This window comes from Sturnira hondurensis, unplaced genomic scaffold (genome assembly GCF_014824575.4).
Source record: "Sturnira hondurensis isolate 20B ecotype Veracruz unplaced genomic scaffold, ASM1482457v3 Scaffold0022201, whole genome shotgun sequence".
NCBI classification, from domain to species: Eukaryota; Metazoa; Chordata; class Mammalia; order Chiroptera; family Phyllostomidae; genus Sturnira; species Sturnira hondurensis.
The window spans coordinates 3,000,504-3,144,682 of NW_028094832.1; the positions used below are offsets into that span (position 1 = coordinate 3,000,504).

Below are 144,179 nucleotides of genomic sequence, written 5' to 3' on the forward strand. Positions count from 1 at the left end.
TCCTCCCCCCACCCACTGTCTTTGTCCATGGATCCTTTATACATGTTCCTTGATGACCCTTCCCCTTCTTTGCACCATTATCCCCCTGCCCCTCCCCTCTCATTACTGTCAGTTTGTTCTTTATTTCCATGTCTCTGGTTCTATTTTGCTTACTTGTTTGTTTTGTTGATTAGGTTCCACTTGTAGGTGAGATCATAGGTTATTTTTCTTTTACCACCTGGCTTTTTTCACTTAACATAATGATCTCCAGGTCCATCCATGCTATCAAAAAGGGTAGGAGCTCCTTCTTTCTCTCTGGTGTGTAGAATTCCATTGTGTAAATGTACCAGTTTTTTTATTCACTCATTTACTGATGGACACTTAGGTTACTTCCAGCACTTGGCTATTGCAAATTGTGCTGCTATGAACACTGGGGTGCATAGGTTCTTTTGGATTGGTGTTTTATGGTGTATTTGAATTGGTGCTTCAGGATTCTTAGGGTATAATCCCAACATGGAACTATCAGGTCAAAAGGCAGTTTCATTTTTAGTTTTTTGAGAAAATTCCTCCATACTGTTTTTGACAGTGGCTGCAATAGTCTGGATTTCTACCAACAGTGCACTAGCATTCCCTTTTCTCCACAACCTTGCCACAGCACTTGTTGTTTGTTGATGTGTTTATGATGGCCATTCTGACTGGTGTGAAATGATATCTCATTGTGGTTTAATTTGCATATCTCTGATTCTGGTAGTGATGCTGAGCATTCTTTCATGTGTCTCTGGGCCCTCTGTATGTCCTTTGGAGATGTGTCTATTCAGGTCCTTTGCCCATTTTTTACTTGGATTGTTTATCTTCCTGGTGTGGAGTTGTGTCAGTTCTTTACATATTTTGGAGATCAGATTCTTGTCCAAGATATATTTGGCAAATATATTTTGCCATACAGTTGGTTCCCTTTTCATTTTGCAAATGTTTTCTTTAGCCATGCAGAGGCTTTTCAATTTGATGTAGCCCTATTTGTTTATTCTTTTCTTTATATCCTTTCTTTATATACTGGTGAAAATGTTGCCTCATGGAATATCTAAAAATTTCCTGCCTACATTCTACTTTAGAACTTTTATGGTGTCACAGCTTATATTTAAGTCTTTTATTCATCTTGAGTTTATTTTTGTGTATGGTGTAAGTTGGTAGTCAAGTTTCTTTCTTTTTTTTTTTTTGCATGTACCTGTCCAGATGTCCCAACACCATCTGTTGAAGAAGAAGCTATTTTTACTCCATTGTATATCCTGCTCCTTTTGTCAAATATTAATTGACCGTAGAGACTCAGGTTTATTTCTGGACCCTCTATTCTGTTCCATTGATGTATGAGTCTGTTCTAATGCCAGTAACAGACTGTTTTGATTACAGTGGCCTTATAATATAGTTTGATATCAGGTATTGTTATTCTTCCTACTTGTTCTTCTTTCTCAAAATTGCTGAGACTANCTGTTGAAGAGGCTATTTTTACTCCATTGTATATCCTGCTCCCTTTGTCAAATATTAATTGACCATAGAGACTCAGGTTTATTTCTGGACCCTCTATTCTGTTCCATTGATGTATGAGTCTGTTCTAATGCCAGTAACAGACTGTTTTGATTACAGTGGCCTTATAATATAGTTTGATATCAGGTATTGTTATTCTTCCTACTTGTTCTTCTTTCTCAAAATTGCTGAGACTATTTAGGGTTGTTTATGGTTCCATATAAATTTTTGAAATGTTTGTTCTATGTCTGTGAAATAAGTCATTGGTATTTTAATAGGGATTGTATTGAATCTACAAATTGCTTTGAGTAGCATGGGGCATTTTGGGTAGTGGGACATTTTGATGATGTTAATTCTTCTAATCCATTTATATAGTATATGCTTCCATAAATTGTTTTTTTTTTTTTTTGTAGCTGAGTAGAATTCCATTGTGTAAATGTCCCACAATTGTTTTATCCACTCATCTATTGAGGGACATTTGGGCTGCTTCTATATCTTGGTGATTGTAAATGACACTGCAATGAATATAGAGGTGCTTGAGTTCTTTAGAATTAGTGTTTTGGGTTCCTTCAGATATATTGCTAGAAATGGAATTGCTGAGTCAAAGTGTGGATCCAATTTTAGTTTTTTGAGGTATCTCCATACTGCTTTCCACAGTGGCAAACTCTCTCTGGTGAATTGCTTGCCTCCGTTTCATTGAGTTCTTCTGGAGAATTCTCTTGTTCTTTCATGTGGGATCTGTTTCTTTGTCTTCCCATTTCAGCTGCTTCCTTGTATTTTCCACCTTATTTTCTTAACTAATCATCCATTGAACTGATCCATTGTTAATCTAATCAGGCTGTGATCAGAAACTAGGCTTAAGCAAGACAGTTAGGGGCAGAGTAATTCCTGCCTCCTGCCAAGTGTTGGTTGGTTATTCTGGATGATTCCCCTATAATTTAGTTGTAATTCCAGATTGGTCCTGGGAGGTTAGTGTAGCTTCCATCTACTCCTCCACCATCTTGGATCGGCTGTACCACATCTTCTTTATCCAAGCATCTATTGAAGGACACTTTGGTCATTTCTATATCTTGGAACCATGAATGATACTACAGTGAACACAGGGGTGAATAAATCTTTGCAAATAAATGCTTTCAAATTTTTCAGGTGGATAACCAGAAAACGGGTGTCTGGGTCATATGGTAACTCTTTTTAATTTTTTAAAGAACCTCCTTACTGTTTTCCATAGCAGCTGTACCAATCTACATTCCCACCAGCAGTAAATGAAGGTTCTTTTTATCTACAATCTCTCTTAACACTTATTATTACTTGTTTTGTTGAAAATAGCCATTTTGGCAGCTGTGAGGTGGTATCTCATTGTAGTTTTGATATGCATTTCCCTAATAACTAGTGAATTTGAGCACATTTTCATGTATCTGTTGGCCATTTGTATGTCTCCTTGGGAGAAATGTCTGTTCAGGTCCTCTGCCCATTTTTAAAAATTGGATTAATGGTTGTTCTGGCATTGTTTTGTATGAGTTCTTTGTATATTTTGTATCTTATCCCTTGTCAGAGCTGTTTGCAAATATTTCCTCCCATTTGTTTGGTTGCCTTTTTTGTTTTTGTTGGAAGTTTCTCTTGTTGTTCAGAAGCCTCTTTAGTTTGGTATAGTCCCATTCATTTATTTGCGCCTTTATGTCCCTTGCTTTTGGGGTCAAGTGCATGAAATATTCTCTAAGACCAAGGTTCATAAATTTAGTACCTGTGTTTCCTTATATGTAATTTATTGTTTCATATATCATATTTAGGTCTTTGACCCATTCTATGTTAATTTTTGTATATGGGGAAAAACTACATCTTCATTATTTTGCATGTGGTTTTCCAGTTTTCCAAGCACCATTTTATTGAAGAGGTTTCTTTCCTCCATTTTATGTTTTTGGCTCCTTTGTCAAAAATTATTTACCCATATACATGTGGATTTATTTTTGGTGACAATTTAAAAAATAACACTCTGAGACAGTAGAGGGGCCCATAAAAAACAATAATAATGAAACATTTTATTGTTGCTTCTGCAGTTATATTTATATTTAATTAGAAAATAATATAGTGCAGAGAATCTAAAAGCAAAATGTATTTCTATCTAAACAGTTTTTCTCCATTATTCATTTCAATATTTTGGATTTTCTGATGCTCCTATGGCTGATAGTCACTATAGAAATATTCTACTACATCTCCATTAAGCTTGCATTACAAAAAGGATAAAGATGATGAAAAACTTAACTTTAAAGCAGAAGAGCTTCTATAAGTCTGGCTTTTAAAAATACAAATCTGTATTTAAAGTGACTGGAAACAGCCCTGGCTGGTGTAGCTCAGTGGATTGAGTGCAGGCCTGAGAACCAAACAACCATGGTTTGATTCCCAGTCAGGGCACACGCCTGGGTTGTGGGTTGCAGGTCAGTTCCCAGCAGGGGATGCACGAGAGGCAACTATACATTGATATTTTTCTCCCTCTCTCCTTCCCTTCCCCTCTAAAGATAAATAAGTAAAATATTAAAATAAATAAATAGAGGGACTGGAAACACATATTATAAATACTCAATTTACATAAGAAGATGCCTCTTTTGTAATCAAGGTAATAATCACCGATGATTTGAATTTATTTTAAATACTTGATTAAATATTTCATTTCGCCAATATATTCATTACAAATCACCCTCCTTAGTGATACAAATTTATGCTTCTCAGGTTAATTTTAATATATCCCATTTAGCTGAAAGAAACTTAACAAATATTCTGCACAGGAAAAAATAGGCTTAAAGCAACAGGACTCCTTCATTGGCTTCTGGTAGAACAGGAAAACTGTTACCTCCCACCCCTTTGTTAAAAATATTTGGGGGGAAAAAAAAGCCCTGGCTGGCATAGCTCAGTGGATCGAGCGTGGGCCTGTGAACCACACAATCTCGGTTCGATTCCCAGTCAGGGCACATGCCTGGGTTGCAGGCTAGTTCCCAGCAGGGGACTCACGAGAGGCAACAGTACATTGATATTTCTCTCCTTCTCTCCTTCCCTTCCCCTCGATAAATAAATAAAATATTTGGGTAAGTAAATGTTCTACCTCTCACATATTACTTGGCTAAGGATTTCTTCTACATGAATAATAACCTTTCAAAGGATCAAAATACAATGTAATATATACGATAATACTTGATTAAAAATGAGTCACTTTTTGGTGGGGGCAGTTCAAACTTAAAATTTCTCAGTTATCACTCTTTTTCAGCTTTATTGTGGTTTTGACAAATATAACTTGTAAATATTTACAGTACATTTACAAATATACATATGCATTGTGAAGTAATTACTAAAATTAAGTTAATTGACATGTGTTAGGTCACCTCACATAGTTACTATATTTTTGTAGCAGGACCCCCTAAGATCAACTCTCAGCAAATTTTTATACAATACAATGTTAAATATAGCCATCATGCTGTTAATTAGATCTCCAGAACTTATTCACTCTGCATAAGTAAATCTGTATACCCTTTGAACAATACCTTCCCATTTCTCCCATCCCCCAGATCCTGGCAAACACCTTTCTGTTCTCTGTTTATAAGTTCAAATGTGTTTAGATTCCATGAAATGAGATTATGCAGTATTTGTCTTTCTATGTCTGGCTTATTTTACTTAGCATGATGTCCTCCAGGTTCATCCACTCATCCATGTTGTCACAAATGGCAGGATTTTTGTGAGGCTAGGTAATACTCACCTGCTAATGAGAATTTAGTTTTTTTCTATATATTGGACATTGTGCATGATACTGCAATGAACATAGGGGTGTAGATATCCCTATAAGATATAATCTATGCTGATTTCATTTCCTTTGGATATATACCCAGAGGTGAAATTATATAGTAGTTCTATTTTTAATTTTCTTAGAAACTTCCATACTATTTTCCATAATGGTTATACCATCCCACCAATGGTATATTACTGTTCTTTTTTATCCCCACATCCTCACCAACACTTGTTATCTTTGTCTTTTTTTACAATAGCCATTCTAACAAGTGGGAGGTGATATCTCATTGTGGATTTGATTAGCATTTCTCTGATGATTAGTGCTGTTGAACACCTTTCCACATACTTGTAGGCCACTTTTATGTTCTCTTTTGAGAAATATCTATTTGGGTCCTTAGTCCATTTTTCAATTAGGTTATTTTGGGTTTTGTTTGTTTGTTCCTTTGATTGCTATTCAGTTGTTTGAGTTCCTTATGTATTTTGGATATTAAGCCTTTATCACATAATATTGTTTGCAAACATTTTCTCATTCTGTAGGTTTCTTTTCAATCTGTTGATTGTTTCCTTTGTTCTGCAGAAACAATTTTAGTTTGATGTGATCCCATAAAGACGTAGAAAATCCCATTTCCTACTGTTGCTTTATTGCCTATGCTTTTGGTGTCCCATCCAAAAACAAAAAATCATTGCTCAGACCAATGTAAAGAAGCTTTTTCCCCCCATGTTATTGTCTAATAATTTGATAGTTTTCAGTTATATGTTTAATCCATTTGAGTTGATTTTTGGATAATGGATGAGAAAGGTGTCCAATTTCATTCTTCTCCACACAAACATCCAGTATTCCCAACATCATGTATTGAAGACACTATATTTTCCTCATCTGTGTTCTGAGTACCTTTGGCAGTGATCCTTTGACCATGGATGCATGGATTATTTCTGGGCTCTCTAGTCTGTTACATTGGTCTATATGTTTTTTATGACTGTATCATACTGTTTTGATAAAGTTTTGTAATATACTTTGAAATCAGGAAATGTGATACCTCCGTCTTAGTTTTTCTTCTGAAGATTGCTTTGATAATACAGGGTCTTTTGTAGTTTCATATGAATTTTAGGATTGTTTTTACTATTTCTACAAAGAATACCATTGGGATTTTGACAGGGATTGTGTTGAATCTGTAGATGACTTTTGGTAGTATGGGTACTTTAATAATGTTAATTCTTCTAATCCATGAACAGAGGATGTCTTTCCATTTATTTATATCTCCATTGATTTATTTCACCAATGTTTTATAATTTTCAATGTCTTTTACCTCTTTGGTTAAGTTTATTCCCAAGTAATTTATTCTTTTTTTGCTATTGCAAATGCAATTGTCTCCTTAATTTCTATTGTGGGTAGTTGGTTGTTTGTACATAGAATTGTGATTGTTTTATGTCACTTTTGTATCATTCAACTATATAAATGTATTAATTTAACAGTTTTTTGTAATTGTTGAACCTTTATAGTTTTCTACATAAATGATGATGCAACCTTCAAATAGATATAATTTTACTTCTTCCTTTTCAGTTAGAATGCCACTATTTTATTTATTTATTTACTTTTTATTTATTTATTTATTTTAACTAATTGCTAAGGCTGGGACTTCCAGAACAATGTTGAATAGAACTAGTGTGAGTGGGCATTCTTGCTTTGTGCTGGATCTTCAAAGGAAAGCTTTCAGTTTTTCCTTATTGATTATAATGTTAAGTGTGGGCATTTCATAAATAGCCTAATTGAGCTGAGGTTAAGTACCTTCAGTACCTATTTCTTTGAGAGCGTTAATTATATATGGAGTGTCAAATGCTTTTTTGCATCTATTAAGATTATTTTATAAGTATAACATATTATATAATTATAAAACTATTATTTTATATTATCTGCTTATTTCTTGTTTATTTGAGATTTTGTAAGGCATTTATTGCTATAAGCTTCCCTCGTAGAACTCCTTTTGCTGCATCCCATAAATTGGTATGTTGCATTTCCAATTTTATTTGTCTCAAGATATTTTTTTATTTCTCTTTTGATATATTTTTTAACAAATTGCTTACTCTGGAGCCAGTTGTTCAATCTCCACATATTTGCAAATATTTGAGTTTTCTTCTTTTAATTTATTTCTAGTTTCACAGATGTTCAGAAAATATGCTTGATATGGTTTCAGCCTTCTGAAATTTATTAAGACTTGTTTTGTGACCTAACATGTGACCTATCCTGAAGATTAGTCCAAGTGCACATTTCTTCCTTCAGGTATGTTAATTCTGCTTTATATATCTTTACATATTCAGGCGCTCCTATGTTGAGTGTATAATTACCTACAAATGTATATCCCCTTGTTGGATTGACCCCTTTGTCATTGTTCACCCTTCTTTGTTTCTTATTACAGGCTTTTTCTTAAAGTCTATTTTGTCTGATATGAGTATAGCTCCCTTAGCTTTCTTTTGGTTTCTATTTGCAAAAAGTACCTCTTTCCATCCCCTTACTTTTAGTCTGTGCGTTTCCTTACATCCGAAGTAAATTCCTGATAGTCATCATACGAATGGAACTTCTGTTTTTTGTCCATTCAGACATTATGTCTTTTGATTGGAGAATTTAGTCCATTTACACTTAAAGTAATTTTTGATATGTATCTATTTATTGACATTTTGTTAATTGTTTTATGGCTGTTCTGTTCCTTTTTCTTCTCTTGCTCTCTTCCTTTCTGACTTGATGACATTTTTAATGGAACCCTTAAATTCATTTTTCTTTAGCTTTCTAGATCTAATATTTGTTTTTGTTTTGTGGTTAAAATCAGGCTTATATATAATAGTTAATATCTATAACAGCCTATTATAAGTTAATAACTTTCTTGATTGCATTCTAAAGCTCTCCATTTTTAGTTTCTCTCCATCACATTTTATGTTTTTAATTGTCTTATCTTACACCTTTTTGTCTTATATCTGAGGCTTATCTTAAAATTCTTTGCATGTTGTCTTTCTCACAGCAGAAGATTTAAATTTCAGTGAAGTCCGACTTATCAATTATTTATTTTATGGATCATGTATTTTTGTGTTGTATATAGAAGATCATCACTTGTTGGGAACAGCCCTTTCTGGTTTCAGAGGCTGTAACCCCCCATGGCTAAGTCTGAGTGAGAGACCTTGGCACCCTGAGTCACTAAGGAGACAAAGCTTATCTCTCCAGGAGGGACCCCATACTGCCCCCTTTTATTTCACCCTACTTGGCCCCAGGCAGATGACCGGTGAGCCAATGATGGGTAAGATTCTACAAAGAAGGGATGACCTAAGACAGGCATGGTCATGAAGGGACCCTCAGGGAAGGACTTGGGGGACTACAGAAAAAGGGGGTGAAGGACCCTTGCCCCTCAGCTTTGACATGGCCTGAATCTTCGTTCTGTCTGTGGGAAGTCTCCTAATCGCTTGGTTGCCTTACTTCTCCTGCCTGACTTAAGCCTGAAACAGTGCCAGAGGGCAGTGGAGTCCTGGGCAGGAATGAGCAGTTCCTTCCCCTCCCCCCCTCCCCCGAGCAATCAGGCCTAAGAAAGAATACTCAAAATCCAGTGAAAACTGCTTTGCTGAGAATGCCCTCAATTTCCTCATAAGGTCCCAAGAATGAAATGAGTTTGTTTCCCAAAGTCTTATAGCCCTTTAGCTAACTGACCCTGACTCAGAATAAGCCCTCATAGTTCTTTGTATGTTATCTATTGTTTGATCCTTACTGCCTGACAATGATTGATGAGCTTTGCCTGTATTCCTATGCAAATTGAACCCAATAAAAACCCATTGAGGAAAAGGGCTCTGGCCCTTCTTTGAGAGTTTGGCCACCTTTCCTCCCCATGCAGATTATGTCTTGGTAGACTTATTCTCACCCATGGCAGATGGGGGACTCTGTGGTCAAAACTCTCTCACAATCACTATACCCAAGATCACCTAGGTTTTCTTTTATGTTATAAAAGTTTTATAGTTTTTCATTTTACATTTAGGTCTGCAATCCATTTGAGTTAATTTTTTTAGGGTAATTTTTTTATTTTTAAGGTATGAAATGGGTTTCCAAGATTGCAGCTCCAGTTTATAACATAGTTGCTATAGAAAATAATGGTTTGATTTATATGAGCTTGCCTTTTAACCACTGACCTTTAATCTTTTAGGTCATAAATTGGAGATCATCTACTCAAGTGGTTCCCAAACATCTGTCTTTAAATGGAATTCACTAGAAGTATCTGTAGTGAATAAATGGTCTACTTCGGTTCTTACAAATTAATTCTCAGAAGCTAATAGTCAAGATGGAGATGTTATGGCAATGGACATAATTGATTATTATATATTTAAGTGTAGTATTTAAGGTATTTAACTTTATTTAAGGACCCAAACGTAAAAGGGTGCAGCCAGGGGACCCCAAAAGAAGGATGGTAATGGGATCCAGAACTCAGGGTGTCCAGAAAATAGTAAAAATATGGGATGTCCTCACCCCCACAAATCTGAACTGGGGGATGGGACACTTGGAGCAGGGCCATTGAGTGTTTTGCATAGCAACAGTTTTGCAGCTAACCTCTAGAACAGTCATTTAACATATCTATAACCTTTAACTGGTTTCATAGATACGTTAAATAGCTATAGCCATGCTTCGAGCCAGGGAGAAAGAAGTGACTTCTACCCAGATGAAACTGGGAGGCAACTCCCCCTGGTTACAAGGACTGCATGAGAGCTTGGAGATGATTGGCTCCACATCACAAGGCCACACATGCCCAGATTTACTATGGCAGCCCAGAAAATATGGAAAAGTACAGATATGCTGGCAAGTGTAGCTGATTGTGGGAGGAGTCGGAAATGGGACTGCAGAGGAAGATTGGCCCTAGGATTTAAACCCAGATGCAGCAGCCATTACAAGAATCACCATGCAGCTTTAGCAGAGAGGAGAACTGCACGGCTTTGGCAGGCAGAAACCACGCAGCTTTGGGTCTCCCTTTGCCACGCTGCTTAGGAAGCCAGGAAGCAAGGTGTAGCAGCGATACAGAGCTCTTTCTTAGCATTTTGAAAGAATGCAGGAGAGATGCTGAAGGAAGGAAAGGGGAGAAAGGACTCTTGCTGATAGGCTAGGAAAACGTGTCATGTGGGTTTGGATTAAGAACTGAAGATCATGGTGGCGACACAGCTGATCGTGCTGGGAACCGAGGGAGGCCTTCCAGTTGAGCATGGATTACTGGGAAGAACCAGGGACTACCTGAACCACAGACTTCCATTTCTTTTCCTGAGATATGGTACCCTGCACTGGGAAATGGGGGAAAGGAAGGATTGTGTGTGTTTGTGGGTGTTTTAAGGGACTTCGGGATTTTCATGAAGACATTAAGGCATTACTCTTAAGTCTGTATAACTTTTGTATAAATAGTTCCTTTCCTTTTCACCAATCTCTGACATGGAGAGCTATAATTCCCTGGCAGTGGGCAAGGAGAACCTAGTACAGGGGGACCCCAGGAGAATGGGGGCTCCATTCAATAACATTGTATGACCCCTTCTCTGGTGGCCAGTCAGGGGAAATCATGGGAGACCACATGCACAGTAGCTTTAAAGTAATACAACTACTTGTACATGCGCAGTAAAAGCCCACCGAAACTCTCCAGGAAGGATCTGCCCTATAAGAATAGAGTCCCTCCATCCCATGAAGTCAATCTGGTTGCAGTTGGCCAGCTGCCATGTTCTCCGCGATAAACTCTGGGTGTTTGGTTTAATTCTTTGTCCCAATCACCAAGAACGTAGTTACCTGTGCCCACCAGTGACACAAAGAGGAATTTGAAACTTTAACAGGGTTTGAAAAGAGTGGAACTGAGATCTAATTTTGCCATTGTCCAGAGAATTGACCTGAACAGTAGACCAACGCTGAAGTCTGAGTGGGCAGAGAGCTGTCCTTCCAGAGAATAGTAGCTTTGGGAAGGTTCTTACTCTCAGGCAAGCTTCATTTTATGCTAAAGCTAGTATGACTAAGCTCCCTTGAGATTTTAGATTAATTTGAAAGGGTTCCATCACTATTTTTGTACATTAAAATGATATATCAGATATTTGATGTATCAGATACTCGAAATATTTAAAAATATTTTACTTCTATTTTTCTTAAAACTGAATAATATAACTTAAGTCACAAGCATCAAATGAGTCATCTACAAATTCCTGTTCCTTAATACTGAGAGACCATATTCACAAAATCATTTGGAAAGTAATACTCCATTAGAAAATGTAACATTTGGGAATAGAGGGAGGGGAGAGACTGGGAAGGAGACCGAGGACACAGATCGTTATCTCCATTGATACATACTGAATATAATCTCACGTCTTTCCTCACCTAGCAGATTCAGCTTCAACCTTATCCTTGCTTTTACCTGATTTACAAGCATTGCTTTATTGACAAACACTTCGAAAGGGTGAATTCCCTTCTCCTAATGACATAGTTCATGTTTGATGCAGCATTTTGGGTACAGATGACAAATTTTGCTTTACAAATTATGAGAGGTAGAAGGGACCCATTGAGTTTTTCATTTGCAGGGTTAGCTTGTAGTAGGTGCATAGAACAAACTTTTGACTTTGAAATAAATCTGACCTGCAAATCACCAAGGAAAAATATAAATTAAAAGGTAATAATTAAACCTACCCATGGCTAGCCTGAGGAAAAACTGTGACATTCTAAACTCAAAGTTTGTATTCATCCTCCCTGGCCAGGAGGCTCAGCTGGTTGGAGCATTACCCCTCTGCACCGAAAAGCTGTGAGTTGGGACACATATCTAGGTTGCGTTTTCGAACCCTGGTTGGGGTGCGTAGGGGAAGCAACCAATTAATGTTTCTTTCTCTCTCCATTCCTCTCTCTAAAATCAGTGAACATATCCTTGGGTGAGAATTTATAGGGAAAAAAAGATTTATATTTATGTTACATACCTCCTACCCCCAAAATGGCCTGCTTATGCTGTGGCAAAGCATGCCCACACCCTCTGATACCATTTCTTGTTTGTTTGACCTAGAATCACTCCCTTTCGTACAGCTGATTACATCTGCCAGCAGCAATATTCGAAGGCCACGTTTCTTCTTCCTGTGCTCTGCAAGTACTACACCTATTTTAACAAGGGATTCAGATATTGTGTTTCATTCTGGAATAGTAACTCTGACCCTGATATTTTCAACTTGTCAGGAGGAGGGAAAGCAGTCCCCAAACAAGTGGGAGTGGAAGAGGGAGTGGAACAACTCATAACATTCATGTCTAAAACATGACCTGAGTTAGGGCTATGGCTAGAATAGAGCGTTTGTTGCAAACGCAACAAAGATTCATCTTGGGAAAGCCTCAATTATACTGAGTGGCCATCAACTTCAATTCCAGAAAGCAGGTAAATGTAAGTAGAATACAGACTAAATTTCACAAGCAATTTTATTAATGAGATTTTTAAGGAAAAATATAGTGCTGGGCCTGAGTGATTCTTATCATTGATATACCCTGGGTTATGAAATAGTTACACACCCCTTGCCTTCATTTTTGCCATACAAGCTAGTAAGTTGGGTGATATGTTGTTTGTTTTTATGTGATAGAGAACCTGGCTTAGTAATAAGAGGCAACAGCCTGTACGGAGGAATCTATAGGAGTTCTAGTAGTATCTCCTGTTCTTTTAGAACTAAACTGTGGCAAATCACCAAATTTCTCTGAGTCTCATATCCCTCTACAGTAAAATGAAAATTTTAAAAATCTAACATTGTCATTGTAAAAATAAAAAGCAAGTGAACATTAAAGGGCTTTACAAAATATAAAGTTCTCATAAACCATCAGTTCTCCTGTATCTGCCCCCAAAGGGACCTAAATATGCATTAACTCATCTACTCCCTCTCCACCAGTTCTTCTCCTTGCGAACAACTTATAACATTCATTTCTAAAACATGACCTGAGTTAGGGCTATGGCTAGAATAGAGCTAAATGTCCCCCCAAAGGAACTGAAGCTGTAGCCTTGGTCTAGTGAGACCACACAAAGAGGCATGGGTCTGTCTGAAAGTTTCAAGAAGAAGCAGTTGAACTCTATGAACGCTGAGCAGTTCACAGATTGGTTTATGTCCGATAAATTAATGCCCACCCGTGGGATGCTTTTAGATCATCAGCATCTGTTAGGTGGATGAACTCGGTTGTCAGGGATGAACAGGCACTTCACAGATGGGAGCTTCCAGAGACCTCAGGTACAAAAATGAACCATTTTTTTAATGAAATTACTGTAGCTCTGATAAATCTAATGTTTTAAAACATTACTCCATAGAGAAATTTTACAGGGCTCTTTGCAAATATAGGATTGAACATACCATTGGCAATTGAAGAGAAAGAATTCTCTTTCATTGTAACCACCGAATGATACTGTATAGAATTCCATCCCTCTACCTGAAATTACACCTCCAAACACAACTGGACCTGTAGTTTAATATTTTACACAGGATAATAATAATTATGTCTATAGAGCTTGATTACACCAATCAAGGTGAACAAAGAGGAAATGACGCCGTACTTACTTTTTAGATATTTCTGCCTTGTACTGGCCAGACTCACTCAAAATATTGAGTTTAAATCTGCTTTAATGATAGGAAGTGACATAAAACTATCAAAGATAACCTTTTATAGCACAATACACATTTAAATACTGAGTTACAAATTATATTTCCAAAAGAAAGGTTCCATTGAGACAGGATAGTAAGAAGCTAGAAAAGTTTCCTGGTAAATGGAATAGGGAAACTGAGACAGGTAGCTGAACACCAGCACGGAGCAATTTATAGCCAGGTGTAGATGATCGCCAGGGCTGAAGGCCGTAAGTGCCTGGGGGCAAAACTGGGAAAACTAGGACCTCACAGCCAGGCTAACCTCTCCTCGCTGGAGGTAACTTCTAAACCTCAGTTGTATTTCTGCTCCAGGCCCAGAAAAGCAGCAAAGCCAGGTGGGTGGCCAGAATCAATTGCTCTGACCAAAGACCCCCTACCCTGTCACGGACCCATGAGTCAATCTGTGGAGACCATGACCCTGAAAGGGCACATGGAGAACCGGTGAATATTCTATTGAAACCCTCCCCTGCGACCTCCACTAAGATTCTTGCCTGCAAGAAAGAGATAAAAGCCTCAAGACAAAGGACCCAGCACATGGGCTCTTTCTCTGGGGAGTAGCCAGGCCAACCCCTTGTTTTCCTACTTATCTTTTCACAGGTGCCCATCTCCTAAACTTGAAGGCAATGGGAAGCTGGCAGCCTGTCCCCTGAACCTGTTTCTAAAGCCGCATTTTCTCTCGATTTCCCAGTGAGCCAAGGCAGCCCAGCCTAGGCTCTCCTGTGCCTTCTTCTATGCTAGGACCTTCCTTGTGTCACAGTCCCCAGCTTTGATAAATGAACCCTCATCATCACCTGGACTCTTATTGTGAAATGTTCCCCACCTGAAGTCAAAAACCCACACACTACAGCTGCCCCTAGGCAGATCCACTCAGGGCCAGGCCTTTGTCCAATAACACACTGTGTCTCCTACTCAGCAAAATCATTGGTTCTTCAAGGCAGAGGGACTCTGCTTGCCCACTGCTCCACCATTAGCACTACTTTCTCAACTTGCCTCTTGAAACCTGGGATGAGGTAACGGATTTGCATCGAATTTTACAAGATTTGGTTTATGCAAATGGCCTCTTTCAGACTCCTAGAGGTCTGTGATAAAGGTCAGTACCAAGTAGGATGTGGACCTACTTTAGACTGTCTTTGCAACAACAAAGGATGTTCCCCGGACAAGAACTTTTGTGCTTGTGATCACACCTGCAGACTTGCCCCTCAGAGCATGATACTGAGTCCTTATCGGGTACTCGTTAATCACCAAGTGCCCGCTGATTCCTGGGAGTTATTTTATAGGCTTTTTTAGCGTTGAAGGCTGTTTTTTCCAAACTTGACTGTCAGCCTACCTCCTAGAGAAAGAGGCTACCTTTCATTTAAGGGAAGGGAAAACGACGAGATATTCGAAGGCCACCTTCAGTACAATACATGTAGTTTTTCTCTCAACTTTAAATATTTACTCATATTTCCCTAGAAATTCTTTTAAAGTAACATTTTGGAGGAAGATAAGCTTCACCAGTACCTAATCAGTACCTACTTTCTAGAAGCAATAAAAAGTACGCTTGCATAATTCTCTTCTGCCTCTTTATTAGAACCGCAAAACACATCCGCTCCTTTGCTCAAAAAAACTCCCACCCCTTCAGTGCCGAGCGCTGCCCGTATTTATATTTGTTTAGAGCCTCTCTCCCCGCCCCCCTCCTTAGAAGCCCCAGCCAATCCTGTAACATCTACTGTTGTGGACCTAAGTATCGCGAGACTCCAACTGTATCCAGTCTCAGGCTTTTAATTGTGTGGACTTGCGTAGAAGTGGCTCTTGAAGCCACTACCGGAGAAAGGGGGCGGGGCAACTCGACGTGCCCGTTCACATTGACCCCACGCTCCAGCGCGCTCCCGGCAGCTAGGAGCTGGGGTGTCTGGCTCCCCCGGGAACTCCAACAAAAACCAGCATAAATCGCGCGTGTCCACTTCACGCGGGTGTTTGGTGGGTGGTGACTGTGCCTGGGACCTGCGACGACATTAGAGGGCCTTGGTGCAGAGAGGCTCAAGAGGCTTGGAGAACCTGTCTAGGAAGGCGCTCAGGTGATGGAGGGTCAGGGGTCAGAGGTCGGGTTTGGAAGAGGACTGGACTGAGAGGGAGGCCCCAAAGAGAGAATTCGGTTGTTCTGGATCCCCGAAAGCTAAAGGGCTAACTAAGATGGAGCCACAGCGCGAGTTCCCCTGGCCCATCTCCGTCCCGGACGTGCGGGGCCTCTGGACCGCCACCGCTCCCCCGGGAAGAGACAGGGTGGTGGGAAAGGAGCCTGTACTTCTCCGCAGGGACTTGGACGTGCAGTGTTTTGTTTGAGCGTCTCAGGGTCTATTGTCGCGTTCCTCGGCCTCGCGGTAGGTTGTTTGCTCGGCCTGCCGCTGGCAGCTCTGCTCTGACTCCTCGCACTGCCCCTGGGTTTTTCTGAAGCAAACTGAGTGGGTATCACCATGCGCCACAGACACGCCTCTGGAGGCTTGGAATTGGGCAGCTGCCGCAGCTGCTTGGGCGCGAGGTTGTAATGCCGTGAAAGGGGAGGCCGAGGCTTCTAAGTTAGTCTGAAAGTTCTCGGTTACCTTTGGAGTCAGATTAATTACATTCGCACTCAAAAACCATCCTTTCACGTTGACTCCGCAGTACTTGGTAGGTTTGTGGACGAAGATATATTATCTGATGATTGATGGTCACTGCCAGATGTTCAGTGTTATTAAATAATGACTGTTAAGCTTGTGCCTTTTTTTAAAAAGCAACTTCACATTAGCCGCGAGGTAGAAATCGTAGATGTTTGGTGTTTTCCAACTTGTATTTAAATTAACTTCAGGCCCTAACCGAACAAAATAAAACAATGTTTTCGTCATTACAGCCATTTTTAGTTATTCTGTTGGGTAATAGCAAGAATGATGACATGCCCATGAATAAAAACGACCCGTGGTATTTTCTGTACTATCACCAAAAAGACTAGTTGGTTTATGATCACTGACCAGCTGAAAACGGAACAGTAAATAGCGGTAGTGGGGTAGGTGCGCCTTTACTGGGTAGCCTGTGCTTCCTGGAGCTTTGGAGGACCAGTTAGCCAATAAACGGGCAGCTGAGAATAAAATAGTTTACTTTGAAAGATGGTTTACTTGTGCGTATCACCTTTTTGCTCAGCCTAAAAGAACGGCACCTGTATAATTTTTTTTTTTTAATCTCATTGAGTCCAGGCTAGGAAGATCTGGGGTGAACAGAATCTGTTGGTGAAAAAATGGATTTACGAAGTCATTTTTCAAGTTTATGTGACTAACATATATTAGGGTTCAACAGATGAAAACACTCTCATCCTGCTGGAGTTATCAAACAGAAAAGGATCGTGGTAGTGTTAGATTGTTCTGCTTTTCAGTCATAAGTCGTGACTGGGCTTTGCTTGTATAGGGCTCACCTTGGGCCTACACCTGTAGCAAGTATATCTTCCTGTGTCTATAGCAGCCTAAACCCAGGTCTACCATAGATTGTTGTAATTTAGGATTTGTAATTTGGTAGGGAAAAATACAAATAGAAGTTTTATTGATATTAATTGGTTTTATTGTCTTATTCTTAAGATTTTGTTTATTTTCCTAGCAGTTTATCTTTGTTTTCTATTAAAAGTACAGGTCAGTCAGTGTTGTCTGTTTCATTCTTGGCCAGAAATAATAAAGAATAGTTTCACATTACCTATAGTCTTCTAGAATGTGATTAAGAGACCCTTATCCAAAAAGAAACGTGAGCAAAGTACTTTTACGTCCTTAAAATAAGGGAGGGTATTCATGGAGTTAGAGATCTTTGTTCCACCTTATTTTGTATATCATTTCCATCCTGGCACTGACTTGGAGGTTAATACTGAATAGGATACTATTCCTGCGCAGCTTTCAAGTAGTTCATAGTCAAATAATCGAGAACACCATAGCAGCTGGGATTAAGGAGGGGAGGCCCTCAACTCAGCAGGCCTGTCAGGAGGTTTTGGGGAAAGACTGGGATGGTAACAGAAAAGTCTGAAAGAAACATTTCAGGCAAAAGGAATTTACATTTAAATGCAGGACAGTAAAAGTTTGGTCCCTATAGAAAACTGCATATAATATATTTTACGCAAACACCGATCAATATTTAAGGGGATGGAAGAAGAAGAAGAACCATCAAAGGTGGGATTCATGTGGTATGAAGAAAACCAGGAGAAAGATTTAGAATATAATCAGAAATATACCAGGACTCAATTTATTACCTGCAGTTAACATTGTGGTTATAAGTAGCTTATCCCTGGATAGAGATCTGTTAGGAAAAGATTCAACCAAAATGAGACTTTTTAAAAAAAATGTATGCCCAGTTCTGGTTTAATTGCCCGGGGTAGTACCAGGGCATTAGGATCCTTTAAATGTTTACAGGTGATTCTAATGTGCAGTCCAGTTTGAGAACACTGATCCATGGTCTGCCGTCCCGCCACGTGAATGTTCGGTTATTGTAAAACAATTTGTAGTACTCTAAGGATGTTGATGATAGCAACTACCACTTAGGGAGTATATGCCAAATTCCTGTTACCATGATATGCTTTATTTGTAAGCACAATTCTGCCATCATCTCTGTTTTAGAAATGAGAAGACTGGCCCAGAGGGGTTAAGTAACTATTCCGAGGCCACACAGTAAATACCAAAGCTAGAATTAGAATCTCTCCTGCAAGCCACATTTCTCTGCAGATGTGAAACTGTATAGGCAGTTGCTTTATGGGTTTTTGGAGTTAATGATTCCATGACTACCGTGTTATTATCATGGTAGTATGCAGTCATAGATTGTATCACTGGCCCAGTTCCCTCTCCACCCCTTACCTCACATCCATGCTCTTTGCTTTGAGCGGTTCCACCTAGTAAAGAAGTGTATGCTTTTTCCCCCCTCTGGACTTGGGTTCATGCACTTGACTTACTTTGGCCCGTGGAAACTGAGTGGTTTTGCTGTGACCTAGCTCTTTGAAAATACATATGTGATTGGGGTTGCACTCTTATACCTCAGCCATTGGCAATAAGAACGTCCGTGGGTTGCTTTGCCGGTGCCACAAGGAGAATGAAAACTACACTAAGCAGTGCCAAACTGCTCATCCAGAAACCAACCCAGATCAGCCGGCCCTCAGCTAACCTGTATATCTGGGAATAAATGACTACTGCTCTATTTCAAGTATTGAGCTTCGGCGTGGTGTGTATACAGCATACCTGTGGCTATAGTTACCTAATAAGCTGATACAGCCTAACTTCTCAAAGTTCCATCAGAATTACCAAATTCCAGTATTCTTGCCTGTGCTCTGAGGAGAACTGGACAGATAAACACTTAGGTTATTTGAGGCTTGCCATATTATCTTTATAAGGTAAAGGGGAGATGAGCTTCTCGAAAAGTAGTTAGTGAAAGTCAGAGATTGATTATAGCCTCACCTTCGCATTCACAAACCAAGCACTGAGTACGGAATGACTTCTGGTAATTGACAAAGACCACTTTTTGATAGGCCTTTTGCACTTTTGAGAATGTCCTATAGTTGCTCTAATAAAGTACCCTTTAGTCACACATGGCTGCGGAGTGCTTAAGGTGTGGCTACTGAGCCGGAGGAGCGCTGAGGAGCAGAGTTTATAGTATTTACTCTTACACTGAAATAGCCACATGCTGCTAGTGGCAACCTTGTGGGACTGCACAGGCCGAACAACTTGCTTGGGGCTGCCAGGGAAACCACCCTCCCTGTAAGTCACAAGTCCGCCAAGTTCCCAAATAAAGGAAGGATTCTGTCAGTGGGAACAAGGAGGTGGGTAGGTCTTAGGTAGGCGAGTACTGTTACGTCAGTGTCTTTTATGGTTATCTACACAGATTTTCTATTTCTTGAGCCAGTTTTATCCATTTATATTTTATAAGTGAACTGCCCCTTTTATTTAGATTTTTCAAGGTTATTAAAATAAAGCTGTTCTTAATATTCTCATAATTTTCAAATCCCTCATGGATCTGTTTTTTGTTTTTGCTTTCTTAAATCAGCTTTATTAAGGTGTGATTTACGTGTAATAAAATTCATCAATTTTAGGTAAACCATTTGATGAGTTTTGACAAATGCATATGATCACTTCTCTCACTCCAAAGTTTTCTCTTTTGTTCCTTGGCTGTTAATCACTTCTTCCTACTTCCTAGCTGCAAGTAACCACTAATCTGCTTTTTATCACTTGGTTTTTGCTTTTCCAGAATTAGTGGAATCATACAGTTTGTAGTCCTTCCCATCTGGCTTCCTTCACTTAGCATAATGCTTTAAAAATTCATCCATGTCGTTGCAGGTTGTATCAGCAGCTTATCACAGAGTAGTTTTCAATTGTTTATCCATTCACCAGGTGATGGACATTGGGTTTTTCCACTTTGGGGGGTTTAGTAATAAAACTGCTATTAACATTCAAGTTTAAGTCTTATTTGTGAATCTGTGTTTGCATTTTTCTTCAGTAAATACCTGGGAATGGGATTACTAGGCTGTGCAGGAAGTATACATTTATTCTTATAAGAAATTGACAAACTTTTCCTGGTGGAGTATTTGAGAGTTCCATTCTGGTTGCTCTACACCCTCAGTCTTTTATTCTGACTATCCTAGTGGATGTGTAGTTTGTGGGTTTAATTTGCATTGCCTTAGTGACTGATGATGGTCAAGGTATTTTTATATGCTTTCCTGCTACTTGTGGATCATTTTTGTTGATGTGTTAAATTTTTTGCCCGTTTTTTATAAGGTTGTTTGTCTTACTACTGATTTGCAAGAGTTCTTTATGTATTCCTCATACAAATCATTCCTAAGATAACAATATGTTATCTCCCTGAGGATGTGATATGATGATTGTATGAATTATGAAGTCCTGTTCAGGTTTCTTCATTTGTTTCCTCGAGTGAAAGCTCGTTGATTTGTTTTCCTGTTGAAGATCATTTAATGTTTGATCGTTGGTTATGAGCTCATCTTTGCAGTTTTAGATTCCCTGCCTCACTTTCATTGTTTTGGCTTGTACAGTTTGCCAACCAGGGGCTGGTCCGAAGGCACTTGTTTTCTATTCTTTTCAGAGATAATGTGGAAAAGCTCTCTTCTAGGCAGAGTCCATTGTCATAAGCTTTTTCTTCTATACTCAGTAACAATGGATATCTTTCTAGTTTAGGCGTTGGCCTCCCAGAAAACAGATATCCACACCACACTGCCTTCCTCTGTGAGATAGAGGGCAGATAAGGACCTGCCAGTTCCCACTCTGTTGCTCCTTTATTATCGGTGTTTAGCCCTGGGCCCACTTTGGGTTCTAGACCAGATCTGCCACTGTTGCGTGTGGAAGCCCTCTTGGCGATGCTCTGTCCTTTGGTGCTAGCTCACACCACCACTTAGCTTTTCAGTCTGATGCCCTGTGCATTGGTCTTAGGGATTGCTCCAAGTTTCTGGTCAACTGGGATTTTCCCTGATGGTTTGTTGTTGTTGCTTATTGTTGTAGCTTTAAACAGGGCTGTGCATTTCTGAATTGTCTCTTTAAAACACGTTTTTCATTCTCTCCTAGATTTGGAACAGAGTGGTTAGGGATGGGGGCTTCGTGGGGGTAGAGGGGTGTGGACTGCACTGTGTGCTCTGATTGAAGAAACCAAAACACTGTTTAGTGTCTGTTCTGAATCAAAAACTCCTGTTTGATTTATACTTCTTTTTATCTCCTGAAATGTAGCACGGTATCCAGTACATAACGTGGGCTCTGCAAATACCTGATTGGATTTTATTGAAAAATGGAATTGTCAGAAATCCTTCTAAAACTGCCCTTGAAGCTAATTTTTAATTGTTTATACATCTTTTTATTTTCCCGAGCTAAGTGATTTGAGTAGGTTGAAATAGGTACCAACCATCATTATGACTTTATGATTTAATCTCTGAGTTATTCTGTGTTTTATGTAGGAATTGGCTATTATTTTTGAAAAAGTACACTTTTGCAGCCTAGGTCACATAGGCTGCTTTCAGACCAGTTTTCTCTTTCCAGCTAGTGAAGCTTTCTTTTCCTTTTTTCCATACATTCTCTTCTTCTCTCATTTTGTCTGCTCATTCCCCTGGTTGCCATCACCACTTTATTCCTTGCCCAGCTATCTCTTTTATCCCTTTTAGGTGCTAATCCACAAAAAGAAATACATGTCTATATTTTCATCTTCATCTTTTGAAAGAAAAGGTATATTTTTTAGGGACTTTTCAGCTACGTTAGAATCAAGTGAAGTTTTGTTAATCATTTGGGATTGTAAAACAAATTTGAAATACTGTAGTAATAAGAGTTTATGTGTTACTAAAATTCTTTAAATATGTGTTTCTAGGGCATTTGAGGTTTACTGTCATGCTGCTCATTAAATGTATTTTTAAAATTTATTTTATTTTATTCAACAAATTACTACTATTAAATTTATACATTAGTGACCAGTAGACCATCAGAATTCATATACTGCATGAGATTATGGTCAGTGTGTTCCTTAGCTGTGTTTGACTGATTTAAGACAATTGTCCATTGCCTTTTGTATCTCTGCAGATTTCATGTTACGGGTGTGGACTGTTAGTTCATGCCGAATTTCTCATCTGGGAGCACTTTACCACTGAAATCCTCTCTTCGAGTGCCTACTGTTGCGCTTGTGTTCCGGAGTCCACGTGTGCCAGCCAGGAGCTCGTGGCGATGAGCAGCCGACGGAAACGTGCTCCCCCGGTGAGAGTGGACGAGGAGAAGCAGCAGCAGCTTTGCTGGAACATGCACGAGGACAGAAGAAACGAGCCTCTCGTCCTCACCGATGACGAACAGCCCGACCCGGGGCCGGATTCCTCCTCTGCCCAGTGGGTCGGCCCAGAGGATAGTCCGCCGGGAGCAGCAGCTCGCAGCGGTAAAAGGAGGCGCTCCGAGGCGGTGAGCACCTCAAGACCGGCCGATAAGCAGGAGACTGCTGACAGCTTTTCTCCTCCGTCTGCAAAGCTGAGCGTTGTGATCGCTCCCTGTCACGTTGACAGTTTTTGGAAAGCATTTCTAGGAGCATTCACTCTTCAGCTTCTTCCTGAACAGAATTTAGCTGAAAATTTTTCTGAAAGGAGTTTTACACTGATGAGTTCAGAGGCAAGCAGTCAGTTCCTGATGTACGTTCATCCCGAGGGCACAGATGTGGAGAAGCAGGAAAGAGGACTCAAGGAGCCAGTCAGCGTTGGGGACCAGGGTGTCCGAGTGGAATCGTCCTTCGGTGCTGAAATGTTGGGAGATTTGGGGTGGCTGCAAAAGAAGAGAAGAATAAAACTGTACCAGAAACCAGAAGGAAATGACATTATCAAGGTTCGCAATTTCTGTGGTGTCTTTTCAGGTTCTTCTTGGGGCAGTGTTTTCTGAAGTCACTTTAGAGGGAAGGTCTGAAAAGCCAGCAATAAACCTATCATTAAATTTCAAAGTACACCTTTATATCTATATTATAGCTAATTATTTTTGGGCTGAACTTTTTCAAGTAGATCTTCCAAATTCTTCCTTTCCAGCTCTACTCTTTTTTTAAAAAAAGATCTTATTATTTATTTTTAGAGACGGGGGGACGGGAAGGAGAGAGGGAGAGAACCATCAATGTGTGGTTGCCTCTCACACGCCCCCTACTGGGGACCTGGCCCACAACGTTGGCCTGCTTCCTGACTAGGAATCGAACAGGCGACCCCTTGGTTCTCAAGCCTGCACTCAATCCACTGAGCAACACCAGCCAGGGCTCCAGCTCTACTCTCAATGACTTGTTTTGGCCCTCGTGTTCTCTTTCTCTTCCTGTAGAAACCCTGTAACCATTTCCCTGGTTGTCTTTTCCACTCCATCTGCTTTATCTCGGGAATACTGAAATACAGAATGCAAGTGGAATTCTATTCTTCACTGCCTATAAAATTAAGTATAATCTGGCATGCAAGTCCTTCCTTTGATAAACTCTTGTCTTCTTCTCTAGCCTCATCGTTTATCGCTCTGCTCTTTATTTTGTCCCAGAAGTTCCGACTTCCTGTGTTCCCTGCCGTCTTTCTGTATCTGCTTTGGCTTTCACAGTTCCCTCTGCCTGGTTCGTCTCCTTCCTCTTCCCTGATAATTCCTGGTGTTAATGTGCCCTTTCCCATCAGACCTGATGCATATGTTTAATTTTGCTTTGGTCTCTTACAGCGTATTTACATTTTAGATCTTTCTTCCTCATTGGACTAGGAACCCTTTTCGCAGCCTGGTAAAATGCCTGATACTGAAGAGATTGTCAGTAAATGAGCGAATAGATTTACTATTCATTTCAGGCTCTTCTGTTCACTAGACAAGTCACTCTGAATCATCTAAATGCTCTAATTGTAGCCTCTTTTTGTATGAAATATAAAAAAATACCCCTTCTTTTTTACCTCATACAATTGTGTTGAGAATCAGGTAAGATAATGTAAGTAAATATACTTTGTAAACTATGAATCAGGCCAATATTCCTTCAAGCCGAAACTTGGAAAGAAATTCTAATATGTTGAATTCACCTTTGTTCAATGAAAACGATGTCTTACTCATTTCTCCCATGAAAAGCAATTACATTATAGCCCTTTTAGTTTCAGAATTGACAGTAAGAAAGGAGAAAATTCAGAAGCATTAAAATATAATTGTTCCCTAGACAATGAGAGTCTGCAGCCTAGCACCCTCTCCCTTTGTAGATTGTGAGTGCCCAAACTGCGCCCAGAGAGGACAAGTAAGGATTCATGGATTTGCATCTGTGTTCTGTCTACCTCCCTCACAATCAAGTTTTGATGTATTGTTTGTTCCTCGAGCTTGATTTTTATAACTTTTAAAACATTTATTGCTACTGTAGTAAGCCATCTCTATGTGAACACAAGCCAGAGTAAAAGTGTTAATGAAATATAATTTTTGCCACGCATTCCTATATGATGTTGGGTTGGGTTCTTGTTCTTTAGCGAAAGAATAGGAGAATCTCAATGAGGGAATCAGGTCCAGGAAAATAGAGGGAAGTGTGGGGAACTTCATTTACTGGGTATTTGGAATTAGGAAGTTTTTAAATTCTGTCATCTAGGCTACCTCATATAGGCTTCTGTCCATTTTGCAAATGAAAACAAAACCAATGTATTATTTTGCTGTTGAGTTACCTCCTAAGTACCAATGTCATTCTTCAAATTCAAGTGTTTTGACTAAAATTTCGTCTCACATTACTTCGCCAGAATCAAGACATAAAACATTAATCACGTTCAGTTTTCTTATACATTTAATGTCTGGTATAGTAACAGGGATTCCAAAATGTAACTCTTGTCCTGTGTGTCAGAATCTTCTGGGAGAATCTGCCCTCTTAGCCAGTTTCACTGATTGTTCTGATGCTCATCAGGTTTGGAAATCATTGGCTCGGTGGGTCTAGAGTTGATGTTCTCATCACATGCCCCAGGTTTCGTTCCAGTTGAGTATTTTTTTCTAACAACTTAAATGGTGCATTGCACGTAGTAGGTGCTGCGTTTGTGGAATGAATTTGTGACTGAGAGTGAAAATATGTGAGGGAGACTTAGTAAGCATATATTTGGTGTTTGTGGGGCAAATATTGTGACTACTTTTTTTTAATGTTGATCAATTTTTTGTAGGTTGGAATTTACCTTTTGGAGGATGGCCTAGCGAAACTAGACTTTTTGAGTGATGCAAGTTCAAGAATGAAAAAGTTCAATCAACTCATGAAGAAAGTGATGGAGAAGTTATATGATTTTATTATTCCAGGTAAGTTTTTAAATAAACTTAAACATCGCTGTTACTTAGGTATTGTGGGTCCCCCCTACCAGCACTAAAGCAGGTAACAAAACCATAATAAAAATTTAAAAACCTCCATAAAAATCTGTGTATGACAAAATTATGTTTTTTTGAAATGACTCCACTTATATAATGTGTGATTTTATTTGCTTAATACTGTGCTTACCTTATAGTAAATAGTCAAGAAATGTTTGCCAAGTTGATAGGCAGAGTCTAAAGGGATTCCTCTAAAGGGAAATATTTTTCGATATTCCTGTGCTTTTACCTTGCTGTGGCCAGAGATTTTTGGCTGGCCTTTCTCCCACCCCCCTGCAGTCTGACAATAGTCTCAAGAGTCTGCTCCCCAAACAAACGGTTAATTTTGCTACCGTTTTTTGGCAAGACATTGATTGCATCCTGGGTCAGGACTGCAGCTTCAGAGTTGTCTGCCATTGGCTCCCAAGGGAGAGTGCGGTGGCTTGGTGCAGCCCATCAGCATCGCGGGAAACAGGCCGGATTTGCCACGTCCTGCTCGTGGCGGGACGGTGTTATTTCGGGAGCGGATCTTCGTACTAAAATATTCGGAAAATAAGTTTCTAGCTTGACTGGTTGTTTCTGCAAGATGTGCTTTGTAACGCTTCATAACGCTAATAACAGTAAAGCAGAACAGTCTGAAATAACCAAGCATATAGCTAAATATTAATGTAAAGTTTTAAAAACCTTACATGACATTTTTTATTGAGAAAAGTAAATTATGTGGTTTGCGGCGCACACTTCTCATTGTAGCAGATATAACATTATGTCCTGTAACAGTTTTATAGACCTTTAGAAACAATTCAGAGATAAATCATTAGCTAATGGGGGTTTGTTAATTTGTTCAAAATCTCGAATTTTTTTTATGTTATAGAAGGGCACAAATCTTCCACATGGCATTTGTACCCAACAAGTGAACAAGATATCCTCACAAATTTATGTTGTCAGTTTGCACATTTATCTCCTAATTGGCTACAGCTGCTCCCGAAGCCTTTTTTTTAGCATAAGATATACAGTGGGAACCCTTGCGTTGTTAGATAAAGAGAAATTATGTCTGCGTATGGATATTTCTATATGAAGATATAAAACTGGAATAAATCACCCTTTTATAAACTACAGAAGATATTTACATTTAGTTCCTCAAATGTTTATTAAATATGCACAATAGGCAAAGCATGTTCCCGCTCCAAGGAGCTGTACAAACCAAAGCCAGCCTTTCCCCTCCAGGAACGTTACAGTTCAGTGCAGAAGGGACAGCGCACACAGGTCACCGCACTTCCAGCAGAAGGCAGCGCAGTGCTCTATCCAGAGCATAAAGATGCTCCGTGGTCCCAGAGGAGAACATGAATTCTAACCAGTCGGGGGGAATGCCATAGAAAAGTGGCATTCGAACGATGGATGGGTAGATTTTTGGTTTGCAAGCCAGCACTCAACCCACTCGAGCCACACTAGCCAGGGCCAGAGATAGGTAGATTTTGATCAGTGAATTAGGGGTAGGGTCCTGCAGCCACAAAATACTGATGCAGTCCCCAGAGTTGAGAGAGTGCGTGGTATGTTTTTGAAATAAGAATTCCTTGTAGTTACAAATGGTGGATCAGGTTGTTCTGAGCACCTCGTTGTTGGATGTGCAGACGTGCTGGAGGAGGATGAGGAAGACTCAGATAGTGAGCCCGAGGGACAGGACATTGACGAGCTCTATCACTTTGTGAAGCAAACGCACCGGCAGGAAACGCAGTCCGTCCAAGCTGACGTCCAGCACCCTGCGTTGATCCCGGTGTTGAGACCCTACCAAAGAGAGGCTGTCAACTGGATGCTTCGGCAAGAGCATTTCAGAAGCCCTCCCGCTGGCGGCAAGTATCAGATGTTTCAAGAAAGGCCTATTGGTCAGAGGGATTATACGAGAGAGAGGTCGGGCAGGGGAGGGGGAGTGGATCATTGAAAAAGTCATATTTAAAAGATAGGATAAGTGCGTGAACAAAATTCACGCATTTGTTACCGTGAACAAAATGGTTTTCTGATGTATTCCTCAAAATTGAAGTCTAAAGAAATTTACCTGTGAGTTCTGTTCTTCTTAAATGTTTGAGCTGGTTTCTCCAGGCAAATTAAAGGCCTCCTTAGTCAGAATTTTCAAAAACCTAGCAATTTTTTACATGTCTTTACAACTAAGAACTGCTTTTAGAATCGTATCAGATGGGAATCTTGCTAAATCACCTGAAACAGGCTTCACAATTTGATGCTGAATATTAGTGACAGAGCAGATTTACAAAAGTGGGAGACTCGTGACTGATCTCATTTCCTAGGTGTGCGTTTACTGTGTTTACTACACAGAGTAAGTAACAAAATAAATGTTACTTCTTTGTCACCCAAAGGGATGGGCATAATGTGAGATCTTTACCTGACTATTTTTCATTCTTCCTCTGAAATAAATAACAGATTTATTTTCGTTAACAATGAGTAGCTCTTGTTTCAGCTTATAATTTTTTTATCCAACAAATTTCATTTGTTTAAACTTCATGCCCAATGTTACTTCTTTCCATTTCTCCTCCTCCCATACTTTGAATTATTTTGAAGTAGTAATGATCAAAGCATTTTATCTGTTAACATTTCAGTTTATTTCAGTAAAAGATGAGGGTTCTTTTAAACTGATATAAAATATATGTATAATGATGACTTTTAAAACCCAATAATTCCTTAATAACCCCAAATCTCTCTTCCTTTCTTCCCATCCTTCCATGCCCCTCTTTCTCACTCTTTTTTATAGTTTGTTCAGATCTGAACCCAAATAGCATCTGTACATTGAAATTAATTGCTGCCTCAGAAGTTTCTTTTAATACCTAGATTTTATGTCACTCCCTCCTTCTATTTTTTTTTTCTTATAACTTGGTGTTGAAGAAATTGGGAGCCCTGTAGAGTTTCCCACATACTGCATTATTTTTTTCTCCAAAATAAAATCATTTTTATTAATTAATTTTATTAAAGTGTAACTTACATTAAAATGTACAGATCTTAAAGGCATAATTTGATACGTTTTTGACAAATCGATGTATCTGTGTAATCAGCAGTCCAATTAAGACATACAACTAGGTTTTGTCAAAAGTAGCCACTAGCCACACATGGCTCTGGAGACTTGATGTGTGGCTGTCCACATTATGTGGTCCAAGTGTAAAAGGTACCAGATTTCAAGTAGTGCAAAAAAGTGTGTGAAGTATCTCATTAATAATTTTGGTATTGATTACATATTGAAATAATATTTCGGTTCTCTTGGGCTAGGTGAAGTAGACAAAACTGGTCACCTGTTTCTTTTTATATTTGTGTTGCACAGTGCTGACGTGTATTTCTAACACCCTAGAAAGTTCCCTCGTGGCCCAGTCAGGTCTCATACTTCACCCCGGTCAGGAGGTCACTGCTGTCACCATCAGTTAGTTCTGCCTGCTTTTGAAACAGTGAATGGAACCCCAGGGGTGGAGGGAGAGTCGGCTTTCCCCGTAATGTTTTTGGGATTTGCCCATGCTCCGTATATAAGTAATTCAGTCTTTTTTGTCCACTGACTGGATTTTGTGTATTAAATCTCATGTGTTGTTTAGTAGTTCTGTTCCCTATGGTTCCCATAAATTGAAGCTTTTATCTTTTAATTGTTCTGTTTTTTAAACCCTGTGTATCTATATTCCTATTTCATCTATTAATTCCTCGTGAAGGCAACAGAAAATCACTTGTGTTTCACTGGTTGGTGGACGCGTACTTCCTATTTGGCATTTGGTGTAAACAACTTAAAATATTAGAGGAAAGGATAGTGGAAAATTCTGGTTGAAACCAGTACCACAGTTTTAGGTGCTTTTTCCGAGGTAAGTAAGCCTTTCCTCTGACTCTTAGGCCCAAACAAAAGGCTAGATGATTTGGATCAATGGATTATCCTAGTAGCATAGGTCTGTTGAGTTAAAGACATTAGGCAGCTTTTTGAAGGATTTATAAAAGATGCACTACTTTCCTTTGTTGGGTAGGAGTTGGTTACATGTACTAGTTTTATTTTATTGATAATCCTCTGTTACTTGCTATACTTTGTTTTTCTGTTTTATCACTTGCTTATATTGAAAATATTTGTGCCCAAAGCAAAAGAAGCTAAAGAATAACATCTGAAGAAAGAATAAAAGGGATCCTACCTAGTCTTTTTCCCATGTGTATTTGGCTTACCAGGCTATAGTGTCTGTTAACTTATTTTTGCTTTAATATCATGATCTAGCAGAAAAGAGAATAAACAAAACTTGTCTTATAGTTCTATATTTTTCTTTTTTCTCTTTTTTTTTTTTTTTTTTTAGAAAATGGCCTGCACTTCCTGTGGAGAGAGATCATTACACCTGAGGGGTTGAAACTCTACTACAATCCATACACAGGCTGGTATGGCAAACCTTTATGTGTTTGACAAAATATTATGACCCTGGCTGGTGGGGCTCAGTGGATTGAGCACCAGCCTGTAAACCAAAGGTTCAATTCCCAGTCAGGGCACATGCCTAGGTTGCGGGCCAGGGAACATAAGAGGCAACCACACATTGATGTTTCTCTCCTTTTCTTCCCCTCTCTCTAATAAATAAATGAATGAATATTATGAAAATCTAGATGAGTCTGGTCATATAGGTCTCTAGCCTTGGCAGTACGTCAAGAAGAAATACTAAGTTAAAATCTTATTAGATATTTTTATAGGTAGGATAACTATAGAATTAATAGTACTTACCATTTTTCAGTAAATGAATGTTATTCAAGAGACTTAAGATGCTTGGTTATTGATGCATAAATAGATTATAATTCTAAGTAAAAAGTCATCTTATTATGGGTCAGTTTTTATATTTTTCATTAAATTTTTCAGTGCCTATTATGAAAGAGTTTCAGGAATCACTAAACATGATTAGTGAATCAGTAGTTATTGCCTGTCTCATTTTTTTTATTCCCGAATTCATAAAGTCATAGGAAGAAGGCGGGCATGCCACCTTCTGTTTAGAAGAGGAAAATGGTGGCTATTTACCAGTGCTGCTCTTGTGTCTGCTCAGGCAGTGTTTTGATTATCGCAGTTCGTACGTTCATGAAATAGGGATTTGAATTGTTTTATCCTAAAACATAGTTTTAAAAGTTAGACTTTATGCATTTTTTCCAGTTCTCCTCAAGAACAGNGCCTATTATGAAAGAGTTTTAGGAATCACTAAACATGATTAGTGAATCAGTAGTTATTGCCTGTCTCATTTTTTTTATTCCCGAATTCATAAAGTCCTAGGAAGAAGGCAGGCATGCCACCTTCTGTTTAGAAGAGAAAATGGTGGCTATTTACCAGTGCTGCTCTTGTGTCTGCTCAGGCAGTGTTTTGATTATCGCAGTTCGTACGTTCATGAAATAGGGATTTGAATTGTTTTATCCTAAAACATAGTTTTAAAAGTTAGACTTTATGCATTTTTTCCAGTTCTCCTCAAGAACAGTATTTTTATTTGCAGTCCTATGATGTATTTTTCTTATTTTCTTCTCTTAGCATTATCCGTGAGTACCCAAGTGCTGGGCCACAGTTGTTTGGTGGAATCTTAGCAGATGAGATGGGTCTTGGAAAGACCGTGGAGGTTTTGGCTCTGATTCTGACACACACTCGACAAGATGTCAAGCAAGATGCTCTGACTGTTCCTGAGGTAGAACTGCTGTGGGGCTTGGGGTAGGAGGGGACGGGTGTTCCCATAACTCATCGCGTGTTGAACGTTTGCGTGGGACTTAAGTCAACACTTACAATTTATGATGCAACTAAGGACATAGTAGTAGTTAGTCAACTTCAGGTGGGCACAGAAAATGGGATTTTTGTGACCTGGCAGGTTTTTTTTAAGTGGTGTTAGCCAACCGGGAAGGGGGGTGTTCTGTCATTTAACAAGCTTCTTTTCAGTTGCCACAGAAACTCTCTTAGGAAAATGCTGTTACTTAAATATTCTGTCACTACCACAAGTCTCCTTATTACCACTAAATACTTTTGAGAACTATTTTTTAAAATTTGTACAAATCTCAGATATGTAAAATCAAGAATATAATAATTAGAACTTTGTCCACAGCATGTGTAGCTTAGTAATTAGAGTGCTAGATGAAATAAACTCTTTAAATCCTTGTTCCAAAATACACACATGTGTCAAAGTATAAATTTTTGAGTTTAAAAAAATTCCTCTGAGTCAGTGGATTGAGCTCGGGCCTGCGAACCACACGATCGCAGTTCGATTCCCAGTCAGGGCACATGCCTGGGTTGCAGGCCAGTTCCCAGCAGGGGATGCACGAGAAGCAACCATGCATTGATGTTTCTCTTCCTCTCTCCTTGCCTTCCCCTCTAAAAATAAATAAATAAATATTTTTAAAAAATTCCTCTGAGGAAATAGAGTTCATATTTTTCCATAATGAAATCTAAAATCCAAAATTAAATATCCTGAAATTAGGCTACTAATTAAGGGTATAACTGTAATTACCTGTAAGGCTTACCACACCCACAATCTTAGTGATTATATTGTCATTTGATAGGGTCAAGTTTTCAAAGTTAGCCTTTCAGATTTGAGAAGATAATAGAAAGTGTCTATTTTCTTTGTAGGAAAATGAGTTGGAGTGTAGGGTCGTAACTATCAGTGACTTCTTTCTGGCATTTTCTTCTATTCCAAGTTATTTTTAGCATTATTATAAATTCAGTGGGCTAATTCTTTATTTAACTAAGCCTTAAAAAATTAATTGCAGAAGTCCACACTTAACATTTAGATAACTTAAGATAATATACACAGTTTAAAAAAGTGATAGCTAGCTATAAGCCCTGAAGTAAAAAATAAATTTCGTATGTATGAATAGAGTATTTAGACCCTTTTTTTCATAACTTTTTACAACTCTTTGGCTTCTTCTTAATAGAAGGAAGGTTAACTTTAATAAGCAACTAAGAATACTGAAAGCAAAACACTGTGTGACCACTGAATGTTGTTTATATCAGGGAAAAGTGGTGAATTATTTCATTCCATCACATTCTGGAGCACAAGTAAAAAACACAGACACTCAAAATATGGATATTGAACCAAAAGGAAAAGTTCAGTGCCCCCGTAAGTATGAACTATCTTAAAGAAAATATCTTTTTACAGTGTTCTCTGTTGTAGTTTTTATCATTTTTAGATAGACAGATATCTTGTAATTGTTGTAAGTAGTTGTTTTGATATAGTTGTTTATACCTTGTGTAAATGGGTTCAATTAGACGTTGTAGTATCCTAACAAGAGTAAAGTTTTTATTTGACTTGGTCTAGGTGGTTTGCTTACAATTATATTTAAATTTCTTTAGCCTATAATTTAAACCAGACTGTGTTTCTCAAGCATAGCTACTTAATTTCTGCTAGCAAGCAAATGTTTCACTTATTAATAGTAGTGTGTACATAAATAATTTTGAGAGGTTTTGTTTGATAATCCTAAAGAACAGTTGCTTTGAAAAATTAACAAATTCATGGATAATTCTTATTTCCATTGTTGACATTTATTTCTTAACATGTTAAGATAAGTTTTTATTACATATTCTTCAAAATGACAGTATATAGATAGCATACCTTCAATAAATCTTTGATTTACTTTCTGTTAACTTGGTCCTCAATGTACAATAAGATGAACTGAGTTTTACTTTCTTTTCATTTTAATTATTTTGACTGAGTTAAGGTCTCTTTTTGCACGTAGCTACGCGTGTGATGATCCTGACCGCCGTGAGAGAAATGAATGGGAAGAAGGGCGTTTCCATCCTTTCCATCTATAAGTATGTCGGTTCCATGTACGGGTACGATGTTCAGCGTAACAGGAGTCTTCTGAAGCGGATGCTGAAGTGCTTAATTTTTGAAGGTCTTGTGAAACAGATCAAAGGCCATGGTTTCTCTGGGACGTTTACACTGGGGAAGAATTACAAGGAAGAGGATATACATGATAAAACAAAAAAGCAGGTAACTGAGCACGTATTAAGTAGCTGTATGTGAGGCCTCACAGCATGAGTTGGCAGATCCCATGTTGGCAGCGTGGCTCTTACAGTCTGAAGATAAAAAAACAAATCAGTAGGAATATCACCCAGGGCTATGGCTTGTGTTTTCCACTTCCTGAATGTAAGTTCCGTCGGAGTGAAAACTTTATTTTGGTTACCATTAAACCCAGAGAAGAGTGCTTGGCAGATAGCAAGTACTCCGATATTTATTGGTTGAGTTATAAAATTAGCTGGTTGAGCATATTATGAAGTTTAACTTCTCTATGCAGTTGTCTGCAGTATAAAAGTTTATTTTATATTTTTAAAATGTTAATGATACCTTGTATGTGCATAGTTCTTTATATACATTTTGAATCTTTTATATATAAATTCTCACTTTTTCCATATCCATCATCTTATAAAATTGTTACATTTTGTTAAAAAACTGCTTCTTTCTGGCAGTTAATTTCAATTTGCTCTTAAGAAGATAGTTACAAATTTGTAAACATCAGTTAAGGAAAGACTAATGACAACAAGTCTAAGTGTGGAGCTACCAGCTTGGCTCTCGTGAAGAATGCTGCACAGAAAGTTCGTTTCCTCCGGCCGGGAGTCTCCAACGGTTTCCCTCAGCCAGGGTCGAAGGCTGCATTGAACTTCTGTGCTTTTACTAATTCTTCTGTCACCCAAAAAAGACAGTCTCCTTCCATTGATGCCATTCACTCCAGGTGAAGTATCCCAACTCCTCTGTCCCAGCTTGGCTCTGACATCCCTCCGAGGAAGCTGGAACCGGCCTTTGCATCGCAGCTCCTTGCAGTGACACGCCCCTCTTACACATTCCTGTGGAATCCTGTTACTTTTTACTGCCCTCTCTTTTCCAACACACCACGTTGCTAGCAGCAGCTGTGTGTCCCTCGTGCGTGCATCCCCACCTCACACAGAACTGGCGTTCAGTAAGTAATGCAGGAGGTGACACCAGGACAAAGACTGGTTTTAGTCACCAAAGGCAGTGACCGGTGAATTCACTTTCCCTTTCTTCAGATGCTGTATTTTTGTTCTTGGTATTTTTATAATTGCCCTAATTTGCATATTTACGTATTGTAAACTACTAGTTTTTTATTGTTTTAGGCAGACTATAAATTAGAAAAGGTTAAGATCAAAGTATTAGGAGCTCCCTTTATCTTTGTAATTTTTGTTTTCTCCAAATCTGACACAGTAAGCCTTCCTTTCCTCATTGACCTGCAGACTGTGGGGAGGGTTCTCAGAGGGGTCCTTCGAAAGCCACCCATCAGGGGTGGTTCTCCCCAGGACCAAGGAGCAGGATTTTTATGTAAAGCACATAGGTAAAGTTGGGAATTCCATTTCAGACCTGTACTTTGTTGAAATAACTTGATTAAATAATGGTTTCCACAGGCAGTATGGAGTCCAAGGAAAATCCAGAAAGAACCCAGGAAGTCAGTGGGCAAGGACACGGACTCGGAGTACTTGCCGTCTAACACCTCTGATGACGACGACGACCCCTACTATTACTACGATAAGCCCAGGAGGCATCGTAGTAAGGTGAAGAAAAAGCTTGTTTCATCCACAAAGAAGGGGAAAGGTCCGCCTGGCATCGATCTCAGTTCACAAGACTGCGGTCCAGCTCCCGGTGACTCTGGAATTACTGATGTTAACACATCCAAAAGCACAGGGGCCCTTGAGGTCCACCAAGAACGTGCAACAGAGGACCAAGCTGAACCTCTCAACTCTGCAGGCGGTGACGCACCACATTCTAATGTCATGAGTGTCTGTAATTCATCTGATTATCGCTTTGAGTGTATATGTGGTGAACTTGACCATGTGGACCGCAAGCCTCGTGTCCAGTGCCTGAACTGCCACCTGTGGCAGCACGCGGAGTGTGTGAATTACGAAGAGAAGAATCTGAAGGTTAAGCCTTTCTACTGCCCCCACTGCCTTGTTGCAATGGAGCCGGTGTCGACAAGAGCGACTCTGATCATCTCGCCCAGTTCCATCTGCCATCAGTGGGTGGACGAGATCAACAGGCACGTGCGGTCCTCATCCCTCCGAGTCTTGGTAAGGCCGTTTGGGCTCTTGAAAGGGACAGGGAAGTGTACATTTTTGCTGCTTTAGGATAGTTTTTATTATATTTGTCTCTTTATTGTCCATTCCAGAAATTCATGAGATAATATTAAGTCAGAACTTGAAGGGGAGATTGAGAATATGAAATAGAACAATAGACTATTTTTTCTGATATCTAAGTACTTGAGCAGGAAGATGTGAAAGCTTTTGAAAAATTCTTTATCATGTAAATGAAAAGTCTTTGAGCATTTGTATTCCAAGAGAAATGCAATTCAAAAACAGCATTCTGTGGTAGTAACTCCTGGTCTGATCCACCATCTCCTAGCTCCAGAATCATCCCCTGAAGCCTCAGTTACCTCATCTGGAAAATAAGAATTTGCTTGTTCAACAAATAGTTGTTGAGCACCTGTTTTGTGCTAAGTTCTGAAAACAGTATCCCTCACAGTCTTACTGTGAAGATTAAATTATTAAGTGCTGGCATGTGGTATATGGTCATTTAGTGTTATTGTTTACGTTTATTAGTGTTCTACACTCAGTTCTTCTCTGCTTCCTTCCATTCAGCATTGCAGGTTTTGTGTATTTCAGCCTCTGTCATAGGCATGGAGACAGGATGCAGTAATAAGCAAAACACCATCTTTGCAATTCAGGAGCTCACCTGTGGGGTGAACAGACCTTAGTTTGAGTCTTGGCTCTGCCAGTTGTGAGCAGGTCACTTCCTGTTTCTTACGTGTTGGGTGGGAATAGTAAAACCCCTAGTGGGACTGTTGTCGAAGATAGCTAAAGCTCAGCAGAGTGTCTGAAACATAAAAGATTCAGTAAATAATAGATCTCTTACTCCCCTAGTTTTTCATGCCTCACGCTTTCGCACGTGCTGTTGATTCCGTCTGCCTACTACCTATATGTCATGTCCTTTTCTCCTTTTCTGCCCCATGAGAGCTCTGAAGTGTTCTTCAAGATCCACCTCAAATTGTAACTCCTCTCCATATTTACCTTCTCAGCCATAAAACTGGCCCTTCCACTGCGAGGCTGTCACATTTACTTCTTTTACAGTTCCTTTTACATTGCTTCTGTTGCTAGTCTTCCACGTGAAAATGTGTCTTCTCTCTAGACAGGAGTGGAATGTATCTCAAAGCACCTTTGTTTCTAAACAAGGAGAGAAGACTCGGTGAGGGTGTAAGTAAATGACTATCTCAGTTACTCAGTTGGGAGCCCGTCTGCAGTTAACTGTCTGTGTCTGCTGATTATTCCCTAGGTGTATCAAGGAGTGAAGAAGGATGGCTTTTTACAGCCTCATTTTTTGGCAGAACAGGATATAGTTATCATTACCTATGATGTCCTTCGGTCAGAGCTCAATTACGTGGATATCCCACACAGCAACAGCGAGGACGGGCGTCGCTTACGGAACCAGAAGCGCTACATGGCCATTCCCAGCCCGCTCGTAGCTGTGGAGTGGTGGAGGATCTGCCTCGATGAAGCTCAGATGGTTGAGTGTCCCGCTGTGAAGGTGGGAATTTCTGCAGAATCTTTTGAGACTGGGGAAGAGACAAGGGGGAAGGGATTGGGAGAAGCTGTTCATAGAACATGTAATAATTTCAGTGTAATTAGCCCACAATGTTGCTGGTGCCAAAGTTTGTTGTTAAATACCCTTACATTTGCTTTTCTCTTATGCTGTGAATTGCATAACCCTCAGGAATTATTTTGGTACCTTGTGAAGTATTGCTCTGTACGCAATGCTGATACATATTTGAATAAGGCAGCACTTTATGTGTGATGAAGATCAAAGTAAACTGTACTTGGGGGCTTTGGGAAGCATCACATAGTCTTTGATAGCTTTGCGCCAAAGTTGACTTCGGCAGCTTTTATCAAAGAGACTAGAGGATAGTGATAATGCTACCTTAGAAGGTGGAATTTTGATTCAGCCCCTGTCATACTTGTCTTCATTCTGTCTCCTTTGGCCAGTCTGTAACCTGCCCTAAATTTTTGCGTCACGTCTGTTTTTACAGTGTTTCACATCTGAAGGGGTGTGACTGTGTCAGTCATTCAGGGAGCCTCTTCATTCTGCATATACTTGAACTTCCCTTCCTTTCATGGGGGGCACACGCATCTAATGGGAAACACTCTGCTGTCCGTTGGCCCATGGAATAGGGCAGTCAACACCGACTGTGAAAGCTGCTCAGTGAGAACTAGTGCGCCTGACCGGAAGCGTAGCTTCCCATGGGCTGCTTTCATGAGTAAACATTCCTGACTTCTGCATTTTCTCTTTTTGATTCCATGCCTCTGTGTCATCAGGCTGCAGAAATGGCTCAGCGCTTGAGTGGGATCAATCGCTGGTGCATCAGCGGCACTCCGGTACAGAGAGGACTGGAGGGTAACGTATGGGTTCCTCCCACGTGGCGTGCATTTGAGAAGCTTAGTTTTTTGGAGAAAAACTGTGGTTGTGTTTAACCCTTGCTAAAATCCTTACTGAAGTGAAGAAATATGTATTTATTCTTGATTCCTAGTACTTTCAAGTGCGTGTCTTTTTAAATGGAATTGGGTGATTTTGTTTGCAGACATGAGGACAGACGCGTAGTGAGACGTTCCACTGTCCTAAGTTGAACAGCTGCTGTGCTGCGTCTATAGTGTAGACACAGGTCTGAGCTGAACTCAGAGTTCCCCGGTAGTGGGCAGAAAACACAAGGAACATGATGAGAGTGGGCGGGGGATTCAATTTTAATTGGCTGTATCTATAAAAATAGGATCATAATGTTCATTGTCTGAATCCACAAATAGTGGGCTATTATTTTATTAATTGTAAAAGTTGTAAAATATTAATAGCTGTATAATATCATACCATATAGTTATACCATTATTCCTTCAGCTGTTCCTCTCTTAAACATTTAGATTGTCTAGTTTGCCCCTCCCTCCCACACATACACTGTAACTCATGTTTCTGCGTCATCTCATTCATATAACTTACTTTTCCAAAGAGTATACATTGAATTTTTAGAAGATTTATTCAAGTTGTAAATATTTAAAACTAAAAGTTTAAATGTTTTATATAAGAAGTTTCCTAAACTGTCATTAAAATGTAGTTAAATTATAAAATATAAATATTCTTGGAGTCCTGTGGTAAATATCCATCCTCAAAAATTATCTTCCTGAAAATTTAAGCTTTTGTGTATTTGTATTCATCAGGAAACTTATTGCTTTGCTAAAATAAAAATATCAACATCTATTACTGTGACCTTAGAAACAGTATGTTTTTGACAATTATTTTTAGGGAGGAAAAGGTTACCTAGGGAGATTTTATAAATACATACTTAAATATTTGAATAATTTTGGTAACTTACATAAAATACATATAATATCAGGGTAAATTAAAAGTCCAGATTTAGTGGTCTGCTGTTGTGTTTGGAAACTGCTCAAACTGTAGGTGCTTGGGTGTTAACTAAGATCTCGTTGAGCTCAGCAGTTAGCTTAGATGGTACAGAAAAGAGAAAATGGCTGTTTTTTTTTCTAATCTTAATTTTTTGAAAGAATGTGAGCAACAATTCCTCGTTCTCTGGAGGTTATTTTGGATATGTGAGGTGTTGGCAGGTGCTTTGGGCACATGTGACCATTCAGCAAATTCTTGAGTAATGTTTTTTTAAACCCAAACCAGCTTTATTAAGTTACAAGTGATATATGATAAAACTAAATACTTAAATGTAAAATTTAGAAACCTTAAACATACATGTAGGCACATGAATCTATTTCCACGACCAAGATAATCACCTCTAAAAGTTTCTTTATCCTGCCAACCTTACCTAAAGAAAGAACTTAGCTTGTATTTCCTCTTTGCTCCCATAGCTCTCTGATGTCTTTAACTCTCTGACTCCTGTGGTGTGGCTGTTCTGTTTGTGGTTTGGGGGCAGTGCAAGGGGTAGCTGCTGTGAATTACTGTGTTGTAGTTGGAAGCGGAAGTTACGTTTGTTTTCTTTTTGTGGTAGACCAGCATTTTTTCATCCTGGGCCCCTTTGACATTTTAGGCCACATAGTTCTTTTTGGGGGCAGCTGTCCTGAGCATTTTAGGATATTTAGCTTCTACAATCCAGAAGCTGGTTGCACTCCTGCAGTGGACACCCACAAATGGCTTCAGACACTGCCAAATGTCCCCTGCAGGGCAAAAGTTCACCCCTCTACCTCCACCTCAGTGGAGAACCAGTGTGTTAGACAGATAGAGATAAACAGATTTGATAGTATATTATGTAGCAATAACCCAGAGGTCTTGTGACCTCCAGATTGGCCACATACTGAGCAAGAAAATGAGGCTAGGGTATTTTCATTCCATAATTTGCCAGGCTTTTTGTCTGTTTCTACAGGCGAGCTGATAGAATGTCAGGCTACCCTTGGAAAGTGGAACAAGCAAGATCACTGCTGCCTGCCCACCCGCCACACCCCATGTCCATATAACATGCTTGTTTGTATAGTTTCATACCGAGTTTTGGCGTGGGGAGATATATGAACCTTGGTTTACATCCTGACATGTTAGTTGTATGTCCATAGACAAATTGCCTAATTATCCAGATTTTTATTTGTAAAATAAGGTGTTTTAAAGATTAATTTTAACACAGTTTACAAAGCATTTAGCACAGTTCCTGGCAGATAATAAATATTCAATGATGTGGCTGCTTGTGTTATTATTTTTCACTTATCTGTTCATTTATTTTAGTTTTCTTAAAAATGTATACTATAACTTAAATACTTTATGTTTTATTCCTACATGTATTCTTTTTGAAATATAATAATGTACAAAAAATTTACAAGGTCCCTGACATTATTAAGCCTACAGTTTAGGGGAGAAGATAATTTATTAACTACCTAGACAAAGATAAGATTGCAATCAAGATAACTTTCATACATAAGATAAACAAATAATTCTAACTGTAACAGTTTCCCAGAAAGACATGTTTCCATGACATCACATAAAAGGGATGCAGAAGGGGGTGAAAACTGCACAAATATCTGAACCGGCAACGTGAGCCAGGTAAAGAGTGGGGAGTAATTCTCTATGTAGAGGAAACAGGAAATCTACGATCAGATGGCAGGCAGAGACCACAAGAGCATCAGTGGGGCTGGGGTACAAACAGCTGGGAAAGCACAGTAGGTTGAGAGATTAAATAACGCATTGGACCGTGGAGGGTGTTGCAGGTCATGATAAAGAATTTTACGTTTTTATTTTCTTAAGCACAGTAGGACTTACCGAAAGATTGTGAATGAACTGGTTAGGGACCATCCGATGGTTAGACTTATAGTTCAGAAGCTCACTAGGTGCATGTGGAGAACAAGTGGGCACCGTGGGTGGGATGCTGCAGGTGACGGGCTACAGTAAGGGATTAGGCAGGTAGTGCTGGCTTTTTGGATTTGGACCAGGCTGCCTCGAGGAAATACAACAAAGTGGGTAGGGAAGAACAACAAGACTGAGTGATAGATCAGGAAATGCTGAGGTTTCTGACTTGCAGGACTCCGAAGATGGTGGAAATAGTCACCAGTGAGTAGCACTAGAAGAGAAGCACGTTGGGGTAAAAAGATAACGGATTTGATTTTGGCAGGCTGAGTTTCAGGTGTCTTTGGGACCTCAAAGAAGAGGTACACATAGGCAGTTGGATTGATGTGAGCAAGAAATATAGATCTGTAGATCTGTGTGTACCTGCATCTAGGCAATGGCTTTTTTCAGGTATTACTAAGTCTCAGGAACCACCAGAGTAATTTAAGTCCATCAGAGTAATTGAATTCAACCTAAATACTTGGTTTGTATGGCTTCTAAAAGAGAATATATGCCAATTATGAACATGCTTAATAATACAGAAGAATATAAAGAAAGTTATACTTAGCTGTCTTCATTTGATGACAAAATCACTGTTCCAGTCTTTTAAATGTTCATGCATTTGCATTTATACTGCATGCATAAGTCTCTATTCCATTTATGTTATTTTTTACTTAATGTATCCTAAGCTGTTTTCCATGTTTAAAAAATCATTATGGATATCCGAAAAACTGCTTAGAGTATAATGTTAAATGGGTAAAAGGGGGCAATATAATATTGAGTGGTTAATCAAGAAATACATGAGAAATACTGTGCTCTGAAACTAACAAACACAAGACCTGCTGGATCGGGGTTTGGGGGAGTCTCTATTATGGGGAGGGAAACCATAATTTATTTAATCATTCTTTTATTTGAGTGATTTTTATTTGAGATATTGTTACTATAACTATCACTGTGTAGGTGTATCTCCTCTGTATCTTTTGTCATTGTCTTAAGCTTATTTCCTAGGAATGGGATTATTAGATCAAAGAGTTTGAAGATTATTAGATCAGAGAATATTTTCCGTGCCACCTTTGTAATTATCTTTTTTCTGATCTAGCAGATGTTATGTCTGTAAATATTAGTGTATGATACACACACATATATACATATGTTTAAAACTACCTCCTAGCACAAAATGCATACCAAAATAAATCCTTAGCAAATGTAAGTTGAATTGGAATTGACTGTCAGATTCAGGAGCCTTCATAATCTACACGTTAGTTCATGGAAAGTACTGTGTGCTAGGTAATGTCTGTGCAAGTGGTTATTCAAAATAGTCTCAAAGAAATGTAGAAGTTATTCTCCAGTGTACTTTTTTTCCTTATGTTTCAGATCTTTTCGGATTAGTGGTCTTTCTCGGTGTTGAACCTTTCTGTGTTAGACACTGGTGGGTTCGACTTCTCTATCGCCCTTACTGCAAGAAGAAGCCTCAGCCCCTCTACAGTTTTATTGCCAAGATTCTGTGGAGATCTGCGAAGAAAGATGTGATTGACCAAGTCAGTACGCTAAGTTTGTATTGATCAGTGGTATTCAAAGGAACAAGAGATGGGATGGACAGTTAAATGTCCAGGTGAAACCTTTTTTTCTTCCCATCTGCAGATTCAGATACCTCCTCAGACCGAAGAAACCCACTGGCTCCACTTTTCTCCGGTGGAGAGACATTTCTATCACCGGCAGCACGAGGTGTGTTGCCAGGACGCGGTCATCAAACTCAGGAAGATTTCTGACTGGGCTCTGAAGCTCAGCAGCCTGGACAGAAGGACAGTCACCTCCATCCTGTACCCGCTGCTGAGGCTCAGACAGGCCTGCTGCCACCCACAGGCCGTTCGTGGGGAGTTCCTGCCACTCCAGAAGAGGTTTTACTGTCCGTTTCTTTCTCCTGCGACTGAACGTAGTAGTGATAGATGATATGTAGGCAATTGACTTCCGAGCCCAGAGTTTCAGGGTCTTGTCCCTGAGTTCTCAGTTATTTTTAGCAGGCAGCGTGGTGGTTTTTCTGTGGTATAGAATCCCACTTGTGAAGGAGAATCACATCATCAAAATTATTTTTATGGTTTTGAACATTTTTTTTCAATTTTGTACTTTGTAGAGTTTTCTTGTTTTGTTTTTTTTTTGCTTCATTCCTTAGCAAATGTAAGTTGAATTGGAATTGACTTTCAGATTCAAGAGCCTGCATAATCTACACGTCAGTTCATGGAAAGTACTGTATGCTAGGTAAAAGCAGACGCGAAAGGCTTTTGTTCTTACATATTTTGGCGTATAGGGTTGAGTACTGTCCCTGCTTTCAGGCATCTGCTTAGGGTCTGGGAATGTATCCCCACAGATAAGAGAGGGTGACTGTCATTGAGTTCAGAGTGATCGTGGTAAGAGTGGAGGTGAAGGGAAAGATCCTGAAGATGCCACAAAGACTCTAAGAGTCCGTGGTTTCATGTGATGTACTCCTGCCAGTCCCCGTTTTCTCTCTAGCTCTGAACAGCCTGCCTCTTCTTTCAGCACCATGACGATGGAAGAGCTGCTCACGTCTCTGCAGAAGAAGTGTGCGACGGAGTGTGAGGAAGCACACCGGCAGCTAGTCTGTGCTCTCAACGGCCTGGCGGGCATCCACATCATTAAAGGTAGAAGGCGGTTGCTTTGTTGTCTCGGGTTCTTCTTCCTGATAACACTTCTGACTGTTCACACCCAAGCATTGCTTTTGCAACTTTAATGAATCCTCGAGGGCTGTCTTCAACAACTGCCTCAATCTGTTACTGCATTTCAAATTCAGTAAGAGACTGTACAGCTTTGTAGCCTTTAAAATAAGCCATAGTGACTCTTAGGGCCTTTTTTTTAATATAAAATCTTTTATTTATTTATTTATCTTTAGAGGGGAAGGAGAAGGGGAGAAACATCAATGTATGGTTGCCTTTCCTGCATCCCCTGCTGGGAGTTGGCCTGCAGGGAACCGGCCTGCAACCCATTAGGGGCTTTCTTATTCTCTCTAAAACTAAGTAGAATATAGTCCTTAAAGTTGCGTAAGTATTCGTAAGGTGAAATAATATATAATTTTAAGCACAGTGATAATTTAGGATCTGTAAATGCTTATGTATTTCTGCATTTCTTATAAAAACTGTGAAGTAGCTCATGATTATAGTTTTCAACCCAGAGAGACATTTGAGCTGGAAAGACATTTTATGATAAAGTTAAGTACCCTTAACTTTCCCACAAAGATTATTAACCCACTAGTCTACTTGGGTTCACAGTCATGGGAAAAATTTACCGTTATTCTCATTTGTGTAATAAGACTTTAAAGAAATCAGTTGCCCAGAAAAAAATTGTGTTTTTGTGGAATCTAAGGAAATATTCTAAGTCTCCTTAAGTGGAGTGGCATGACTTTAATTTCTAGCTCTTAAGCATAACAGAACTGGAACTAGGAAGTATCTCTTATAATCCTGGATACTTGCGCAGCATTAGAATAACTCACGATGCTGAGAAGAAGTAGCTCTAATCAAGAACTAAAAAAGATGAGGCTTCTTGTTTGCTGTAGTTATAGTTCTGTGAACTTGAGTATCTTTTTTTTTTTAAGATTTATTTATCTTTAGAGGGGAAGGGAAAGAGAGAGGGAGAGAAATAGCAATGTATGGTTGTCTCTGGTGTGTCCCCCGCTGGGAACTGGCCTGCAACCCAAGCATGTGCCCTCGCTGGGAATCAAACCACGATCCTTTGGTTGGCAGGCCTGCACTCAGTCCACTGAGCTACACCAGACAGGGCTGAACTTGAGTATCTTATTCAAGGTTTCTGAACCTGTTTCCTTAGCAATAAAGTAGGTAATCCCATGTGCCTTGAAGTGTTGTTCTTAGAAGTATAGATGCCCATTGAAAACGTGATAGAAACATAATGGTAAAGCACAAATGTGGAGTGACCTCAAATTCTTAACATTTGCTCACGTTGCAGATTTTATTAATAACTAATAGTAGGAGAAAAGAGCGTATTATTATATAAACTTGACAGATTGTTTAAATTTAACACATGTACTTTTGTGAGCAAATTGTCCCTTAAGAGATCCCCTTGGCAAGCTGCAGTTTAGCTGGAAGTGTCAAGCTCGGGTTTGCTGTGCTCATTCTTAATCGTCCCTGTCATCATCGCTGCCCTCTTGCCTGCTGACGGGGCCCGAGACACGGGAGCATTCTAGTCTGCAGTCTAAAGCGCTCTGTGCTTCACAACCCAAAGTGAACAACTAAGTAAAGAAACTTTAGTAGAAACTATTTGTAATTAAACTTAAAATTATTTTGACTTGGAAATCCTCAGGCATAAATTGGGAAATTACATGTCATATTTAATACCAGTGTGTCACAGCTCCAAATTAATGGAGTGGCATAATTATGATGAAAATCTACAGAATACTTGACTACTGCAGATAAAGAATATGTGTGCCTGGTCTTTAAGATACGTGGATAATATACTATTTAAAATATTTAGGTCGTTAAATCCAGCGTCATATTGGAGAATTGATCATATTACTATAAATATTTTATATTATTTATAATACTTTCATGTATACATTCCAGTTTATCCTCATAATTAACTAGTGATTGAGATATTATTGTCCTCATTTGGTATAAAAAACTGGAATTCAGAAGGCTTAGTTGCTTTCTAAGATTATAGCTAATAAATGGCAGAGAATTTGCCCTGGATCTTTGGATTTCAGATCAAATATTTAATGTTTTTAAATATTTAATTTAATATTTATATGTCTGCTTCTTCAGCAAAGTCAGCTTGATAAACTTCAATATTATGCTATCTGTAGTAGGTTAAAATTCACCATCAAAACTTATGAAATGGAGTAATGTACCACTTGTAGAGTGTCACAATAACAAAAATAAAGTTTACATTTCCCCTTTTGATTCTAAAACTGCATTTCTGATTTTGTTCTACATTGTTATTCCCCCAAAATTTAGACAGTCCATGAGTTTCTTCACTTGTCCTGTTGTTCTGGTCTGGTCAGATTTATTGTCTCTGTTTCCTGTGCAGTTACACATGACATGGGCGTTGGGGAAAAGGGTTTCCCCCGATCCTTTCCAAACGCGGCCCCAGCCCAGCGAGATCAGCGTGGCGTCGGCGCCTGCGGGGCAGGGTGCTGCGGGGCATCGCTGACTTTCGGATGGTTTCCTCTGCATTCCCACTGTGCTTCTGTCAGTGGAAACTTCTATCAGAAAGCCCATTAGTACAGGATATGTCCATTCTTCATTGTAATTATAAACCTAATTGTGGTGAACTGACTGCTTTTGGTTTCCATTGCTTAACCTCACAGTACTATGTTAAAACAATGTACATTTTTCTAAGTCCTCACTGATTCTATTAGAAACATAGTATTGTTATAACTTAGTGTAATACAGTTACTGCACATCTGTTTTGGAGGAAATTAGACTGGCAGTATCAAAGTATAGTTTGTTTACTGGGAAATGCCACTGCCGTCAAGTGGCAAGGGGTGGGTATTTCCAATTTGACTTAAGCTTATGTAACTTATAAAATAGGCACATTTTTGTGTTTTCCCAAGAAAGCATGTCTTTTTTCAATAAGCATAAAAAATAGATATTATACTGAATAGTGCAAATTCAACTGCTTACATTATATTTTAGTCATTATACCTCCTTTAAAAGGCACAGTAATTATAAGGGAACATTTTCAGATGAGTTTTTCTCTGTAAGTGATAGCATAAATACCAAGAGGATGCCTAAGTCTTTTGAAGAACTTCACAAAAATCTTCAAAACTAAAAAAGAGGGCTCATTGTATGATGATAATTGAGTGTTATTCTTACATTATAATGCAATTTTATTGTGAAAATAATCTTTGTTATCAAAGTGAATCAGAATTGGATGGCTGTAACATCGGGTGAGAATGTGTGCTTTAGAAAGTTTTGTGCTGGGTGACTGGTAGGGCTCAGCGTAGGCAGTGGTGTAGAAGCACACATTTGCACGGCAGGGGGACTGCTCGATGCCGCTGAACCGCACATTTAAAAGTGGTTGAAAGGGCGATTTTATGTTATGTATATTAAATAAAAACACGTGTTTATATATAATCAGCATAGCAAAGGTGAAAGAACCAACAACAGAATTTACGAAGCTGTGTATACAGAGAGAGAAAACTCACGGTGGCTCTGAACAGAGTCCTAAATCTACAGTATTAATAAAATGAGGTGGAAGTTAAATGAGCAAAAAGCAAGTATATGTAAGGAACAGAACATAAAGGCTTTTGTTTTCCAACAAATTTAAACTTGAACATTTCTGTGCCTTATTTTGTATTTCATGATTCTGCCACTTTTTGATTTTTACTTCAATTGTATTTATAAATTACCAGATTAAAGTTTTTCCCTAAGCAGCAAATAAGATAGGTTTCATTACCCATGCCATTCAAAATGATTCGCCTCTCCTTTCATTGCGGTGTCGTGAAATTATTTCCAGAAGAACTAGATAGCAAATACTTCAGGCTCTGCAAGCCATAGCCCTCTTGTGGGTAGTCACCTTGCCGTGCGAAAGCAGACATGAGCAGGTGACCACAGCTGAGCGCCAACAGAACTTACGTCGTGGACCCCGAAATTTAACTTCACATAATTTGCGCGTGTCACCAAGTATTAGTCCTTTGGATTTTTTTCAACTATTTAAAAATGTAAAAGCCATTCTTAGCTAGGTCCTTACAAAAATACAGAGGGTCAGATACTACCCATGGGCCATAGTCTGCCAACCTATACTTTTAACTGATACTTTTTGAATTATTTTATTTGAATGAGTTGCTAATTAGGAATAATACAAAACAGCATCTCAGACTAGTTGTGATTTGCATGACCAGAAGTGGAAAGAAGAATTTCTTAAGTTTTTGAAATGTAGTTTTTAATTATAAATTATTTTAGCCGCCGAGAAGAACATCACCTCTCAAGAAAACTGTATCGATTTTCTGAGAATTATGTGCTGGTCGGTCATAGTATTTTTAATATTTTTTTAAAAGATAAATACCTGTACTACTTGTCCTAATTTCAAACATAATTATTAATTGTACTCTGACTTGAGTGAGAGGAAAATCATGTGTTTAAATTAGAAGTTAATTCAGAGTTTGTATTTCAGTATAGTTTTAAAATGTTGTAAATTCATTTGCTCATTGTTCTGTTCCATGAAATTAACAAAAAAGGACCTATCATCAGCTTTTTTACTGAGGCAGTATGTTAATTTCAAGTCTGATTACTTTTTTTTTCAAATAGTGACCTGTAATCTCAGTTACATTTTTAGTTGTAGATGACTAAGCCACATTAGGAGCTCGGTACTTGACTTCCTTATGCTTTGAGTACGCTTTGGTCCTCAGGCGAGTACGCACTGGCCGCAGAACTGTACCGAGAAGTACTGCGTTCATCCGAGGAGCACAAAGGGAAGCTCAAAACCGATTCGCTCCAAGTGAGTACGGACTAAACACTTTCAAGTACATATTTTATTTGTTTTTTTAGGAAATAGTTTTTCCGAATATTTAAGAAGGTGAAGGGTAACAAATGGACTGAGTCATAATCTCTGGGGATGAAGATTGGGATTCGTCCTTTTAATAGCATCCAGGGTGATTTATCCAGCCTCTCCTCAGCGTCCTCAGGGAATTGGTTCAGGACATCCCCCCACCCCCTGCAGCAAGTCGCCAAAATCTGCAGATGCTCCAGTCTGTTATATAAAACGGCATCGTTTTGCATATGACCTGTATTTGCATGTAGGCGACAGCAGGGTATGCTGACACATCACTTCATTCATGCGTGCTCGGCATAGTGCTCAGTGCATGGCAAATTCAACTTTTGCTTTTTGGAACTCTCTGGAACTTTTAAAAATATTTTTGGTCTTTGATTGAATCTACAAATTGAAACAGATATGAAGGGCTGACTGTACGTGAAAGTTTGAGAATCACTACTATTTCATATGCTCAGGCCAGTATTGGCACAAGGCTAACTAGCTAAATCTAACCCACATTAGAAAAACAGCTTGAATTATTTGTACTTCAGAGAATGAGGGCACTTTTATGACTTTTTGCATGTGAATATCAACATATTTATTCACATGATTTTCACCAAAAAATAAAGAAAATGAGTTCAAGTCAGCCATGGAACTAAGTAACAATAAATATTATCCAGTGATCTTGTAATTTAATTTTTGGAGGTCTTTTAGGGATGTCTGGCTATTTGAATTACAACATTGAAGTATGAAGTCTTTCCCCGTTCTTGGTTCTGTCAGGTGGGTTATATAGACAGGGCTCTAGCTGAATGGTGAATAAGGACCAATTTTACTAATGGTGGTAAGTTTAGGCTTGAGTCCCTGGTGAGACTTCTTCACCATTTAGAATCCAGACTCTGGGACCTGCATGTCCACATGTGCTTCGGCAGGTGGTAGGAGATGTGTTTGGGGGGGAGAGAAGAAGAGAGGAAAGTAAATACAAGTCTGCATATATTCTCCATGGATAAAGAGTATGGAAGGCAAAAGTGTCATGCCCCCGAACAGAGGAAACAGAGGTAGAAGAATAAGCAAGATAGGTAAGTCCAGAATGCCCAAGGGCAAGAACAAGCAACTAGCTGGGTTGTCCCCTGTTTGTCATAACAACCCCACTTACTGGGAAAGCACAGCTCACTGAATATTTTGTCCTGTGTAGTCAGATTGGCCACTCCGTTCCCTTGGGATGAAATGTGTAAAGGATGGTGAGACCAACATTTTTCCCATCCATTCCACCACCTTGTGCAGAAAGCCCCAGAAGTCCTCTTCCACAAGCACACAGACAAGAGGAGCCAACCGTCTACCCCGTGGTTTCTCTAGTATTCTTTACACCTTTGTTGTTAGTAAATTTCATGTTAGTGACTGTATTACCTACGGAGCCATACTGAAAAGACCTTAAAACAGTTGAGTTAACTTTTCAAAGTTAACTCTACAAAGATCTGTACCATGGCTCATAATCGGTAGCCATACAGAGTAAACCTTTATGGTCTCAAATCATTGGCACCAAATTAGATCTTTCCACAAAAACATTGCCTGATCCTGTAGCCCTTACCTATCTTCCCAAGTTAGGAGATAGAAATTACTTTCACATTATTTCTTCTCATAACCTTTGATTCCAGGAGTCTCTAACCAGTTGCAGACTTAATGTCACAGTGAGAAGCTTGGCTTATACTGAATACAGAGATGTATGATGGAGTTTTCCTAAACCATCTTCACCTCCAGCTGTGCCCTATTCAGCCCTTAAGTTCAGCAGGTCCAGGTCACAGCCCTGTTTTCTTCTGTATTTAATTGCCCTTATTTTTATCACAATATAATTGCTAGGATCGTCCAGACTCATTTCCCAAAAGAGGATTCAAGGCTCTGCACTGTACATTTTTATTTTACTCACTTAACTTGGCGAACTCCTTGGTCCTCACATAGGCAAATGCATATATAATCGAAAAAATGTATTTAGAAATAGAAAAATGAAAAAATAGAAAAAGTATTACATACTGTGCTGACTACATAGATACGTTCATAAGACTAGACTCTTAATTGGAAAGAATCTGCGTCGTGAACTCAGACATTCACTGTAACAGTGACTGTGTTTTCTCTGGGAGAGGAGTATTCGGTCAGTAACGTGAGTGGGGGGGGTGGTGCTCTGCATGCCGTGTCAGCAGTGGGTTCCCCCTCAGAATTCACTGTGTGGCTCGTAACTGCTGCCTTTTCCGTGTTTGTAGAGGCTTCATGCTACTCATAATTTGATGGAACTGTTGGTAGCCAAGCACCCGGGGATACCTCCTACCTTGCGAGACGGCAGACTTGAGGAAGAGGTAATTATTATTTTTTCATTCTGTCTTTAAAGAATACGTTTTTCAGACTTCATGCTCCACCTAATCGCTATTTCCCAGGCCACACAACATCTCGGTGAAGGTAATGGTGTTTCCCTGCTGCTTCGACGTTTCAGACTTCGCTGTGGGGACTTGGGTGGCGCAGAGTGGCCATGCTTACTGTGCCCTCTGCTGATTTGCTTGTGGCTCTGGGACTGCGGCTTGTTCAGTGGTTGCTGATAGCAGCACAGGATGCAATAAAAACCATCTGAAAGGAGACCTTGTGGATCTTGTGACAGACCTGCTGAAGACTTAGTTTAGTAAAAATAAAAAGTGCTTTTGTCACCTTTCCATTTATTAGTTATGACAGTGAATTCAGATTTTCTTATGTCCTCAAAGAAATTCCTTCTGTAATGAGTATCAATTCTCTCTGGAAAGAGTGACATTATATTTAACTCACTGTAAATTGTTAATAAGCTTATTATGCTAATTTGCCCATAGAGTTTTACCTTTTTCAAGGTTAAACTGAGATGCAAAGCTTTAAAGAGTAGTAGATATGTTTGAAATGTATTGAACTTGTAAGTAGAGCCTTTATTTGAATCAGTGATAAAAAATGATTGTGTAAGGATGTACAGCCCTTTCTGATGTTAGATGGCTGTTTATTAGAAATTTCCCAGTGAACTGTCATTCCCATTGCATCTGGTCTTTGCACTTAGTCAGTCACTTTTTATTTAAATGCCTTTAGTGGTGGGAAACTGGGAGACAGTCCAGTCTATTAGTAGACAGCTTTAATGACCAACTCATTATTAATTCTAGAAAATGAATTGGAAGTTTGTGACAAGAAAAGGAAAAATGCGTCATGGGGAGGAAGGTTCATACTATATATATGGATGTATTTCCATGTGTCGGCATGTTAACCTGCTAGGACTTCCATAACAAAATGCCCCAGACTGGGCAGGTAAAAGACAGAGATTTCTTAAAGTTCTGGAGTCTGGCGGGCTGAGATCAAGGGGTCGGCAGGGTTGGTTTCTCCTGAGGATTCTCTTTAGCTTGGCCATGGTCAACTTCTCATTGTCCTCCCCAGGCCTTTTTCTTGCTTGAACCCCTATTGACTCTCTTTTCTTTTAAGGTGACCAGTCATATTTATTAGGTCTCCACAATTATGGTCTCATTTAACATATTTACTCATTTAGTTGCCTCCTTAAAAGCCCCGTCTCCAAATGTGGTCCCATTAGGGGTGAGAGCTTCACCATGTGGATTGTGGAGAACACAAGTTAGTCTGTATACTGTGTTACTGTATATTCTTGAGTATTATTTCCAAACTGAAGTAAATTCCAAGATACTGAAATCACTTAATCAGACAATGGATTCTAGAAGGTGTCATAATTTTATTTTTTTTAATTTTTTAAAAAAGATTTTATTTATTTGTTTATTTATCTTTAGAGAGGAAGGAGGAGAGAAACATCAATGTATGGTTGCCTTTCGTGCGTTCCCTGCTGGGAGTTGGCCTGCAGGGAACTGGCCTGCAACCCAGGCATGTGCCCTGACTGGGAATTGAACCGCGATCGTGTGGTTCTCAGGCCTGCGCTCAATCCACTGAGCTACACCAGCCAGGGCCAGGTGTCATAATTTTAAATGTCACTGTTCTTCTCCCTTCCTTTTTTGTGTTTTTATTAAAAAGTTGATAAACATTTGGAGAGCAAACACTTGGGATTCCTTAAATTTTATGATTTAACAGGTGAGTGTGTTCCCCTGAATACGTGTCTTAAGAATTTCTGGCATGGCTTTTGCCTTCTCTGCAGTGTACTCGTAGAGTTTTATGCTTAGATTGAGTTAAGTAGCTTTAAATATGTAAAAATCACCACCTTGTGATTGACACATCATGCGGAATGGTTTTCTGGACCTGCGGTGAAAGCTGACACCGCTTGCTGCTGTCCCACAGGCCCGGCAGCTGCGGGAGCATTACATGAGCAAGTGCAACACCGAGGTCACCGAAGCGCAGCAGGCCCTGCTGCCCGCCCAGCAGACCATCCGCGAGCTCCAGAGAAAGGTGTGTCCCCAGGCCGACTGCCTCACCGGTCCTGGCCTCCGTGGAGCATTTCACTTTTGTTTCGGCATGGCGGGGGAGACTTGAATGTTTGTAATCAGCTTGGAACTCTAAGCCACTGCCACTGTGCTTGTCCCACAGTAAAAATTTATTTGCTGTTAGCAGTGCTTTTTTATTGAGTGAATAGGTACATAGATAAATCACCTATTTGTACAGTTACTCTTTTTCATTTCTTTTAAGCTCTAAGGGGTTTCTTTACCTTGGGCTGTCTTTTGAAGAAAGTAAAGACTTTTATAACCTCCTTTTGATCTTAAATGTATAAGTTGTCAAAATCTTTTCTATTAAGATGTCAGAACATTAGAACCACAGGTATTTTTATCGTAAAATACAAGCCATTTGTCAGTTCTAAAATTTCCCTTTTATGAAATCAGTGGCAAAGTCTAAAGAGGAGGCCACAAAAATACATTCTCATTTTTGAATACATGCTTTTTGGTTTCTACCAAATATTCCTCATTTAATTCTTCCTAATTCATTAATTATTTAATATTCAGGCATACAGTTTTCTTAGTTATCACAGGCTATTCATGGAGTAGGATCCAGTTCAGTCAGTTGAGTGTCAGCATGATGTCTGTGTACTGAGAAGGAAACCTGCCACCTTTTCACACCTGTGGAGTGAGTACGGAATTTTCATTTTGGTGGAGTATTTTTTAGCACAACTTTGTCACACAAGTGTACACAGTAAATTCCCGTTCATCCAGAGTAGTGAGGAAACAGGTTTTCTCTCTAATTATATTATGCAAAAGTTATACTCGCCTTTTGAATGTGGAGAAATGTATACTTGTCTCACTGCTATTATAATTCCCTTTGGAGTAGTATTTGTCACTGCCTTTGAATTTTTCACAGCAGATGATAGAAACGATAGAAACACACTGATCGCACCATAGTGAGTACTGCAGCATTAATTGATGAGTACTTGTCTATTTTACAGATTCATTCTAATTCTCCTTGGTGGCTAAATGTGATCCACAGAGCAATAGAATTTTCTATTGATGAGGAGCTTGTTCAACGAGTGCGAAATGAAATAACCAGCAACTACAAGCAACAAACTAGCAAACTTTCTATGGCAGAGATGTAAGAAAATAGTGCGAAGTAGAATACTGCATGAGTAGCTACCCCAGATATTCAGATCTTTTGGGATTAAGAAGTACAATTAAATGTAGGAACATACTATGATTATGAACATCTGGATTTTACATAATCTTAAGAGTACACTTCAAACCAGAATATTACATATAAATCTAAAAGAGAAACCCTTTTCTCACTTGTATTAGTCATTTTAAAATACTCTCTTGTTGCTGCTTTTCTTATAAAAAAAATCTAAAGTGTTTTTTTTTTGTATCATTGTTGGGCAAGTTGCTTAAAGCCAACTTTAAGCAAATATTTGAAATAGACCTTGTTTTGGAGAATTTTGTCCTTGGGGTAAGTAAGGCATTCATACTTCCCTATATAATCCTTTCCCCGAGTTGTAAGCATCATAGTGCCACAGGGGCAGGTTTTCTATTATAGAGTTCCCTGCTCTCTCTTCCGAAACTTCCTTTCCATCAACACCATTCTTCAGCATTCATAGGTAAATTGATTATATTGATCTAAATGTAGAAACTGAATCGTTATTTCCAAGGAACAGATTTATTCTTTATCAGGAGTACTGTCAGTGGCATGACCCAGAGGAATTTCCGCCTGCTGTGGGGAATCTAGGTGCTGGGGCAGAAGAGATACACTACATTCCCCACGTGTCATTATTACTTGGATGTAGATTAGATCACTACAGTTACCTTTTTTCCCCATGCAGAACCTGATGGGCTGCTTCTTTTTGAAATACGTTCAGTATGTTAGATTCTGAGCACACTTCTTTTTTCCTTGTTAAGCTCAAGAGTTGCTGCTCCAGAATAAATTGTCATTTATGGCATGGTTCATTTTATCCAGTTTAAAAACTGTATCCTGCCCTGATCAGGGTGGCTCAGTAGGTTGGATGTCATCCCACAAACTGAAAGGTCACTGGTTCAGTGGCTGGTCAGGGCACATGCCTCGGTTGCAGGTTCGGTCCCTGGTCAGGACACATGCAAGAGGCCACTGATTGATGTTTCTCACATTAGTGTTTGTCTTCCTCTCTTTCTCCCTCCCGTCCCCTTTGTCTTAACACACACACGCACACACACACACACCCTGCATCCTGATACGTTCTGCTAACAGTGTAGAATCAGCTGATAAGAAAACATTTAGAATATCTTGAACTTGTTTTTCTTAAATCATACAGAAATTACTTAAAAGTTCTAAATCCCATATTAGAATGTATCTCCTACTATTTGAGGTCCCAGGGCTGTAAAAGGACCAATAGGAGATGTAAAATGAACCATTAATATTATATAAGATTCCTTTAAAAACAAAAAAACATTAGACATAAATAGAAAGTCATAAAACACATTAAGATATCCCAAAAGCCAGACTATGTCTGCTTGTTAATGATTCTTGTGAAAGGCTACAACGTAGCTTAGGGATTAAGAGCACGGGTGGGCTCTCACGTCAGATTGCCTGTGTTCATGTCTCAGCTCTATCACTTACTAGCTCTGCCTTGGTCTTTCATCTATAAAACCACACAACATTGTTGTAAAGATTAGAAAATTAGTATTTGTCAAATGCTACTTTAAATGATGTCTGCCATTTGGTATGGTGTTTAAGAGTTACCTTCTATTACTGTGTTTTCTGCTCTTTCATTTAAAGGTCCTAAAAGAAAGAATATTGCTGAGACTTGTTAAATGCTGATCTGTGATATTTTTCAGGCCCTAGTCACATGGCTCAGGCATGAGACAGTAAAGAGAAATTTTTTCAAAGCCACTTCTTTCCTTCGGTTCAAAAGTTAATTATTGAAGAGTGATTTAAATTTTTTTGATTTTTTTTATTTAAATTTTTAATAAGTTAGAAAGAAAAACAAAGATTTCCTTGTGTAAACTTTGTTCAACTACAAATTTTTTTAGAAATTACTCAACAGCTATTTTGTGTCTGTTGCTTACACTTTTTTTTAAAAAAAAAGCAATGAGTGATGTCTAATTCTTACCTTCTGAAATTTAGTTTGATAAGGCAACACCCATGAATAATTTGAGACAAATGGGTGTGTATAAAAACTGAACATAACAAAGTACAAAGTGAATTACATTTGCAATGAATTCCAGGGACAGAAGGAAACAGGTCTATGTGGTGAAATGTTGGGGAAGCCTTCAGGAAGAACAGCGGGCTCTCATGGATGGTTTGAGGAGATGAGAGCGTGGCGTTGTAGGGAGGAGGAGGATATGCTCTTAAAAAGCAAACAAATTGTGTTTGTATTTTCCATTTCCTAATTTCTTGTTATTCTGGGCTTTCTTTTTCCTTTCGTAAATCCATATACATATATCCATACATTTTTTTCTTAGCCCTTTCACCCATAGTTTATGGGATTAGTTAAGAGCATTATTTGGGTTAAACTTCGAACTCTGCCACATAATAACAAATGAATTTGTTAAGCTTTTCCATAACATGAGCCCAGTGTCCCTTGATACTGTATAGAAGTGCTTGGCAAATTGCCCTGATACATAGTACATGCTTAATAAACTGCATATCCACGTACACGCACAGTCTCATAAGAAGTAACATATCTCTTGGCTCTTTGCCTTCTTTCCAGTTTCCTGTCTTTATCTTTCCCCCTGCAGTCAGCTGTCTCTCCGCATAGAGCCAGGAGGTCTGGAGGGATGCCTATAGTCAGTCATTGTTAAAAAGAAAGAACGTGGCGATCGTGATCTTTTCAGAGACCTCTGAGGCCGACAGGAGATTTGAATACTGTTTTTTAGTTCCTGGGAGCAGGAACTGGCAGACTTTTTATAGTAGACAATCCAGTATTATTATTCCTCCTCTACTAGTAGATACCCATAGAATGCACTCTTAAGGTAAACTCACTGAAGTGCGACTAGGTAAAATGTTGCAGTTACTTTGTTTAACAACCATTTTCTGAATTCGAAGATACTGACCTACGGTTGATTTCGTTTCTTTGTGTTGTGTTTGGTGCTGGTGATGGGAATTAGGTTCCGTGATTGCAGAGGTCTTCAGTTCTTACTGACAACGCAAATGGAAGAACTAACTAAATGCCAGAAGCTAGTCAGAGAGGCTGTGAAAAACCTGGAGCCGCCTCCCTCTCGTGGTGTCATCGAGTCTGCAACGCTCTGCCACCTCCGACCTGCCAGGCTTCCTCTCAACTGGTAGGTTCCAGGGCAAACCATCCGATAAAATGGCGTCATTCCGCTAAGCTAGATTTCTTATAATAAAAGTTTTTTCATTTGAATTCAAACAGAAGTAGAGATGTATTATTAATCTAACTTGAAAAAGATCCCATACAGAAAACCTATTTTTTTCCCTAATGGCATGTTTGTTGAAAAGAGAAAGTAAGGTATAAAACACTAAGCCTTTCTTCTAAATTACTTGGTTGCTGGTCATGCTTGTGAACACTCACTGGCAGTTTCTCCTTTTCCAGCTGTGTCTTTTGTAAGGCTGATGAGTTGTTCACGGAGTACGAATCGAAGCTGTTTTCCCACACGTAAGTTCCCTGATCATTTCCCATCAGGAAGATGAGACAGTTACAAGGTTGGTGTTTTAAATCAGAAGGCTGTATTTTCCTTACAGTAATCTTTTTGTATATATTTTTTCTTATTAAATGAATTCAGTAAACTTTGGCATTTGATTGATCACTTCACATGCTCGGTTTACCCGTGCGGAAGCTTGGCCTCAGATGCTCGTGTCACGTAGCCACGTCTAACTGACGTAGGCAGTTTAGGGGAGTAACAGACCCTTGAGTCCAACGTGCTTGAACTCAGATCTCTGGCCACCACTGTGAGCAGCGCACTTCTCTAAGCCCCCGTAATCTCATTTGTGAAGTGCGTACGATAACATCATATATCTCAGTGAATTTTTTGAACATTAAATAGGAAAATGCTTGTTGTTGCTTAGCATGGCATTGGATACATGGTTAACATCCTGTAAAATGTCACCTCTCATTACTAATATACTTTCTCCAAAACAAATTTGAAATCTTCATCCTGTATAAGGAATTAATCTACTTAATAAGTACATGTAGCCATGACATTAGCAAAATTTTTTCAGTTTTACAAAAATGGAAATTGAGATAAGACCAAGGTCTGATTGCCTCCAAAAAAGAGAGATTGACAGTTTTTAGATCATCCTGCGGTTTGGGAGTTTTTTGTTTACTTTACTTTATTTTATTTTTTGCATGGTTGATAGTGATGGTAGTCTGTGTTTTGTATTGTTTTAATTCTCAGAGTAAGATTTCAGCCTGGAATTTATGACCATTTGTAGATGGTTCTTAAGATACATGGGTCAAATTCATGATGCCTCAAGCACTTTCAGAGTCACTATATTTTTTTTCCAAAGGCTTGCAAACATGAGCTTATAGACATGACTTGTCGAAATTGTCATTCCTGACCTTGTTTCTCTACTGGCTCTGCCAGTGTGACCTTTGCAGTGCTTTCCCACCTACGGACAGTAGTCACTGTTGTTTTTGTTCTCGTGTGTCTTCAGAGTCAAAGGCCAGACTGCCATATTTGAGGAGATGATAGAAGACGAAGAAGGACTGGTGGATGACCGAATACCCACCACCAGCCGGGGTCTGTGGGCCATAAGCGAGACAGAGCGATCTATGAAAGCTCTACTGTCATTTGCAAAATCACATAGATTTGATACTCCATTCATTGAGGAAGGAAGTACTTCAATGGATCTCTTTGAAGCTTGGAAGAAGGAATATAAGGTCCAGTATTTTAAAACACTCATCCAATATTGAAAGTTCTCCTTCACATTAATTTTAATGGCTACTATTTTTTCCCTCTTTAGTTTTTAAAAATCTGCTTAGAGACTTTAGGTATTATAATTTCTCTGTCCCTAAAATGTGATGATTATAGCGATGTGAAATAAATACAGTACTACTGAACAGATGAGGAACTTCTATTTATTGAATTGCTCAAAGAAAGTTATTTTTAAAATTAAAATATATGAAACCTTTTATTTAGCTGTCAAATGGTCATTCTGTTCTTAGGTTGATCTTACATTGCTAGTCTGTAAAATTAGAGTAGGGATTATTTTTCATTTTTCATTTTGTTTTGCTTCGCTCTGAATAACAACCAACCATCGACAACTTTGAATGAAGATTGGAGAATATAGTATTCCTCAATATATGAGACTGGAAACCATTTCAATTAATAATGAACAAAGTGACCCTTCATAGTAAAACTAATAATTTTGTCATGTTGTAATTATGTCTTTGAGTTGAGATTCCAGAATTCATTAATTTTGAATTTTTTTATGTATTAGGATTTATTGATTCATTATCCTATTTTGAAGGTGAAGTGGGTGAGGCAGTGAAAGAAGTGTCTTATTCATAATTCCATTCAGTGTCTTTTTAAATCTAAAGTTCTTGCTTTTTATCGCGGTTCGATTCCCAGTCAGGGCACATGCCTGGGTTGCAGGCCAGTTCCCTGCAGGCCAACTCCCAGCAGGGGACGCATGAAAGGCAACCATACATTGATGTTTCTCTCCCTCTCTTCTTCCCTTCCCCTCTAAAGATAAATAAAATATTAAAAAAAAATAAAAATTAAAAATAAAGTTCTTGCTTTTTTAAAAAAGATTTTATTTATTTTAGGAGAGAGGGAAAGGGAAGGAGAAAGAGGGAGAGAAACATCGATGTGTGGTTGCCTCTTGAGGGCCCCCCACTGGGGACCTAGCCCGCAACCCAGCCATGTGCCCTGACTAGGAATCAAACCAGCAACCCTTCTCTTTGCAGGCCCATGCTCAGTCTGCTGAGCTACGCCAACCAGAGCAAGTTCTTGCATTTTAAAGCTGGATAAAAATATCCAGAAAAAGAAGGCATGCTGTCTGTAATACCAGTTCATATGTTTGATAAATTTCAACACTTGTATATTGTTGAAATCATTGGTTTGTAATCATTTTTTCACATTACTATTTTAATGTAAAAGCACATTACATGATTAATGACACCAAGCCGTGGAAGAAGATGGTACTGTATAGTGTCCACTTGGCCCTGTGCTCTTCCTTGGGGTTCAGTTTGGCCCCAGGCTCTGTGTCAGGAATGTTTATCAGGCAGTTGTCCCAGAACTGCGTGCTTGCCTTCACCATAACATCGCAGACAGCCCTTGCACCGCAATATAAGTGAGCGAGCTGCGTGCATCGGTCGGGATCTGCCTCAAAGTACAACATCAGTGAGAAGGCATATCAAAAATGTTTAAATAATTGATACCACTTCTATAAATTTCAAAAACATACATGTCCAGGTTATTAAGGATGTGTAGATTAGTATATGGCAATGAAAAGTATGGAATAATAAGTCCAACTCGGAATAATGGTTACCCCGTTTTGGGGGGTGAAGGAAGAATGTGTGAGGAAAGAGTGATACAGTTGAGAAGGAACACAGAGACTTTCTCTAAGAAGTTGGTATTGTTTTCTTTCTTAAATGGGATGATGGCACTCACGTATTTTAGTATTCTCATTTCATATCTACATGTTATTGTAAATATGTGAAGTATTTTGTAATAAAAATATTTCTTTAAAAAATAAAGCAGAGATTCCACCAGCCTAGTATTGAGCTATAAAGATCTTTGGTCAGTGATAGGGTATTTTGTCCCAAAGAATCTAAAAAAGGCAGCATTCTTTACTGTCCTGTGGAGATTGGTAGTTACACTTTCTTATCCCAATGCCTAAGAATTGCTCATACTTTAGACACTTAAGAAAAAAGTGTATATGTCCTAAGACCTCACTGAAGACTTTTCACCAAGGCACGTCTTGGTTGGTGGTTTTAACCAGTTTGAATTACTTGCGTTACCAGTGTCTTTGTCTTTCCTGTTCCTCCAGTTGCTTCATGAATATTGGATGGCTCTGAGGAATCGTGTGTCTGCTATTGACGAACTGGCCATGGCTACAGAGCGTCTAAGAGTTCGGGACCCTAGGGAGCCAAAGCCCAGCCCCCCCGTTCTTCACATAATTGAGCCGCATGAGGTAATTTGCAAGTAACCCACAGAAAGCACAGCAAGTAGGTGTCACAAAAACTCAGCATTCCTAGGGGAGAGAGTCGGGGCAGCCATCTCTTCAGTATGTATTTAATCACTCTCTTAGCTTGACCCAGGTCAAAAGTGGTCAAAGATGAGCAATTTTATATCTAATGCTTGCTCAAAATTCACTATTTTGCTGCATTTGTCTCTCTCCAGATTGCATATTCATCTATTTTTGAACTCTGTGCCAAAAGCGCAAAGATATTCTTGGTCAGTTGTCAGACATGTGTTCTATTATATCAGTTTTACCAGAACTAGAAAAATCTTCCCCAAACTGCTTCAGAGTTCGTCATTGTTAGCAAAGGCTAATGATGAATAGACATCAACAACTTATCTTCTAATGAGTCCCTCTTTGTCTCTCAGGATTAAAAAATAGCTCTACCAACCTTTCTCTTCCATAGTGACAGTATTATTTTCATTAATAATTTATTTTTATTTCTTCTGTGTGTTTAATCTTTTAAATCTTTTTCCTCCAATAAAGTTGGAGACTGTAACTCAGAAAAATTGGTAATATTCATTATATACTACTTTACTTAACTTTTAAAATAGGATTGAGAATAAGTGTTTAATATGAAAACAAGTTCCTGTTTCTTTAATTAAGTAATTTATTGTCTGTTATATTCTGAGGGAGGCCATAGAAAGCACGGGGACGTGGAGGTTTTTCTCTGGATTTCTTGAAATCACTCTGGCCTGAGGCGCATATTATCTCGTTTTTCTTTACCCCATGGATGTGTTACTGAAAATAGAATACAAATAGAATTTGGTTGTTTTTTTTTTTAATCGGACTTCAAGTAGGAAAGCTTCCTATGTAAAACAGTTCTAGACTTTGGGTAAAGATGCAGGTGTAGGTAAACACAGCTCACTTCCTCACACAACCACAGAAAAAATTACAACTAGACTGCAAATCAGATATCAACCAGAATCATCAGGAAATCATTTTGGATGGAAATACAATAACCAAGGAATTAAAGAAGTCCCTTTGATCCGGGAGGGGCGGAGAGGTGCAGAGGTGGGAATGGGCCACACCCATGTGATGGTGGATAAAAATCAGGAGTGGCATCTAGGGAGTGAGGGACCCCAGCCCTACACCATACCTCCCAGCTCAGGGTTCCAGTGCCAGGAAGAGAAGTCCCCATAGCTTCTGGCTGTAAAACCCAATGGGGGTTGGGGTGGTGGAAGAAACTCTGGAATTCTCAGGAGTCCTTTCTTAAAGGGCCATAGTGGACTTAGGACTTACATAGACTCACTCAATCTGGGCTTCAGCGCTAGGGCAGCAGCTAGAAGGTCACCAGTGACATATGGAGAGAAATTGAAGTGTCTGGCATCAGAAGTACCGGGGCACAGCTTTCTCAGAGACAAAACTCCAGAGGCCAGGCAGTGGCATTGTCCCCTTTCGGAGCCCTTGCCCACACAAAGCTGCCGAGTGACAGCACCATATCAAGACTCTCAACCTGGTCCACACAGGTTGTCCTGCCCTTGCAATTTACCTAAGGCTCCACTCCGTGCAGCTTACTGGTGTGCTTTTCTACAGTAGGCCACACTACTAAGTCAGGGAGTCAAAGCAGCTGTATCTAGAAACTCCAGAAAAATAACTAAACAGAGTAGAGATAAGCAATCTATCAGATGCAGAGTTCAAAACCATGGTTATTAGTATGCTCAAGGAACTCGTTAGGTATTTCAACAGCATAAAAAAGACACAGGCAGAAATAAAGGTTACACTAAGTGAAATATAAAGAAAAATTTATAGGGAACCAACAGTGGATTGGATGAAGCCAGGAATAAAATAAATGTTGGAACATAAGGAAATAGAAAACATTCAGTCAAAACAGCAAGGAGAAAAAAGAATAAAAAGAAAAAAAACAGGCAGGGTAAGGAGCCTCTGGGATAACTTAGATGTACCAACATTTGAATCATAGGTGTTTCGGTAAGAGAAGAGAAAGAGCAAGAAATTGAAAACTTATTTGAAAAAATAATGAAAGAAAACTGACCTAATTTGTTAAAGGAAGTAGATATATGTCAGTTTTACATGGAGTTTTATCTTCTATAAATCAAAAAATACATACATTTCCTTTTGAGATACATTATCTAGTATCCATTTTGCTATTTTGAGTTTTCATATGTAAATGGGTTTTCTTAAAAGAGGACACATTTATATTAGTGAAGGATTATGCATGTTTAATATAGCTTTAATCATTGTTCTAGAAGAGAATAAAGTTTTTTTTTTTTTTTTTAAGGTGGAACAAAATCGGATAAAGCTACTAAATGATAAAGCTGTTGCTACATCACAGCTTCAGAAAAAACTTGGGCAGCTTCTTTACCTAACAAACTTGGAAAAGGTATCATTTTAAAAGATACTATATGTCAGTAAACCACTTTAGTGACTCCATTTAATCTTTTTGTCCCATAATTATTAATGGCACTGAGTTTTTTTAAATCAGCGTTTTGTTTGTTGTGGTTAGTTGTATGAGTCAGAGTACTAGCTGTGTCTGCAATTGCTACACATATCACAGAAGAAGGTGATGATCTGTAGAAATACAATAACTTAACGTAAAGGTGTGTGCTCTGTAGTACAGGACAGTGTAAACAGACTGTAGCTATGCCCAACAAAAACTACAGTTATGTAAATCATGGATTAGCCCTAGCCCTGGCTGGTGTAGCTCAGTGGATTGAGTGGGGGCTGCAGACCAAAGGATCGTTAGTTCGATTCCCAGTCAGGACACATGCCTGGGTTGCCAGCCAGGTTCCCAGTGGGGGCCACGTGAGAGGCAGCCATGCATTGATGTTTCCTGAACTTGACAGATGAAATGTAAATAACGCATTTGAAGCAGCGTGAACTGCAGTTAAGAGTGCTACAGAAACGTGAAGGTTAACATGTTTATTGGCAGTCAGCTTTTTTCAGTGGCAGGTGCTGGTAAAGCTGCAGTGAGACTCCAAAGCGTAAAGAAGGTCAGCAGAAGGTCTCCGAACACTGGTGGGCAGCCACATAGACTCTCTTACTGAGAGTCTGCTGCTTGTTGGGGGTTCTGCTTCCTTGTAGGAGAAGCAGGTGGTGGCAAGATGTGAAAACAGCCTGAGTATCCACTGACAGATGAATAGATAAGAAGGTGTGGTGTATATATATAATGAAATACTATTCAGCCATAAAAAAGATTGAAATTTAGCCCTGGCTGGTGTAGTTCAGTGGATTGAGCGCGGGCCTGCGAACCAAAAAAAAGAATGAAAGCTTGCCATTTTTGACAAAACGAGTGGACCTTGAGGGCATATGGGAAGCAAAATAAGACAGAAACACAACTACCTCTTAATCTCACCTTTATGTGGCATCTAAGAAAAAGAACAACGGAACATGAAGCTCGTGGGTACGGATGACTGATGGGTGGTTGCCAGAGATGACGGTCGTGGGAGCGGTGAAATGAGTGGGTAAAGGGGGTCAGAAGGTGTTGGGAAGTTATTTTATAACTTCCAGGTAGGAAGTAAGTTAAATCTTGGAGATGTAATGTACTGCCTGAGACAGTAATTAATAGTGTGTCCCATATTTGAAAGTTGCTAAAAGAGTCGAGGATAATCAAGAACGATTGTTTTAAAAAACTATTTGGTTAGTGAAACCACAGACTTAAAAACCTCAGTGATCTATCAGTCTGATTTACTTGCCTTTATGTTTTCTTCAGTTTTAAAACCTGTCCATTTGATGACTTTTTTTGAAGCCCTTCTAATTTTTGAAATAGTTTTGAGGAAACTTTGAAGCATTGTTACACTTCAGCAGAATTCCCAGACTTAGACAGGTCTCACGTCAGTAATATTTCTAATTTCTAGTAATTTGCTTTGCCTTAATGAGATTAGGAAAAGAGTACTGAGAAGAAACCAGTATTAATAAGGAGTTATGTAAATAAGTGTTGCTTCTTCCTGTGTCTGCAAGCCCATGGTAAGCAGACGGGCAGAATATATAATTCCTTTATAACAAAATCTAGTTTGAAAATAAAATTTAAGAATTTAGCTAAATTACACTTTTCATGTTGCCTTCTCTGGTCATCACAACTGCAGTACTATAACTTTAACAAACTGATAAAAATTGCTTCCCTTTTTTTGTTCACTTCTTTAATGAATGTTATTTGTAAATCCCAGCAATGGTAGTATTATGTAATAATATATAAATTACTAGGTCATCTCAATTATCAGGCTATTAAAATTGCGGTTGCCAGAATTTACTTCTACAAATGAATTGTAAAATATGTATCAGGTTTTAAAATGAAACTAATATATTTTTGAATTCTCTTTTTTGGGTAGTCTCAAGACAAAACGTCAGGAGGTATTAATCCGGAGCCATGTCCAATCTGTGCTCGGCAGCTGGGAAAACAGGTGAAGCTATAATAGACGTCCCATGGATTTCTAAAGCACTTTACAGTTCTCAAAGGCTTTTTACATTCATGCTCTCCCCACCCGCCCAGCCACCTCTCTCTCAACAACTTTGTAGCTGGGGCAGATATTATCTTTGTCTTGAAGTCGGGGCTGAGGTTGGGCTGACCTGTTCAGTGCCAGCATATATTTGAGCAATGTTTTCCATAAGTGGTAGGTGAAAACGTACTCTTTTTTATTAAAGATGCATAACTTTTAATATTGTTAAAAGTTCACAAGATTAGGTCTAAGTAATTGGACTTTGTCATTTCAACATGATTAATATGGTTTCTTGGTAATTGTACAGAAATAAAATACCGCACGCATTGATTTACTTAAGAAAGTATTTTAAAGGTACAGTAACGTAGCTTCTACTTAGCACTATTAAAATCTAGTAATACCAGGATTTAAAGTGCAAATAACAGCAGTCCTAGGGGAATTGAGACCATTATGACACTTAAGTGTATTTCCTTGTGTATTAGTATACAGATGTCTGTAAACTTGATGGCATGTTATTCTCCTCAACAAGAGGAAAAAGTTCAGTTTCATCCTGTGAACTTTGATCTTTGAAATTGCAATTCCAATTTTGTGTGGTCAATATCTACAATATCAGAATATTCATTGCTTTTCAAAATTTAAAGATAAGTTTATTACTGTTAAATCAGTTAAAGAGGTCTTGGGAGTTTTTTCCTCTGAAACTGAGAGTGGGAAGTTAAATACGTGAGTTCTGTGGTCTGACCAGCAGTAAGCAGAAAGAAAGTACCTTCAGCCCTGGCTGCTGAGACTCCATTGGTTGGAATGTCATCCTGTGAACCAGGTCACCAGTGCTGTTCCTGGTCAGGGCACACACCTAGAGTGAGTTCAGTCCCAGGTTGGGGCGCATGCAAGAGGCGACCCATCTATGTTGCTCTTCCTCTCTCCTTCTCTTCCCCTCTCTCTAAAATCAATAAGCTTGTCCTCAGGTGAGGATTTAAATAAAAAAGGCCTTTAGTCTTTAGTTTCCATAATTTATGAAGAAGATAAGATTTTTGAAGGATGCTTTATTGATAATAAATATTAAAGGGACAGGTATTACATTGGAAACTGAGTGGAAGAATAGTGATGTACAGATACTGGTGATTTCTGATAAAAGTCAGTGACAAAAATGTGATACAACCTCTGATTAAAATGGAAAGGATCACGGTGTAAGTAGTTTCTTTGATTTTAGTTTTGGTGAGATTCATGGACCAAATTGTCTCAGAAATTTTATTTAATTTTTGTCCTAAACATATCCAGTCTTTTAAGTTCTTTTATGTACATTATTTCATTTAATTATAGCAGAACCCAGGTCTCCTAGATTTAGGAGATCATGCTGGATTACAATAGCAGTGACAAAACACCACTTTTCTAACTCTGTTTATACCCTTGGAGAGAACTCCCAGGTGCTGGCCGATGCCCTGGGGGCAGTGCCATTTGTGTCCCTCCGAGTGGGTTAACTTCCTGGCGCTCCTCAGGCTCTGGTGCCAGAGGCCCTGGTTTCTCCTCCTCTGCAGATGGACCTGCCCTGCTCTTCAGCTTGTCCATCTGAGCTCTCACGGCCTGCACGAGTCCTGTCGAGTGGAGGAAGTGCCCTTCAGCCCCAGGAGCGCTGAGCGTGCACAGGCTGCAGGACAGTGCTGCCCTGTCTGCGGAAATGCTGGTGCAATTGCTCTTTCACTGTCCTGCAGCCTCTGCTCTTGGGGGCTCGGCACAGTCCCCCAAGAGCAGAGGTGCCGCTGGAGAGCAGCCTGAATGGCATCAGGCGATGAATCTTGGAGAACCCCTTCTCATCCCCAGTCAGTTTTAAAACCAAGCTCATAGACCACGGTTTCTCTTCCTTAGTTTGGGGTCTTTTCCGAGGGGCTTCCTAGTCCACCCCGCAAAGTACCTCGGGAAGGCCAGGCCACACACCATCTTTCCATACAAGTTCTTACACATCATAGCTTAAGTCTTAGGAGCATGTCGCTCAAAGTACTACTCTGTTTTTATTATCGTCACTGGTTTTTACCAGGTGAAAAGGTTAAATAATTAGCATAAGATGTCAGAGCTTTTAGAACTGATAACTCAATTAAATGTAGTGCTCTTTTACACACCCTCCCACTGCCCCAAAGGGGAGAAGTCCACAGAATGTGCTCCAGAAGGTACTGTTGTACCTTCCTTGAAATACAACGGGGATTTTCAAAAATATCTTTATTTGTTTCTTTGGGATTTTTTTAACTGTATCCAGATCACTTTTAAAATAAATTGAGTTACCAGCCTATTTATACCCTATAAGTGCTTTAACATGTGAAAATCTAAATCTTTATGATATTCAAGTTAATGTTCTTCTTAGTCCCTGTGCGTCTCCCATCGGAGTACTGAAGGGGTGATTCACATTGTCCTGACCACCGAAATGAGAACCCCACCCAGTAAAATAACGGTGGCCCTCTGACTGTTGTGCTTATTGCGAGGGTGAGCAGAACTAAAGACTATGAAGGCGTGCTCTGGTTGTACTTAAAAATTGTTACTTTAAATGTATAACTTAGCTTTTATGACTTAAAGACTATTAATACCGTGAAATATTTAGGAAGTGAAATTGTGACTCCCGGGTCCTTTCAGCGTGTGTGCGGAGTGGAAGGCGTCCTTGGTAGCATCTCACTGAGGCGGGTTCTGTGTCCTTCTACAGTGGGCGGTCCTGACCTGCGGGCACTGCTTCTGTAACGAATGCACTTCTATCATCATCGAGCAGTACAGCGTGGGGTCCCACAGAAGCTCCATTAAGTGTGCCATCTGCCGCCAGACGACCTCTCACAAGGAAATCTCCTACGTCTTCACCTCAGAGAAAGCCAACCAGGAGGAGGACATCCCCGTGAAGGTGAAGTTGGTTAAGAACATGTAGAAGCGTAGTCGGAGCAGTTAGGAAGTAAAAACCAGAACAAGGCTGGGAATGCATAGAAGCCACTGGCCGTGGACACGCCGCCCAAAAGCCTCCGCTTTCCCGGCTCAACTCCTGCGGGAGGAGCACAAGAGCACGTTCCCCATCAGAGTTAGCAGTGGTCCTGCCCACCGAGGCAAAAAAGGAACTTCTTAGAATTCCTGTTCCCTCTTATTTTCTCTAGGGTTTCTGTCTGCTACAAATAGAGCTCTGGGTAATGCAGAGATTTATTTAAAGGAAGCTTCTTCCTCGTTTGTCGTGTAGGCTTGGATGTCGGGGGAAAGGATGTGCCCAGCCAAGCTGAAGGAGAAAACAGACTGGAGGCTGCAGTTAGTGCTCTTTTGAGTGCCGTGGGTACTATTTCGGCGCACAGCCGAACCTTGGCTTCATTTTCCCGAGTTCTTTCTCCCAGACTTCCTGTAGAATTTTGGGAAAGTGACTATAACTTGCAATCCAAACAGGATCTGTAACTAGACTTCCTCCCTGAGGGACATTTGGTAATGAAAAACCTGTGCTAGACATTTTTTTCTTTATTTTTCTTAAATGTGTTTTTTTCTCTCTAACCAGGCTTCGATGAAGGACTAATAAGTACATGAACATGTGGGGATAGTACAGGAAATGGGTCAGAAGGAGTCGAGAGAAGGGTAAAGCGTGCTCTTAAGCAAGAGGTGGTAGAATCTTTTTCCTTAATTCCTTCTTCTCTGGTCTTTGATGGTCTCTTCTCATTTAGTTTAAGGGTTGTATTTTGTAGCAGAATTAACTACAACGTGAAACTGCCTCTTAGGCAGTTTCAGTTAAGATGTTAGTATATTAGGCAGTTATTAGGATGCCCCCTCCCAAGAAAACTATAGTCGAATTAAAGGATATCTCACTGCTGTTTATTCCCACTGTTATTTGAGTAAAACCAGAAAATATCAGTCATGTTTCTCTCTGGAAAATTACAGTGTCGAGAAAATTTGTAGACAAGGTTGGGTTTAGGAGGCTGCAGCAGCAGTGGTGGTGGCTCGATTGTGTTGGCGGCAGCAGAGAAGGAAAGAAGTGGATGTATTTAAAAGATACTCAGAGGAAAGTTGATTAATAAAAGAGAGTGTTGAAGGGGTTGATGGAGAAGGAGATTTCATAGGTTTCTGGTGTGAAAAATCAGGTGGATAATGAGGCAGCTATTGTATTAGAGTTCTTGGAAGAAAAGTACATTTAGACATACTGTCTCTGAGGTGCCTAAGTTATTTGAGTAAGAAAAATCCCACCAAGTGTTCATATGTGGAGCTGGAGATTAAAGAAACAAAACGCAGTCATTGGCATAAGGGATCTTCACCGCCACAAGAGTGAATGAGATTACCCAAGGAAACGACCGTGGACGTGAGCTTTACATCAGGTCCTGTAAAGCTCCATAGCTTGTAAAGGCAGAAGAAAGGGAGCAGAGCTAAGAAGGGGGGATGGGGGCACCAAGAAGGAGCAACTAGAGGCATAGTCAGTCCAGGAGCATGTGCCGTCACCTTTAATAAGGAGCCGATTATCGGCACTGTCCAGTGGTGTCCAAGGGGCCTCAATACAACATACACTACTTAGCTAGTGAAGGTCATTCATAACATCAGAAGGAGCTCTGTCAGTGGAAATGTGGGAGCCAAGAGCAGATGGGCGTGGAATGGGAAGTGAATAGGAAGTGAATAAGTAGGAAGAGAAAGGGCCCAACTCTGGCAGATTTAGCCTTTTGAGTAGAATGAGAGTTGTGACCAAAGCAGATAGGAGGTACAGAAAGACTTTGTGTTGTTTTTCATTTTGTTTAAGAGAAAAGATTCTTGAGCATGTTTCATCTACAGTGAAGAAGGATAGATTGAACATATTGGAGAGAGAAGGGATAATCTATAATATAAGTGTTTTTGAAAAGACGAGGGGGAGTGTTGATGTAGAAAGAGAAGAGAGACCTTCTGGAAACCAAGTAACAGGTGTAGGTCAGGCTCCTAAGCAGATAAACTGTAACCGAATGTGTTCTTATCAGAGAATAGGTGACCTTAACTGGTTATTTTCAGAGAGGACAGGCATTCAGTACCCGAGATGTGACCGTGGAAGTAGGTGACCCAAGTGAGGTGAAGGAAAGAGTTCTAGCAGGTGAGCGATGAGACCGAGAGTTGACAGGGTTGTCCAAGTGGGGCTGTGTGTATCTCCGTGGTTACTTCACGCTACTCACCACGCAGAGGACTGCCTTCCTTCTCTGTCCCCCACCCCTCCTTTCTTCCCACTCCTGCGCTTTCTCCCTTTCTTTTCTTGTCACAAAAATAGGCTTTCCTAGCCCTTTCTCTCTCTCTATCTCTTCCTCTGGCCTCAGGCCTCCCAAGGGCCACAGATGGCATTTGTGGCTAAGAAGGGCTGCTGACTCGTAGCTGAAAGCATTCACAGGACAGGGAAGAGCATGGGAAAGAACTGCTGTGTCAGGCCTGATGCACTGAGGTTTAGGAAGCGATTGCTCTGGCTACCAGTAAACAGCCCAGTCTCTAGGAAACTGAACCGTGGAGCCCGTCAGACCTACACCTGTTTACCCTATGGCAGCTTTCCTAGACACCCAGGAGAGGGATTAGGGCGGGACAGTGACATGTGTCGTCCTGTTGGGACAGGAATATCAGTGTACAAATGTGTTTATTGTGCTCAGACTTCTTCCTGCCTTTCATGGGTATTGATGAACACATGAATTATTGGAAGCATCTTGTGAAAAATTAAAAGACTACAGAATTTACTAAAGTTAATTTCTCTTCTGTTATAGATGCATATATCCTTGTGTTTCCTTTTCATTGTACACTGTGACTGAATATTGTACCTGTTATGCAGGCAAGGTTCATCCCTCTCCCACAGTCTCACCTTGCTCTTTGCTGCCTTTACTTTTGCTTCTCACTGTCTTTTCTGTCATCGCTTGTGTCTGCCACTTGTCCCCTGTTCTTCTGTCACATTTCTGCCCTGGTGTCTGCTGCCTCTCCTTGAAGCATCAGCTTACTGTTTTTCCCACCTGTTACTGCGCTCTTCTGACTGTCGAAACCTCTCCTCCCACTGAATGGTCGCGTCATCGACCTCGGAGTTAAGGGTATGATCAGATATTTGAAAAAATGGCTCTGAGTGAATAATCTAGGCATTATTTTGAAATGTTCTAAATATTAGATAAAACTATTTCTAAACTTAGGGTTTTATTTATTATTGATTATCAAATTCCTGATCTTTTTATTAAACAATCCTGAGTATTTCTGTATTTCTGTCCTCAGACTCCCAGAGAAACCTAGAAATACCATATGTCAGATTCTATGTGTGGAATCCTGTTGCTTCCTTTCCTTTCTTTTTTTTTCATTTTTGTATTATCTAAAATGTTTATTTCACTTTACACCAATAGTTGAGACTCTTGAACATAATAAATAATATATCACGTCATACATGGTGCTTAATTACATAGCTGACTTCAGATAATAGGTATTTGGAAAACAGAAAAATAGTATTAAATAACATGAGACATTTTTTCTACCGCTAATTTATAGTGTAAGGGGTTCTATTAATTGATCATAGAAATAAATTGAATACTGAGATCACAGGTGTTCTCTTTAGTAGCTACATTTAAGTCAAAGACTGTACCCACCCTAACCACAGTATGACCGTATTCCTAAATGACCCTTGGAACGCACTGGGCATTTCACAAAGTAAACAAAATTCCCCTTGCAAGTTCTGACAACTGCCAGGCGTTTTGGATGCTGAAGTAGGCCTCCTGGCAGAACACGTGCCCACGTGGCATGTTCCCTGTGTCCTAAGTTTGGCCAGGTTTCATATGAAGCGTTTCTCAGTGGCAGCCCTGACCCTGTAATAGACAAGGTTTTTATGTCGTAAGAAGTTTCCGTCCAGGAGAAAATACACCACACGGATGTAGGCACCACAGGCAGCCGCCTTCCCACCATCCCACATGCGTGCTCAGGGCTTCACCTTCTCACGCTTTGGGGCATGTAATAATTCACTGGCCTGCTTTTTAGAATAAAATTTTTTTCAGGCCCATTCCCACAGGTTTTGCCTTAATTGGTAGGGGATTCATTTTTAACAAGCAAATCTACTGATAATGATATGTTTTATGCAGCCTTTTCTGTAGGGGAAAAAAGCGCTGTATTTCTGTCCTCAGACTCCCAGAGAAACCTAGAAATACCATATGTCAGATTCTATGTGTAGAATCCTGTTGCTTCCTTTCCTTTCTTTCTTTTTTTTTTTTTTAGTTTCTCTTCAGTTGGTTTCGAGGTGACTTGTGAAAAAGAAGTCTTGTTCATTCTAAACATAATCAAAATAAACATCTGTGTGGAAAAACATTGGAAAATTTTGACTGAGTTTAAAGTTAACAGAATATTTGGGTAAATACAATCCATAAATGATTCTATTTAAATATAGTTATACTTGCACATTAACTGGTAAATTTAGAATGCAGTTGTGTGTTTTTGTTATAAATGTCATGGATAGATATATTAATAATTACAAAAAACCGTTTCTATCACTGGGCAAATTAGCACTTGTAATTCTGAACTGTTGTTAGTCCAGTGTTGAAGGTAGTAAGAGCCGGCAATAAATGATGCGGTGGAGACTTCTACCGCTTAAACTATGGTATCTTTATGAAATTGACTTCATGAAGAACTGGTACTTTGTGGGGCGTAAACGTCATTAAACTGTGGAAAGGATATTGTTTTTGAGGTGAGGACTTTGTTTCATTCGCTAGAGTGTCCCCCACATTTAGAATAATGTTTGGCATGTAACAGGTACTCAGTGGATAGACAGACAATTGAATGGTATTTACATATAATATCCCTAAGACCCTTTGAGTCCAAATAAAATTGTAATTTTTTTGCAGTTGGTAACTTGGAAATCATTATGCAAAGTATTTAAAAGAACAGGGTACTATTTTGGTGTCCTTGTACCACGTGTAAGATTTCCCACAACCTCGGTGGAGTTCCCATTGAACTTCATTGAAGTCACATGTGAATGTTAAAGAACCCAGCACTTGCCCGAGGCATTTACTTGAACGGTACTTCTGCTTTAAGAGGCCAATCACACAAGCTGCGTAAGACAGTAAGTTGAGTCTGTCACTACTAACACAGGTTTTCAGCGTGGCGGACAGGCACGGACAGAAATAAAACGTAAACAGGTCTTAGTTGGAAGTACTATGGAGAACACAGGCACATGAAAGAGTTAGCTCTATTTCAAAAAGAGAAGTCCAGAATAAAAGAAATGAAAGTAATAAAATACCAGGACAGGAAATAACTTCCTCCAAACTGAACATTGGAGGAAAACATTCTGGTTATTTCAAGTTACGAACCACCAACAGAAACCTAAAGAAAAGTCTGTTACCTGTCACCAAGTCATAATCCAATTGGTGATATTACTGATATGAACATAATTCTCTCTGGGGAAGGGGAGCTAAGTTGTATAAATTTGCCTTTTTTTCTTTAAAAATATATTTATTAGGGCCAGGACTGGGAGAGACTAAAGCTTGAAAACATATTTTATTGATTATGCTTCACAGGCCTGCACTCAGGCCACTGAACTACACCAGCCAGGGCTGATTATGCTATTACAGTTGTTCCATTTCCCCCCCTTCGTCCCCCTCTGTCCTGCACACCCTCTCCCACCCACATTCTCCCCCTTTAGTTTATGTCCATGGGTCATACATATAAGTTCTTTGGCTTCTGCATTTCCTATGCTATTCTTATCCTCCTCCTGTCTATTTTCTACCTACCTTGTATGCTACTTATTCTCTGAACCTTTTTTCTCTCTCCACCTCCCACTCCCCTGTTGCTAACCCTCCATGTGACCTCCGTTTCTGTGGTTCTGTTCCTGTTCTAGTAGTTTGCTTAGTTTGCTTTTGTTTTTGTTTTAGGTGTGGTTGTTAATGATTGTGAGTTTGCTGTCATTTTACTGTTCATATTTTTTATCTTCTTAGATAAATCCCTTTAACATTTCATATGATAAGGGCTTGGTGATGATGAACTCCTTTAACTTGACTTTATCTGAGAAGCACTTTATCTGCTCTTCCATTCTAAATGAAAGCTTTGCTGGATGGAGTAATCTTGGATGTAGGTCCTTGCCTTTCATGACTTGGAATACTTCCTTCCAGCCCCTTCTTGCCTGTAAGGTCTCTTTTGAGAAATCAGCTGACAGTCTGATGGGAACTCCTTTGTAGGTGACTGCCCCCTTATCTCTTGCTGCTTCTAGGATTCTCTCCTCTATTTTAGTCTCGGATAATACAATTATGATGTGCTTTGGTGTGTTCCTTCCTGGGTCCAACTTCTTTGGGACTCAGCTTCCTGGCCTTCCTGGAAGTCTATTTCCTTTGCCAGATTGGGGAAGTTCTCCTTCATTATTTTTTCAAATAAGTTTTCAGTTTCTTGCTCTTCCTCCTCTCCTTCTGTTACCCCTATATAATTCGGATGTTAGAACATTTAAAGATGTCCTAGAGGTTCTTAAGCCTCTCCTCATTTTTTTAATTCTTGTTTCTTCATTCTTTTCTGGTTGGATGTTTCTTTCTTCCTTCTGGTCTACACCATCGGTTTGAGTCCCAATTTCCTTCCCATCACTGTTGGTTCCCGGTATATTTTCCTTTATTTCACTTAACTTCATTTTTTCATTTAATTTGCAAGCAAATTCAACCAATTCTGTGAGCATTCTGATCACCAGTGTTTTGAATTGTGCATCTGATGGGTTGACTATCTCTTTGCCACTTAGTTGTATTTTTTTCTGGAGCTTTGATCTGTTCTTTCATTTGGGCCAATTTTTTTTTTTTTTTTTTTTGGTCTTGTCATGCCTGTTACGTAGTGAGGGGCAGAGCCTTAGTTGTTCACCAGGGTGGGGGTAACCACGTCACTGTGCTGTGACGCTATATGTGGAGGTGGGGTCAGAGGGGGAACAATGGCGCTTGCTCTGCTCTCTGTCGGATTTCATTCCTTCCCATCGCTTCCCCCAAGCATACTGAGCCCTTCTGGTTCTGGTTCCCAGGTGGTTGGGCTTGTGTGCGTTCTAGGACCCTGTGGGTCTCTCCAACAAACTTTCCTGTGAGGCTGGGAGTGTCTCCCAGCACCTCAACCCCCAGAGATGTTTTCAGTCAGAGATTTGAGGCTTTGTTCCCCAACACTGGAGCCTTGGGTTGTGCAGTCTGTCTTGCTCCCCATTTGTTCCTCCCGGTTTATCTGCACGCAAATGTGGGACCACCTGCTCCACCAGCTGCCACCTTGCCAGGTCTGCCAGCTGCTGCCTTGCACACTGCCCCCCGCTCCACAATCCCGCCTCGCTGGGTCCGCCAGCCACCTCCTGGCTGCAATCCTCTCTGCCCAGCTGCCTGTCTCCCCGACTCCTACCGGTCTGGATGAATGTGTCTTTAATTCCTTGGTTGTTGGACTGCCATATATTTCGATTTTCTGTCAGTTCTGGTGGTTTTTGTTTTTGAATTGTTGTTGTCCTTCTTTTGGTTGTGCGCAGTGTGTCTACCTACGCCTCCATCTTGGCCGGAAGTTCGGGTTCATTTTTCAGGGTGTGAACATTTTTTAATTTTTAATCCTAGGTACTGCTATTAGCTTAGTTGTCCAATTAATGGATATTAATGGATATTGTCCAATTAATGGATATTGCCTTTAATTTTTAATCCTAGGTACTGCTATTAGTTTAATTGTCCAATTAATAGATATTGCCTTAGTTGTCCAATTAATGGATAATTACCATTGATATCCATTAATATCTACTAATGGATATTAATGGTAATTTCTTAAGTTTTGGAAAAAATGCTTGTGATATATCTAGCAAATAGGACAGAAACCAGATCCTTATTTAACTTTTATTTGGTTTTTTACTTTATTTTCTGTGCTGCCTTTGTAGATTAGCAATCATTTGTTGTGTGTAACTTTTTGTTTTCATTCAACAACAAATTATGAATTCTTATTAAGGTGGACTCACAGAAGCAGTGGATTTGCAATGTAGCATCTTGTAACTTGAAGCAACATTTTTTATAATGATTTAAATGTCTTCAGGCAGTCAAAATATGAAATCTTTTGTCTTGGAGAAACCGCCTAAACATATTGGCCTAACATAAGCATTATTCATTTATTGGCTTTGTTTTCAAAAATTAGGCAGGGCACGCATGCCCAAACCGAGAGTTGCAGATTAATATGGCATCCACTCCCATCTCCATTGTTCCCATTCTCAGCAGCCACTTTGCTGTCCATCTGGAAGAAAATGCTATTAAGGTCTTCTTACTGCCCATCTACGTTCTGCCAAGCAGAGCTTTGATTTTGGGACTTCCGTATTCTTCTTTCACAGTGGGGAGTAACCAGACTGACACCACGTGGTTCAGAACTGTGGCCTTTGCCCTAACTGGGAATCGAACTGCGATCCTGTGGTTCGCAGGCCCGCGCTCAATCCACTGAGCTACACCAGCCAGGTAGAACTGTGGCCTTTGGAAGGGCTCATGGAGAGCTGCCCCTGAGCTGGCCAGACTTGGATAAAAGGAATGACCTGGTAGAGGCAGCTCTCTGTTTTGGATGCTGCTTATAAAAGATTATTCTGTTTTTGTAACTCTTTATAAGAAGCAACTTAATAGGTAGAAGGGTTAATAGTTATCCTGATATTCGTTTAGATATATTTTTGAAAATAAGACCTTGAAGAGATGTTTCTAAACTCCAAAATGATCACTGTGCTAATCTCCTCTTTTCTCTTATTTGAGGTCATTTTGCTCTTACTACATTATTTAGTTATAATTTTGTTCTTTGTAATGTTTAGACTTCAATAGGCTTCTTATATTTTTTAAGCTTTCAAGAATAATTAAAAGTCTGCATATCCAGAGGAATAATAGAGACTCAGGATTTTAATATCAGAATTTTAAAGCTTTCCTGTAATTCTCTCTTGCTAACTTGCGGTTACTAGGGCTTCCTTTTTTGTTTTGTTGATGTTCTTATCTCTGAACATCTCACGTGAGAGCGCTGAGGGGGGCGGGAGAGCCGTGCTGCTGCGGGGCAGCTTCCCTTCTTGCCAGTCGGTCTGCCCCGATTTGGACGAGTCTGCCCCACTGTGGTGCCCACAGTTAAGGTCTCAGAGAGATCGGTTCCTGAGTGTCTGTTATCTGCGAGGTAGTAGGCTAAACGCTTTGCGTGCGTTTCTCACGTAACCATCACAGCCACCTTTGGGAACAGGGACAATCATCGTCCCTGTTGGACAAGAAGGAAACCGGGGCTTAGAAAGGCTAGAGTCCGTAACTAGTGAGGTGCAGAACGGGCCGTTGAGTTCAGATTTATCTCACTCAAAACCCCGTGCCCTTAGCCCCCACGTCTTACCATCTCCCAGAGCAATCCAGTAGAAAAACTCTCTCGGTGGAGGCTATAAAAACACTTGGTTGTTTTCTTCATTTTCCGGCTTCTCCATTTCTCTTTGTCATACTCCTGTGGTGGAAATGGTTATGCAAAAAGCACTCCTTGTGTTCATCCAGCTCTGTTTAAAGCTCATGCAAGTGGACAGCATTGGTGCCGCTGTCATTGTCCTTTGTGCTGCTGATGTAAGGAAGGGTTTTCCATGGGCTGGATCCTTCACTGTTTGCTTAAGTTGGAGTGTTGATTCACTGTCCCTTCACTGTTCCCAGTGCCGCAATATCTGAAGTGAGTAGTGTTTTCGGATATGAATTGTGCTTATCCGAGGTAACAAAATTGTGTAATTACAAACCTAACCACTTAGCTAAAATATCTGATCTTCAAGATCGTGTCTCTGTATGAAGTTTTGGTGTGCTTTCATATTCAGTTCTCTCAGAGTATAAATTCCATGACTTTTACACTTTGAGGCTAAAGAAAATTTCCAACAAGTACAATACTTAAAGAGGTTAACACATATGCACCTATCATGTAGTTTTGATAATAAAAGTACTTTGTATTGTTTTCCATTCCATTGTTCACTAAATGTTATTTGGTAGTAATGTGTTTCCTTCTTTGTGTTCAAAGGGCAGTCATTCTACGAAGGTGGAGGCTGTGGTCAGAACTCTGATGAGGATCCAGCGTGGAGACCCGGGAGCTAAAGCCCTCGTCTTTTCAACGGTACCCTCAGCACTTTCATCCTCGGTGTCAGTGCAGACTGGCCTTCTGTCCCTAGTCAGTGTATATCTGAGAACTAATTTTAGTGTTGACTATAATATAGGTGAGATTTAGAATTACTGATAGGTTTTTCCATGTCAGATTTTTTTTTCGTGTCCATACAATAGAATTATTTTGGTAGAATTTTGTGATGCTTCACAAGACAGTTCCTATAGGTACATTTTATGTTTTTATATTAATTTTACTCTGAAATTTTCTTATTAATACTTTTTAAAGTTGGAATAAATAACCGTGAAAGTCTCATTTCACAAATGAACTTGATTGTTTAAGAAAAAGAAAAACAGCCCTGGCTGGTGTGGCTCAGTGGACTGGGTGCTGGCCTGTGAACCAAAGGGTCGCCAGTTCGATTTTCAGTCAGGGCACATGCCTGGGTTGCAGACCGGGTCCCCAGTAGGGGACATGTGAAAAGCAACCTCACATTGATGTTTCTCTCCCTCTCTCCCTCTCTTGCCCTCTCTAAAAATAAATGAATAAAATCTTAAAATTTTTTTAAAAGAAAAGGAAAAGCAACTAAGTAATGTATCAAATAAAAATTCTAGCTTTCATTGTGGAGAGGTAAGTAACCACATTTATTAAGAACTCCATTATTTATTTTCTATTTATATTGATCTTAATTCAGTTCTCAAAGATGCTTGTTTTCTTATCCTATTTTTAATCAGCATTTGATTTACAAAATACACAAACACTGCCGCTTCCAGATGTAACTAATATGAATGGTACTTGATGGTTATGAGTTTACTTCACTCTGAGTCCCATTTTGACTTAGGTTCTTTTCAGATTCTCTTTATTTGGAAGCTGTGTGTAAATATCGCCTCACTGCCTCATGTGTTCTCAGTGGCAGGACGTCCTGGACATCATCTCCAAAGCCCTCACCGACAACAACATGGACTTTGCCCAGATCAGCCGAGTGAAGACGTTTCAGGTATGTTGGGAAGATTTTCTCATGTTTTTAGAAGTAGATTCAGTTGCAGATTGAAACTTCTGTTAACTGTGTTATTTTCATTTACTGTCTTGTTTCTTGATTAATTATGATACATTAAATTAAAAAGCAAAATAGAGAGGCTGTAGTAATTTTCTTCCTGTTCAGTTGTACCCATAGCAAGATTCTTCTGACTTGAGGTACATTTCTTCATTATAGCAAGAGGTGGCCTCCGATACACCTTTTGAGCGGGCAGGGGCTTCGCATCCCTGGGATTAGGTCCTAAAGACACTGTGTCAGGCAAAACTACATGTAGTCAGCTGCCCCTCGGTCACTCCCAGCATGAGAGGTGCACACCCAGAGAGACACACAGGAGAAGATCAAGTGAAAATTGAGTAGATTCATGGCTCTGACCTCACACTGAGTCTTACTCAGTCTACCACATTCTTTCTCTTTCTCTCAGCTCATATAGTTGAATCTGCACACATCACATACATGTACCTTGTGATTCCACTCGGACTTAGGTCCCACTTCCTCATAAAGTCACACAATAAGTTTACATTTTCTAAAATTGGTAATTTTACAGTGAATTTTCTTAGCTATTGCATTTCATGATGAAATGGATGCCATTAGGCATATATAACATTTACTGTAATATATTACTGTTATTTTTAACTGACCCAGCTAAAATTTAAATGTACCTTTCTTTTTTAGGAGAACCTTTCAGCATTTAAACATGATCCCCAAATCAATATTTTGCTGCTGCCCCTGCACACAGGTTCTAACGGACTAACTATCATTGAAGCTACTCACGTTCTGTTGGTGGAGCCCATACTGAACCCTGCCCATGAGCTTCAGGCCATAGGAAGGGTGCACCGAATTGGACAAACAAAGTAAGGACTTAACTTAGTATCAGTCACATTTGCTTCAAGTTCCTAAGGGTACCAGTCACAATCAGTGTTTAAACCCTCCGTGTATGGTCATCATAACCTGCTCAGTTTTCATCTCTTCCTCATTTATTGAATTTTCAAGTACTAATATATGACCAAGAGACATTTTGAGCCCTGACCAGTGTGGTGGTTCAGTTTGTTGGGCATTGTCCTGCAAAGTGAGAGGTCCCCAGTTCAATTCCTGGGCAGGTCCCTAGTTGGGGTGTATACAAGAGGCAACTGATGAATATTTCTCAGTCACATTAATGTTTCTCTCCCTCTCTTTTCCCTCTCTTCCCCTGTCTCTAAAAATAAATAAATGAAATCTTTATTTAAAAAAAAAGACATTTTGAGAGACTTCCAGCCCTTCCTCCTCCAAGCAACAAACCCCCAAATTCTCCTAGATTTTTATTGTCTCTCTTTCACAAACTATACTACTTCATTAAAGCAGTTTCTTAAAATACTGAAGACAAATGCAAAGATGAAGTCGTCCATCATAACTTTGGGAAGAATTGATTTTTTTATTGTCTCAGGTAGCTCATATTTTCAAAAGAAGGCATATTTCGTGCATGACTGAAAACAAACAGCTCCTTTTTAAATTCTTCACCTTAGGAAAAGAGAGCTTCACCCTAAGGTCTGCTCTAAGAGGTAATTGGATTTAGTCCAAGGCCCAAAGTAAACCAAATAGAAATATAGTGTATACTACTTTTATTCAAAGAAATGCATCCATACAAAGAACTTTCTAAATAAATATTCATCGAGCCCTGGCTGGTATAGCTCAGTGGGCTGCGAACCAAAGGGTCACTGGTTCAATTCCCAGTCAGGGCACATGCCTGGGTTGTGGGCCAAGTCCCCAGTGGGAGTCATATGAGAGGCAAACACACATTGATGTTTCTCTCCCTCTCTTTCTCCCTCCCTTCCCCTCTCTCTAAAAATAAATATATAAAATCTTTTTTAAAAACAAATAAATAAATTTTGATTGAGTGCCTACTGTATGTCAGACATTGTGCTGGATACTGAAGAGTAAGTTGCATTAGACAATGTAGTGTGCCAGTGAGGTTTCCCTGTAGCACAGGAAACAGATAATTGAACATGATGTAGAAGAATGTGCAAAAGTACAATAGAAGTGCCATGGTAACAAAGGGAGGGAGCGATCACTGCTCTAAGGAGTCAGAAAACACTTTATCAGGTTAACTCTTAAAGGAAATTGGGCTAAAAAGGGCTGTTGACGCAGCCAGAGAAAATTACCTTTCAGAAGCACAGAGGATGTAACCACCATGGTCTTTCTGGGGACTGGAAGGGTTTGTGGTGTCAGGGCGTAAAGCGTCAGGAGCTGGATGGGGGGATGAGCTCCTCTGTGCCACATTCAAACACGTGGACTGCTCTGTGAGCCGCAGCCAAGAGGACACATGGTGGCTTAATTTTAAGCAAGAAAGAGACATGTTCATCTAACAGACCTTTAGCAAAATATGGCAAAGTGGCAGAATAAATGTGAGCTTGTTTTGCAAAGCTGCCACATACCATTTAAAGTGCAGCTGTGTGCTGTTCGTTCGTTTGGAGTTTTTTACTTGGTGGGTTTTTTTGGGGGGGGCTTACATTTTAAAATGTACTTCTTGTCTTATCAGTGTTTCTAAAGCGTGCATTGGACCCTCCTCAGATGAAAGCTACTAGTGTAAAAACACATTTAACACTTCTTGACAATTCTACTATGCTTTCATTGTAAACTTCCATTGTAAATATATTGTCCTTTTTTCCAAGGAGACCATCTTAAGTCTTCCACATCTTCCTCTCCCCATTGACGGTGGTCTTGCCTCACACAGGGAAATCGGACACAATCAGATTAGGAGCACCTCTTCTTTCCATCACCAACTTGAACAGCCTCCCATATTGATGTCACACCATGCAGTGAATCTGTATTGAGCACCTGTCTGCCAGGCACTGTTCTAAGCGTTTGAGAAGCCCCCATGTGGCTTAAATTCTAGTTACAAGGAGTTGGTAGAGAGACAGATGGTAAACAATAAACATAGTAAGTAAAGTGTATCCTGTGTTAGGAGTTAGAAAAGTAGTGGTAAGGAGGGTTAAGAGTACAGGTGGCTGGCCAGCAAGGCCTTTATGGAGAAGCTAATATTTGAGCAAAGAGGTGAGAAGTGGGATAAAGAAAGCTGAGGAGATCCACCATAAAGAACGTCCATGTAGATACACACTTAGTGGAAAGGCCTGAAGGCAAGAGTATACCCGGTGTGCTTCAGGAATAAGAAGGAATCAGAGTTGCTGAAGTAGAGTAAGCAAAAAGGAAAGAAATAGGACATTTCTTTCAAGTCACAGAGTTTGTCTGGAGTGGTATGTGTGTTGTGGTGGGGGAGGGGGGGATGTTATACAGGGCCCAGCGCCATTGGGAGGCTTTGAACAGAGGAGTGACATGATATCAGTATTGAAACAGTCATTGAGTTGACCTGGACCCCGTCAGCAGTAGTGAAGATGATGAGACGTGGTCAGGGTCTGGAGTTATTTCAAAGGTAGAACCAGTAGTATTTTCAGACAGAGTGGATATGGTATGTGAGAGAGTCAAGGTTAGCACCGTGGCGTTTGGCCTGCACAACTGAGGCATGAAGCAGCTTTCAGTGGACCAGGGGAAGACTCTCAGGCAGAGCAGATTTGCTGAGGGAAGTGGGGAACTTCATCTGAGATGTAAGTTGGAGATGTTTATTCGACACCGAAGTGGAGATGCCTATTCTGTAAGCATGTGTGAAGTTTGGAGAAAAATCTGAAACACCAGCATATAATGGTAGTATTTTTAAGTCTTGGGACCACATGTGATTGCTAACAGAGTGTAGACAGATAGGAGGACCGAGAATGAAACTCCAGAGCCCCACAGAGTTCAAGGCTCTGGGTGAAGAGGAAAAAGGACAAGTAAAGCAAAGAGGTCAAATACGAATCAAACAGTGCATTAGGAAGAAAACTGGAGGGAAGAGCTGTCCTCGGAGCCAAGTAAAGAATAGAACTCAAGAAGGAGGATGTGACCAGCTGTGTCCTGTACTGTCTGAGTGTCAGATAAGGGAAGGATTGAGGGTTGATTAAGAGCCGTAGCAGCATGGAGATCAAAACCAGTTTGGGTGGAGAGGTGGAGACAATGGCCTGATGGGTGTGCAAGATAGGATAGGATTTTATTTATACAGAGAGGGCTAAGTATCTGGTCCAGGGTCCCACGGCTGGTGAAAGTGGTGGCAGGTTTCAAACAGCCGTTCTGCCTCCGCAGCCCATGCTTTTAACCACGATGCATTGCTGCCTCCATGGAGCTGGTAGGACCAGTGTTGTGAGTGTTGCTGCAGCAGAGAAAAAGAAGAGAGTGGGATCAAGAGAGGCAGTTTCTTCCTTTTCATACGGGAGAAATAATAGAATGATTCATGAGCAACAGACACTAATGAAGCAGGAGGTCTAATACTCAGGGCAGAGTCTGGTGTCGGATAGAGGCACAAGCCATCTGTGGTCGCATGTGGGGAGGCTCAGTGTAGTCCAGACGTGTCCCTTTGGCTCCCCTCCCAGGTGCATGTGCCTGCTTCTGTCTCTGCATCTGTAGCTCCTGTCTCTGTAGCTTTAGACTCTACAGCTCCCTAATAGAAAACTCAGGATTAGCGTGGGCAGCACAGAACTATCCCTGCCACACTGCCACCCACCCCAGGGCTGCCCCATCTGAGAACGTGGCTCTGTCATCTCTCTAGGTTCTTAAACCGGAAATCTACGACTCTTCCATATTTCTCTTTTCATACCACATATTCAGGCCATCATCTAGGTGGTTCTTGTCAGCCCCGCCTCCTAAAATATTCCAGACCTACTGACTGCTTACTGCCTTTGCTGATGAGACCCATGTACAACCAACCCACCCTCTTCGCTGGCTGACTGCAGAACTTCTTAGCAGGCTTCTCTGTCTCCACTTTGGCTGCTCAGGGGTCCAACTCCGCACAGCAGCCGAAGGGATTTCTAAAGTGTGAACAGGTGTAACTCAGATCGTGCACAAAACCCACCACAACCCACATTCCTGCCACGTCCTCCCAGACCCTACATGGTGCCCTGGGGCCACCCCTCCGGTCTCACCTCCCAGCCCCACGTTACAGTGTGCTCCTGCCACACTGGCCGTCCTTGTGCCCCTCGGACAGTTTAAGCCGTGCCACACATGCTGTCTTCCCAGGACTGTGCACTTATTTGCTGTTTCTTCTGTGCAGTCTTCCCACGTCTCCTTTGCTTAGCGGCCTCCTTCCCATCAGTCATGTTTCAGCTCACACGCCAGCCTCCAGGCATTATGTGAACCCGAGAGTACGGTACATGTGGGTGTGTGTATTGTGTGTCCCCTCATTAGAATGTTAGTTCGTGGGGATTAAGTAGTGCGTTTTATTCACTGCTGAACCCCCACCCCCGCCAGCACCTCCGTTAGTACCTGCCAACTGGCTGATGATGTACAATGTATAGGGAATGAAGTGTGTTTGTTCTCATTAGTTTTAAGATGTTTTTAAACTTGTAATTATTATGTACCTCCTAGACCCACCATTGTACACAGATTCTTAATTAAAGCGACAATAGAAGAAAGAATGCAAGCGATGCTGAAAACTGCCGAGAGGAGGTAGGTAGCAGTTCACTTGGTCGATGGGGAAGTTTTTCTGTTTGTATATAAGGTTGCATGAGTGTTCGGAGCTTCTTCACTGAGGCGGCCGCTTGGTCAGCCAAAAGGTGTAAGTGTGAATGCTTTTTAGAGGTAAGGTACGGCATTTTTCCTGTTCAGAATTTTCAATTAATGCTCATTCTGTATTTGACTTAACATGCTAACAGGGATTGTAGTGTGTAAAAATTTATAAACTATCCTATATTTCTTTGCCACGTTGGATTGTTAAATGAAATCTACCTTCCTGCCCAACCCAGAAGCCTCCACTGATATCTGTAAACTGAAACTTACCATGTTTTTGTCATGTATCGTGCGCACTTTTTTTGCCCAAATTTTTCAGGGAAAACTAAGGGTGCGCATTACACATGGGCAGTACTAATTCCCCCGTACAGTTATGAATTATACATGGAAATTAGTGCTTAAACGTGGGTGTGCATTATACACAGCCAAGAATACGGGCGAGTGCGGGCGAGTGCTGTTTGGGCCTTTCCCGGTTAGTCGCATGCAGGTGGGAAGGTCTGGACTTAAAACTCTGCTGGTAATTGTAACGTGAACTCCAAAGGCAGAACAGCAGCAGAGACCAAAGCAGCCTTAATTGTAAAACATCAACTTTGGAATCCTAAAACTTCCTAATAATTGTTCCATAACTTGTTTCCCCTGAAGTCATTTTGAAAACAAACAAATGTGTAACTGCATCCTTGTGAGAGGTGTGATTGGGAGAGCGGTTTCCTTCTCAAGAACGAGTCTGGGATGGGGGGGGGGGGCGCTTCGCAGACTGAGCAGAGAAGCCGATTGAAACCTGGAACTGTCTTCCGTCGGTGGTTTGTGGAAAGGGACGGGGCTACTGCAAGAGCTTTGGCCCCAAACTTGAAGGCTTTTTGTGGTGCTGGTTTCCATACGTAACAGAATTCAGTGATTGTATTTAAGCTGCCTAAATAAAATATCAATTAGAATTGCTGTTGAAATTCTCTGGAAACAGATTGTTTGGATAGTAAGATAAATTCTGAGGTGAGAGCATTAGTGACAGTTGGGAGGGGGGTTGTTCTTTTTCTTATTAGTTGTACAGAGAAAAGGCATTTTATGACAAAGCCTGAAAATAATAATATAGAAGTTTTCACTAATTTTAACAAGATGTTATAACGATCCCACCCTTTACTTTCTTCTGGGAGTTTCTTATGACTCAGTTATAAAAACTTAGGAAGAAATGGTGTCCTTATATTCTTATAAGAATATAATATTTTTATAGTCTTATGTTTTATTAGACTAGAGTAGCATATAATGCACATAAAGTAATTTACCGCTTGGGGTTTCTTTCCGACCCTGCTCACTCGGAAACGCTGCAGCCACGCCAACTCCTCTGCGAAGCACTCGGAGGCCTCTGCCTTGACCGTGGCCGATCTGGCAGACCTGTTTACCAAAGAAACGGAAGACCTTGAATGAAGTGCCCTTGGTTCAGTCTGCAAACTTTAATGTATTTGAAAGCCTTCGTAGCTTGTAGAGTAAAGTTATAAGTATCCAGCAGATGTCAGTACACACTATTCTTAGTGAATGAAATTCTTTTTCTGTTGTACAGTGCCCTAGTAGGTATTGGGCCCTTTTCAATATACTGTTTCCAGGAGATCTATAAAGATTTTTAACTTTTCATTCCTAATAAAACATTTATTTTTGTTTTAAAGAATATCTATATCTGAGGGAATTGAGACAGGTAGTATGTACTTTTCTTTCCATACAGGCAGTCCTGCAAAGAGATGGATTAAGAGAAAGTAAACTATCCTAGTTTTGTATCACATGGTTCTGCAATCAACATGAATCTCATTTTTGGAAGGGCCTTCAGTATCTTTAGCACATAATTCAGCAATATCTTGTTAATAGTGTTTTAAGTAGATGATGAATTACACCAACTCCTAGTTACTTAGGTAAGGTCCAGACTGTAACTTTATACATAGTAACATTACAGTTAATACCATTCCAACAATAAGTTAGTATTAGGCCATTGTGTCTTTGTTTTTCTGTATCTTGTGTGAAAAATCAAAATACTGAGCATTATTTTCATTTCTGTTACATGTTAATTAGTGTGAGGATAAACAGTTAACTTTAAATAGGGTTTTTAAGTGTATTGATTACCTTAAAATGATCTGACCTGCTTTCTCTACCTTTATTTTTTATTGTTAAGTTTTTACATGTTTTAAGATGGAGGTATTGTAAATATTGCAGATTTTATAACTTCAGTCCTTGTCATTATGACATGGGAATGAGGCAGGTTTTTAAAAATCATTATGATATTGACGTCCTGCAGTCTCTTCCTTTCCTGTGTTCTGTGTAACTAGACTTTAACCACAAATACCCAAGTTTACGATCGGGTTTGTTATTTTATTCCACCAGTACTTATTATGTCAGTGACTAGTATTTTATCTTTGAAGCAAGAGAATGTCATATTTACATAAGCAAATAATTGCAAGTGCTAATTACTTAGTGTTTCTTCTTCCGTGAAGAATTAATGGACTTTGAAATCGGGAACTGAGGAGTAGTAGCTTATATCCTAGTCCTTTGATGTAATACAAACGTTCTTGTTTTCTGTGAGCCTTCAAAGTTGTAAACGACCCTCAGGACTCATTAGCTTCTGCTCGGCTGCCCTGAAAACCGTAACAGAAATCTCCCCTGGGTCATGCGTGTCCGAGAGGCTCCGGTGCTTAGTTAAGGTGCATTCTCTTCTTCCGTGTGCGACGTGAACAGCTGGAGAGAACACACACACACTTTTGGTGCTTATTCTTCAGTCCAAGAGAGATATGCATTGACTCTTTTGTATGAAATGAAACAGAACTATTATTTTTATAGCTCTTTACATATTGTAAGGAGCTTTCCTGTACATTCACGTGTTTAATTTGCCCGACAACCCCGTGAAGTTGGTATAATTCATACCTCTCCCGTTTTGAAGGTAGAGAACGAGGTTCAGAAATGTTGAGAAGCGTGTGTGTGACACATACAGGTGAGAACGTGGAGCTCAGAACCCAGCTCGGATCTGAGCTCGTGTTCTTTCTCTCACGCTCATTTTTGTTGCTGAGATTCAGAAAGCCCGCGGTGTTATAATTTAATGATGAGCATATTTTAGTGTTTGTTTGTTTGTTTTCTAGTGTGTCTTTTGAGCTACAGTTATAGGGGAAGCACTTTGATATGCTTCACTTTTGTAAAAAACTATATACACATATAAATACACCTATCTGTATTAAGGGGAAAACAGCTCTTATTTATTTCTGTAAGATGTCATCAATTAAATAAATATTTTAGTGGAAGTTGAAATTTGGGGGTTTATTTAAATTCTGAGCTGTAGAACATGCAGTGTGGGATTTTTGGGTGGGTTGTTTTTTGGTTTGTTTTGGTCTGAACAAAAGATATCACAGTTGTTTGTACTATAGAATCCCATATTTTACAGACATTTGTTACTTCTTTAAAACAGTTGTGACAATTTTTCCAAATAATTGTTCAAAACAAATACAGATCTAACCGAAGAAGATGTGGCTCTTCTCAGCTGCAAACAAAGGATTTTTGTTCCCTTCTTCCATCATTTCATATTCTCTGAAATACCACTTTGCTTATAAACCGTTGTTCTTAACTGGGTGCTGTGCTAATGAAACATGAGAAATAATGAGATAGTTCCAATTTTTAAGAGAGCTCAAATGTGTTTGGACGTAGGGAAGCATTATCTGTTGAGTCAGTTGAGCTTATAATACTGAAAAGACATTTACATATAATGAAAATACATGTACCCAATTCCATAATCATTTGCTTCAACCCAGATAGCATCGCTGCAATTTTATTGCAGCTCCAGTTTTTCCCTTTCTGTTCTTGGCAGAATGATCCATGCATTTGATTTCAGTGATTGGTCCCTTTCATATCACATTAATAACAGCAAACCAAAAACACTCTTGGCATGATAATTTACCATGCAAACCGCCAATACTTTACAAGTAATTATTAAGCCTAACAGCACTTACCAACATGTTTAGGTAAGTGCTGAATTTACCTGCACTTTATTTAACAGCACTGAATTTAGCAATGTAAAATTAATCATCACCTTGGACAAATGAAGAAAAGATGTCTTTGAAATCGCCCCCTGCTCTCACTTACTGGTTCTCCCAAGACTGAGCTTGTGAGAGTTCTTGATTTTTATTAAACTCAGAGGATCATCTTCAAGAAATGCAAAGTCACCTATCCTAAATGACCTCAGATTTAATTAAATGAATGAAAAGTATCTTTCTTTTTTTCCAGAATTTAAACAAAATCCCATAGTAATATGCCATTTTGTGACTCTTAACTGGCATGCCAATATAAAGATGAAATGTCATTAAAACAGTATAGTACAAGCCATGCATTTTAAGCCTGGCTACTCTGGTAACGGGTAGCTCATCTTCAATGGGGTTTCTTCAAAGTAGAGTGGATGGACTCTATGTTGTATAAAATTTACGAGAACCTGCATGTCCTTCTGCTACGTCACACAGAGTGCGAACCACTGGCAGGCCTTCCTTCAGAGCAGCGACTCTCAACCTTGTCCTCGTGGCACAGAAACGAACAACTCAAATTCTGCGGCACACCAAAAGTACATATCTTGCTGATCTGACAAAAGATAGGTACAGTTTTGATTCATTTACACCATATGGCTTTGTTGTGTTCCCTGTTGTCATTTTTTGACACTCTAAGGGAAAAAAAGAGGTCAGTGCCCCTCACTGAATAGTCAGGTATTGCATGTTTTAAAATTTCTTGCAGCGACCAGTTGAAAATCACTGCTTTAGAGAGCAGATCCTGTGAGTGGTTAACAACCCCAAAGGGAATTCAGCTCTCATAGTAGGTTTGTGGTGTTAATAGGGTTGTTACCCATCCAAAAGTTCATGTACCCAACACTTCAAAAAGGCCAATATTCAACGCATCAGAATTTGGAGTAAGGAAAGGTTTATTGGTTAAGAAGTTCCCTGATCGAGAAGGTGAAGGTCTCAGAGGTTCCTCAAATCTTTAGCAAGCACAGAGTCCAGGCTTCCTTTAAATCCATGGAAGGAAAAATAGGGGAGGCTGTTTTGGTAAAACCTTGAGTCCAGAGCTGCATTCCTATAATGATTATCAAGTGTAAAGCAAGAGCTGTTAGCCCAAAGGCCATGGGAAGCACACAGGCCCCAGCAAGATGGCATCAGAGACACCGAGCATTTCACTCTGTCACCGAGTGATACAACAGAAGAGTCACAGACAGCAAATGCGGTAGCACGAGAACTTGGCAGGGACCAAAGTCACCATCTCCAGCCTTCCCGTGCCTTCATCAGCATCTCAGAGGCCATCTCTGTATCTCGTCTTTGAAGGCCCCTCGCCATCTGTTGTTATCCTATTGTGTTATCAGTGACTCTCAAGACTGATTTTGTTCATTGCAACTGAATTTGTTTATTGAAACCAAACTTTTTATACTGCAGCTTATGCATCTTTTCCTTGCAAAATAGAAATAAAATTTAACCTCCATGATCTGTGTGATTATTTGTTATATAGTGTTGTTTATTTGTTGTTTATTGTTGATTATTTGTCATGAGTGTTGTTTATTAAGTTGCCCAATAACTTTCTTTCTGCCTTTCAAGTATTCCAGCCCCTCAGCCTTCTCGCCAAGGTCTTCCTTTTTAAACCCATTTGGCAGCTACGTCTCTTGGAAACCTCCTCTTATGCCCCGCAGTCCTGATAGGTCTATCTGAGGAACGGTTTCATGCAAGGTCATATTTTGGACATGTGGGGTTTTTTTTCAGTCAACAGCAACACCTTTATTCCCACCCACTTAGATAGTGGTCACATGTCACCTAGGTAAGTGACATGAGCTACTAGGTAAAAGTGGGTATATGAGCTACTCATATTCTCCATCAGGCAAAGAAGGTGCTATGAAGAATCCCATGCTTGTTTCCGGATGCCGGTGAGAAGGGGGCCTACAGCATCCAGTGCAATTCCGATTATCCACAAGAAAGGAATTTTAGAACACAAAATGAGTTCTCAAAGGAGAGAGCAAAATTGTTTCTGAAGAAATCCAGGATTTTTGTCAAGTGCAAGTGAACTTTAAGGCTCTTTTGAGTCCTATAAAAAAAACAACCTATGGTATGTCCCATTTTAGGCTTTTTTTCCTGTTTCCCAAAATACATGGTTGTAAAGTTCCAGGATTTCTTCTGCCGTGTGAATAACAAAAACCAAAAAAGTGGGCAGCTGTTTCGTTTTCTATAAAGTTCAGTAAACAAAGAAAGTGCAAGTATTTTTTAAAATTTAGTAAGGATTTCAGTTCAGTAGAAAGGAATTGCCTTCCCTCGGGCGTGCAGTTAATACTTGTTGAACTTCGTTGGTTGGAATAACCAGCAAACCTAGTTCACATCGGAGCAGAGTTGTGTGGGCTAGTAAAACATTTGCAAACATCCCGTTCACTGGGGCGACCCAGCTAATAAACACTGAGAAGTCACTTAAAATTTCTCCCATAACTGCACGGAGTGTGTTTCATATCTAGCATTAAAAGATGTTTGATTCTTACTCTTGGATTTAGCTCTCAGTACCTAGTTGTTAAACAAACCGAACAACTTTTATCTCCAAGATCTATTTAATATTGCCTAAAGCTGTTTCTTTTGGACGCCTGTGAATCCAGCTACCACAAAATGGAGTGGTTCTGCCCTGGAATCACAAGGCGTCCTCAGTGACATGGATCCCAGATCTAAGGGGACAGTGGACCTATTGAGCAGGCCAGTCTCCAGAATAACTACCCGATGTTACCATGTCTCTCGTACAAGACAAAATCGGGTTGTTTCCCTCTTCGGCTGGAGGCAAATTCAACCTTAGAAAGTGCTTATACTTAACAAAAAGACAACCCAACGCATTAAAAGGATTTTAGCTTTTTCAGTAGAACTATTTTTATTTTCACATGAAGATGTTAAAAGCATAGGAAATCTAAAAGTTGATGATAGCACTTCCAAAAATTGTGTGTATTTTCTATTTTGAAGTCACACATTTAGTATGTGCCTTCAAAGATGATTGTCAGGCCCTGGCTGGTGTGGCTCAGTGGATTGAGCACCAGCCTGCAAACCGAAGGGTCACCAGTTCGATTCCCAGTCAGGGCACAGGCCTGACTTGCGAGCCTGGTCCCTAGTTAGGGGCACTGGAGAGGCAACCACACATTGATGTTTCTCTCCCTCTCTTTTTCTCACCCTTCCCCTCTGTCTAAAAATAAATAAAATCTTTAAAAAAAATGATCATCAGGTAGTCAGGAAAACAGTAGCCATTTTAATCTTGCTTTAGTGAGGAATAATTGGCAAATGTAATTCTGTATATTTAAAATGTACAACACGATTTATACATTGTGAAGTGACTAGCAAGATCAAATTAATTAACACACCCATCACCTCACACAGAGAACACTTTTTTCTGTGCAGTAAAAAGTCTTAAGATCTTAGCAGTTGCAAGTGCACAGTACTGTGTGGTTAACTGCAGGCACCATGCTGTACACTGTAACCTCAGAACTCTCCCGCCTTGCAGGTGAAAGTTTGTGCTCTCTGACCTATATCTCCTCTCTGAAAAGGATACCCAAGTGGCTAATAGGCACATGGAAAGATGATCAGCAGCATTAGTCCCTGGGGGAATGTAAAACAGCTGTAATGAAAGGGACTGGGGGAGGGGAGAGAGGGGTGCTTAAGCAGAACAGGATTTTGAGAGCAGCGAAACTAGGATAATATGATGATTGGTACATGTTATTCATGTTGTCAAGACCCCTAGAGTGTACAGGACCAAGAGTGCACCCCTGCGTAGACTAAAGACTTTGAATAGTAGTGACGTGTCAATATAGGCTTATCAATTGTAAAATACAACGAGTTTACCTCTGTGGTGCAGGACCCTGATAGGGTGGGACACGGAGGAGCTCTGTAGGAACTGTCCGTCCTGCGCAGTTTTGCTGTGAACCTAAAGCAGCTCAAGGAGTCAAGTGTATTAAAAAAAAAAAAATACAGCGAGATACTGCCTCATACCCACTAGACTATAATCAAAAGACAATGACATGTGTGGGCAAGGATATGGAACACTGGAACCCTCATACACTGATGGTGGAAATGTAAAATGGTACTTCGTAAAGCGTGTTGCACGTTTCTTAAAAAGTTAGACATACACTTAGCTATGTCCCTCCTCTGCATTTACTTTTAAAAAAAGGAAACATATCTATCCAAAGACTGTATGTGAATAGTCCAGCAGTTCTGCAAGTTGGTAAACACAGAGCCCAGCAGTTTCGATCCTAAGGCGTATGTACCTACCTCCATTGGTCAGCTCAGGCTGTCACCAGGAAACAGCACAGACTGGGTGGCTTAAGCAACAGCAATGTATTTCTCACAGTTCTGGAGGTGAAGTTGAAGATCAGGGTGCCGGCAGGTGTGGTGTTTTATGAGTCCTCTCCTTGGCTTGCAGGCAGCTGCCTTATTCCTGTGTCCTCACATGGTCCCTCTGTGTTCGCCATGTTCCCCATGGTCCACCATGGTGTCTCGCTTCTTAAGAAACATCCAAACCTGCAGAGACTTTTTATGAGTTTGAGTCAAACCTGAACCATTGCCAGGAAGCAAAATCTCGGGTTCAGAAAATGGCAGTTTTGCCACTTGTTTTTTGTTACAGTCAAAGGAGGAAATGTACGGAGGGTTAGGTTACATCAAAACCATTGTTGGTAGCAGGTTAAGGGGGTGGGAGAAGGCAAAGTTGGGGGCATCTCTGGGATTGTGTGAAAAGTAAAGTGGAGAGAGACCTACTTTTCTTACTGTGCAGGATAGTTAATAATCAACATTTAGGACACAGAGATGGTGGGTGGGGAACAAGATAACAGCGAGGGCCTCTGTGGTCTGGTGCACTGCTGGTGGGTTGTGCCCTGAGGGGTCTAGAAAAGGTCCCTCGGACACTCCAAAGGCATGTTATCTTAAATGCAACCGGAAAACAGGCTCACGTAAGGTCAAGCCTGACCTTTGTCAAGAAAGCTACAGGCCTAGGGCATGGCTACCTGCCGGACTTGCTTTTAAGGCAGGGATTTTTGTGTTCAGACCATCCTATCTGTTAACTTTCTGTCTCTGAGTTTGTAAGTCCCACCACGCAGGCATCTCCTGACCTTGTCAGGTTTACTATATGGCCTCCTTTTGTCCACAACATCGTCACACTGGATTAGAGGGGCCTGTGGCCCTCATTGAGGTCCAGCGGCCACCGTTACAGTGTCGCAGCATCTGGAATTGACAAGGCAATAGAGCCATGGGTCCGGAGTGACTTTCTGTGCAGAGCTCTCCGACCTAAAACAAAGGTCACCATTATCTTCTAAAATTCATAATCCCCATGATATTTTTACGTTAAGCCCTGATCTGGCACACCCAGTTTCTAATACAGCATCCTAAGGTCTTGCAACTCAAGGAGTGCCTAACTATAAACCATGCAACCTCAGTGCATTCTCCTCACCCCAGAAACACATTCCAGTTCCCATCCTCCTCACACACCCCAATACCGAGTTGAGCAATTGACCTGTAAGGCTCAGTTAAAAGATGCAGCTGTGATGTGAGCTGTGGCATGAACGGTGAGCTGGGGCAGAAGCCAGATTCACGGGCTCAGCACTCTTGACACTTTAGGCCCGGTAACTCTTCTGTGTGGGAAGTGTCCTGTACATTGAAGATGTTTAACAGTATCCCAGGCCTCTACCCAGTAGATGACAGTAGCACACCCCACCTCCCAAGTTACGACAACCAAGAATGTTTCCAAACACTGTCATATGTGTCCTGTTGGGAACAACAGAGCCACTGGTGTGAGTCAAAGAGGACTTCGCCATTTTCCATTAACCCAACAAGAGGAAAAATTCATGTGTTTGATCTAGTTCACTTTTATGAGCTCTGTTGATTTGAAATAGAATATCATGTAAAAAGCAGTTTCATGTGTCTTAGTAAATTTAGGTGACCATATTCTTTGTCAAGCTTATTTCAAAGATTTTTATATTTTGCTCTAAAATTGGAACCCGATGCTGAAATGCCAGTTTGGAGTGACAGGGAAAATGAACTGTTTGTATTATAGTAATAGACTGCCCTAGGACACTTATAAATGAAAACATTTCAAAGGAATCGAGAAGTCATTTTATAATCCATTTTGTCACATAATAAAGGATTTGCTATCTATTGACAAAGAGTTTGCAAATACACTACATATATTTACCATTCAGGACACCAACTCCACATTGTACAATTCACCTTCATTGTCTTTCTAAAACCATTTAAATCACCTAAGAATGAAGGATGTAGTCATTTGAAGTTTTGATGCGTTGTACCTGAAGGCTTTTAGCTGTGAATTTAGGGCATTCCAAAATTATGGTGTAGATGGATGGCCCCTGCTCACAAATTTTGGTATGTCATAACAGGATATTATTATCACTTTGTGACCGATTTTCCCACCACAGTCTTCACCTGCCCCAAAAGGCCCATAAGGAGACTGATGCCTCTACTTTTTAGAAGATAGAGTTAAATGGTCATAACTTCCCTTTCTCCCTTTAATGAGCATCACTAAGGCACTAAAGCTAATGTCCCCACCCGCCCTTGTACTCCAGGGAAGTGTGGATGTGCCAGTCGCCCTAAGTGATGGGATGGGAGCTTCTACTAAGAGCCCTCCCCCAAAGTTCAGGGCCGTGTACTGGTGACAGGTGCCCACTAAAGGAATATAAGATTATAAACAATAGAAAAGTTTTTCTCCCAGAACTTTCAAAGAATGAAATGAACTTGTTAATTGGAGGTTTTGTTAACTAATGGTGTAAGAATAAACCTACTGGCTATTTTCTGTATCTTAGTAAATGACACTCTCCATCCTTCCCTTGCTCAAGCCAAACACCCTGGACTCATGCTAACACCTTTTCCTTCTCTTGTCTCTCACATCTAATGCCGCAGCCAAGTCTGCCCTCAGAGGACATCTGGACTCTGACCACTTTTCACCACCTCCGCAGTTCCCACCTTGGGCCTGCCATGGCCACTCTCAACCGGCTCACTGTGACAGCCTCCTAGAGTCTCTTCCCAGCACAGCTGCCACTGGGAGCCTTGTAAGGTACACGACAGGTGATGTCCCACCTCCGTACAAAATCCTCCCACGGTTACTCAAGTCCCTCGGGGGAAACCAAGTCCCCACGAATACCTGTTGGCCTCAGCTGATCTGGGCCTCTTGGCCTCTCTGTCCTGGTCACCCACCCTCCCCTGCAACCCTCTGTCGTACCCTCAGGGTGTTTCTGGTACTTGGAAGCACAAATAGGTAGTTACGGGACAGCCATGGGGGTGTACAGTACAGAATAGGAACTGTAGCAGCCAAAGAGCTTATGCACATGACCCATGGACATGAACAGTGGTGGGGGGAGTGCCTGAGGGAGGCCCTACTTCTTAATTTTTTTACAGTCCCGAACTCTTAATTTCAACTTGCCTTTAAATGGATCCAGCAGCACCTCAGATTAGAGTAAGGCCATCTGACTTTATCACTAACAAGCTGGTCTCCTCGAACAAAACATTTATTCTCTCAGCTTCCCCATGTGTAAACCAGAGAGTGGGGTTAGCTCAACAGCCCTCAGCAGCATGCTGGTGTTTTCTGATCACCTAAGAGATGGTTAGGTGACATCAGAGTGGCATCTAACCCAAACCTTTATCTTCTGCACTCCAGCTGGACAGTCTAAAGCTGCACGTGAGTGCAAACATTCATCTCGGGGGGAGGGGGGGGACGGAGCGGGGGACTCCCTCCCTGGAACAGACAATCTCACACCATCCCAGCACTAGGATTCCGTGACTCCACCTCTCCAAACAAAGCCATCTTCGTCCCCCTCACTTGCAGCGTTCTCTTCCTCTCTCACCGTTTATCAAGATACCAGGCTCTTCATAAACTTTTTTTATCCCTCGCCCCACACAGACATTCTGTTGATTTTATGTACAAGGGATGTCTCTTGAATAATCATCATCAGTCAAATTCACATCTTTTCCTCTCATCTCAACTCCCTCCATTCTTCCCATGGCTGAATTCCTTCTCAAGTATGGCTCCAAAGATGATCAGTGATTCCTAGCGCAGGGCTCAACGTCCTCAGTGACATGGTCCCAAGTTCCCCTTCCAACCAGTTAACCCGAGGTGTTCGATATTTTCCGTCTGCCTCCGCAGCTCCATTCTCATCAGGGAGCTCCCTGCCCTCCCAGCCCTTCACTGGGCTTGGCCCACGGAGAGCCAGCGCAGGAGACTGGAGGCGGCTGAGAGCAGGGTCAGGGCATGTCTCCTCGCAGCTCCCTCCCCTCGGGGTTCACAAGGGCAGGCCGCTTTCCTCCACCAAAGATCACCTCTCTCACCGACACCTTTCCGGTTCCCTAGAACCGGTCCTTCTTCTCCTTCACCTTCATTAAGGACTTCCCGTGTTGTTTGTCGCTGTTGTTGTACTTTATTCCCAATATTTAGGACAATATTTGGCAGACAGCCTTTCGTAAATATTTGTTCAACAAATGATGCTTTGTTTGGAAATTCACCCCTATTGAAAAGCGGCATTTTGGAATTTGCAAGATGTCTCAAGATATAGTATATATGAGAGGCATTACTTAAGAAGAATAAAAACTATTAGGATGCAAGATGGTTTTACTTTCTCCTAAAAATAACTCTGATGTTTGTGTCAAAAATAATATTTCAAGAAACGAGCTAGAGGAGTGATTGTTCATAGCGGACTTTGCAGCATTTTAATGATCCCGACAGCCTGGCCTCCCTCTGCTTCTCCGGCTTCATCACGAATTCCCTGAACGAGAAACGAGAGCCGTGAGGTACAAAAACAAGACTCTTCGGAGGCAGCGACTTTAGCCTTCTCTGATTTTTTTACTTTTCATTTGACTCTTCATACACCAAAGGACAAATATTAGAAGTTCATATATGTCATCCTGCCTTTAACGGAATGGTTTTCTCATTTCTATTGATTTTCTGAGTCCTAAGTTAACTTTGGTATCACCATCTCAGCCTGACTGAAAATTGCTTACCTTGTCAAAACTTTCTAGATAAGAACTAAGTTCAACAAAAGTTAACTGTACCCCAAACAATGACATTATTATTATTATTATTATTATTATTATGAACGCAGTAATTAAGTTAGAGCAACAGTTCAAATTAAGTTTGAACATGATTTCAAATTCAAGTTCCCGGACTTCGCTGTGTGGTGTTAAGCAAAGTTTTGGACTTTCCTCGTGAGTTGAAATGGAGATAATGATGTCACTTGGTGTCATATACTGTATTATGTACCCCCTCAAAATTCATATCCTTCACCCTGGCTGGTGTAGCTCAGTGGGTTCATCATGGGCCTGCGAACCAAAGGATCGCGGTTCGATTCCCAGTCAGGGCACATGCCTGGGTTGCAGGCCAGTTCCCAGCAGGGGATGCATGAGAGGCAGCCATACACTGATGTTTCTCTCCCTCTCTCCTTCCCTTCCCCTCTAAAGATAAATAAATAAAATATTTTTAAAAATTCATGTCTTTGTCAAAGTCTTAACCCTCCACACCTCAAAATGTGACTGCATCCGTGTATAGAACTATGGAATGTTCTGTGCAGAGTGTCCAGTTTTTTACCACAACCCTTTCTCCTATGTCTCCGCCCACTCTCTTTCTTAATCTTTAAGCCCCTAACATACCGCATTTTAATCAGGATCAAACTGTCTTAAAACAAAGCCTCGGGTCTGTTGACCACAGGAAGAGAGTTTGAGTCAAGCGAAAGGTCACATCTTGACCTCAGGCTGACATCACGACCTGACCAGTGATCAACTGCTCCCTACCCTGGTCCCAGCCAGTCAGCAGAGCTCGGGCCCCTCACTCCTTTAGCCACCGTATTCATGGTTTTCCCCTTTACAACCTGTCTTCTGGAAGCCACTGGGCAGCCAGGTCTTTGAGTGCTGCTTACAGGTGACTCGGACTTGCTGCCATGTCCTCAACTATTATCATAATAAACCCTTACTCTTAGGGATGCAAACTTCAGTTAGCATTTGATTGGACTTCGGAGTGCACTGGGAAACAGAAGCCTCTAGTCAGGTAACAATAAGGTCTTTAAGAAAGAATTCGTGTGTAGTGAGCTCATATGGGTTGGCCCTAATCCAATATGCCCGGCGTGCTTATCAGAGCAGACGACTAGGACACACTCATGAGCGTGCACAGAAGGAACGACATTGGAAAGCACAGGAGAGGGCCATTTATACACCGAGGAAAGAGTTCTCAAAAGAAATCAACCCTGCTCACACACCTTGATCTTCAAATTTGTGGGAAGATCAATGTATGGTGTTTGTTACCCAGTCTGTGGTCCTTTGATACGGCAACCCTAGCAAACAAATCCACTTGGCAAAGTTTGGGGCCTTTTTTTTTTTTGAGACTCTGTAAGAGAGTCTTTGTACAATTAATTATCTGTATTAGTTTCTTGTGGTTACTGTAACACATTACCCAGACTCAGTGGCTTAAAACCACAGAAGTTGATTCGCTCGCAGTCTGAAGGCAGACGTTTTAAAAACCACCTTCCCAGAGTGAAATCGATGGAGGTTCTGACAGCGCTGCATCCACTCGGGAAGGTCCAGGGGAGGAGCCCTTCCTGGTCTCCTCCGGCCAGTGGGGCTGCTGCATTCATTGGCTCACAGTTCTGTCACTCCAGTCTCTGTCTCCTAGGCCACAGAACCTTTTCTTCCTCTGTCTGTGTCTAATCTCCCTCCACCTCTGTTTTACCGAATCACGGATTGCCTTCAGGTCCCCTCAGTTCATCAGTTAGAGGATCTTCCCTTGTAGTGATCCTTCACCTAATCACTTTTTGTAAAGACCCTTCTTTCATTTAAGGTAAGAGTTACAGATTCTGGTGATTAGGAACTGGTATCTTCGGGAGCCAATCTTCAGCCTGATATAGTCGGTCGGTATTAGAAGGATGCGTTCCAGTGCTCGCTCAGTAAACACAAGCTACCTTCCCGTGAACCCATGAGTCAGTAATGACCGATGAACAAGATGTTTGCTGTACCTGTTCAGTTTGCAATCAGAGAAAGATAAAAAGCTAAAAATGTTTCACCTGAAATGCCATCACAGAATATTTCTAGAGCAGGGGCATCAAACTCATTTTCACCGGGGGCCACATCAGCCTTGCAGTTGCCTTCAAAGGGCCGAATGTAATTTAAGGACTGTATGAATGTGTAGCTACTCCTTAACTAGGGGCGAGGAGCTCAGTGCTGCCCCCAGGTAGAAACAAGGTGCCCCACTGGGTAAAACAAGGTGGAGGCTGGATTCGGCCCACAGGCCTTGAGCTTGCTACCTGTGTTCTGGAGAGACCTATAATTTGAAATTTACCTTCCTAATTTAAAAGTTTTAGAGTTTATATTTTGGAACTGAAATAGGTGATTTGAATGTAAGAAGTAGGATAACAGGCCTAGGCAGTAAGTGATGGAAATCTTTAAGTGCTCTGATAAATCTTTATACTTCCTGCAAGAGTCTGCACACCAGAAATTCTGCTGTCTACCCCATCTGTCCGCTGTCCCACCTCAGGCAGCACAGGCAAAGACCAAGAGAACTGACAAGTAATTGTGTGTTCGACCAGCTGATATTCGTGTGAGAAAGCACCTTTGACCTCTGGATCCCTGGTGCCTAAGTGCACAGAAAAGAAGAGGCGGCTCTTAGAGTCTCCTTTAACCCTTTTCTGCCACCAGTGGCCTCTTCACTGGAATCGGAAACCACTGTGTCCATGTCCCCATTTGCCCAGCACGTGAGCTCTGGGCCTTAGGCTCTTTGAGTGCTACCTAAGATGAACTCTCTGGCCACTTTCAAAATGAGGTCAGAGGTTGTTGGCTCCTTTGCTGCCAATGAGATCTGATAGTATTAACAATACCTCCTATTAGTCTAGTACTTTATAATAAAGAGCACTTTGGTGCAGATTCTCTTCCCCACGTACTAGAATTACAAAGGGAAATAAGACACATTTTCAGCCCTTAGGGATCATTTCAACCCAGTTATTCATAACTCATCAGCCCCACAAACTCATGGAGAAAGAGGAGGGAGGTATTATTATACTCATTTTCTCAGTGAGGAACTTGAGGGCTAAAAATTCATTTTCAAGAAAAGGTAAAATTGTGACTTTCATGAGGATTAAAAAAAATGGATGGGTTAGAGATTGTGTTTGACTCCTTCGATAAGGGAAGTAAGCAGATGTTAAAAGCACAAACACAGATAGAATAAAGGAATATTGACAGGAATTGCAGAGGGAGGCAATCCCCCTACCACTCACACATACACTCGGGGGCGGGGCAAGGAAGTCCATGACCCTCGCAGCAGGCGGGACCGAGTGGTATGCCCATCAGTTACTTACAGTGTATGGAGGTGTAAAGTAGCTCCCATGGAATCAAAATAAACTAACTCGAGGAAGGATGTATAGACAATACATTGAGCTTCCCAAATAGAGAGCCTGGAAGTAAATCTTAGATAATCTGGCACCTAATTCAGAACTGGTTCCACTTCTCTCCAGAGTGGTCCCAGCTCCTGAGAGAGGTACTCCTTTGTTATCTTGATTCGGTGAAATAAAGTTACCCCCCAAAATTTCAAGTGAGAGTCAGAGAGAAACCAGTTAGAGACTTCCTGCTATTTCCACGCAGTCCTGTTTTGTCTTAAAGTGCTCACCAAAGCAGCCAACAAGCCAAGATGCTGCTGAACCTGGCCCAGGGGGAGGGTTCCCAAACCTCTCCTCGTACCAGGGCACAAATCCTGAAATGAGCAGCTTTGGAATCTGCTCAGACACGTGTTGCTTCTTGCTGTGGTTGCAATAGCAGCTGGAATCAGACAGAATGAAGAGTAGCCTTCTGCTTCCTCTCATGTTGGGGCAGGAAGAGCAAGAGAGGGGTCAAAGACACCATTGCGGGAACTCAAACAGGGGCTAAAGTCAGGGACCTGGGAGGGTTGTAACTACGGGGAAAAATACGCAGCCCAGGATAATAAAATTATAGTGGTTTCTGAAAAAATGGCAGTTGGTGGTTTTGAACGTTCCATACTAGATAGAAATAAATACAAAGGCACCGAAGCCCCAGATTTTATGTTTGTGTTTTAAGTTTTGAAAGAGGGCAGGCTGGAGGGAGCCTTAACAAAAAAAAAGAGAGAGAGAGAGAGAGGGGTGGGCGTTAACAAGTTTGCCTTCCACCAATGACCTAAAAATGTGGCAACTCAAAAAGAAACAAGTAGTCATTTCAATGCAGACTCTCAGAAATCTAGGACATCGTCAAACCCTGTTCCCCTTGGGCTTTTCACTTGGAAGGAATGCTGTGCCTTTTTTATTTTTTTACTTTCCCTATGCTCCAAGTCTTTAAAAATCTTGTTCATGAGCTAGCTGACTTAAAAACCACACCTACCTTTGTACCAGTCAGCCAGATGCTACCTCTTCACTAGAGGATTCACTTCGGCGAGGGGTGAAGGGTGGAGGTTGGTTATTGTAGTTATGTTTTTACTTTTTAAAATGTTCCATTTTTTTAGGACATTTTCCAGCTTAAAGATGTTTGGCACAAGTAAAAATAGTGGAGTTTATTCAATAATACATGTTTTAAGGAATAAGTGTGAAGAACCCTGAATTAAGGTCCAAAGCAAGAAAAGATGAAAAATAAACAGAGGAGGAGTTGGGCCCTAGCTCGTGTGGCTCAGTGGACTGAGTGCCGGCCTGCGAACCAAAGGGTCACCGGTTCAACTCCCAGTCAGGGCACATGCCTGGGTGAGGCCCAGGTCCCCAGTAGGGGGTGCGCAAGAGGCAACCACACCTTGATGTCTCTTTCCCTCTCTTTCTTCCTCCCTTCCCCTCTCTCTAGAAATAAATAAATAAATATTTAAGAAAATAAAAGAAAAGAAACAGGACTTGGGATAATAGGTGATGGCTTTAAGGAATTTGTTTTAAAGTATAGTCACACAACTAGGAAAGGAGAAGAGGTGATCTAATTCCTCAACAAGATAAAAGAATAAATAGCTCATATAAAGAAATGCTTGTAGGCTATGGAACTACTCTCAGACATTGTTATGATTCACATTACTCATGTGAATAAAGAATAGGTAAAAAAAAAGATTGTCACAAAAGATTTTAACACAGTTTATTTAGCAACGATTTCCCAATTATGCTTCATGAATACCCATGAGTCTTTAACACCCTGCCTTCTGCGGAGTGTACGCCCTGCTTCCTCACACCCAGCCAATAAGGAGCCGGCTCCTTGTCGACACTGGACATGTCCTGGAGTCCTGAACAGGACCCCCTTGTCCCTCATTAACTAGCCCAGTTCTATGTTTCCAGTACCACTTCAGCCACTGCTGTGAGCTAAATTGGGCCCCCCCAACATAATTCATCTGTTAAACCTGAACCTTCAGTATGGTGTTTGGAGATGGGATCTTTGAGGGGAAATTAGGGTTGTGGATGTGATCATCAGGTTCAGGGCCTCATAATGGGATTACTGTTCATATAAGAAGAGACACTAGAGCCTGGCTGGTGTAGCTCAGTGGATTGAGCGCAGGCCTGCGAACCACACGATCAAGGTTTGATTCCCAGTCAGGGCACATGCCTGGGTTGCAGGCCAGTTCCCTGCAGGCCAACTCCCAGCAGGGGACGCACGAAAGGCAACCATACATTGATGTTTCTCTCCCTCTCTCCTTCCCTTCCCCTCTAAAGATAAATAAATAAAATATTTTAAAAAAAAGAAGAGACACTAGGGAGTTCTCCTCTCTCTCTCTCACACACACACACACACACACACTCCTTTTCTCACTGTGGAAAGGTCATGTGAGGACAAGGTGAGGAGGCAGCTGTCTCAAGCCAGGAGGAGAACCCTCACCAGAAACTGATCTGGCTCGCACCTGGATGTGGGCCTTATCCTCTGGAACTGTTAGATTTCTTTGGTTTAAGCCACCTGTTTTGTTATGGCATGCCAAGCCAACTAAGGGGATAGCCCTGGCAAAACCACTCACACTAAACTCACTAGCCCCTCACACCTGACTGCCATGGCGCACACTGTATTCTTTCCCTAGACTGCTCTCCTCGCCCCCTCTGGTCTGGGAACAAAAAAAGGCTATTGCAAAATGACACCCCACCACCATCATTTTCATTCAGGTGGCTTAAAAATATTTGTTGCCTATTGAAGGAACTCTAGAACTTAAACTCTGGAGACTTACTTGTTTGCATTGGTCCACACCTTTTAAAAACTATTTTATTTATTTATTTCTAGAGAGGGGAAGAGGGGCAGAAAGAGAGGGAAAGAAACACCAATGTGTAGTTGCCTCTTGCACACCCCCTACCAGGGCCTGGCCCACAACCTAGGCATGTGGTCTGACTGGGAATCAAACCTTTGACCCTTTAGTTTGCAGGCCGGCACTCAATCCACTGAGCCACACCAGTAAGGACATGTTGGTCCGTGCATTTCTTTGGGCTAGTCTTGGTTATGTTAAAATGTTATTCTAAAGATTTCTTCCTTGGTTAAATTTAATCAAAACTTCTCTATTCATTTCTCTTATTTTCAAGCCCCAGCACAAGTACCACCACTTCATCTCAGAAACTTCACCCCTTTTCCTGGGCTTTCGTAGATTATCGTCCAACGTTCTTTTTTTGCATGTGGATATCCGCTTTGTCCAATTTCATTTGCTTAAAGACTTTTTTGTCACTGGTCTTACACCTTTGTGAAAAATTAGTTTTACATATATATGTAAGTACATTTCTGAACTCTACTCTGTTTCATTGATCTATTTATGAATCATTATACCAAGACCACATTGTCTTGTGAATTATGTATGTGACACATTTATAATACATTTTCATTTCTGGTTGTGTTTTCTTAACTTTGTTCTCTTCTTTCAACATTATTTAAGCTATAATAGACTTAAATATAATATATTTAAGCAATTCCATATGAATTTTACAATCAACTTGCCAATTTCTATGAAAAAGCTTGCTGCAATTTTTTATTGTGATTATGTTGAATCTATACAAAGTTGAGGAGGAACTGAAATTTTAACAGTATTAAGTATGCCTGCCCATGAATAACATATAGCTCTCATTCATTTAGGTCTTAAATTTCAGCTTTGTGTTGTTTTTTTCCAGTGTTTAGGTTTGAACATCTTTTGTCAGGTTTATCCCTAAATCTTCCATATATTTGATGCTATTACAAATGCTATTGCTTTTTAAATTTCAATTTCAAATTGTTTTGTTAGTACATAGAAACATCATTGATTTCTGCATGTTGATACTGTACCTGCACCTGTACTGAACTCACTAATTCTCAGAGCTTTTTTTTTAAATATATTTTATTGATTATACCATTACAGTTGTTCTATTCCCCCCCTTCAATCCCCTCCACCCACACCCTCCCTCCCCCACCATTCTCCCCCACTTAGTTTATAACCACGTGTCTCAAGTTCTTTGGATTCTATATTTCTCCCACTATTCTCGCCCTCCCCCCTATCTATTTTCTGCCTACCATCTATGCTATTTTCTGTGCCTTCTCCCCTCTTCTCCCCCTCCCACCCCCCTGTTTCTAACCCTCCATGTGTTCTTCATTTCTATGGTTCCACTCCTGATCTAGCTGTCCTCTTGGTTTGCTTTTGTTTTAGGTGTGGTTGTTAATAACTGTGTGTTTGCTGTCCTTTCACTGTTCATATTTTTCATCTTCTTTTTCTTATATAAGTCCCTTTAGCATTTCATATAATAAGGGCTTGGTGATGATGAACTCCTTGAACTTGACCTTATCTGAGAAGCACTTTATCTGTCCTTCCATTCTAAATGAAAGTTTTGCTGGATAAAGCAATCTTGGCTGTAGGTCTTTGGATTTCATGACTTGGAATACTTCTTTCCAGCCCCTTCTTGCCTGTAAGGTCTCTTTTGAGAAATCCGCTGACAGTCTGATGGGTACTCCTTTGTAGGTGACTGTCCCCTTATCCCTTGCTGCTTCTAGGATTCTCTCCTTCATTTTGGTCTTGGCTAATGTAATTATGATGTGCCTTGGTGTGTTCCTTCTTGGGTCCAACTTCTTTGGCACTCTCTGAGCTTCCTGGATTTCCTGGAAGTCTATTTCCTTTGCCAGACTGGGGAAGTTCTCCTTTATTATTTGTTCAAATACGTTTTCCACTCATGGCTGTTTCTTTCCCCCTTCTGGTACCCCTATAATTCGGATGTTGGAACGTTTAAAGATGTCCTGGAGGTTCCTAAGCCTCTCCTCATTTTTTTGAATTCTCATTTCTTCATTCCTTTCTGGTGGGATGTTTTGTTCTTCCTTCTGGTCCATTCCATTGATTTGAGTCCCCGTTTCCTTTCCATCACTATTGGTTTCCTGTGCATCTCCCTTCATTTCAATCAGTCCAGCCCTCACACGTTCCTCTAATTTGTAACTTTGTTCCTCTAATTTGTGACTATAATCAACCAGTTCTGTGAGCATCCTGAGAAATAGTGTCCTGAATTGTGCTTCTGAGAGGCTGGCAATTTCTTGGTTGCTTAGAGTTATTGGCTCTGGGACTTTGAGTTCTTCTTGTGCCATCTTTCGGGTTGTTTGTGCCTGTTCCATAGCAGGATCAGAGCCCTGAAGTGTTCACTAGAACAGGGCAACTCAGTCGCTGGGTTGTGACATTGTAGGTGGGGGCGGGGTCAGAGCTTTTTTAAAAAGATCCCACAAGAGAGTCTACATAAATTATCATACTGTGTTCAAATAAAGGTGATTTTATGTCTTCTTTTCCAGTTTGATTTTTTTTTTGTCTTAATGCACTGGCTACAAGTTCTAGTACAAAGTTGAGTGCTAAGATTGTATGTCCTTATCTTTTTCCTAAACTAAGAAGAAAAGCATTCCATTTTCATCATTAAGTTTGATGTTATCTCTAATATTTTTGCAGAGACTTTTTCTCAAGTTGGAATTCCCTTCTATTTTGAGTTCTCTGGGAATTTTGATCAGGAATGAATGTTGAATTTTGTCAAAATATTTTTCAGCATCTATTGAGATAACCACAGCTTTTCCGTTTTAGTTGCTTGATGTGGTGTTTTAGTCTGCTAGGGCTGCCATAACAAAGTAGTACAGACTGGTTGGCTTAACACCATAAATTTACTTTCTCATAGTTCTGGAAGTTAGAAGCCTGAGATTGAATTGTTGGCAGAGTTGGTTTCTCCCGAGGGCTGTGAGGAAAAGATCTCCAGGTCGCTCTCATTGTCTTGTTGATGGCTACCATCTGTAGGTGTCGATGTGTCCATTTCTTCTTACAAGGACAGCAGGCATATCGGATGAGGGCCCACCCACCCCACTGATTTCATTTTAACTTGATTGTCTCTTAAAGATCCTGTCTTCAAATACAGTCCCATTTTGAGTTGTGGAGGGTTATGACTTCAACCTGTTGCAGGGAAACACTAGTGAAGGCAACAAATAGGAAAAAAGACAAGTACCACATAATACAGGAAGCCCTGTAATAGAAGAAATACCGAAATCTGGTTTTGGAAGAATAAGAAAATAGGATATGAACTGGAACCTGAACAATGAGTGAGGGTGGGCAGAATTCGGGCAAGAGTTAGGGGAGACAGGAGAATTCTGGGTCAGAAGGAACCGTGTTCGGAAAGGTTTCAGAGGCAAGAGCAATCAGACAGTGTTTAGGGCCAAGTAAAGAGTCTAGATGATTGAGGGCAGAACATGGCGAAAGGTAAGATCGCAGAGTCAAGGGGGACCAGAGAGTGAAGAAAGCACGTGTTTGTTGAGCTTTAATTTCTAAATATTTTCCTCATATGTATTGAGTCTTCATTTATTTTCTACAAAAAAAAAAAAAAATCCAAACAACCATGGCCAGAAAGGGTATTGTCGTTTTTATAAAAGAGGAATTTAGGCTCCAAGTAAAGTGATTTGCTAACATTTATGTAGTGAATGTGTGCAGTGTGCTGTTCAAAAGCCTGTCCCCTGGTGCTGAAATGTTAGGTGGCTCGGGGAGGAGTGTCGGTAGCAGGTGTTCTTTCGCCTTTCATTCCACACCCAGCAACTTGTTCCTAAGCCACAGATTTCCACGCCCTTCTGCCTAACCCATTAGAAAACTCATCCGTGGCTCTTGTAGGATTTAGACTTTAGAATGATCCCCGAAGGGGTCGTTGGCAGAAATAAAAAGTGACTCATGCGACAGAATTAGGATCCTGGAATTCTTGCTTCTATTTTCAAACATATTAGATCCGGAGACTTCATGGGTAAGTTAACTGAGTAAGAATGACAAACCAAATTTTCCTGAGTGTAAGCTGCGTAGTCACAACAAGTTTGGAAAATTAGGGACAAAGTTTGTACAATGAGTAATGTGGTAGCTGGCTGTCCTATCCATATGAGGAACCCGTCACCAAATGTGACATATGCTAAATCTAAATAAAAGAGGCTTTTAAGTAGTATACAAATAACACGAACTCCATCTGTGTTTGCATTTATCGCTCACTTGTCCAAAGGTTCTTGCTTTGGCTTTATGGAAACATTGTCTAAGACACTGTCTAGTTAGTATGTAGTTACAGCAGGTCTTCTCGCTCTTTCTACGTGCCCCTAAGTTGGGAAGGATAAAACATTATAGAAAATGATGAATTAAAAAATCTGGAAAACAAATCCAAATATTCCGATCTGGCGAAACCTCTTGTACTGACCTGTATCCCAAATCGCGTTCAAACATGTCACAGTTTTTCTGTTGGTAAGCTTCTCGTGTAGCAAAGGTTAGAGTTGGGAATGCAAAAGAAAACGAAAAAATTCTATCTCAGAATAAACATAACTATGTGATACTGCATCCCAATTACTCTTTCAAGGGCATATTGGAACTTTCTCAAAGTTGAGTTAGAAATCTATCTTAAACCACTGTAAGCGAAAAAAGGGGGAGGGGAGCTCAGAGTCTTAACCTAGGACAGTCCCTCTCAGGTGAGCTGTGAACAGAGTCAGAAAACCACACAGTGTCACAGGCTCTTCTCTTCCTCTCCGCTGTCCTTGCCTTTGCATTGTCCTCATTCTTCGTCAGGCGCTTTCCAAGTGCTGGCAAAGACGGTGCCAGGCCACCTCAGGCTCCCCTGTCCATAGGGCTGCAAATCCCAGGAAAAGGGAGCACCCTTCATCTTGACCATGAGACTTACAATCAATAACCTAGCTTGAATCACCTGCCTATCCTTGAACGGATCACTGTGTGCAGGGGGGTGAAGGGCTCTTGACTGATCTAGTCTAGGTACATACCACCTTGAATTTGAATGAATGGGGAGTGAGGAATGGGCTGCTTTCCCAGAAGAAAATATACAGAACAAGCAAAGATAAATAAATGCAAAAATAAGTTGCGGATGTCCTCTATACAGGCAAATCAAATCAAGAAAAACCTTCTTTATCGGTGACCAAAACAAAGCATGTTTAGAAAATGGATTCCCACAATACTGTCCATATACTTGAAGAGTATGTTATAATGCTGTAAGGAGGGAAAAAAGTGTTTGTTCCTCCTTCTACCAACAAATATGGTTTAAAATGACACAAATAAATTCCCAGTACTGTATAAATATTAAAACATATTTTACAATGGGCTTAATATAAATGCAAACAACTATCAATTGACATATTATTCCCAGAAAAAAAAACCAAAAATCTTTGCTCAGAAAGTATTCTAATGGACGTTAACTGGCTGACATAGCAAGCAAATAAAATGAATCAAATAGGAAGCAGAATGGCATTTTGGTAAATTACAAGGCTAGTCTCCATTTCTGAAATGCACATTTTGTAATATAACCAAAACCCAGTAGCTTATTGCTGAAAATCCTTAGGATTATCAATGCTTTCTTTAAATGAGCTAATTTTAATAAAATATTGACAAACATTCTTTAGACATGATCCAGGGGGACCATCCCTTTATTCCGTTACTGTTAAATAAATATGTTTACTCTTAATCTATGTTTCTTGTAGCCAACTCGAGAAGTGGGGAGGCAGGGGTGGGAGGAGAAAAGGCTGCAAAAACAGAGAGTAGCTCATAGTTCACCTGGAACAAGAAGGAACAAGAGAAAGAGAGGAGAAGGGGAGGAGGGAGGGAAGGTGGAAGGAAAGGAAGGAGGAAAAGAGGAGGAATTTGGGGAAGCCGGCAGGGCCAAACGGTAATCAAAAGGCCTTCCAGAGCAGCAAGTTAAACAGTCTCCTAATCGTCCACGCTGTGAAAGAGACCGGAGGCTAAAAAAGGAAGCAGTGCGTCCCCTTAATGTGCTGGTTAAGGGAGAAAGTCCCAGTGTCTTTGAGGTTCAGTCTCAGTCTTATCACGAGTTTGATGCTGTGGCATCCTCTTCAACGCCCCTCCCCGCCCTTCTTCTTAGAACTGCAATATACCCTCTATTTCTTAGACTATTAAAGGGAATTTTATTTTTAGCACATTTTATTCTATTTTTTTTATTTAGTTGGGCTGCACTGTGGACACTTTCCAAGCAGAAAGAGAGGTTCATGGAGCTAGCAGAGGAGAGTTGTCTGGAGAGAAAGTGACTCACGCAAGGTGGGCCTTCCCATCCACCCCCACCGTCTCGACAGGATAGGCCTAATTATGTTACAATGTTGTTTCCCTCTCCCCGAATCTCTCTGATCAAAGTCAGGTTTCTGAATCAGAAACATGGCCCGTGCGTCCCACTGCATTCTCTGAGGATGTTTTGCAAATATAGGCTTTACTGATTACATTTTGCCTTTTTTTTTTGAACAGTTCCAAGCTGAATGGCAGTTCAGTGCCTAGACAGAGAATAATCACAATACCCTCCTATTCACAGAGCAGCCTTATGGTATAATTAAGGGAAATGTAGCCAACAGTGGAGAAAGCAGGAAAAGGAAATACCTAATAACTAGATTTAGGCACATACTGGTTTGCCTTGAATAATTTAGTGTCTCTTTTACTATCAAAAGATTTTCTGGTGTAGATGATACAGTATATGGCCACCCCATGCATAAGCTCTGTTTTTAAAGGCGCTGTTGTAGACATGGTCCTACACGGTCACATACCCAAAAGATTCTTGATAATAAATGATTAGTGGCATTGCAATAAATCAAAAGTCTGAACGCTTCATATTAAATATTCGTGATCCATTATCTTGCACAGTTCTAGTTTTTCCACTCAACCTGCATGTCCATTCTTCCAGGCTCACTGCCATAGGCAATGGGCACATAGGTGCTCAAGGATGACAGGGCTGCCTGGCATCTAGGGGAAAGGCCTGCACCAACCACAGGAGCCGGATGACTATCGGGCCCCTGGGAGGGAACTCACATGTTTTCAACATGGAGGTCATTTTAAAAAGTGATGAGTAGGGTGGGGTGATAGGAAATCCAAGATTGGCTTTGCCTAGCTCTGCGCTTGTTGTGCCTCAGTCAAGCTTAATACGTAAGCTGCCCACCATCCACCAATCACCCAAGACTAGCTGTCCCTGGTGTCCCCATCCTGCCCCCTCCATCTGTGTTCTTCCAAGAGTAGAAAGGAAACTGAAGGTCAGGCGTGCAGGTGAGAATGCTGGGAAGGAGTTCCTGATGGAACGGTGGTTGTCTCAGCAGATCTGTCTTGTTCCTAAATGGTAGTTGGGACACTCATCGTCACAACTCAAACCATGAGAACATTTAACACCATAATCGTCGCTTGAATTGCAGTGAGGAAAGAAAAGCATGCAATTATTAAACATTTGTGAACTTAAAGAAAAGAACATGGGTCAGTGTGTATGCAGTGCCCTTCTCCATAACAGAAATGCCAAATTGTTTGAATAGAGAAATAATTATTCTGGACTCCAAATAAACTAGTTTCCTTGGTGTTTAATAAAACACATTGTGGAAGGAGAGCAATGAAACAAAAGCTCCACCTGGCATCACTGCACGTGGCTGCTCAGATTCCACTGACCAAAGAGAATAAAAAGTCATAGTATTTATTAGGATTCTTCAGAGAAACTCAACCAACAAAATATGTATATACATACACACTCATCCATGCACACACATGCATGAGGTCTGTCTGGAAAAAGCCGAGTCATTATTAATACAATGAGAACAGTTTGTGTGACGTCCATATAACCTGGCAGCCAAGGAGAGTGGACTGGATTGCTCATGTGTGAACAATGACGACTTCACTGTACTAGTCAGTGGGGTGGTAGACACCACTGAGTGAGCATGTGTATTGTATGGTTGTCAAATTCAAGATGACAGAGCGAGTTGAGCAATGAATCTGCATCAAATTTTTCACCGAGCTTGAACATTCCTGCACAGAAACCATTCAGATGATTCATGAGGTTTTTGGGGTGGATGCAATGAGTACAGAACAAATCAAAGTGGGGCACCAAGGCTTCAAAGGTGGTCAAGAATCTGTTGAAAGGGATCCTCGTTCTGGAAGGCCTGCCACAAGCAGATCACCTGAGAATGTTGAACATGTACCGGCTGCTCTCCACGAAGATCGGCGACTGACAGTGGGAGAACTAGAAGCTGATTCGAGGCAACTGATGGCCATTCCAACGAAGGATCTGGCAGAGTGTTCTGAACAGTGGAGAGATGCTGGGAGAACTGTGGGAGGCCCCAAGGTGCCTGCTTTGAAAAGGACTGAGGCATCATCGTCCTATGTACAATGTTTCTTGTATTTCTTATCTTCTTCAGTAAATGTCTCTATTTTTCATATTACTTGGATGGATACTTTCTGGACAGGTGGCCTATTTACATATATAAGTTTATTATAAAAGTACATTATTTGTATATAATATATACAAATTTAAATACATGTAAAATTGTTTATGACATATATCTCTTTTGACATATAAACAAAAACAGAGAGAGATTTTAAAGAATTGAAGCACACGATTGTGAAGGCTGACAAGCCCGAAATCTGCAAAGTAGCTTGGTAGGCTGGAGAAGGTGCAGTGAAAATACCAAGGCCATCTGCTGAATGGTCAGTAAGGTCTTCAACTCCCTGAACAAGGACGGTTCACTATATTAGGGAGAGTAATATGCTGTATTCAAAGGCTGCTAATTTAAATGTTCATTTCGTCTAAAAAATACCTTCCCAGAAAAACCTAGAATAGTTATTTTCAACCGGTGTGCCACCCCAAATTTGTGAAACACGCAATACTTGACTGTTTAGTCAGGGGCATGGCCTCTTTCCCCAGAGCTTGCCAGATTGAAAAGGAAGATGACAACAGCCAGCGCGACAATGGCCGTCCAGTGTGAATAAATCAAAATACACCTATTTTGGGTGTCAGATTGTCAAACAATAGAACATATTTTTTGGTGTACCACCGAATTTTAGTAACAAATTTATGTGTCAGGGGATGAAAAAGGTTGAAAACCACTGTGCTAGAATCCTGTTTGAGCAGATATCTGGGTAGAGCCGCCTGGCCCTGTGGGCACTCGGAATTCTCCCTCACAGCCACGGTCCCCAGTTTAAAGTCACTCTGGTCTTTCGATTTTTGGAGCCCAGCCAACAGTTAATTGCTGAAGGCCAGGAAGTATTTGCAGCTGAGAGTATATTTGTAGTATAAATAAAAACAAAACACCCATGAAAAATTATTTGAAATTAGTAACGCAGAGAAGAATTTTTCCTAAAACAATAGAAAAGCATAAAGAAATGAATTCCCTTACGTTTAACCCAGGTTTCCTGACCTATACGTTGGAGGAGACCACTTCTAGGGAAATATTTGTGCCCACTCCTTCCTTGTAACTGAGGTATACAATAATGAGATGTAGATGAATAAACAAGAAAGTTCTATTGACTCATTCAGGCTTGCTGCTTCTGGCGGAGATGAGATAATGTGTGGTTGATTTTTCTCAGAGAATTGTCAGAAAACAATTTCTGGAATTTGGAAATGCAAAATGTTTTTTATAAACCATACTTAAAAGGATATGAAAATATGTGTCACCACCAGAACATGCTTTCTATTTTTAATCGAGGATAGTTCCCTACCCGTCAGTATTGCGTACTGCCCCGGGGTGAGCCTGGAGTCAGACGGGGACCAGACACTGAATGTCTCAAGAAGCTCTCCAGGGGCCAGGGTGTCTGAACCTTAAGGAGAGGCTCCCGGGCTGCTCTGGGGGCTGACTATGGCACAGGTTAGTTTAAGCCAAAACTTGAAATCTATCTCAGAAAACCTTTCTGGCTTTTGTCTTTCTTTCAGAGAAAAATAGCAGAAGAAAAAAAAATTTAGAGAAAAGACATATATCAAGACATTGATAAAGTGAACTTAATTCTTGTATAAGTTACGTCCCTTTAAAAAATGCAAGACACATCTTGAGGCGAAGTGTTCTTTACAAATGACGTAAAGCTGATTTTTGGAAATGACAGTGAAATACCATTTGTGGTGAATAATTTCTATTTACATTTTGTTCCTGGTAGTAGATAATTATTTTAATATATGTATCTACTAAGGATGCAGACACACACGTATGTGCAGCTTGTGTTGTGTTGTATGTGTGTGCCCACTCGAGCCTTATAAAATCTGAAGGCAAACTGTTCAATCTCTCAAAAGGTCCCCTGCAGGAGCCAGTGTGCTGATAGTGGCTCCCACACAACACATGCTGACACTGTACATGCGTTTTCTCCAAGAACCTCTCAGGGCCCTTGCTGCAGAAGTACAGGTGAGCTGATGATAAAGTTGATTTTGACTTTGGATGGCGAGTGGCCCCAGGGATCTGTGTCAACCCATGTTGATTAATCGAGTGACCTAAAAAGTACTCTTGATTCTGTTTACAGATAATTCTATTAAAAATTTCCAGTGAAAGCATGACTACCCAGAGATCTGACAAGTAAATATTCTAAAACTCCAAGTAATACAGGAAAGTGAGGTTACTCTTTTTAGTTTCAAAATGATATGGCTGTATTTTTTGCTTTGTTTTAACCATATAAATAGAAATTGTAATAAATGTACATGCTTTTATTTTTTTAAACAGAATTCACTGAATATATCCCCCTTTTCCTACATGCTAAAGAATGTCATTGTAAACATCAGCTACAGTACTATTCTCAGGACCCATAAGCATATAATTGCAAGGCAGATTTTTTTTTAGTGTTTCTGCCTGAATTTTTGTCTCTTTTCTCTTTTCACCAGACTCTAGAGCAATTATTTCTTGTTGCTTGTAGTGTGTGTGCTTATTGAGATCCTGTCTCCTTATTTCAGTTTGTGGCCCCTGTTCTGTGGGAGGTTAAGATATTGAAAGTCACATTCAAAATTATAATTGTCAAAGCCTGAAAATGTGGCTGAACCTCAAGTTCACTCTACTGAGTTGAGGAAGCCAGAATCAAAAGGCTCTACACTGTGAATCAATTTGTGTGAAGTGTGGGACAAGACAAACCTGCAGGATGCAATACAGGTAAGTGGTAGCCAAAGATTGAAGGGGAGTGGAGAGGTTACAAAGAATCAACCTGGGTAAGGAAAGTTTGGGGAATAATGCAAATATTCTGACTCTTTGTTGTGGTGGTGAGTATAAGACTGTATGTGTTTGTTGAAACCCATGGAACAGTCAATTGCACTATAGTTAAATTTCAGCACCATTTCAGAATAAAAAGAAACAAATTTAGGAGACATACCAATTAATGTCAGTGTATAAATTTAGTTTGTTTCTAATATTCTAAAAAACCTTAACCTTGGCTGGTGTAGCTCAGTGGATTGAGCACGGGCCTTCAAACCACATGATCGCAGTTCCATTCCCAGTCAGGGCACATGCCTGGGTTGCAGGCCAGTTCCCAGCAGGGGACGCATAAGAGGCAACCATACATTGACATTCTCTCTCTCTCTCCTTCCCTTCCCCTCTAAAGATAAATAAATAAAATCTTAAAAAAAAAAACCCTTAAAACATTGGTATAGGTTGTGAGTATTTGAACACTAAGTTAATGTTTCATGATGATACTGAATTTTTAGGGTGTGATAACATTATGAATGTATATACAGAAATAGCCTATATCTTTTCATAACATCTAAGGAAATGATACAATGCTGGAGTTGGCTTCTAAATAATCTAGGCACGCAGAGTGGGGGCACTTATGAACAAGACTGTCCACAAGGTTACAATTATTGAAGAGAAGGTTAGAAAGGGTTTGAAATTTTCCCTAAGAAAACGTGTATTTTTAAACCTTTTTCATTTATACCAATTAGTCTAATAGTTCAGCAGTTCTTACAAATGCAGGTGTACATTGTATATGGTTAACATAAATAAGTACACTAATTTAAATGAATTTAAAATGTGTTACTTCCCATGATTAGTGATTTTTACTAACTACTGAGTAACAATCCCACCGATCACTTTTATAACACTCACTTATGACCTTTCTGCCCACACTCTGAGCCCCGCTGCCCAAGGGGAGGAGACACAAGAATCATAGACTGACTCCTTTGCAGAAATGTAACTTGAATTTTGGTGGTTTTTGTTTCATTTTGCGCTACGAACATTTAACACGAGCTCTGCTTTGTACCAGAATTTGAAGTGCACACGGCAGTACTGGTCACCACAGGGACAATGTTACACAGCAGATCTCTGCAACTTATTTGTCTTTTGTAACTGAACTTGTATATCTGGTGGGTCTCAGCTCTCATTTCCCAGGCTCCCAGCACCCAGCAACCACGTCTGAGTAAAGGAATTGAAATAGGGATCTTGAAGAAATATCTACATTTCCATGTTCATTTCAGCATTATTCAGAATAGCCAAGACATGGAAACAACCTAACTGTCCATGGACAGATGGATGGATAAAGAAGATGGGGTAGATACATCAAACAAGATGCTTTCCATCCTTAAGAAAGGAGCAAAGTCCTGCCATTTGCAACGACATGGGGGAATCTGGAGGCCACTGTGCTGAGTGAGAGAAGCCAGTCGCAGTGCAAACACTGCATGATTCCATTGATGTGAAGTGTCCCAGAGAGTGAAAAACAGCTTCAATTGTAGGTACAATGATCTTTTTAAAAACAGAACTCCCTCATTTTATAGAAAAAAAGTTTAATTCAGGAAAAATACCATTGTTAGGGAAGCCAAGGCACATACGGAAACTCAGGCTGAGCACCTCTTTGAATTCCCAGATGGCTTGGAGCACACCCGCTGACATCTTAATTGGGACTCCAGCGTGTCTGGCGTCCGTTCATACTTCCAGACACTTGATCCACCACTAAGCTGGTTTTAGCTTGATATTAGGGTATGTCGTCCTGAGCTTCTGAGCCAATATTAACACAGAATTACCATAGAGTCTTCCAATAGCCTGAACAATTCAAGGTCTCCAATACCAATCACAGACTTCTGAAAATTTCTGCCGTGTATTGCTACCTGTTCTTAGAAATGTTCACTGCCTTTTGAGTTTATATCTTTCTCTTCTCTTCAGTATGACATTACCTGTTGCATGAATTTTATTTCATGTAACCTCGCTTCAAAATCTTGAACATTCCAGCTTATTGATAGGGGAAGATAGTAGACATTTGCACAGTACCTTATTACAAGAGTACTTAATGATTTTATCCTACAGGGTCTTACTATAATGGAGTCACATTTATCAATGAAAAAAAAAAGAATGCTCCCAGGATATATTGCTTTTAGTCCTGCTGCTTTTAGTAAGCTTCTGTTCTTGATTCCCAAGAAAGTCAGGGAAGACAAGAGGCTGAGCGAGGGAGCCAGAGCCACAGGCAGAGGGTCATGACCAAACCAGTGGATTCGGGCCAACCTGGCTCAGCCAGAGCGGGAGGCAGCCAGCAATAGCCATGCCAGAAAGCTGGCATGGGAGCTTGGGTCATGCAGCCAGAGGCACACAGGTTGGGGGAGGTCAAAGCAGAATGCGGGTTCTCAGAGTTCGCAGGACAGAAGGCTTGGCCCTGGCCCCGCCTCTCCCCGTGACCAGGCATTCTTAAAGGGGTTGTGTTTCAAGTCTCGGACTCCAGCTGCATTGCCTTTCCTTCCCTGCCTCCACTGCTTCTGAATGACAGTAAATTCCTTCGTTTCTGCCCCTTCAGCAGCTCCTTCTGAGTCTAAAGTAGACATTAATAGTAAGGAAATATTTAGCTACTATTAATTGGGGCAAATGCAGAAACATAATCAGTAAACATTTCGGATTGACTAACTTCTGTGAGAGGTGTGGGATTTTTTTTAAGCTTAAATGTCTTCTTTCTAAACATGATATTAAAGACTTTTTTCCTTTTATTGAAAAGTAGTAAGCTGGCCCTGACTGGCATAGCTCAGTGGATTGAGTGTGGGCCTCCGAACCAAAGGCTCTTTGGTTTGATTCAGTCAGAGCACAGGCCTGGGTTGCGGGCCAGGTCCCCAGTAGGGGGCATGTGAGAGGCAACCACACACGGATGTTTCTCTCCCTCTCTTCTCCCTCCCATGCCCTCTTTCTAAAAATAAATAAAATCTTTTTAAAAAGTAGTAATCTGTGATTCTTTCTTGTGTGGTTTATAGTACAACCCTTTATGACATGCTTTGCTTTTTAAACGGCTTTGTGAATGAAGTAAGACACATAAAGTCATTGTTCTCTAAATGACAAATAGAGCAAAATATTATTATACCGTAGATGACTGTATGAGGTGCCTTTCAATCTAATGTTGAATGTAAATGATCTTTCTAACCCGCCTGAGCACCGCTATACAAATACAAGAAAGTGTTTTTGCTTATTTCCCGTCTAGGACCTACTTCCCTGCCAAATACTGTAGATGCCTTTTCTGTTCCACTGAACCCCCTTGTCCTTGACCCACAAATCCCTGATGCCTGTAGGGTGGGTTTAGGACCTAGTTCCCAATCTTTTCATTACCAAAATCCTCTGTAATTATCTATCACCCCCTTTCTTCTTCTCTCCATGTACAGAGAGACTCCAGATTTAAACAATTTCATTGTAACTCTGAGAAGGTATAATTTCAGTTACAAACAGGAAAACATGACCTTTTGTTTTATACACACACACACACACACACATCCGGAAAGAAAACACCCTAAACACTGATAAAGGAGGCATTGGTTGCTCATGGTCCACCGTTCTTTTTAATGCAAGATGCTGCCTCTAAGTGTTGTGGGTGCCACTGATTGGCTCTTAGTGTTTTTAAAACAGGACAGATCCCAGCTCTACTTCCAGTTCTGAGCTGTGAGACCTGGGGGTAGAGCTCCTTTAAATGTTCTTTGTCCCTGTTTCCCCAAATGCTGTAATAGGGGTAACTCGAGAGGTGCATAGTGATGTTACAGTAATGGGTTATAAAACAATTTGAAACAACTTAAAATGTATTGTATGATGTGGGGGGCTCTTTGCCTGAAAGTAGCTTATCAGGATAAATCCTTATCAGGGTAAATCCTTATCCAGATAGCTTATCAAAATAAATTCAATACCTGACATTTCGGGAGAAAGAACTTGCCTCTGCTAGTGAAAATAGCAAAGCAAAACAGTGCTGTCCGAGACAGAATTTCAAGAACAGAAAGTCAAAAATAAGAATATTTTGGGAATTGAGAAGGATGGAAAGAACACAAAATGTTTTTTAAAAAATGAGTATTTTTTTCTGACCTGGAGTGTGGGCCAGTCCCATTTTTTTGGCTCAGGGCTGGAAATTATTTTGGTTTTGCTTATGCCTCAGGGGTCCATGGTGAGCAAAGAGACTTTCTTGAGCAGTTCCCTCTGTTAATCAATTCTTTTACCACCCCCTCTCCATCCCTGATCCGGAGATCCTTGTCTTTTCAGACCTCTTCCTTTGCTTTGAGGGCACAGTTCATAGCATGCCAAGTCAGGGCCCTCTTAACCGTGAGTTTCCACAACAGCTAGATCAAGTGCTTTGGTCATACTTCGCATGAAGACCAGTCCCAAGAAGTGCACTTTGCCTCTTTCCAAGACCTGCTTCCCCCTACTTCACAGATGCTTATGTTCTTTAACAAATATTAAAGCCATTTAACCAAATGTAGGCGGCAACAACCGAAAGTCATTTTCGTATTGCGGCATCAGTCAGCTCTGTTCCTCCAGGAAACATTACTGTGATCCCACTGAGGAGGAGAAGAAATGGAAGCCTATGTCATTTATAATATTTTTCTGCATACGATGAACTGAGAAGTAGGCTTGCAGAATCGGAGTGTGGCCAGCTTGTTCAACTCTGAGACAGACTTGGGGACAGAGGAAACACCCAGAAAGGATGACAAGGCATTTGGGCTGTGGTGACTTAAGCTTTAATGAGTGTCCTAGGGAGGCGTGCTTCCGATCATTCCATGTCAGGTTGGAAATCAAATTCAGTATCCCATAAGTGAACTGCAAGTCAATTTAGGGTTAATTTAGTTTTTATATGAGTGCATTTGTTTTCAATAAATTGTTAATTCAATCACAGTGTGTGGGAGTCTGGTCCTAGACTCTGAACCTGGCTCAGAAATTGGTTTTACTGTCATTTCTACTTACAAAATGCGGGTGATGTGAAAAGTCATAATGCCTTGGAGAACATAGAATGCCAGTGAAGATTTCTGTGAAAAGGATATCAAGGGCAATTAACTTGGGTTCTTCTTTTGTGTCCAGAAACTCAATAAAATTTCTACATGGAACAAAATTTGCCCAGGAATATCACAGCAAATTAAAGATGATGATGTCAGAGTTGTATCCTGTGCAGATCTGACTATACCCCACTTTAATGTGTATTTATTTATTTATCTTTAGATTTGTTTATTTATTTATTTATTTTCAGAGAGAGGGGAAGGGAGGAAGAAAAGGAGAGAAACATCAATGTGTGGTTCCCTCTCATGTGGACCCCACTGGGGACCTAGCTTGAAACCAAGGCATGTGCCCTAACTGGGAAGTGAACTGGTGACCCCCTGGTTTGAAGCCCATGCTCAATCCCCTGAGCCATACCAGCCAGGGCTGCAATTCATATTTAAAAAAAAAGAAACAGGTGCAGACTGAGACTGAGGATTGTTGGGTAGATGTAGCTCCTCTCTACAGTGGGTACATGGGAACGATGGAAGGTAAACCAGATCTAAATTGGGGGCCTCCCCCTTCCCTTTCAGTCTTTTCACCCTCCAGACAGAGGCCCTGGAACTCTCTCATTCGCATGTTTCAGATCTTCTTCTGCTAACCAATGCCCATAATCCTTCTAACTAAAGTACTTATTCCAAGGTTATCTGCCTTCTACTAGGTGATTCGGGAAGACCTCATAATCATCAAAGGAACACATTGAGGCCTTCAATTCCCACCCAGAGGACCTCTCTCTCACTCAGCTGATTAGACTCCAGACTTCCCGGCCTAGATGGAGAGAAGGCACACGGCTCTCTCAGAGTCTCGTTTTCCTCGAAGGAGGACCAGTCCAGAGAAGGACCAGAAGGTCATTTGCCAGGCCCTAGTGTTGCTTTGTAAGCCGATAAAAATGGAGAGCATTCGTACCCCTCAATCCTTTGGATCCTGGAGAAGAGCATTAGAAAGGCCCACTCGGGCTTTCGAGGTCGAATCGTTCTCTAATTCTCCCTTTATTCAGAGAAGTGCCCTACGCCTGCATTTTACATTCAAGATGTACATGATTTACTGCTTTCCTACTACAGTGACCTGATCTACCTTGAGGGATCATTAATTCCAACTCATAATTATTGATTTGCTTACACGTGTCTCTTTCCCTGAGCCCCATCTTCCACATTTTGAACACATCCTACATTGTTTGTATAACTAAAGAGAAATTGAAGGAACACTGGTTAACTTACTTATTCAGAAAATACTCTGTCTCAGTATCATGACAAATGAACTTAGCTTGCTCCCTTCACTGGAGTGGAAAATAAACCGAGGACCAGTTTGCCCCTGCTCCCGGAAATGTGCCAAGGTCAGGCAACAGAAAGGTCTGTGAAAACTGTGCTTCCATCTCAAAGCAATCCCAGGTTATAATTATCAGTGTGACATAAATGTCATTTGACAAAAATGTGTTCAACATCAACTGGATCGTACTCCCCTCTGCTCTGGGGATATAGGAAGAGACAGACCTGCCCCTACGCCCTTTGGGGTAACTAGGTGGGTACTACGAGGCTTAACGAAAACATTCAGCTGCAAATCTTAGTGGTAGGACTCACCACGCAGCAGAGTCTCGCCTCAGAGACTGGCTCAGTCCTTTCTGAGGTTTCCCAGAAAGGTTTTGTCACATGCGCTCAGGAATGTATCTGCCAATGTTCTTCTGCTCTAGCTTCTGCCTCATTGCCCGCAGCCTTGAGAGAAAGGCCAAGCCTCTGCCCTTCATAAGGACACGGCCCCCATGGGAACCCCTGCAGCTCTGTCGGGCTCTACTGCTAAGTTGCCCAGGGATAGTTCACAAGTGGGGATGAATTTCCCTCTGCCCAACGCAACGTCACAGTTTGTCACCTGAGCTTGAAGCAGCACTGAAATAGCTCCCTCGGCTTCTGCTTGCTACACATTTCTTGCTAAGATGCCCAGCTTCACTTCTGGGATCAGATGGAGGAGAAGTTGCCAACACTCATGAGTTGTGCATGTGCCGGGCACCGTTCTAAGCACTGTATGTGAATTAACTCATTTAAGTCCCACAGTGACCTGTGTTAGGGACAGGGGTGGGGACGAGTGGGCAGCACTATTATCTTTCCCATTTTAGAGATGCAAGAATTAAGTTGTGCTGTATTAGTTATCTATTACTAGACAGCAAATGACCACAAACTTAGCGGCTTAAAACAACAAACACTCAGGTCACATTTTCTAGGAAGCATGGCTTAGTGGGCCTCTGCTTCAAGGTCTCCCATGAGCATGCAATCAATGTGTTGTTTAGGGGCCAGATCTCATCTGAAGGCCCAAGTGGAAAAAAATCTGCTTCCAATCTCATAACCATGGTTGTGGGCAACCTTCAGCTCATTTGGGATGTTGAATTGAAGGCTTCAGGCCTTGAACAGCCGGCTGTCTTCCACAGACATCCTAAGCTCCATGCCACGTGGGATCCCCCAAATGACAATTTGCTTCATCAAGCCTACAAAAGGGAGGTTTACTAGCAAGACAAAAAATCACAGTCTTTTGCAACCTAATTATGAAAACGATAGCACAGTACCTCTGACATATTCTGTTGGTCAGCAGCAAGTCCTGGCTTCTGCTCACACTCATGGGGAAAGGATTAGACAAAAGTGTGCATATTAGGAGACATGTGTCATTGGGGGCCATTTAAAGTCCCTGTGCCACTTATAGAGAGGGTATGTAATTTACTGTCTTAGCCTGTCCGGGCAGCTGTAACAAAATACCAGACTGGTGGCTTGTAAATAATGGATTTTTTTTCCTCGTAGTTCTGAAGGCTGGGAAGTCCCAGACCGTGGCACTGGCAGATTCGGTGTTTGGTAAGAGCTGGCTTTACTATAACCTTACATGGCAGAAATGGAAAGGGATGTTGTGGAGTCTCTTCTATATGAACACTAATCCCATTCATGAGGGGCTCTGCCTTCGAACCTTAACACCTCCGGAAGGCCCCACCTCCTGATGCCATCCTATTGGGGATTAGGTTTCAACACACAAATTGAGGGGGAAACAAAACCATTCAATCTGTTAACACCCAAGGGCTAGAAGCTAACAGACAACTAAGCCAGTATTTGGCACCAGAAATCTAGCTCCAAAGGAAAGTAAGAATCAAATGCTCTTGGAAACTAGGCTATCCATAGAAACAAGTATGTACTTCTATTTTATCATCTTTGGATGCACCACTAAAATAAGGGTTGCTGAAAATGTAGGCTTTTTTGGTGGTTGTTAATTTTAATCCCCACACATGTTTTCAGAAAGTTTGAAAACAACATGATGTGGCTTTAACTAATTAGAAGATGCGGTGGCACTATCTTCTCCATGCTTCTGTGGCAACAGATGTCGACTAGAGCTAAGTTACAGCTTAGTTGCAACGTGCTCTCTGACCACAACTCCCTTTTCCTACTGGAATGGCATTTAGCTGCAGGCATTCGACTCTGTTGCCACTGCAATTGGCCAGAGAGTACAGTAGTCCTGAGAACCGAATCGTGAGCTCATTTATGGGGTAAATTAAAAGTGGTTTCTGCCAGATGTCTGACACATCAAATTTCTTAGAAAAATGTGGAATTTATATGTAGGCATTGGATATGCCCCCCAAATATGCTAGTAGCATAGCAAAGTAAATGATTCAGAAGACATCTTTATTTCCCCACCGGAGAGAAGGCTGCTTGCTTCTCCCAGTGTGCACAAACTCATTCTACCTAGTGGTAGTATCCGAATTGAAAATACAACATCTTAGAGGCACTCAACCGCATTTCTGGGAATAGAACTATTTATTTGTTCCTTTATTTTGGTCAATGGATACATATTCTTATTGCTAGGCACTATGTTAATGAGTCTAATTATAGTGGCTCAAGTTTGGAAACATTGGAACGCACACAACAGACCATTTCAACAATGTCCTATAGCAAGCTTGTGGTGTACAGAGACAGAACCTGGGGCTTCTACCTTATCCAACATTCCAGGCTGCCTTGGTTCGAATTTCCTTCATTATTTATATAAAATTGCAAGGTTGATTTGCGGTTATGAACATTATCCTAGGCAGGCTGTTTCTAAGTTACTGTATATAATTGTGTTAATTGTCATATTCTTCATACCTCAAATAAACTTACACAGGAAATATAATTACAGGTACTAGATTTTAAACTCTGACAATTAGATGATTCAAAGTGGCTCTTTCTCTCTTGTAATTCCTTAGGAACGTATTATAAAAGAGGAATGGTATTTCCCACCTCAGTCCCAGTTGGTAATTCTGATTGTCCCATGATTTCACAGCTGCAAATCAGGCCCCACCCTCTCACACTTGTCTCTGGCTAATGATGCTTTCCTTAATTAGTACATGACTTAAGCTTTAGTCCTGACTTATCTGTTGCTGCGGTCGGTCGCTGGGCTACCTGAGCGCAGGCTGGTCTAACTGGGAAAGAAAACCTACTTGAACATCGATGCCACTTGTTTTGACATTGAATGAAGGGAAGAGCAATTTGTCCGGTCGTTGAATTTGCTTTCTTTATTGACTGAATTTGCATTCTCTGACAACTATTCTCTCCAACAATCTGTCTAGGCTTTGCGCTTCTATTTGTGGGGTTTATTCTTTTGGTTTTTTGTACCTTCCCCAGCTTGAGAATGGCTTCTAGAAGAAGCTGCTAGGAGCTCTGCCTGGACCAAGTCTGCGTGAGACGGCCTGCAGAGGGTGATCTCAGGAGATGCAAGACCCTCCTCTTCAAGGTCAAACCCGTTACTGGCCTTTCCTCCTTTTTCACTCTAAATTCCAAGGATCCCTGTCACTCCTCTGGATAGCGAAGGCACACAGATGGTAGCTTTGCTCTAGAATCTTATGTCAAATACATGCACATTAGAGAGGAGGGCATATCTGAGCAAGCTTATGATCCCTGACGTACTCTCTGCTTGCCACTGATACCCTTCCTCGGAAAGTTACCAAGAAAAGGTTTTCTGAGGAGTTAGGATGTAAAACAGAAAATGAAAATGGGGATAAGATGAAATGGGAGAAATACACATTTTGTTTTTGAAGTGACAAATGTTATCTATCATATACACAGTGGTATAGTAAATACTAAGGGGAGACATAAAAGCAATGCAAACATGCTTCCATGGGTTTGGAGATGACCTGTAATCTGACATACAGGTAACAGTGGTAGGGCATGCATGTAAGTGCTGAACATGGCTGGGATGCACTACAGAAGTCCCTCACAGAGATAATGAGACTAAAGCTGTATAATTTGGAGGAAGATCAGATACTATCATATGAGCACAGGCAACTTGGAATTAGACTGTGTGCAGTATGCGGCAGAGACAGAGAAACAAAGGAAACTAATCAGGCTAGGATGAAAGGTTTACTTTGAGCCATTGAAGATAGAGTTGAGACTTCACCCCATGAGCATGAGATAGCCACCTCATATTCACATATATGAATAGAGAAATAACAAGATGAAATGGATGTCCATAGAACAACTATATCGGTGGTGGGTTTGGAGCAGGAACCAGTGGAGAAGGAAAGACTGGTTAGGCAAGGGCAGAAATCCAGATTTGTCTAGCATAGTAACCAGGAATACATGTGAAAGATAAGAAGAAAGGATTTTTTATTGCCTAAATATGAAAAATTATTGAGATGGAAAGGGCAAGGAAGACTGTGAGACTTACAGACTGATTCAACTGGAGGGGGTGGGCAGTGGTGGCCCAGTCAGGAGACCTAGAAAGGGGAAAGCCCGAGAGGTCAGTGAGTGTAATCATCGAATCATGAGAGTTTAAAGCTGGAAAGGGCTTTAGAGATCATCTGTTGCAGCTTCTTCATCTTTAGGAGGGCAAATGAGGCCAAAGGAAGATATGTAACTCAATCTGGGACAGTAGTGACTCAATCCAGGACAGTGAACGGACGATGGCGAAAGCATAGCAACACTCATATCTTCTCCCACCAGGTCATCTTGCCCGCTTCCCTGTCTGTTCTGACCAGTTCTCTGGACAGTCTGGCTGGAACTCTAGACTGAGGACCACAGCCCATGTGCAGCCCAATTGGACAAAATCATAAAATTAAGACTGAACTTTTCAAAAAGCCAAATTTATTCATTTAAAGAACTGGCCTTTATGTCCTACCTAATAAGTGGTGTGAAAACCTTCTTTTGTTTGCGAACTGCGACACTGATATAGTGGTACAATGTTTGTGGTCTTTTTTTGCACAAGAGAAAGCTATTAAACTAAGTGCCTTCTTAAGCTTTCTTTTACATTAAACTGGTTTTTAAAATCTAAAAGTCTCAGAGTCATTTCTCTGCAGGTTGACAAATCTATCTTTCCCGAGACACACCAGTTGGGGGTAAAAGCGCAGTCAGAAATAGGATTACATAAGAGTTTTCCCGTGTCTGTCTCCCGGCTACAGGGCCAGGATTACAGCTATCCTCTCTTATCATAGTTCTCTTGGGCTAGGACAGGGCAGGAGTCTACTCGAGGGGCACTGGGGTAGGGGTGAGGGAAGACGGGTTACTTCATCACCCTGCACTTTGAATCACTGTCCTTTCTGTTCCTCGGCCATAGATCCAGGCTTGGTAGTAGTGGTGGGGTAAATGGAGCCAACTGTTTGATATGGCCACGTGGTGTTTCCTCAGTCTGCAGTCACTTGTAAACTATCCTGCAAAAGCAGCTTCACGCCATCTTTTCAGCTAGATTGCATTAACTTTTCCACGTGGGTAACCTCACTGCTGTGGTCTGTGTGGAGAGTCCTCAGTCCTTCACAGAAGTAGATCTTGGTGGGCTGCCCCGCCAGGTTCCAGAAAAGCTTCCAGATGCCTGAATCCTCTGAGCTGAGGTCAGTCTCAGGAGAGGCTGAACCCGTAAGAGTCAGGGTGCTGAGCCACAGGACTTGGGGGCTTTGAGCTTAGCAGACAGCAATGAAGACTCAGTGAAACCTGCCTGGTTTCCTCCTAAATACGACCTAACAGGAAGAGCACTGCACGGATAGTTGATGGATCTGGGCTGCTTCTCGACTTCAAGGTGGGTAAAATAATGCACTCTACTTGGGCCTGTTTCCCCAATTCCAAAATTACAGGAATACAGATTCTACGACCGACCAGGAACTGGAAGCACTGCCCAGAGGAGCCACGAAGGGGCCAGTCTTGGAACCTCCCGCAAGGCTCTACCAGCACAGGGATCTCCACACCAACTCCCAAGACACGTCGGTTACAGAGCCAGAGGGAAGCGTGCGCGCCCCCGCCGACTTCGGCGTGCGCGTTCCCGAAGGCTCAGCGAGCGCGTCCCCGCCGGGCTCAACGTGCGCGCTTCCGCCAGGCTTGCGGCTGCTGCCGCGGCCACCGCCTCCCAGGCCAAGTCAGGCCAGGTGGGCGGGGCGCAGCGGAGTTGGGCGGGGCGCCGGAGGGGGGCGGCTGCCGGAGGGGGAGGCCGAGTTACTGGAGGAGGAGGAGGAGGAGGAGGAGAAGGAGAGAAGAGAAAAGGCGGCTCCCCGGCGGGGCAGACAGGCAAGAAGGAGGCGGGCCGCCCGGGGGTGTGGGGCGCGGAGCGGCTCTGGGACAGCGCGGAGCAGCGGGGTACGGCGGCCAGGGCAGCCAGGGCCTGGGCCGCGCGGTTCGGTAGCGCCGGCCGGTGAGTGTCGGGAGGCCGGTAGGGGAGACGAGCGCGGCCGGCGCTGCTCCGGAGATGGAGGCGGCGGCAGGGCGGTGCGAGGCCCGCGGCCAGGTCGGAGGCAGCCGTGGGCTCGGCGGCCGGGCCTGAGGCGGAGTGAACACCGCCCTGCGCCGACCCGTCGGTCCCCGGCGCTGTCCCGGCGCCGAGTGGGCGTCCGCGGCGTGGGGTCCGCGGGGATCCTCCTGGCGGGCCAGCCGCAGAGACTGTCTGCAAATGGCGACCCAGACCCCGGGGAGCGACCCCCGAGTCACCCTGACTTGCCTGTTTATGTGTTGGGGAGGGGTGAAGAAAACTTGGGAAACCCCAAGAACCTCGAAAACCCGGCTTCTCCTTCCTTCCTTCTGTTAGAAACCTGGCTTCTTTGGGGGAACAAACAGGTTAAAGTCAGACTGGGAGGCATCTTCAACTGTCTCCACGGGATGTGTGAAGTTGGTAACTTTTCCATTCATGGAAGTGAGAAGCTCTTAGTCTTTCTTAGCCTCAGTCCTTATTAAAGGGAAACTAACTGATTTCATAGTTCGAAGGGGTATGACCATTCCAAAGTTATCTGTGTCCTGTCCCATGCAAGTACATTGCTTGGAATGAGGCCAAAGAGCGCACGGCGAATTCAAAGCAATCTCCTTTGAGTATGTTTTTAGCGTGTGTATTTGGGAGCATGGAGACTGGTGGGACAGTGTGTTGTTTTACCATGGTTCTAGTACTCCGCTCCTCTCTGCCCCTGTCTTGTTTTTCTTTCTGAGCCATGTCCTAAGTTTGAGATAAAAGATGCTTGGGAAGGAATTGACCTTTTATTCCGTAATTACTTTGTTGACTCTGATCCAAGATGAAGTTATTTATGGGCATTCTGATAGCAGAGTAGATTAATTTAAAACTCTGTAAATGCAAAACCCCCATCTTTCCAAACTTGAATTTTTGTTTGCCACATTTCAATGCTGTGCTGTGTCTTTCAGAGACCTAGTAATTTATATGAACAGATTTGGTCTTTGCTCGTATTTGTCAAGGTTTTCCAAAGCAGTCCAGTTGTTGACACGGCAAAAGGAATAGGGAAGGTAGGATAAGATGCACGTTTAGGGTTTTTCTCAGGGTTCAGTTTTTTCAATATGAGATTTTCGCTGAATCACTATAATTTATGCTTAGTCATTGTTTCTTACTACAGAAGTTTGGGGATTAGGTGGTGTTTTGCTAACTTTTTGAGATGCCAGTTTGTTTTTATTCGGTACTTTAATGCAGTGACATAGCTTTTTTTGTGATTCAGGAAATGTTAGTGGGTGGAGTTTTGTGAGTGTTATTAGAGAGTTGAAGTTTCCTATATAGGGAAAGTTGCATGCATTCCAAGTGTACTAGGTATTTAATTTCAATATTTCTCCATGTCTAGTACTGAAGACATTCTTAACATACAAAATGCCCTAATAAAATATACTATTAAAGAGCAATCATACATATTTTGAGATAATGTATATTGTTAGAGAGGTACTTTAAGGTCATTAAAATAGGCATTGTTAATGTGTGTTTACTGTTTGATACAGTATGTTACTAAAATGTGACTTTTCCTGGGATAGATCCTATGCTACTCTGCATGGTTTGGGTGTAAATTTTTTAACTGAGTTCCTAAGACTGCCTGTTTCATTAAAGGAATAGTACATGCTCTAAAATGACATTGTATTCATAGAATTCCTTAACATAAGATGGTAGGGTCTTCACTCAAAAAGCTATATAAAACACCATTTAATTTCAAATTCAGTTTGATGAAATTGAGAAGGCCAGGTGCCACTGGCCTTCTACTAGTGGTTTTCACATTGTGGGTAGCTGGGTAGTTTAGCATGGACGAGCATGCATGGATTAAAAGTCATTCTGTGAAAATCCTTTACAAAAAGGGTGTGTCTTTTTTTAGAGCAGGTAATGTTAGCATTAGTTAGTTCCTCATATGATTGTTTTTAAAAAGCTTTATAAGTGTAAATGACCTGATTTAAAATACATTTATACATAAAGCTTTGTGTAGATAAATGGTTGTGTAAAGGGAAGTACATCTGTTTTCTGAGGAAAACATGTTTGTACCTTACTGGTCATGCACATTAATAGTAAGCAGCCTTTGTAGAGTTCAGTGTAGTTTTCACAGTAATTGCTGCAAGGTCACAAAGTTGACATTCCTTTGGAGCCCATTCCCCTCTGCCACGCTGCCCACTGTAATTAGCTGAGTTCCACTATTTGGGAGGATTATTTTTATCTGAGTATTAAATAGATTCTGGTCTCAGTATTAAATATTTAATGCTTTTTACTTTAATTTCTGATGTCAGTTTTTAATAATTTCATTTTCTTAGTGGAGAACATGGCAAGTAATTAGGACTTTCACTTTGGAAGCTACTCATGACTATATTTAGAATCGAAAAATGTAAGTTTTGATTATATCATAATTGGAAGGCTAACACTTGAAAAATTTGCATATAACTAGGTCATGATACTATAAATAAAAAGAAGTCAGAACTGAAATTTCATGAGAGAATGTATACAATGTGACCCGTTTAGCTATTTCGGACTCATCAGGGACGCTTGTGCCTTGAGTTGCAAGTTTTGATAGTGGATTTTCAATCATGTCTAGTTACCCCCACCCCTTTTATAAATCAGGGAAATAGGGTGTCCAACCGAGGTTGTAGATTTATTGGAGTCTTTAAAACTGAGTGTAGATGATGGATCACAAATAAGGCAGCAAGTGATTGTGTGTGCTGTGCAGCTGCGCCTTTGACTGTTCAAGAAGGACGAGGCTTACGGAGGAGCTCGTAACTCATTGCTAAAGTTGAAATTTTAGTTGTAGACTGACTTGTAGTGGTTAACTGATTGAACAAGTCTAGTTCAATGTCAGCCTTACAGTGAAGCAATATTTTTTGTTCTGTTCCATCTCCTACCATATTAATTATACCATTAAGCAGTAGGCTGATACCACTTTCTTTCTAGAGCTTCTCTTCCTCACTCTGTGCCTACTCAGCACCTGCACACGTGCAGACACTTCACCCCGCTTTCCTTTTTGCTTCTGAGGCCTCTGTACTCAGTAGCCAGTAACCAGACTGATGGTTGGTTAGGGAATTAAAATTGTGGAACAGTATACAGGTAAATGTTTCCTTCTGTGCCTTTTATTACTATTACTTTCTAAGATTTAAAAAAGTGGAAGAGTGGAATTAACATTTTTTAATTTTTTTTCTCCTTTGGTTTGCTTTTTTGACGAATAACTTATCTTCATCTCTAATGCCTGGGACACATGACCTAGGTGCTCAAACAGTGTTTGATCTCTGTTGACTTTTTATAGCCGGTACAATGAAAGAATTTTGATTCAGTTTCATTGTCTGATACTAGACCTGTAAGATTGTATCTTTTTGTGAAGTATGTAGTTTGCCACGAAATTAAGAATCTCATTTTGTTTTGGAATCCATTTGATTATTTGGTTATTTCTTTTATTATAATCCTTTTGTTTAAGGTGAGGACCACCTTTGAACACAGGACACAGAATAGAGGGAGACAGAGATGGTCCTGCCTCCATCATGACTCGTAGAGTTTTCTTGCGGAGATAGACATTCAACAGGATAAAGATTTACTTAGAGTTGTGCCCAGTGTCACCAAAGAATAATGCAGTAACGAGCATGTAGTATGATACGGGCTTCATACTTGCTTTTAGGTATGGGGAAATGTAACATTTAAGCTGAAACGTAGACTCGAGGCAGCAGTTGGGGAGGGAAAGGGGTGTGTGTGTGCGTGCATGAGTGTGTGTGTGTGTGTGTGTGTGTGTCTTAGAGGCAAAAGAGGACATTATGAACAACCTGAGGCAGCAAGCTGTGTGAGTACTTTGAGTGACTTGGTTTAGCATATTTTAAAATCATGCTAATTTGCAATGTTTTATTGATTTATCACCATATATATTTTAATGAATCTGGATAAATAAACAATTTTTTGAGGGCCCTATCTTCAAGTCTAGAAATAGCCTTAAATGACAAAGCCTAATTTCATCATATGGAAAATGCCATGTTTTAAAACTATATTTATGGATTGCTTGTCAGCGACAGCGTATGAGTTGGTCAAGAATTTCTGTTAGGGAAAATTGAATCTACTGTAAAGCACTTCATCATTCACAGATATTTTCTCAACTAATGAAACTTTTCCATTTGTTTGAAATGTCAAGATTCTTCTTCTAGAGAGTTAAAAAAATTCTTAATATTGAAGAGTTTTAAAGTAAGCTCAAGTTCAACTTGAAACCTCAGTTTTAGCAACTTGTTTTCTACTGGGCCTGCTGTGTCACTGTTTAACTGACAGAACAGGGGTTGGTGTTTTTTAGCTTGTTTCCCAGGGTTTAGGAGTAATGTGAGGCGTATTGGATAATGGTGATCTTGGTTAGAAGGAGGATGACTCTGGAAGTTTTCAGTTCTGAAGTGGAGGTTTGTATCCCCAGATCATTCTTTGGGTATTGTCGAGTGCATTTTCTTATTTCTTAATGTATTTAGTAGTAAAATAGAATTAAACTTGATTCCTTCTTTGTACCACTGTTTGGAGAATTGTGCAATTTATATTGTTCCATACATTTATAGTAAGCATTATGAAAGTTAGTTATTCATTAAATAATTTAAAACTGCTATATTCAACGCAAAGCAATGTGCTGTCACAATTAGAAAGGACCGAAAAGGAGGCAGGACCATCTGTCTCAGTTCCCGACCACAGGGGCAATCGTGTTGAAGTAAACTACAAGCAAAGTTGTATAATCTCCATTCCTCGAATAACATCTTAAAAGTGCATTGCCAGTTACTGAAGTGTATTTTTTAAACAGTTTATGAGTAAACATACCTGCTGTTGGCCATGTGCTTTGATCAGGTACAGATTTGAGTCCTAGCTGTGCCACTCACTAGGTGGACGGCCTTGGGCAGGTCTTGTCCTTAGTCTTTCTGAAGCTCAGTTTCCTGTGGGCTGTTACAGGGGTTGTGACATTAGGTGAGGAGACATATGTAAAGGAGGACAAAATAGGTACGTAATTAGTGTTTCTTTTCTTTCTCTCTAAGTCTACTTCAATGACTAGTAAATATTTTGGACTCATTGCTACAGGTGTTTTTGTTTCCATTTTTGATATTTTTCTTATTCAGAGTAGAATAGTATGCAGGAAGTTGTTTATTTTGAAGCTGGAGAGCCTTCTGCCTCTACCTTTCAGAGTTGCTGTTTTGCATTTAATTCAGTTGTTTGTAACAGGTGTTATTTTTAATGCTTTTGAATTGAGTGCGGTTTTTGAGCAGCATTCCCTCTCGGTGGTCATGTGATCTGTACATAACGTAAAGTGCTCCTGCAAGTTCTGAGAGCAGTGGTCACTTTCAGAACTGCTTGTATTTTTAGGTTTCTCTCTCAGTAACAAGCTTATTTCAGTACGTGAGATGAACTCAGTGTGGTTGCAAAATGAAAGCTATCGCTGTTTTCACAATCTCGTCACTCAGAAAAGTTTGTCTTAGTTCTTAATAAAGTTTCTTTTTAAATTTCTGCTTCATATACAAATGTTTCTTGTAATTAAGCTGTCATTTTTCTATTATGTCTCTTTTAGCATGTGTCTTTTTAATTTATAGGTTCTGTCATCACCTATACAATTTATAATGTTAAATATTCAAAAGTATATTTAGCCCTGACCGAGTAGGTCAATGGGTTAGAAAGTCTTCCTGATATGCCAAGATTTGGGGACTGGTCCTGGGTCAGGGCACATACAACCAGTGACTGCATAAATAAGTGGAACAACAAATCAATGTCTCTCTGTCTTTCTCTCTCATTCTTACTATCTCTTCCTTCCTCTCATTCTCTAAAACCAGTAAATAAAATATCTTAAAAAGCATATTTAAATCATAATTTTTAATTTTTAAGCAGTTTAAAAAATACAGTTTTGTTGATAAATATATGCCTCCTTCCTACCCCTAGCAGCATTAAATACAATATCAACCCATAACTTTGTACTTACTTAACAAAAGGTCTATCAGTGATTGATAGACCTTTTGTTTTTGTTTTTAGCTTGAAGAAAATCAAACCTGGACTTAAGAAAAAGAAATAGCAGTTTGGGGAGTAATTAGTTTACATTAGCTACCTGGAACCAAGATAGAATTTATGGGAAAATATTTCAAAGATCTAGCAATCTTTTATGCACTGATGTGAAGAAAATAGGCTAAATAGACTAATAATCAGCATCTTATTCAGAAAATTATTATCTACTACAGTGTAGTTTAACTTGGGAAATGTTGGGATGAATTGCCTGTGCCTTATACAGGAGAGATGTGTGAGTACTTAGCTATAGAGATCTGAAGTTATGGAAGAGGGAGCTGGGCAGAAGATACAGATGAGTTTTCAGAATATTGGTGCTCATTGAAGTTTTTGAGAAATTGAGAACACCCAGGGAGAGAATGCATAGAAGAATGAGCAAGCAGTGACATGGATCCCTGGAAAAGAGTAGTATTTTAGAAGAGTTTAAGAGGTAGGGGGGAAACCAGGAACTATGACATCAAGAAAACTAAGAAAAAATAATAGTTTAAAAGGAGGAATTAGTCAACATAATGATACAGTGCCCAAGGAAGATGGGGTCTGGAAAAAATGCCCTTTGGATGTAGCACCGAGCATCCGAGGTATGCAGCTTTACTGAGTGGTGGGAAACATAAAAGCCAGATTAGAGGGCTACAGAGTGTTGGGGGGATTAAAAGCATTTTTTGGATAATTTTTTGTTTTTCTTCTGGGGGATGTTGCTTCATTATTTAGGTTTTTAAAGATAAAAATAGTCTTTTAATTTTTTTATGTTTACTAGGAACAAGCCAATAAAAAGGTTGAATGTTACAGAAAAAAAAAAGAGATACAAAAAACACCCAGGAATTAAATCAGTATGTTGTGCTGATGCTTTCTCTTATTTTTATATAAAATTTGATAAAAGCAGGAAAGACCATTGGGTATCTGTAATACCTTCATGTTATTTTCTACATACTATTTCTCTGTTTAAAATTCTCAGTGACTTCAAATTAAAGTCTGAATTCCTTAGAGTGCCATATAGTATAGTCTTCATGATTTGCCTTATTCCTGTCCATCCTCATCTCTCACAGCTACCTTGAATTTCACCTTGTGAACCAGCAGCTCTAAGAAACTTGAAGTTCCCTGAACATGTTTTGCCAATTCTTGCTTTTCTGCATTTGCTTATGCATTGAAGTAACTGTGCATTTGCTTATGCACACAGTTCAGCACTGAATGCCTCCCTTTCTTACTAAACTTCTCCCCATCCCTGCCTTAAGACTTCTCTTCTTTCAAGATTCCTGTGAATTCTTCTCTAGTCCCTACCATTACTGATTATTATATTCTTGTATTGACATTTTACTTCTGTCATACTGATTACATAACAATGCAACATGAGTTTTACTAACTCTTTGACATCTTACTACATAGTTCCTCGATAGGAGACACTGTGTCTTACTAATCTATATTGCCATACCAAGCACAGTGTCTAGTATGTGGTTGTTAGACAATCAATAGGTATTTACTTTAATGAATGAATGGAAACTGTGGCCCTGAGAGGTATGTAATTTGTCCATAGCCAATAGACATGGAGTCAGAACTTGTATTTTCTGGGTGAATTCTTTGTGTGTTTTAATTAAGGCTTATTTATTGATTTGTTGCAGAATTTATTAAGGCATGTAGAATGAGAGATCAATAGATGAAATCTTTAGTTCACATATACAGGGAATAAAAAGGGAACTTCTAATAAAGGTTTAGTTAAGTATTTTTGAAATTCAGGTTATTGTCCTTTAGGAATATGATGAGGTCTCTGAATTTGGGGTGCATCAGAATCAGTTTAGTTGAAATTAAAAAGATAAAAGTTAAAGCAGTCTCTGAAATTTGAACATTACATATACATTAACTCATTTTTGGCATTATCGACTATGTAGTGTACTAGAATTTAAGTATTTTGTTTTGTAACTTTTGGCCTTTTAAACATATTGTTATCTGGTTTATAAAAATGAATTTTTATGACATTTTAGTTAAAGTGCTGAATTGTTACTTGAAATGCTTAAGTTTCTAGATGGATAAATTATTTGTAAAAAGCTTTATATATATTTCATTCTAAAATAAGCCAGTACGCCTTCATGATTTGATTTATATTATCAAATGACTTTAAAATTGACCATTTTTTGCCCAACTTACTATCTTTTTTCCATGTTAACAACCAGAACGGACTGGCCATCATGGAGGAGGAGCCGCAGCATTCGCACTGTGTGAACTGTGTCAGTAGGCGGTGTATGACCAGACCGGAGCCTGGGATTTCCTGTGATCTGATTGGTTGTCCGTTGGTTTGTGGAGCAGTCTTCCATTCTTGTAAAGCTGATGAGCATCGACTTTTATGTCCATTTGAACGAGTGCCTTGCTTAAATAGTGACTTTGGATGTCCGTTTACAATGGCTCGTAACAAAGTGGCTGAGCATCTGGAAACATGTCCTGCAAGTGTGGTGTGCTGCACCATGGAGTGGAACCGCTGGCCGGTCAGTTACGCAGACCGGAAGTCATATGAAAATCTGAGCAGAGATGTGGATGAAGTGGCACAATTGGATATGGCCTTGGCGCTTCAAGACCAAAGGATGCTCTTAGAATCTCTCAAAGTAGCCACCATGATGTCAAAAGCAACTGATAAAGTATCAGAACCTAGAGAACAAATATCAGTTAAGTCAGCTCTTCCAGAGATACCACATGCTAATGGTTTGGTGTCTGTTGATGAAGAATCTTATGGTGCACTTTATCAAGCTACTGTAGAAACAACCAGAAGTTTGGCTGCTGCTTTAGATATCCTGAACACAGCCACAAGAGACATTGGCATGCTAAGTGCGAGCCTTTGTGCTTCTCCAAATGAAATGAATGAAGAGGAAACTGCCAGAGAAAGCTTACAGAACAGGAACCTGAAAGACCAAGACCGTCTTTCTGAGGATGAGATAGGAGCAGCTGGTGGTACTGACCGTAATGACCCAAGTCAGGATGCTCAGTCTGAACAAAATGGTTCAAGTGATTTATTATGCGACTTGAATACCAGTTCTTATGGCACTTCGACTCTTTGTAATGGCCTTCCTTTGGAAAATGTATGTACACAGGTCGTAGACCAGAATCAGAATTTACATGCCGATTCAAAAGAAGGTAACTTAACAAATGGAGACTGTGTAGTATCAGATGGCACTTCAAAATCTTCCAGTTCACCTTTAGTAGCAGCACAACTTAAGGAAGTAATACCATCTGATGTTTTGCCTAATGGCACCGTGCAGCATATCCTCATGTCAGATGATGAGGATGAAGGAGACTTGCACTGGAGAAAAGTGGACTTGGGGGACTTGAGGAATGTGGATGTCTTACCTCTCAGTCAACCTCCTTCATTCAAATTTCTTTCTAATGCGTGTTGGTCTAAACCAAGAGAAGATAAAGCAGTAGATACATCAGATTTGGAAGTTGCAGAAGATCCAATGGGTCTCCAAGGAATAGATCTCATCACAGCAGCGTTGCTGTTTTGTCTAGGAGATTCTCCAGGCGGGAGGGGCATATCTGATAGTCGCATGGTTGATGTTTGTCACATTGACTTTGGAACTCAGACTTTCTCACTTCCATCTGCAATATTAGCTACAAATACAATGGTTGGGGAAATCGCCTCAGCTTCAGCTTGTGATCATGCCAACCCACAGCTTTCAAATCCAAGTCCTTTTCAGACACTTGGGCTAGATTTAGTATTGGAATGTGTCGCTAGGTACCAGCCCAAGCAACGTTCAATGTTTACATTTGTCTGTGGACAGTTATTTAGAAGGAGAGAATTTTCTTCACATTTTAAGAATGTGCACGGTGATATTCATGCTGGACTCAATGGCTGGATGGAACAGAGGTGTCCTTTAGCATATTATGGTTGTACCTATTCCCAGCGTAGATTTTGCCCGTCCACACAAGGAGCAAAGATCATACACGACCGCCATTTGAGGTCATTTGGAGTTCAGCCGTGTGTATCTACAGTGTTAGTAGAGCCTGCTAGAAACTGTGTGTTGGGATTACATAGTGACCATCTAAGTAGTCTTCCCTTCGAGGTTCTGCAACATATCGCCGGCTTCCTCGACGGCTTCAGCCTGTGCCAGCTCTCCTGTGTGTCCAAGCTGATGAGGGATGTGTGCGGCAGCCTGCTCCAGTCTCGTGGGATGGTCATCCTGCAGTGGGGGAAAAGGAGGTATCCAGAAGGAAAGTCATCATGGCAGATAAAAGAAAAGGTTGGTTTAATTTTAACTGTACTATCTCCTTATTTGACAGATAGTAGGCACTTAGTGATGTTGCTGAATTAGTAGCATTAAATTTTTAATATTGGTCATTCTTAAAACATAACTCACTATGCTAACATACTTTTTTTGAATAACGGTAATTATTGAAAATGTAGGAGAGTTAGAATTGTCATAATCACATTTTTACGGCAGACACCCTACAGCGAGATTCTGATCTCATGTGGCAGAGGCCCCGCCCCGCTCTTCGTTTAGGTGAGCAGTTCCGTGCCTGTTTGATTCTTTGTAACAATGCCATTTGTTTGTGGCCGTGTTAACCACCTTCCCACTTGGGCCCCATCTGAAACATTGTTACCCCAGGACAATGGGAGACGCAAGAAGTTTTTTACTGTTTACATTTGGCATTTTCTTTCCATTCTTGGCAGTTTCTTTCTTAAGACTTGGTTGTTTTATAGAACTTAAATAGGGAGAGATGAGAAGAAGTAGGAACTATTGTTACTGGGAAGTAACCAGTGGAGTTTTGGGGAGGGTGGACATAAATGGTGGATGCGGGTGTGTAGTATGTCAGAGTGAGATAAGGATGGGGCAGACTCTGGGTTTAGTGCAGTGAAAGGGGATGTTGCATATTGAAGCTTGAGCTGGGTTGTAGGGAGACCTGGGAACAAACCCTGGCTCCACCGTTTTTCTCCTGTGACACCCTACGTGTTGCCCAGCTTTTGTCTGAGGCACTGTCCCCCAGAAACTAGAAGGTATTGCAGATATCTTTGGTTGTAGGTATTTTTATTTCAGAACATTTATAATATGAAACTTTGCACTTTATTACGTGGAGAAAATTTTTGTAAACTTCACATTAGTTGATGGGTTCAGGTTTTTGGCTATTTTGCTTTACCCACCTTCAGTTTTCTCTTACTTGCGCTTATCGCTCAGTCGTCGGAGTTCTGTCTCTGCTTCTTTGCTCTCCTAAGGCCCTGACCAGTAAGCGAACACACCGATTACTTCATGATTCCTCTTTTTCCAAGAAGGAATTCTGGTGGCAGAAAGTTTCATACTTTTCATACTTGCTGCGTGAACGTGGGTATCTGTGTGTATTTTCATTTTCCAGATGACTTGGTGTCTTTCTCCCATTTGGGCTGGAACATTCTGAGTGTGTTCTTGGCCTCTTTTTGTCTTTACCCAGCACTACGGACCTATGAGATGAGCCGTTTTCTAGGGTTCTGTTCCAGCAGAAGACCATACCTACTCTTGGTGTTTAAATTGCCACCTTTAGTATGGGTTACTCACACATCTATATCCTGGCCACTTTAGCTCCCTCCAGACCATTGTATATTGTACCAGCACGTCCTGTACATCTGCACTCAATTATTTCACAGCTTCATCAAGCTCAGCATGTCCAACCTATTCCACTTCTCTCTTTCTCTTAATCTCAGAAAGTGGCATTATCTTTTACCAAATTGCCTAAACTGGGACTCTGGGACTTGTGATTGACTCCACTTCCCCCCTTTATTTCCATATCCTGGTAATCACAAAGTGTTACCGTGTTTCCCTTCCTCATTCTTCTCCAGTTTGTTTTTACTGTTTCCACTGCCACTTCCCTGGTTCAGTCCCGCCTCTGGTTCTTCAGTCTCACTGCAGTGGCCTCCTCCCCACCGCTCTCTGTTTCCAGTTGCGTTCCTCTTCATCATAATCTCTACACAAGAACTAGAAGGACAAGTGTTTTCCTAAGTACAGTTCTTACCATAGTGCTTAAAAACTTTTTAAATGTCCATTGCCTTGGCATAGAGACAGGTTCCTTAATGAAACCTTGAAGGTTTTTTATAATCTTGTCCATCCTTACCTCTTCAGTTTCCTCGTCACGTTATACTGCAGCCACGTTCATTCACTTGCAGGTGCCTAAGGCCTTTGAGTATGCTGTCTCTAATACTTACATCTGAGCATTTACACTGTGCTCGACAGTGGGCTAATACACGTTTTACCTTTGTTAATTTCTTTAATCCACTGTCCGTATTTTATGGAAGAAGAAATTGAGGTTTAGAGAGTTTTCAGTAACTTGCCCAAGTCTCTATGGCTTCAGACCTAGGGAACTTGCCTCTGGAGCTTGCGATCGTCATACTCTTGCTGTGTCCTGCTTACTCTTCAGCCCTTAACTTCCTCAAGGGAAGCCTTTGAGAACCCCCTCTGGAGTGTGCAGGGAGGTTCACTGTTCTGAGTGCTTTTGGTGCCCCATTATAAAGACCTGGACTTTATGTATCCCTGCGAAAGCACTCAACATGCTGTTTTGAAATTCACTGGTAAATTGTCATTTTCCTTCGTTGGACTAAGTTCCTTGAGAAGTAAGATTCTCTGGGAACCGAAATATCTATTGCTTAGCATTGCACCTGCCATATAGCAGGCACTACATAAGTACTTGAATGAGAAATTGGCCCATTACTAAGAAACTCGTCATCAGGAAATAGGAGCCATCCCTTTTTTCCTGAGTTTGTTCTACCAGACTCTCTGTGTGGAAGTAGGTAGGCAGTCTGCCACCATTGAATCTTTCAGCTAACTCGTTCTACTGACGCTTAACAAAAGCTCCTAATTCCTCCCATAGTTTTATGAGTGTGGGGCATTGTAATCTACAATTCCTATTGGTAGCTACTCCCTAGACCTTCACTGACTCCTGGCAACTGACTCACTTGGGTACTTGATATAAACCCTCAGGAGTACAGCAAGTTAGTACCCCATGTGCTAGACAGTGGTGACTTCTGTTGCCGACTGAAAAGTAATTCTGTTGACACAGGATTTTGAAGGCATCTGGCCACCCTGGAAGTCATTGGTGTCATTTCCTGAGGAGCTCTAATAAGTGCGGAGTGCTTCCCCCAAACCCACTGCCCCCTCATAGAGGGACTGCTGTCTCACTGTGTACTCTGTATCCTCTCTCTGAGTAGACATTGCCTGTGATGAGCTTAGCTAGCCTGCTTAGCCTTGTCTTGTCCCGTTCATCCTGTTACCTAGGTCTGTGCTGCTCCACTCATGCTTGTTGCCTGTGTCCAGGTAGCTTTATATTTTGAATTGTAAAGATGTGGGGGGCCACAGCAGTCACTGCCAGACTAATGTGATGACAGTGCTTCAGGGCTTGGAGCTGCTGAGGGGCCAGAAAGGGAATTAGCCCCTGTTTTTCCCAGCAGGCACGTGAACAGGGATAGCAAGTGAGTATTTGCCCAGAAATGCATTTTACAACGATAAGGAGTAAAATAAAATTCATTTACCTGAGTTCTTTCTATGTAAATTTTCAGAAACGTTTTGAACAAATTAAAGCACCTGTGTTTATTATTACTAAGTCCCATTAGTATATAAAGAATGGAAAGTTAAGGTACCGAGGCACAGCATTCTGTAGTATTTTGAAGTATGCTCTATATAGTATAATAGGGGTGAAGATAAAAGATAATACTGCATTGCCTATCTCTCCAGACTACAGATAACTCTAGCAGTTGTATAGAAGGAAAGAATAGTGTGCCATATGTATTATTTTTAGGAAGTATTTCTGAATTCATGAGGTTATCATTTTCTAAAAATTGCTTATTAAGCCAGGTTGGATGTGATTTTTAATATTGGGTTTTGTCTTTTATTTTTTATTATATTACACTTATTGAAGTCATAATGTCATAGAAATGATTTATCTTATAAATATTTGATAAACAGGTTTGTAGCTGAATGGATTCACTAATTTTCAGTTTTGTAGCTAACCACTTGAAAGTTTACAATGCATGTTTCTCTAACAGTAGAAATGTGTGTAGTTAGAGCAAGAAGTGTGTTTTGATACTTGTTAATTGACTTGTTTAAATCTGAAGTACAGTTTTCTTTTAGGTATGGCGATTCAGCACTGCATTTTGTTCAGTTAACGAGTGGAAATTTGCCGACATCCTGAGCATGGCCGACCACCTGAAGAAGTGCAGCTACAATGTTGTAGAGAAGCGGGAGGAAGCCATCCCGTTGCCGTGTATGTGTGTGACCCGGGAACTCACGAAGGAGGGGCGTTCACTTCGCTCTGTTTTGAAACCTGTGCTTTAAAAACTGTGACTCCACATCCCTGCAGGCACCTGGTATAACTTCTTTGTAATATGCGGCGCTTTATTAATGTATTAAATACTACAACTAGCTAAAGTTATTTTCACTATGTATATAATGTTTTGAAGTGACATATATTTTTATAAAGTACTGTTTAGTGGGGAAAAAGTTGCCTTAATGTTTGAGGTGTGTGAAATTTTTGAAACTTGGACAGGGTGACTTAATTTTTTGCTACATGATTTTCAGAATTAGTATTTTTAATGGTGTGCATATTTTGGTTCTTTTTTTTTTTTTTTTTTTTGCTTCTTAAACTAACAAGATCCTGACCAAACATATTTCCTCATGTTTTCTGTGGGCTACAACCCATACATTCAAAAAGCAAAACTTTTATTCACTTTCTTGCCGCATACGTTTTTCAGATTTAAAAGTTCAGTTGCTTAAGGTCATTGTCAAGATTTTGTCTCCTAGTGCTCCCCTTACACAGTTGATATGTAGATGATCTCTGATGTACACTCACATCGTATTTGAAGTCATGACTATTTGGTAATGCCATTTACCGTGTTTTAGAAGGAATTTACAAAGAAGTTCTCACCTTAGGTTTTACAGCTCTCATTCAGAGAGTGGTCCTTATGTCACTTTCCTGTGTTAGACACCACATCCAAAGACACGTGGCAGTGTGTTCCATGACAGGTTAAAGCAAAGCAAACAGGCAAAAAGCCAGTTTATTGATTTTAATTTGAAGCTCTTCATGGTATTATTTGCTAGGTACTTGATATAAGAAAAGAAGAAAATATACCTCATTTTAAGTTGGAATTGGGCATATTGTGTAAATAAATTTCAGATATTCAGAATGCAAAGGCCTTAACTTTTTAATAAACATTTAAAATTTTTGCTTTTTGATGTTTATAAAAATCAGTTAAGTTGTTGTAAGACATTTAAAAATGTGAAATTTGGTGTCTCCGTAAGATGACAATCATGAAATGCAGAAGCTTGTCGTGGTTGACAATCTCCTTAAAAGAGTTCCAGGTAATTTTCATAGATTTCTCTGTCAAAAGAGTAGGAGTCACATCTTTGTGTAAAGATCAAGGTATAACAGGAAAATATTCAAAGACCTATTCCTTGAACTATTTTAATTTTCAAGTTGATTAATATTATTAACTTCATGTGATCAACTGAAAAAATGAATATATCAATATTTAGAAGTAAATTGCAAAGATGGACACGTATTTACATAATTTGTTTTAAGTGACTTCTGGCATTTGGTAGTCTGAAGTGGTGACAAGTTACCTTGTTATAAAATACCAAAACTCTTCTGTGTATTTTCTTCCTACATTTGTCCATGAGAGTGCTCCATTGTTACTGGGTTCCTGGTTCCCATATATGGCAATCCGGCTGGGCAGAGGCATTCCTTGGGCGTTAGAAAAGAATTCTGAACTATTTAAGACTTGTTTTGGTTGAATCAAGGCCTTACTACAGTTGAAAAATATAGCACTAAAGACTGACCAGTTGTTTGGCCTCACCTATCATTTTAATTAGAAGAATATTTACTTATTTCTCAGTGCATAGAATTTCTTTTTCAACTGCCACTGAATGGCATAACCAGACTCTGTTTCTGTGAAAAAGTCAGAAATAAGACAACAAATATTGTAAAATACAGCTCTGCCTTTTAAAGTTTTGCTGAAGAATGTGTCTGGTTAGGATAGCACAAACATCAACTTTTTGTTTTATGGGTGCGCTTTTTAAAGTCCTTGGATTTTAAGTTTAGGCTTCTTGTTTCTGTATTTGGATCATGAGATATTTAACATTTTTTCCACCTTATATTTCTTTTCCACACCTTTGGCT

At 40.5% G+C, this 144,179-nt stretch overlaps 2 protein-coding genes across 4 annotated transcripts; both read left to right on the forward strand.

Moving 5' to 3' along the window:
• The first annotated feature begins 15,755 nt into the window (after positions 1-15,755).
• SHPRH (SNF2 histone linker PHD RING helicase) lies at positions 15,756-88,999 on the forward strand. 3 transcript variants are annotated; one of them, XM_037034865.1, is made up of 30 exons: positions 15,756-15,956; positions 22,437-23,216; positions 25,502-25,631; positions 27,305-27,523; positions 29,987-30,065; positions 31,183-31,333; positions 32,647-32,752; positions 33,369-33,625; positions 35,050-35,709; positions 36,968-37,219; positions 38,005-38,083; positions 42,377-42,540; positions 42,644-42,900; positions 43,538-43,659; positions 48,375-48,463; positions 50,749-50,841; positions 52,781-52,888; positions 53,874-54,016; positions 56,995-57,168; positions 57,441-57,503; positions 58,502-58,727; positions 60,842-60,985; positions 63,273-63,374; positions 65,320-65,391; positions 68,111-68,299; positions 78,334-78,426; positions 79,319-79,405; positions 80,117-80,295; positions 84,866-84,946; positions 86,329-88,999. In XM_037034865.1, exons 2-30 carry the CDS (start codon positions 22,578-22,580, stop codon positions 86,423-86,425), a joined length of 5,055 nt encoding a protein of 1,684 aa, XP_036890760.1. In that variant the 5' UTR covers positions 15,756-15,956; positions 22,437-22,577; the 3' UTR covers positions 86,426-88,999. The 3 variants fall into 3 exon arrangements, with proteins under 3 accessions (XP_036890760.1, XP_036890761.1, XP_036890762.1); XM_037034866.1 differs by lacking the exons at positions 84,866-84,946; positions 86,329-88,999 and having other exon boundaries at positions 80,181-80,277; XM_037034867.1 differs by lacking the exons at positions 80,117-80,295; positions 84,866-84,946; positions 86,329-88,999 and having other exon boundaries at positions 78,339-78,426.
• Positions 89,000-127,798: 38,799 nt separating this feature from the next.
• FBXO30 (F-box protein 30) lies at positions 127,799-143,810 on the forward strand. The gene is made up of 3 exons (XM_037034761.1): positions 127,799-127,986; positions 136,233-138,287; positions 142,137-143,810. The coding sequence occupies exons 2-3, from the start codon at positions 136,248-136,250 to the stop codon at positions 142,338-142,340; spliced, it is 2,244 nt and encodes a 747-aa protein (XP_036890656.1). The 5' UTR covers positions 127,799-127,986; positions 136,233-136,247; the 3' UTR covers positions 142,341-143,810.
• Positions 143,811-144,179: the final 369 nt, after the last annotated feature.

Excerpts from the sequence above, each read along its gene's own strand:
- SHPRH (XM_037034865.1), top strand. The coding sequence starts at position 22,578 with ATGAGCAGCCGACGGAAACGTGCTCCCCCGGTGAGAGTGGACGAGGAG. Across the intron at positions 48,464-50,748 it reads TCAAAACCGATTCGCTCCAA|AGGCTTCATGCTACTCATAA; the intron begins GTGAGTACGGAC and ends CCGTGTTTGTAG. Across the intron at positions 58,728-60,841 it reads CTTGGAAGAAGGAATATAAG|TTGCTTCATGAATATTGGAT; the intron begins GTCCAGTATTTT and ends CTGTTCCTCCAG.
- FBXO30 (XM_037034761.1), top strand. The coding sequence starts at position 136,248 with ATGGAGGAGGAGCCGCAGCATTCGCACTGTGTGAACTGTGTCAGTAGG. Across the intron at positions 138,288-142,136 it reads CATGGCAGATAAAAGAAAAG|GTATGGCGATTCAGCACTGC; the intron begins GTTGGTTTAATT and ends GTTTTCTTTTAG.